This window comes from Chrysemys picta, chromosome 11 (genome assembly GCF_011386835.1).
Source record: "Chrysemys picta bellii isolate R12L10 chromosome 11, ASM1138683v2, whole genome shotgun sequence".
NCBI lineage: Eukaryota > Metazoa > Chordata > Testudines > Emydidae > Chrysemys > Chrysemys picta.
The window spans coordinates 74,517,778-74,661,956 of NC_088801.1; the positions used below are offsets into that span (position 1 = coordinate 74,517,778).

A 144,179-nucleotide genomic window follows, 5' to 3' on the forward strand; every position below is an offset into this window, starting at 1 on the left:
TCTCAAGTTGCAGTGGGGGAGGTTTAGGTTGGATATTAGGAAACACTATTTCACAAGAAACACTGGAATGGGTTACCTAGGGAGGTGGTGGAATCTCCTTCCTTAGAGGTTTTTAAGGCCTGGCTTGACAAAGCCCTGGCTGGGATGATTTAGTTGGGGATTGGTCCTGCTTTGAGTAGGGGGTTGGACTACATGCCCTCCTGAGGTCCCTTCCAACCCTGATATTCTATGATATAAGAATGATCCCTGAGAGATTTTCCCATTTGTGGTACAGAAAGGACAGACTAGTTAGACACAGAGAATTTTTCCATTGGGGAGAAGCTGTTGATTTTCCTTTGCTGTAGTCCAGTCTAGTCACAGCTGATCAGGGAGCTAGGAATCAGGGAAGACCAATATCTCTGCAGCGGTGTTTAGTTAAAAATGGATGGCTTCAATAAGCATTGTGAATCAGGCCCAGTAATAACGATCCAAGCTCTGAGCCCCGGTAAGAAGACTTTGCTTGAAACTGGACAGCTTCACTTGGAGACCGTGGAAGCACAAGGAGGAAAAATGTAATGGCTGGAGATAATTAATGTATCCACGAGTTCAGTTTGGCCCCCTGCACGTTGAAGCAAATGCTTGCTAGTTGACAGACAGGCCCGAGCTGCTTCTGCAAAGGCCTCTGAAGAGCTGCACCAAGTTATTTTTGGTCTGAGTCCCCGGCCACGTTGGCAGATGCTCTCCCAGCTGACCGACAATCGCTTCCATGTGTGCAAGCCGGAATGCAGCCGTTGAACAGATTCCAGTGACATGATGTGCTTCCTTAAAAGGCCTGAGAAAGCTGAGCTGGGATGCCTGATGTGCTGGGAGTGAAAAGAGAGGATAGGTGATCACTTCCCAGACAGGCCCTTTCCAGCCGGTGTGCATAACCCATCACAAATAACTAATCACATGAAACCAGCCTCCATGGAGTCCACCTCTACCCCAGGCAGATGCACTAGGAAATACAGTCCTATGTGAGAGAGAGATCACTGAGCAGTTCAACCTCTCTGCTTCCAATTAAAAACAGAGTCCTTTGATTAGATCATTCAGGCAGCATGCGATAGTCAGATCCTGATTTGCATTTACACTAACGCACTTTTAGAGCACTCCTGTGGGAGTACCAAGGAGGCAGGAAATACCTTTACAGGCCCTTTTACACTGGAAAGGAGCCTTTTTGTAAATGAGAATCAGGCCCTTATTTTTATCCAGCCACAATCAAATGGGGGCGTTACAAAAAAGAAAACCCCAACAACCTCAAAACAACCCCCCTCCCCCACCCCACCAGCCCCTTTTATAATTAAGTGCTTGAAACGTGCGGGGAGGCAAGTCCAAATAAATGTTTGACTAGCTTGGCTTCCAAGGCACACCAGGCTGAGCTTGGCACCTCCTGCCTACTGTGCAAGACCTCTGTCTCGTGCCAGTGCTTCCAAGCCTGAACCCCGGCCAGAACAGCTCTGCATCATCAGAGGAACACAGTAAAAGGGGGAGTGAAGAAAAGGAAAATCCACATTGAACATGCACCACGGAGAGCAAAAAAAAGCCTATTGTGGACTGGGTGATGATCCACTCTTTGGGTGGGGGAGCTGTCCGGGAAGAATTGGTGGGGATCTAGTGCTGAAAGTGACGCACCTGCAATATGGAGCATATCTGAGAGGAGAGGCAGGAATACATTGTGAATCACATGGAAAATGAGTATCATTTGGTATCCTGAAGCTAAGAAGCACTGTCAACTGGGTGATGCCCTTATCCACAAGCTTAGTAGAATTCAGTTAAAGGCTTAGTTATCTGGATAAGGACAATTTCCACTCTAGTTAGGATAAAAAAATGCATAAGAGATATAAAGCGTCATGCTTCAGGGCATAAACCACACACTCACTGACAGGGATAAAGAAGAAATTTCCCCTAAGGGGAATTCCTTGCACCTTCCTCTGAATCATCATCAAAAATCACGAGATTGGCATAAAAATCATGGCTTTTTAAAATAAAAAAAAAACAAAGAGAGATTTTATGTATTTATGTCTCGCCTTGTTTTTGAATCTTTAGAAAACACTCAAGTTAAGTTTTCAAGCTTTTCTCTGCATCCATGAGTGGTAGAATCTTACAATATTAATGAACACTGACATTTTCACGGGACTTTCACTTGTCTCCAGGAGCTGGGGCCTTAAGGAATCCATCAAAATATTTCAAGACTTATGAGCGTTGGCCACTGGAGTCTGTTTCTACTTTGTACAGGAGTCTCTGCACTTCCCATATTTTTTCAAATATTTTCTATTTTTATTAGGGCTCGTCACAACTTCTCAAATTCCAAACCGTTGACACCATTTTGAAATTCCAAATTATTTAATTTGAAAAAAATTTAGAAAAATGTTGAGTCATTTTTTGGTGAAATATCCCTCCTGTTTTTCAACCAGCCAGCCAGACTCGCTGATCAAAATAGTCCCTTCTAGCCTTTAACTCTATAGATCTATGAACGCAGAGAAAACACCTTATTTTAAGAGAGCTGGGCAGGAAATGGATTCCCCCTCCTAAGAATTTTTGAGATATTGAAAAATTTTCCCATCCCAAAGCAGGAGGAAAACTCAAAACCTTGACAGTTTTTGTGAACCAGAAATCTGAAGGCAAAAAGAAATTTTATGAGATCAATTGAAACATTTTGTTTTGATCATTTCAAAATGTTTCATTTCAAATTAGATCATGTTTTACATTTTTAACTAAAAATGTTAAACTAAACAAAAATTCATTTTGACCCAAAAAGTAAAATTTTCATTCCAAAGATGTCAAAAGGAGACGTTTGAACAATTACAAAAAAAAAAGTCAAACCCTATCCCGTGAAAATTTTTGGCTAGCTCTTCAGGGCAGGGACTATCTTCCGATGTGCTTCCTTAGTGTGTAGCACAATGGGAACACATTTTGCTACATAGACATTATATTGCCCTCCACTGAGATGAAACCGCTTTTAGGGTGATGGTGCTTTATCCTATAACATATGGATAATAAAACAGCATTTGTTGTACAGTAGATGAACACCTACAGCTTCACTTGCATGGCTTTTATTTTTATATAGTTCATTTTCTAAGGGCTTCTTCAGTTAGGTTTTTTCTTGTTATTGTACTTCTTCAAATATCAAACCATCCCAATACACACACTATTCAGCCAGGTGCTTATCTGTGCTTTCAGTCAAACTGGCAACATGGACTCTTGCTCTGTGTCGTCACAGTGAGATGTTTCATACTGCGCCAGAAACCATAAGAACATAAAATCGGCCCTACTGGGTCAGACCAAAGGTCCATCTAGCCCAGTATCCTGTCTTCTGACAGTGGCCAGTGCCAGGTGCCCCAGAGGGGATGACCAGAACAGGTAATCATTGAGTGATCCATCCCCTTTGTTCATTCCCAGCTTCTGGCAAACAGAGGCTAGGAACACCAGACACTGAACTACCCTAAAATCACTGACTTTGCTCTCAACCCACATTTTGGTTTTGTATTTTGTTGGAAGGATAATGAAAGCTGATACTGCATAAGTTAGGCTGTGCCCTCCGATGCCCATGTTTGATTTCAGGGCCAAAACCTAAATCTACTGAAAATTGATGAGACAAACATCTTGGTCCTCTGTGGACGACGTGGAGCATTTGAATGGAAAATAATGTAATTCCCCCAGTTTAATTAATCACTTTTGTATGGTGATTCAAAGAGTGATGATGCCACAGAGGGCAAATTTAAATGCTGGAAAAGTTGCATCAAAGGAATATAGGAATTGCCGGCTGGATCACTTGTGTGGTCCATCTAGTCCAGTATCCTGTCTCTGACAATGGTGCAAGAAACCCTGCAGTAGGCAGTTATTGGATAACCTGCCTCATGAAGCTATCATCCTAATTCCTAATAGTTAGTGGTTGGCTTAAGCGCTGAAATATAAAGTTTTATCTCCCAGGAAATTTTTTTTACAGTAAACTATTACAACTCTCTTCTTGCTATGCATATAAATGTCCAGTCCTCTCTCAAGCTTGCTAAGGTCTTGGCAATGATTTTTACGTGCTCAAGACAGCCTCAAGAAATATTTGGTGCCATATTCCAGGTCTCTCTCTTCGTGTGGACTTCTATGGCCCCTAACATCGGCCAAATTGGCAAAAAAAAAAAAAAGTTTCATGTTGATTAAAAAAATCCCTCAAAACTGCAACAAAAGGTTTTGTTTTGAAGTTTTATTTTTTTTTAATTCAAATAAAATTGAGGGGAAATCCAAAATGAAATGTTTTTCCAAAGCAAAAAGTCAAAATGTTTTGTTCTGGAAATGCCAGAACAAACGGTTTCACCATTCCTGAAAACACTTCTTCTTTTTTCCAAAACAATTTGCCTCAATCAAGTGGAATTTGTGAATTGTTTTGGTTGACCTCGATCTCCATTGTTTGGTGTGGAAAGGCTCTGTAAGAAAAATTTCACCCAGTTCTACTTCCGAGACTCAATCCCATGGCTGACACATCCCCTCCTAACTTTTCTTTCATCTCTTGTCATATCTACCACCTCTCTCTTCACTGTAGTGTCTGAGCATCTCACAATCACTAATGGATTATCCCCGCTACGTCCTGAAATGCTAGGGAAATGCCCCTGCTTGACAGATGGGGAATGGAGGCACAGAGTAGGTCACTCAGGATCCCAATCCAATGTTTTATCCAGTAGCACATCCTTCCTTCCTCCTCTTTCTTCCTTCCATGCACTGCACACATAAGATCAGCTTGTGATACCCTCACTGAGGTGGGCAGCAGGGCACTCCAGTGACATCATGGAGTAAGACACTTTTGGACATGAGGGTAGGGCTGACAGTCTGCCCCTTAAGAATCTCTCATGACCGGAGGATCTGGAAAGCTCTCCCAGGCCCCAAGTCACTTGCTTTAAGTCCCGGCTTAAAAACTTTTGTTTACGTTAGCTCCTCCTTACTGCGGTGAAGCATTTTTAACACACTTCAGAGCAGGTGGTTACTGGGCACCATTGCTGTTTATCATGCCATTCCTGGTAGCTGTTTTGCTCTGTTTTCCCATCTGTTGCAACTTTGAATTCTTTGTCGTAGGTTTTATATTTGGTGCATGCCCTTCCTCTCCCACCTTACGTCCTTTTCTCTTTGTAGACTGAGATTCCTTTTAAAACCAGAAGTGAATTGCACCATTTTATATTACATTATTCCCCCTATGGTGTTCCATCCCCACTACAATCTCTCTGTTGTGTCTGGAGAGCAGGAGCCAGTAAATGCAATGCACACTAGGGAACAGTAGGGGGAGCCAAGGGAGAGAAGAGTCAGGACTCAGGCGGGATGGAAAGAAAAGGCAGCGGGAGTGCTTGCTTTTCGTGCCTCTACATCAGTACAGAATACAGATTTAGCCCACTGCCTGCTTTGCTGATGCCACTCAAAAGGCAGGCAGCCTGGTGCCCTGCATCAGGCAATGGACCGGGAGATGGTACACATGGGCTCTGTTCCTTCTGCCAACTGACTTGCTGTGTGATCTTGAGCAAAACCCCCCCTAAACCTGTATCTGTCTTGTCTATTTACACTGTAAGTTCTCCAGGGCGGGGACTGTCTCTTGCTATGTTCATGTACAAGGCCTGGCAGAATGGGGCCGATTTCAGTTGGCTGTTCCAGGTGCTAACCTCACTTTAATAATGCTTTGGTAACACTGCTGCGTTAATTACAGACCATTCCCTTTCCTAAAGGCGATCTTTAAAAATCCCCCATAAAAGATGTTTACTGATTAATATACATGTTCCGTATTAGTCACACCAGTGACTCGAATCCAAGTTGGATCACACCAATGACTCGAATCCAAGCTCTATTGTTTCTTCCTATAAAGGCCCGACAAAGGGCCGAGTGCTTTTCTCTAACCCATCTGATCCAGGGATTTCACTTGACCATTCCAATGGTTAATCCTCCTCTGAAGTGACTTTTTTTTTGCTTGTATTTATGTGCCTGAGCCATTCCAACCTGGTTTTTCCAATATGTACAATATTTTGGATCAGATGGAAAATATAATCCAGCTGCTCTTCTCCAAGAGCTCTCACGAAAACCAGATACTGGATCCAAAGCAGATATTAAACCTTCCTGCAGCCCACAACTGAAAAGCTATTGGGAGACAACAGTCTTGGCCTTCTGCACATTCCAGGAAAATACACAACGTGACCAATATTAGCTCCCCATTTAGAGTGTGGGGCCAGATTCCACTTCCGGTCACTACGCAGGTTGGAGCAGGCATGCTCCTTGATGCTGGGCTCCTTGCAGAGGAAAGTTTGCTAAGGGATTGGAGACTGAAGTAGAACAGCTGAGCTGGGAGTGTGACTGCGGATGTGCTGATACTGCACACCTGAAGTGCATTTTCATTCTCTGGCAGAACTTAAAGCTGACCGCTCCTGGCAGAGCCCTAGAGATAGGGCCTGTAGCCAAAACCACACCTGGGTAGTCCTCATTGGCCCAGGGAGCTCAATCTGGTAATTCTTTGTGCTACTGGGGTGAATGTGGCTCTTTGACATCACAGATGTCGTGTTAATGGCACTTAGGGGGATCAGAAGAAGTTGTGTAGATCAAATGTAACCCAGTCATCACTGGAGCATCACTTTTTCACTCTGTTTAGCGCTATGAATATGCGCTGGCTTTTGTCCCCGTGGAAACAAATGCCAATTCTGATCCTAGCGAGATTTGTGGGATCCCTTTTCCTGGATTAACCTGCTAGGCTTTCGGGATCCTTTCAAAGGCAACGGATGCCCTTTGATTGGGTCTGACTCAATATGATGATATTAACTTGCCTAATATGAATTCCTGATGTGACCATCACTCATCTCAATCGGGATTCTCTGATCAAGCAAGTGAAGGTGACACAGTCCACTTTCGAAGCATTGCCTTGGCCATTAGCTTTCTAGGGTAGTCTGGACTAAATCTGGGAACACCCGGTGCTAAAATATTACAGTTGCCATGGGCAGCACTGGAAATATCCAAAACTCCAGCTCCAGATCCTTCCTTTTCTGCAGCCTTTTTCCAGACTGGGTAAGGAGGAAAACCCAAAGATATCAGCTGTTTCTTGATGACCCTTGTGACTGTGACCGAAGTTACCTACAAGATAGATTCAGAGATTCTTTTAAGGCCAGGTGGGACCATTCGGATCATCTAGTCTAACTTCCTGTAAAACAGAAGGATCCAGATCCGTCTTCTGGGGCTTGGATCCAAATGGGGCAGCTGCTGGATTGACAGGTCAGTGTGGAGGGGCAGTGTTATTCCCCACTGCCCTGTGTGTGTTGGCAGGACTGTTGTCACACCACTCCCCCAACGACGCTTGGTGCTGTAACCAGCACCAGCAGCCTGGCAGCCATGGGGGGAGTTGGCCAGCCCTCACTCCTGGAGAGCTTAACAAGGGCGTTGAAGGCATTTGAACCTGAGGACAGGAAGGGTAAGGGGGAGACCAAGGGAGTGCAGGGTTAGTGGTGCTGGGGGTAGGGAGCCAGACACAATGTGACTTCCACCAATTCGGTTCAGACGCTTGCTCCGGAATCAGATCTCGGCTGCTGTATGAGCTCGGATAAGAACCCAAATCCTGACACCCCACTTTGGCATCATCCGGCCTGGCAGGCAAATTTCTCTGGGTGACTCATCCCCACGCTGGAAGGTTTCCTCTCATTTAATAAAATGCCTCCTCGATTCTGGTTTGACTCTGTACATGGAGCGCAGTGCATGCTGGGCCTTGTGTGAGGGCAGCATTGGCTCACAGAGCCTTCTCCCGCCCCCGGCACCCTAGCATAACTGTCAGGTACACCAGCAGTCCCTGCCCTGGGAGGGGCACATTGGGGTGCTCCCTGATAGTAACCCAGACATGCAAATCACACCAAAGAAGGTGGGATGGCAGGCCCTGGCCCAGCGCACCAGCGCACACTGCCCCACGGAACTGGCCGATCTGGAGTGGTGAGCAGCCGACGGCTCCCAAAGGGATAGTGCAGGAGGCACACTCCCGTTACCCATTGGGAAGGGGGTGTTGCAACTCTGCACCAATCCTGGCATTGACAGGCGGGTGACAGTAAGGGCAGAGGTGTGTGCAAAGCTGCATTTACACACCCGGAGGCTGCTCGCTGAAATCAAGGTCACTGTTCCTAGCCTGCCTGCGATGGGTGTGATCCTTCACCCATTGAAGTCAATGAGAGTGTAGTCATTGGCTTTAGTGGGTGTCGCCTCAAACCTCAGGCCAGGGTCTTGGCTACTGAACCACACAATGAATCAGTATTTTATGGTCTTTTACAAGGCAGCATGGTCCAATAGTTATGCCATTGGAGAGCAGCTCAGCAGAGCCGGGTTCTATTCCCAGTGCTGTCACTGACCTACTAGGTGAGCTTGGGCAAGTCACTCGTCCCCTATGCCTCAGTTTCTCCATCTATAAAATGAGGATAATGATACCAACTTCCTTGGTCAAGTGCTTTGAGGTTTATGGGTGAGAATTGCTACAGAAGAGCTAAGTATTTTTATTGTTCAGTCTCTAAAATCCACGTTAAGTTCCTTGTTTCTTTATTTTGGTCAACGATTGAGGCTCTGATCCTGCAATGACCTGTGCTATACAGGAGGTCAGACTGGATAATCTGTTGGTCCCTCCTGGCCTCAAACTCTGACTCTGACTTTATGTGCTAACGTTGCTCACGGGAGTAGTTCCACTGAAGTTAAGAAACCATCCACGATTGTAAAAGATGGCACGAAACCACAAGAGTTTCAAAACCTCCAGTAGACTTTATTTAAAAGTTCTTTTGTATAGACTTCCTAAAAACAAAAACCACAATTTAAAAAAAAAAAATCCCCAGCCCTGCAAACAAACAAAAAAGATAAAACACACAACATTAGAGGAATGCCAAAAACATTCTACACCACGATTTAAAAATTCTTTAACTGAGGTGTTGGTCCCAGCAGTGCATCTGTATTCAGAAATCTTGCGTTTTTTCCCCCTTTTCTGGTTTGATTGATCACATATGTCACAAATGCGTAAAAAAGAATCCGTTTGAAGTCTAATCCAGCAAGAGTAAAACCAGAATGAAAAACTGAACTGCCTGTTTATCAGAATTAATGACTCCTTTACGCATAGGCTTTCCATCTAAAGTTATGCTCAGTTATGAAAATGATACAAGCAAGTACATAACAGTTGCAGTGAAATTATTTTGTCCCTTATTTTCTAGACTTTACATTGCCATAAACAGGCATAATGCCAGAATCTGAAGGAAATGGTAGTTTGTAGACATGTTCAAACAAAATAATCTGCAGTGGATAACTATTACATAATGTTGAAGGTATACACTATAACCCGGACACATGTAGTACTCAGTCCACAAACAGTTTAGCACCATATTGATAGGTCATGCAGCAAAACACTCTCTTCAAGGTTTGCTTGGAATTTAAAGCATGAAATAGTACAGTGCAAGGTAGTCTATACCCTTAGCTTCTAAAGGGGTAAGTTGGCATTGGCTGACTCCTGGTTCTCTGAGAGGTATGTGTTGATATTTTGCTGTCTTTAGGTTTCTATTGTCGTGACAACCCCAGGATTAATGTGAGCTGAAATTTGAATGGAGAGAGAAAAACAACATTATTGTGTGGCCAGGAGACCACGTACAGCCCCAAACAAGGCAACATTTAAGCACTGAAAATCCCTTTTTCACAGGCTATGCCGACGGCAGCTCAGGAGCAGGCAGGGACAGACGTTGCCCTCGGAGGCAGATGGATTGGGAGTGAGTAGGCATCCATGGAGCCCTGACCCTACCCTCAGTGCATTGGCTAGTGGAGCGGCCTGGTCATGCAGGGGGTGGTGCGCTGCACCTTGCAGAGTTATTTCCCAGCAGAGCAGAGGACAACACCCTGGGGGAAATTGTTCCTGAAGCACATTCAGATCCTGGATCAGCGCAGAGACTAGACGTGCTGGCCTTTACTAGGGGCATGTGCAAGGAGCACAACACAGCCCTAAATATGCTGTTCCTCAAGGTCATCACCCAAGTGGCCTCTCCTGAGGCCATTTATACAAGGGTTGACTGACTAATGTAACCGGGAGATGTCCTGATCATTCTGGCTACGCCCCAGAGATGTGCACGTGGCTGTGGAAGTGTGGGACACATCAAAGATGAGCTGTCATCCCAGGTCCTGGGTACAATTGACGCCTCTTCTGTGTACTCTCATGTCCTAAATTAAAGAGCTAAGCTAACCAGCACACAATATAGGGTGCTTTTTGTCCTGCCAGCTCTCTGCTGTCCTCCCATGACCACAGATCTCTTGTACACACAAGTTTAATCTATAGGAAGGCAGGTGATCACAGCAAGACCCCAACTGGGATGATTCCTAATGGGTTGGGGTCTAGTGTCTTCCCCATATGCAGCAAATCCTTCCACTAAGCTACACTCGAAATTTCGGCCCACAGCAATCAGTGGGCGGGAGCAAGACCCTTCTTGGAAGAGAGGCTTCAAGAAGGATAATTCAGTGCACCTGTGCCCTAATCCATAGCACACTGAAGTCAATGGTAAGACTTCCATTGACTTGAATGGGGTTTAGCTCAGGTCTGGGATGGAAAAAGGGATTGTAGTCACTGTCAGAATTGGTATCTGAGCTCCTTTACAATTTCTGGAATGTCCACGTGATACAGGTTTTGGCGCATTCTGTAATCAGAAGCCAGTGCTTTGGTATCCCATTGGAGGTGACAATTTCCTGACGGCGTAACTATTATGGACCAGACCCACAACTGGTGTCAATCAGAACAGCTCTATTGAGGTCAATGGAGTGACACCAATTTACACTAGTTGATGAGCTGGCTCCATGACCTTAAGTGATGATTAACTGCCAACACTTCCACTGCATCTCTCAGCTATTGCAGCCAAATGGAGATGTGCAATGGCAGAAGGGACTCCACTTACCAGGAATGCAAACTTTTTCACATTCTTTCTGTGTGTTAAATTTGTTTTCATTTCCTCCACAGCCACCATACCAGAATCTTGCACAGCTCTTGGTCTCTGAATCATAGTACCATTTGAGCACGAAATCCCTGCAGGTTCCTTCTTCTTTTTGCAACCTACAGATATCTGTGACTACAAATAGAGAAAGAAAAAGACTTAGCAACCAATAAATGCAAACACCTCCACCATGTTTCCAGACAGGCTCCTGCACTTCCATGGTTTTACAGATCCCATCTGACACAAAGTCAGACGTGTCCTCTCAAAAAGTGCATGCTTGGGAGACTGAGACAGATGGATCATTGGGTACATGTGGCATGCAGGATTAAAGAGACAATCTCCATATTACAACAAACAAATTACCAGTTCAGACTATTGGTCCATCATTCCAGAGTCCTGCCAGTAGCAGCTGCTGCTTCAGATAAAGGCAGAACTACTATCACCCACCCACAATTACCTAGCCAACTATGCAATGTTTTCCAGAAAGGACAAAATTCCTTCCTGGCCCCTGCAAGTGATCGCTTGAAGCTCTGAAGCACATGATATGGCCAGCCCCTGTGTGGGAGCACTTCCCCTTCCCTCATGTTGCACTATTCAGGGGCTGGCCAGAATCTTGATGGGAACATAGTCCCTGCTTCTTCCAAGTATCCTCAAGAATGCAGGGGGCCGGAAGAGGATGAGGAGAGGGCAGGGCTATGTCCGTTTTCCCTTCTGCGCCAGCCAGTGGAATGGGGAATAGGCTACACTAGCTTCAGAGTATGCAGCCCAGCGGTGCCAGAGGGGACTGGAAACTCCTGCAGCTATATGGCCTGTCTGCTCCCCACTCTCACATGCCTAACTATGCCTAGAGAAGAGGGAAGCCAGACATTGACTACAAACAATGCCGACCGAAAAACCCACTCCCAGTCCTTTTTAAAATCCAGGCCACGTCGAATTCAGTCCTGCACCAGCTAGTCTGGGTAGCGAGAGCTGCTCAGGTGCGGGAGTGAAAAACGTCTCATTCCTCAGTCCTACATGGGGAACAAACTCCCCTCTAGTGATGAGGGACAGAGCAACAGTGGAGTGGTGCTGGAGCCTCTCCAATGGCTGTAAGCAAAAAAGCTGCATTGCCTCTGCACACTGACCTCTCTAGTCTGTTCCCAAAGGACAGTGTTTTCTCTCCTACTGACAAGTTTACATTTACATTTTTCCCTTCCAGTTTTCCTGGCACCAAGCGGTTCTGGCTGCACAGAGTGGGCTCTCACCGAGAACGTCGCAAATGAGTCCACCAGCAGGGGACAGATGTGATTGTGGGGGGGAGGGGGCGGGGGGCAATTTAAAGGATTGTTCATTAGCATTAGCTATGTCTGGGTTTGGCAAGGGTGTGACATGACGGATAGCAAATTTCAAAATTAGGTGACTATATTTTTGGCGCTGATTTTATTACAGTATCTATATTATAGATGTATGTGTGATAGAGATACCGATCTGGAAACACTTACGTCACCTTAAATAGCTCCACATAGCTATGTCCCTTTCTCACAATAACAAGGGCGTATCTTGTAAACCATTGGAGATTGGCATCTAGCCCCCTGCCTCACTGATGTCCAGCATAGCCCCGCCAAAGGTCAGAACTCCACCATGCATTCACTACCCGGAAGCCTTCCCAATGTCAGGTGGCGCTGTGATTAAAGATGACACCTCCTGGTTACAGTCAGCCCCCATCATGTGCCGTATCACCTTGAATCATAGAATCTTAGGCTAGGTCTATACTACCCGCCTGAATCGGCGGGTAGAAATCGACCTCTCGGGGATCGATTTATCGCATCCCGTCGGGACGCGACAATCGATCCCCAAATCGGCGCTCTTACTCCACCAGCGGAGGTGGTAGTAAGCGCCACCGACAGAAAGCCGCAGAAGTCGATTTTGCCGCCGTCCTCACAACGGGGTAAGTCGGCTGCGATACGTCGAATTCAGCTACGCTATTCACGTAGCTGAATTTGCGTATCTTAAATCGACTCCCCCCTGTAGTGTAGATGTACCCCTAGAATATCAGGGTTTGGAAGGGACCTCAGGAGGTCATCTAGTCCAACCCCCTGCTCAAAGCAGGACCAATCCCCAGACAGATTTTTACCCCAGATTCCCTAAATGGCCCCCTCAAGGATTGAACTCTCAACCCTGGGTTTAGCAGGCCCATGCTCAAACCACTGAGCTATCCCTCCCTCCATATTTGCCCCTTAAGCCACAGTTGGGTCCTCTGATCTCCAGGTGGTGTTAATAGGTGCAGCCCATGTAAATCAGCCCCATCATTTACCCCAGCGCAGGGGGCTGCTCCATAGGACAATTGCAGGGCAAAATTTTTTGTGCAAATAATTTTTTTTTTTGCTGAAGGAAGCAGATTTGGGTTGACCACAATAATTTGCAGGCTCAGGTAGAGTGTAGCAAATTGTTTTGGTCAAGCAAAGAAAAAAATTGGAAATGTCAAAATGATTTGTTTGGGCATTTCCGAACCCAAAACATGTGGAGTTTTCATTTTGGAATTTCACACCATTTAAAAAAAAAGTTTAAAAACCCCCAAACCTTTGAAAACTAACAAAATAGTTCATTTGACCCAAAACACTTTTGCTTCAACTTTTTTTGTTTCACCCCATAAATCGAAAAAGGTTTATTCTGGGTTGCTCTCAGTTCTGCAACTGAACCAAAAAATCACTTATTCACACGGTTCTCCATGGGACCTGATGGGATGTTAGAAGCCTTTCCATTTACGTTCTGGTCACAGCACGATCCTTAATGACTCCGAGCCAGGTGTCAAAGAGTGTGGACTCGATACACTCTCCTGGTGCAGAGGATGTACAATAGGCAAAGGGACCCCAGGGGGGCTGGCGGGGGAAGCAGAAAGGGTCTGCAGCTTTAGCTCAGTGAGCTGCCCTGATGCCTTCACTGGGGTCCTCTACAAAATCTACTTAGGACCAGCATCCGAGTCATTGTTGGCTACAATGTGTGCTGCCCTACCTGGAGTATAAAAGTCCAGTTTTTGTTGGTATACAGATACAAGTCTCTTAGGCTGGGTCTACACTACCCGCCTGAATCGGCGGGTAGAAATCGACCTCCCGGGGATCGATCCCCGAATCGACGCTCTTACTCCACCAGCGGAGGTGGGAGTAAGCGCCGTCGACGGGAAGCCGCAGAGGTCGATTTTGCCGCCGTCCTCACAGCGGGGTAAGTCGGCTGCGATACGTCGAATTCAGCTACGCTATTCACGTAGCTGAATTTGCGTATCTTAAATCGACTCCCCCCTGTAGTGTAGATGTAGCCTGAGCTGAGGTTACAGCATAGAAGCACATACCAGACAGCGCTCCCTGCCCTCACAAGAAATGATATATTAGCCAGATAGATTCACCACCAAGACGGCCCATGCATGGAATCCGGGTTATAAAACCACAGCCTCTCATAGAAAGACAATGCATCTGTTTAGTATAACACTATTTCTTTTCAATAGCCTGCCATGTAAAAAACACTGCCTATTTCTGAGCAGTTCAGTATCCACCACAGGCAAGAAAAAATACATGCCTTAAATGGCAATGGTGAGGCAGGCAGAATCTAGTGAGAAGACTTGGCCCTGGAATTCCTGCTCTGATCCAAGTGCAAAACGAAGACTAATGCATCTAAATACACCCCTGGAGTAGTAAGTGCAATGGCTGATTGATTAGGTACAGATAAAAATAAGGTCCCATAGCAGCTACACTCTATCAATAGGGACAGAACTCTATGGGAACCTGAATTTTACAGTATCAGAGTCGATGGTCGTCATATAAGTGGATTTATATGACAACTCCCATTGAAATCACTCGGAGTTAGGCACCTAAATACTTTTAAAAATCTGGTCCTTGGTCATTTATTTTTCTATTTATTAAAGAATAGTTTCTCTTCTGGTTATTTGTCAGCAGTGGGGGAGATCCTGGTCCTCTGCTCAGGCTCTTTGTGTTGCACCAGTGCTACAAAGAAGGGGGACACAAAGCTGGCTTGAGGCACTCCCATTCTGCAGGCTCTGGTGCAAGGAGGTGAATTGGGGGCAGGAGTTGTGTGCTATGCCCTGGCAATCTCGGTCTGGCATAGCAGCCACTTGGAAACCATCAGCAAGGAACGCAAGTTAGAGCAGTCCTGAAACTGCCCTAAGCTGAGGGTCTAGTTGGCCTCTGGATTAAGGGGTGAAGTTTAAAATTGGCAAACAACCATCTTTGACACCCCTCTTTGGTGCTGTGCCAAGCACAGATCCGTGGGACCCAAGCATCTTCCTCAATATTTCCAGTTGCTTGTTCTCTTTTGTTTCAGGCTGACCTTTTCCAGCCTGCCACGGGATTAAAAATCACACGCAGCACACACAAAAACAAGAAAATAAAACCAATTAGTTGGGGCGGAGAGGAAGGTTGATGTTCTAATTGTTGCAATATTTCCCCGTCGCTTGGGAACATGGGTAACAAATTCATCATGTGTTTATGTAGTTCGTAAACAGCTGCAAGGGGGAAAAGCAGGCTAAAGCTAATAAATGCCTTTCAGGGCTGGCAATATTTGCATTCAGTTTTGCAAGATGTTCACAGGATGTGAAAGTGGAAATAACTACTTTTTACATGCTTAATTTTGCATCAGATCAAGAGTACTTTTTTTTTTTAATTTAAAAACCTTTGCCTTCCTTTCCAGAATGAAATTTAGCCTAGGCTTCTGTAAAGTACAGTTCAATATATAAACAGGATTTTCAAAAGTGACTAGGGATTTGAGGTAACTCAGCATTGGGGCTCCCAACTTGAGACCCCTTAAAATCAGGCCCTTTGGAAGGTGTGGCAAGTTGGACATCGAAAACTTAAGTTATTCAATTGACTAGTCACTTTCAGAAATCTCGGCCTACATGCATTACAGCTACAATGTTTTCAGCAGTCCTCACCCTGATTACAAATTTTAGTTAATGTTAACAAAGCACGGAAGGCCCGAAGAGTAATTCTCCTTCCCACAAAACATCCCACTGAACTTAACGGGCCTACCTGGCCAAGTAAGGACTAATCATGGGAATAAATGGTTGTGGGATCAGACCCCAGTTTCCTATAAAGCAATTTTACATCAACATTGAGGATAAAGGACTTTTTCTCATTAAAAACGAGAGAAATCTGTTAGGGGCTAAGTATAGTTTCCCTTCCAGTTATTTTTAAATAATGAGAGCGCCTCCCTGCCTATTTTGTTGTTGTTGTTTTGGGGGGGTCGGTTTGTTTGTTTGTTTCCAGGATTGGGGCCTTTGACAGCACCAGGGTCCCAACCTGGCAGACTGGAGGAATGAAAGTACATTTGCAAGCTAGTTTCTTAAACTCAGGCAGATCCTAAAGAACAAGACTTAATACTCCCTAAGCTCTATTTTGTGGCATGACCTTGAACTATGCTACTGAAACTCTGATTAGAAAACAGGTCTGGCTAAGAACTCCAGAGAAAAGATTCCAGTGGCAAGTTGATCAAAATAAATAATAATGGTAGGTCCTGGAAGCTACTCAGGTGTTTGGAATGTTAGAATAAATCCCAGGAGATCGATTAAGGGCCTGGAGATGCAGTCACAAGTGTGTGATACATGTAAGTATCTTTATCAGAAACCCATGCAATTTATCACATTGTCATCACACACGCACCCCCCTATGTATGCAGTTGTGTACTTCACACAATTATACTTCTGGCTCAGAATCTGGCATATATAACAGGGGTCGGCAACCTTTCAGAAGTGGTGTGCCGAGTCTTCATTTATTCACTCTAATTTAAGGTTTCGTGTGCCAGTAATATATTTGAACATTTTTAGAAGGTCTCTTTCTATAAGTCTATAATATATAACTAAACTATTGTAATATAATAAATAATTAAACTATATATATGTAAAGTAAATAAGGTTTTTTTAAATGTTTAAGAAGTTTCATTTAAAATTAAATTAAAATGCAGAGCCCCCCGGACCGGTGGCCAGGACCTGGGCAGTGTGAGTGCCACTGAAAATCAGCTCGCGTGCCGCCTTCGGCACGTGTGCCATAGGTTGCCTATCCCTGATATATAAAATCAAATCTGCTCTTCATTTGAACTGGGTGGGGGGTTCCCCACTATGATGCTTTAAGCTATATTAAGAGTCTCTCTGTTTTATGATCACATATATCTGAGTATATCTTTGCTAAAAGAAATTCCAATGTGTCAATCAGTTCAACCTCAAACTGTCCATCCTCCCTACTGGAATCACACTGGAAATTTGTTGGCTGCTCTGTTTAACAGTTCTCTATGACTAACAGTTTATTGTGATGTATAATCCATTGACACTAGGAACTGCAATTCTGAGATAGGAGAAAGTTTTAAAAGCACTTTTGTAGCCCTGGCCATTTCTATCCATTGTCCCCTACAAGTCTGCAATCAATAGAGATCTTTCAATTCAGCTTGGTTGATGGACTTCTGCAGCCAAAAGTTTTTCCAGGCCTTTGGGATAGGAGGGTGTTGTCTTAAAAAACAACACTCCAGCTCACTGCTTTTTACATTCCAATCAGCCATGGTCAAATATAAACGCCAGCACTTACACATCTAAAAATCAATCTACTCCAAGTTCTGGTGCTCCGTTATGGAATCCAGCTCGTAAGCAAAGCTGTCTGATCCTGGTATGTATAGGGAGTAGTAGTTAGTCCTCCGCAGTACAGAGTCTACATAGTTAGATTGCACCCTCTCCTCCTTTTTAACACTCACAAGGAGTTAGAGGATATTCTAGATCAGTTGATACCCAGTAAAAGTGAACTACTGTTTTACTTTGTACACATCAAATTTCAAATTCAACTTCAGGATTGTTTCTGCTGTACCGTAGCTGAAGATTTATGAAACTGTGTATGTTGATAATGTAGAATAACAACAGCTTGCGGTTATTACATGGACCAAAAAATACAGGAGAATCTTAAGAGTGTTGGAAAGAAGGAAGGGCCTGATTGAAACCAAAGTTCCTTTGACAATCAGATGCCATGTGGACACACATCACCCTGGAGGATCAGAGCCTTCATGGGTACAGGTGATAGAAATGAGTCCTTTTGTATATTGTTAATGGGGCCCACTTGTTCTTTTTGATGTTGCACTTTGTACACAGACACAACCTCAGTGTTCAGAGAAGAGGTTTCTTCTTCTACTCCCTTTCGTTAAAGCTCTCTGGAGCTACCTGCTCTTTGAAAGCATCATGTAGGTAATGTTTTCGTGCTCACCTTCTTACCTCTCCTTTATGTGCTACAGAGCCTTATTAGCAAGCCCAGATCCAAAGCAACCATCCCGTCTGCTTCTTTCATCTCTGCTTGTTAAATTAGTTCCTGACCAGTTTGACTCTCTTCTTTGTTTCTACCTTCCTAGTGAGGGAGTTTTCATTTCTGTGTCAGTTGGAGGGATATACTGTGTGTTAGTCTTCATGGTTAGCCTCTATCTTTGCATCTTGGGTAGTTGATGGTTGTTCATCAATTCCACGTTACTTTATGGCTCTCTCAGAAAGGCCATTTGGGGGCAATCATTACATTCAGTGCAACATGACTGCTTCAGCCCAGACTCAGATGCAAGCCTAGAAGTTGGAAGATGTAGCTCTCCTTGCATGTGCTTCATCATACATCTTTGCAGCCAGTGGGCCCTTAGTATTTATGGGAGTGTTTAATGTAGAGCCCTGCGCGGATACAACTTTATACCCACGGATAGAAATTGGTATCCACGGAACCGCAGGGCTCTCAAGGAACCGCAGCAGTGAAAGAAGCAGAACGTGGGGCTGCCGCTCCCAGGAGCCAGCACCCCGCACCAGCAGCTCTTCCGGCGTGGCTGTACCGGTACCGGCCACAGCACTGTGCTCCGGCAGGTCTGTACCACCCCCAGCCCTTCCATGCAGCTGTCTGCATCTCCTGTCTGGGGGGTGTGCGCTGCTTGAACACAAGAGCGCACCCAGGGACAGCTGCCGGTGGTCCTGATGCCCGCCTCACGTTCTGCTCCTTTCGCCACTGTGGTTCCCGGGATAGCCCTGCAGTTCTGCAGATACTGGTTTCTATCTGCGGATATCTGCATCCACAGGCATAAATTTGTATCTGCGCAGGGCTCTAGTGTAATGGATGTTTATAGCGCTGTCTCCTAATCCAGAGAATTCAGGGAGCCATTTAGGTGTTTGCTTATTTCAATGATTTACCATAATTAGGGCCCTACCAAATTCACGACCATGAAAAATGCATCATGGACCATGAAATCTGGTTTCCCCGTGAAATCTGGCTCTTGTGGGCAGGGGGTGGCATTGCCACCCTTCTTTCTGCACTGGCTTCACAGCTGGGTGGCTGGAGAGTGGTGGCTAGTGGGAACCATGTGACTTATCCAACCAATGAACTACCTGACATATCTTGGAGAGTGAATATTGAACATTTGCAGTGATCTGTTCATCAGCAAATACATGCAAGGAAATCCTGCTCATAGCTAGCCCAGAAGGATAAATTATTCACCATGAATGTTTTACGTTACTCTCAGCTTTAATTCTGACTCAGAATGAGCTGCCCGAAGATTTGGCTATAGCAGATAGCAAAACAGTGTCTTTCCAGTTTTCCTATTAGGCTAAATTGACTTTGACTGTTACACAATGGCACCTCTGCTCTAACGTGATACTTTCTTATCAGTCCAGTCCTTTTCATAGACCTCTAAGAGCGTTTTTAAACCTCCTTCTCTGATTAGCTTTCCACAATACACAGCATTTTTGTTGCTAATAAGTGATATTATCTGGTCACGTGTCAGGTTCTGGATTGTGCAGTAATTTGCAGAGGTGCTGACCCTGTCTTCCTTTTGCTCTTTTTTGAGTACTAGTTAAATCTTTTAATTTCTTTCAGGCATTTTCAAGGCTCCACCTTCAGCCAGTGGATTATAACCTGCAGTTCTTGAGAGACTCTAGGTCGAGCCAAACTCCCATTGACTTTTAGGGAACACTGAAGAATTAAGCTCAGAGTAAAAGCTGTGTTATCCGGCACTTTACCAACCGGAAAGATCTATAAACCAGCAATTCTGATCTTCATAGAATGTCCGGTTTATAGTCCGGTTGGTGTGGGGCCGGCAGGCTCCCTACCTGGCTCTGTGTGGCTCCCCAAAAGTGGTGACATGTCCCTGCTGCTTCTAAGCGGAGGAATGGCCATGAGGAGTTTGGAGTGTGGGAGGGGGTGCAGGACACGGGCCCTCGGAGTTTGGGTGCGGGGGGGGGTGGTGCAGGGTGCTGGATCTGGGCAGTGCTTACCTCAGGCAGTTCCCTGCAAGTGGCAACACATCCCAGCTGCTCCTAGATGGAGGTGCGGGTAGACAGCTCTGTGCGCTGCCCCCACCCCACCCCACGGCCAATGGGAGCTGCGGGAGGGCGCCTGGATCAGGCACCCCCTGCCGCGTCCCAACCTCCAGTCCTGAGCCCCCATCATACCCAAACTCCCTCCCTCTTAGTTAACCAGAATTTTTTACTCACCAGCACCCCCAACTCCCTCAACATGCCGGATAACAAAGCTTTTACTCTATTTGGGGCCTTGATTCAGCAAAGCTTCCCTGTTCAGAAAAGCACTAACGCACATGATTGACGTTAAGGCCTTGGTGCTTCAGCAGAGGATGTGGAGATCTTGTTTTTGTGCCATTATTTGGGCTTCATCTATGTTGCTTACGCAATTCATTTCCTTTCCTTCCCCCTGTTTCAGCTTTTGTCCTGTGCGTGATAGTTTTGCATTTTCCAGGTTATTTTTCCTTTGTTGTTTGCTACTTTCTGTGGCTAATTAGCTTCTTATTTACACAAGTCTCCATGTGCCTCCTATGATCTCGTTAGCCTTTCTTTCTTTTGTCTGTTTCATAGCAGTTCTTGCCATTCATTCTGCATTCTTTCTCCATTTTCCTAACCGTAGATAATTTCTTCGGTGGGTATTTTGAGACAGTTGTTTCACAGGGAGGCTGTGCCAACTGGCTGTTAGTCCAGGGGACTGAGACCCAGAGGACTTTAATTTAATCTGACTTGATGTAATCTTGGGCAAGTAATTTACCCTCTTGCTAAAATAAGGCTACCACTCGCCTTAGTAAAGTACATCGATATTTCTGGATAAAAGGTGTTATGTAAGTAACGTCAGCGCTATTTTGACCCCTTTTCAAACTCCATTCGCCAGCCTCACACACCACATTACCTTCAGGGTCTCCCTCTCTGGCTAAACTTCCAATTTTTCTTATGTCAGGGTGATTACGGCCTCAGTTGTGCAGCACACTAAGCACTCGTCTGTGACACTGAGCAATCTCAATTCCCACTGTGGTCAACGGGAGTTCTGCTTGAATAAGGAGTGCTTCTTTTGACTCACTATGATTTCTCGTGTGTCCACCGTGTGAACTTCAAGAGTGGGAAAACTGTGCTATTAATGAGCAAATCATTCAGCCAATTGACCGAATTCTTGTTATTTGTTTAGGCACCGGGACTCTAACAAGTTTCAGTGCATCTAACTGGTGTCTGGGGCGGGGCACAGATCAGCATTCATGTCGCACTCCGGGCCAGGCAAGCTAATGATCCAACCAGCTGACCAAATTCGGTGATGAATCCGTGCCAGCTGAGACATGTTGCGCATACGCTAAGAAGATTTGTGTCTAAAGCTTGCAGTAGACAAAACATTACCCAGGCAAGCTGGGTCTAATCACAGTATTGTGTTCTGAATTTTGTTCAGACCTCCTAATTAACTGAAATGGGCTTTAAGTTGTGGCCATATAGCACATAACTGAAAGAGAGGAGGTGGCCACTGTGAGTCATGGCTTTATTTGATCCTGTCTCACACAGATATGTATGACTGGAATGCTAGGCTTGGGCTGCTACTGTTTAGATTTGTTTATTCCATAGTAAACTTAAAGGTCATTTCGTACTTAAAACATACGGAGATGGTCCTGAAGCAGAGTTCTGCCGCCAAAGAATCCTAAAGTTTGGCTGGGTTTGGAATCTCATGTATATCCCAATTTTACAGCTGTTCTTCATCTCTTTGCTCCAAAATCCCTGATCTGCAGAATTGAAATTTTCCCCTACAAAATTCGTCCTGATTGGGGATGATTTTTTTTTCAAAAACTCAACATGAAAGAGGAGGTTACTTATCTGTAACTGGAGGTTCTTCGAGATGTGTGGTCCCTATGTATATTTCACACACAGGGACCATCACTTGAAGAAAAATCCCATTTCCCAGATGGCTCTATTGGCTACACTGCATGTCGCCTCTAGCAATTGGATTAGATAACCTCTCAAGGTCCCTTTGAGCCCTACTTTGTTGTGGTTCCCTGGCATTCGCTTCCTTCCTGGGTTTGTCTCCCCTCTCAGAGAGTGGGCTGGAGACAGGGCTCCATCAATGCTGGCAGGACTTCTATTCAGGTTTTTGTCCTGTGACCATCGCTATGGAGGAGGAAGTCGGTTGTGCATTGATCTTCAAGATCCCATGCAATTGTGGACTACACCCTCTGTCCAGTCTACAAAGCTGCAAACCCCCACATTAGAGCAGAGGAAATTCCTTAAGGAGAACATTGCAGTTTTCTAGTGTGGGTTCCCTCCCCCCCCATTTCTTGTGGGTTTTTCCACATAAGGGGAACATCTGGACTCAAGACCCAAGCAATGAGGAATGTTTTTCAAATAAGTATTTCAGTTAAAGAAAAGCGTACAGATCCGCACTACTTTACTCCTGGGAGAATTCTGCGCCCCTGGGGGGCACAGAATTCATACCTTCCGCAGATTTCTTGGCTCCCCCGCAGAAAAATGGCCCCCTCCCTGGCAGCCCGGGCAAGTCTGTTGGGAGGAGCCGACAGCAGAGAGAGCAGATCACCCTGAGGGGAGATGCTGTTGCTGCATCCCAGGCTTGGAGGCCTAGGGCTGTGTGAAGCAGGCTCTGTCCCTGAGGCAGAGCAGAAATGTAACAACTAAGCAGGCAGGCTGCTAATGTGCCCATTGTTAGTGAATTGTTCCCATTCTTAGTCAATTAAGGCTCCTTTACCTTGCCAGAGTGATGTAAAGGAAGCTTATTATAAATGACAGTAACGGACTCCTCAACTAGGAAGGTCTATGGGCTTTCTCCCTTTTTTTCCTCTGCCAGAGAGGCACAATGGGGTTAGATTACAGCTCCGGATCTATTTTACTTATCCATTTTTTAAAAAATACAGGCCAATGATTAGCAAAACTGTATAACTTTCATGTGTGAAAGTCTGGGCCATATAAAGTGACATTCTACTTTACAGAACACCAAACACCAGAATGCAAGTAACGTAATTTAAATAATAATAATAAATTTGTTAGTCTCTAAGGTGCCACAAGTACTCCTGTTCTTTTGGCGGATACAGACTCACACGGCTGCTACTCTGAAACCTGTAATTTAAATGAAAATCCAGGATTATAACGGGATGGCAGGGTGTTTGTAACTTAACTTTCATGTGTTTAGGAAATCCTGAACAGTTATCGTGATTTTTTTTCTGTATGGTAGTTTAAATAAATTACCAAAATAAGTGAAACTGGTGTGATTATATGCCATTCTTTTGACAAATAAAATATGCAGAATTTTGGATTTTTTGGCACAGAATTCCCCCAGGAGTAACTATTTGCATAAAAGCAAACACATACAACAGAGCGATGACATTAGTTAGGGACACAGTTACCAGGGGACAACACAACAGTGCTAACACGAGTTTCCTGGTGATTGCAATCCTCTCCAATTCGGTGACTATATACTTATCACGAAATAAACTACCCAGTTTTGCTGTAACTACAGTTTGTAATTAACTCGTGTCAACACTGCGTTTCTGGATGCAACATGAGGCATGCCGACAGCGTGTCCATGCAAAGCACGTGATGAGATCCTCTCAGTTGGTCAAGTGGACAAGTGGAAAAAAAACATACTTTCTGGTTACGTTTGCCCAAGTCCCACAGTGGCAAAGCTTGCAACAGAAGTGGCCAGAGCAGTGAGATTAAATGCAGGATCTGCTGCATTTGTGCTTTTACCTGGCAATAATCTTTTCTCAAGGGGCGGTTGCGGTTGCTGCATGACTTTCTCAGCCGCTGTAGGGGGAAAAAGTGCGTGGGGTTTTGTTTCTAAACCAAAATTTCTTCCCAGTCTAAAATTTTATTTGACAATATTATAAAAGTGCAAAAATGGTTAACCCCGTGTGGTACTTACATGGCTTCAAGCATCTGCTAATGCAATCAGCTTCTGTCTCAAATCTATTGGCATTACCGCCGCACCCACCATACCAAATCTGGGTGCAGATCTTGTTTTTGTAGTCAAAGAACCACATAACCTGATACTCCTTGCACTGTGTGCCCATGTCAAAATCCAGCAAGCAAGGATCTGTCAAATCTGAATTTCAAAATGTGCAAACGTTAAATGACTCTGAAAGGGTTAAAAGCTGAAAAGGCAAAGAAAGCACCAAAAAAAAAAGAAAATAAAGCATTTAAAAAAATCATTAGTAGAACTGGGCCTGGCCTGAACTCTGCTTGTGCCAGGTCATATCTGCACATCCTCTTGCACGAACCCCACCAGACCAAACATGCCAAGCAGCTGGTGCATGCGCCTCAGATTATTATTTTTTCTTTGCATAGGTTTGCAGGAAATGTGCTATGCTTGTACGTGCCTCTACCTAGCCCGGGACATAAGCGCCAAATCAATGCAATGTAGTAGCTTAGGGGCAGACCAGAGCATGGTGGAAGTGCCAGAACCGTGTAAAACATTTCACTGCCCAAGTGAAATCAGGGACATCACTGTTTGCCAGGGTTTCGTGATAAAACAAAACCATTTTTTGGCCTAATTTCAATATTTGTCAAAACCCGATTTCTCCGGGCCGGACTGTGAGCTCCATGCTCCAATGGTGAGCAGTTATTCACAGGTGTGGTTAATGGGAACTACCTGTGCAAATAACAGCTCATCAGGGGTTCACAGTCTGGCCCTCTCTAAGCAAAACCCCCAGAAACCAGGGATACGGCGGGGGGGGGGGGGGTCACGGGGATTGCGCAGAATTGAGCGAAACGTCAGACTGGGATGTCGTTTTGCAGTAGATGTAAGATTTCATGATCCTCTCCAGTTTGCTACCAAGCAGATCTCAGCAGAAAAACGCAGCACAGGGGTAGTCCATGTCAGCTCATCCGTTTCTGAGGGGCAAGTCTTGGGCCAGGCTGTGCCGCTTTATGTAGGCTGGGTAATTCTGTACTCCAGGAGCAGCCCTACTGTTTTTAATGGAATCCTTCACTGAGTAAGGTTGCTCCTCTGTGGGCAAGGGTGGCATGAGCTGGCTCAGAGATGCCCATGTCTGAGGGCACAAGGATTCCCTGTGTGCACCAATGCAGAAGAGAGCCACAATGCAGCTGTTAATGCTCTCTGGGGACAGTGTGTGGAGGAGGGGGACATTTCTAGCACTGATGGCAATGCTGGACAGCCCAAAGGGACCAGGATGGGAATGAAGGCTGATCACCACCACCTCCAGCCAGTGGCAGCAGGAAACACACCCTGCACCTTTTCAACAGGCCTAGCAAGTATCACTTTGGGAAGCCCCCAGTCCCTGTGGCATTATGCCATATGCAGTCACGGTGTTTCCCACCCATCTCTGCTTGGACAATACAGCCCCATTGCACGCACTCTGAGGAATAACTGGGCCGTTAGTCGGAGTTGGACATTTTTCTATGGCAGGAATCATGTGGTAGTGGTGTCAGTTTAGAGATTGCTGCGGTTTTCTATCTTGGCAGAAAGCATGAAATACAGTGGGGGCTCAAGTACTATAGCAAGAAATTCCTCAGTACTCCAGTGGCTAAAACCCTATGAAGCCACTGAGATACCAAGTCAGGGAGGCTAAAGAAGCCAGCTTCCCTGGAAGGTCAGTGAGACTAATTCCCTTAAGCTCCTCAGATAACCGTGTAGGCTGGAATTTCAAAGGGAAAATTAACTTAAAACCCTGTCTCCTTAAACGGAGAGTTCCGGGAGTAAGCTGTCATTTTCAAGTGTTCCGAATCGGTGGTGTTCCTGTGAGCGAATGGTGGTTGGATTTTCTTGGATTTTCTCTGAGATCTCTAGATAGGGATTGTTTGCTTGCTGTGGCCCAGTCCTGCTCCAGTTTACATCAGTGGGAAGTCTGCTGTGGTTTTTAATGGGAGCAGGCTTGGGCTTGAAGGGTACTGCGCTCTGAAGTGTGTATTCAAAAACCTATTTGCTTTGGCATGAGTTTTGGGTTTAAAGTACATTTTTTTAAAAACTCGTTGATTTCATAAGGTCTGACGTAAATAAGTGAAGATTCAAGTATTTTACTTAGAGTCTGCAGTTCTTGCTCAGGCAAAAATCCCATTCCCTTTAATAGGAGTTTGACTGCAGGGTTTGGCCCTTACTTTGAACACGTGCCTCTTTTCCATGCCAAATAACTGACACACAAGCTTGTATGCAGGTTAAGATTGCATAACCCATTATTTCCAGTATGCTATTCTGGTTAATGTCTTAAGTGCCTGGATGGAATCCAGATAAGCTTATGCCACTTTATGAACTACTGAACTCTTTATCAAACGGCATGTTTCCTCCAGATCACTAGCTACTGGAAACCTGGGCTCCCCTGGTACCACAACACTCTAAGCAACAAATTTCCTAGTCCTCTGAGAGCCTGTATCAATTCCATAGGCACACATGATTAGCTATTGTATTGTGTATAATTTATGTATTTTGATTCCGTTTTGTTCCGTATATCAACCCTTAAGCATTCCCGCGGTACATTGTACGTCCTATGAAGTCACACATGGACACATAGATGTATAGTGCACCAGAAATCTTGTGTTGCTGTTTCGGAAGGCGTGACAAACAAAGGGTTAAACGTCTAGACAAGGGCCGGTGCTCTCAGAGTAGCTGTGCAGACCAAGCCAGCTGTGTCGTTCCAGGTGAAGGACCATGGAGGGGGTGGGGAAAGAAAATGGAGATGGTTCACACACAGACAATGGACATGGTGGAAGACAGCAAATGAAGAGAGGAATGTACTTTGAAGGAATCATTCAGTGTATTACAGCCAATCTCAGCAATGGCAGGTCGTCCAAACAAAGAAATGAAATATTTCTATTCTGGAGCCAGCAAGTTCAAAGTGCTGCGGTTGAGCAGTGTTATTGAAATGCAACGGCAGTTATACATACTGCACCCATAATAAGATTGTCCCTCCCCCATGCCAGTGTTAACTGTAGGAAAGCTAGCAAAGATTTTTCAGATGTTCCGAGGAATCCTAGTCCTTCACAGCACCCGGGGAAGTGTGTGTAAAACAGTGTGTGTAAAAAAATCACTTGAATAAACTCAATCTGGTTTAAAGACCAGGAGCCATATTTCACCCTCATGTACATCCAGGCAAACCCCATTGACCTCAGTGGGGTTGTGTGGTTTGGCCCAAGAACTTCCTAATTCCCATTAGAAATTAATGAGAATCTGGCACCCAAACCCCCTAGCCAGCTCTGAAAATCTCACCCTCCGGGTCTGCATTTTTAACTCAAATTCACAGAACCTATTTTCAAAGAAAATGGTGTTAAGGTAGCAATAAGGTCTTAACAAGACAAAAGTTACAAACCTCAGGATTACAGTTCAGACTGGGAACCAGGTCCTCAGCCGATGGAAAACAGCGCCGCCCCAATGACTGCAATGAAATTATGCTGCTTTCCATGAGTTGAGGGTCCAGAGCTCCCTCATTTGTGAATCAGGTGTTGCAGCCAGGGGGCTGAGATCAGTGCTAGCTGAGGTGTAACTGATCACACTAGGTGCAATCAGGTGTTTAACGTTCTCTTTTTTTGGGTGGGGGGGGGCGGGTAGCCTTAATATAATATCTTTATGGTCATTTTAAACAAAGTGGAGGAGCCATTATAGGTATTAATTATTACAATGGTTACATGTTAATAACAAATGTTAATAATAAACACATTGTTAATCACTGAATAGGATCTGCTTACTTGCTCATTAATGGTTTAGTACAATAAACCACTGATGCCATGGTGGAAGAAATGAAGAGGAAGGTGGGCAGGTGGTAGGACTTACAATGTGAGGGAAGCTTACTAAACCAACTCAAAAGGTCACATGACCATTCTTCATAGGATTCCTGGGAAATCTTTCACTTTTGCTCCCCAGTAGGCCACAGAATCTTGGGTAGAGCTCTGTGTTACACCCAGGAGCCAAGTGAACCAAACGTCTAATGGTTCATTCCTTCTCCAGTCTGACCCTCCAGTACAATGGTGCAGTGTGTCATAGAGCATCCTGCACCAATTACACCTTCAGGTCAGAAAGGGAGGGTGTCAGGAGAACAGTACAGAACAGCTAATGGGGTTATGCCTGGGATCGGCCTAAGAGCCGGATTGTGCCAGGCTTACTTATATGGGGACTGATCCAAAGGCCCCTGAAACTGAAGGAAAAGAATCCTATTGACTTCAATGGGCTTTGGACCAGGACCAAGGTGTCGTACCTCACTCCCTGAGCAGTCATATTGAAATCAATGTGACTTTCTTCAGAGTAAGGTCCTGCTCTGGGTCAGGCAGGCCAGCAGAATCTGGCCCTGAATGAACAGAACTTTTCCAGCTCTTTGCACCTTACCTGTCTGAGGAAATAATATCATTCATAACAGAAATAAAGGGCCAGATCCTCTGCTGGTGGAAATCATCTTAGCTTCAGTGATTTCCATGCAGTTTACACTAGGACCTGATCAAGGCCCACTGAAGTCAATTGACTTCAATGGAGCTAAAGCAAACTCTAGCAGAGGACCTAGTACAGTCACAACACAGGTAATTATGGAACCTACGTCTCCCATACTGCTAAGTGCATTGCTACTCACCTATTTCTGGCCGTTCCAAGGGCTCGGTATTCACCATCAGATTAGCAGTCGCTACTGAATGTGCCTTGGACACTGGCATACTCTCTGTAAGAGCAAAACCAAATGGAATGATCAGCCAAAGGGGGGGAAAAAATCCTAGAGCAACACATGTAGCTAAAGGAAATCCAACACCACCTCCCCTAGCAACTTGTCCAGGCCAGCCACCTGTCTTCTATTTCTTTCCTACTAGAAATCTACTGTCTGGATCAGGAATTGTGCTTGTCAAGCCTTGATCATATTGATTATGTAAGGAATGGAATAAGAGTTGGCAAACAAAATGTGCTAGTGTGGGGAGGGAGAGCTGCTGCAATGTTCAGAGCTGGGGTTTTTTACATTAATACATAAACTCTAGAAATGTGTATTGGTTGCAGCTGAGACAATGAGTAACTCATGTCAGAGTAACTGTCTTTGGGATTAATTTTTCTCCCTCCAGCAACTATGCTAACAGGATGGGCTGCTTTATTCTGTATTATAACAAAGACGCTGTTTATGCATAAGTGATTACGTTGGGCCAGATCACACCATCCCGGGGAAAAAATCCCACTGTCGGGGATTCCTGGGGAGGAAGTCTCCATAAAAATCCTTTAATGACGATTCCCCCTGACTGTTCTATTGGGGAGTTTGGAAACCCCTAGAAAGGTCCATTGGGCCTGCTCTCAAACTTCAGGATCCCCCGGGATCTGCACGGAGACCCTGCTCTGGTCCCCAGTACCCCACTACACAGTTGCTGGTAGCACAGCCCCAATGTAAGTGCACTACCAAGAACTCTCTCCTGGATACAACTGCTCCCAGGACTTTTGGAGTGGAGGGGAGATCAATCTCCACAAGGCATGCTGCCTTATGCATCTATACTCCTTCTCTCCCGCCCCCCCATAGTACAGATTCCAAACCCTCCTTCCACAAGGTTGGGAGGAAGGAAGGGGATGGTGCCCAAAAGTAGCTATCACTGATAGGTTTCTTTCTGCATAGGACGGGGTGATTCACATGTGGATTTGGGTTGAGAGGGGAGATGATCCCACCCAGTGGGCCAAATACTCAGTTGGTGTAAATCAGTGCTGCCTCATCAGTTCCAATGGAGCTATGCCAATGTACAACAGCTGAGCATGCTGTCGGTCCCTCCCCCCAGTGCAATTTGCAGTTCCCAGATGCGGGAGCAGTTATACAGCTGCTTTGATGATAACATTTGTGGTGAATGTAATCAGGGATACATAGACCTTGTCAAGCCCAAACTCTCCTGGAAAAGGCCTTTCTTCACAATGGAAGTTTCCACCAAACTGGGTTTTGCCCAAAGTATAACAGCAGTCAAGAGGACTGGTTCAATAACGATCCTCAGCTAGAAGGACACAGCCCCTCTCCATAAATTCTGCAGCAGTGCTTCTGTGGGAAGGGTTGTTTTTCAAAGTATGGGCGTATGCAGGCAGCAGCGATAGGGGGAATCCTTTTACTAGGCATCCTAGCTTCTAATTCAGTTCATGCAAATGCCTCTTCTTCGGGTTGACGTCTTTTCTGAACATTTTGGTGGGTGAACTGATTGCTCGCAAAGGTAAGCAACTGCGACAAGCGTGATCCAAAAACCACTGAAATAAATGGGATGACTCCAATGGGCCTTGGGAGAGGCTCTACCAGCACTAGAGTGAGCCAGTCATGGAGCTGGCAGGCACAGGGCAATCTTCCCCACACTGCTCTGCCAATGCACCTCAGTACTGAGCGGCAAAAAGTTTGGGCTTATCCTGAATCGCCACCGCCGACTGCGCCAAAATGTTTGGTGGTTTTCATGAGTTACCTACATGTGGATTTGAGTTTGGGTCTCCAGAGGACTAACCTGTTGCTTAATCCCCTCTGAATGGACCCATATAATATGTTATACTAGGACAGTTGGGAAGCTGAGCTATTTTGATACTGAAGGCCTGAGTCAAAGATCAGGGCCCCATTGTGCTAGGGGCTGTACACACAATAAGAAACAAATACCTCTTTGGGGAATGGCCTAATTCCATTAAAATCTTCATCAATTTAACTGAGTTGAAATGACAACTTGTATTTGCTGTTGCAAACAATTTCTGTTTGCCACTGCACTACAGACCAGGCTGCTGCACTGAGAGGTGGAATGTAAGACATATGGTTACACACTGAGCGTTATCAAGGCATGAATCATCATAATCATCACCAAATAACTCTCCATTGTTTGTGATTTTTTCCATTTAATGTTTTCAACATCTTCCCTGGAAAAAATATTTATTCCATCCCACATGCCCAGAAAGACACTTACTTGTGCTGAATGTTCCCATATAGGTTACTTTGACTTGTGATTTGTGGTACCCGGTAATTGCTACCTGGTATTTCTGCCCGCTACTAAGGCCTCCAATCACCCGTTCAGTGCTGGTTAAGTTTAGCTTCAGGACTAGAGAGTGGTCCTGTGTGGAGGTGATGGAGATGTCAAAGAAGTCGACGGTCTGGGGTTCAGGGTTCACCCAGCGTAGCTTAGCGCTGTTCTCAGTGATGTCAGTGATCTGGATTTCACTCTCCACTTTAACTGCAGTGCAACACAAACTAAAGTCAGAGGCTTCGAAGAGAAAAGCTGCAGGGAGGGTTTGGTGCATAAGGAATTCTAGTCCAATTAGCTGTTCCTGAGGAGGAGGATGGGAAGGTTAACCAAGGCTTTAATTATCACCGTATGGAACAGATTATAGAATACTACAGCCAATATTTTCAAAAGTGAGTTTCAGAGGATGGATGTGCTGCCCTTCCTGAAACTCAGGACCCTTCAAGGGGTGCCAAGTTGGGCACTCAAAAATTGAGACACCCCAAATTCCTGGTCACTTGTGAAAATCTTGGTTGAAATGCCACATATGGTATCGTACCATGGTTCTGAACTGAATTTTTAAAGATGCTCTATAGACAATGAATCATGCTCTTTAATTCACACTTGGAAACTGCTTTAGTCAGTGTTTCTCAAGTATCTCATGTTTGTTCATTACGAAAGAACTCTTGATCCTTGCCCACCCCATTGTGGGACCAGAAAAGATCAATGGATAGTGCAACCATGATGGGTTGAGTGCTCAAAAAAGGGCATGGTTTGAGGAGCCCATGGAGACTGCAAGGGATGTGCAATGAGAGGGCTTAATCTGGACTGCTGCAGTAGGGTTTGAGAGGCCTGCGCAAATGAGGGAAGAGTCAGGGCTGGTAGATCTGTGATTATGTGGCCAAAATATCCCCACAGAAATGGGGCAGGAGGACAGTACCTGCAGATACCACTGCAGCTCTGTGAAGGCTGCTTCACGCCTTAGGGTCTGCTACTGAGCTACAGTCTTGGAGGAAGATTGCCCCATGACCGCAGCAGAACAGCCCCAGCCCTTCCCTAGGGCTAGTCTACACTTAAAATGCTACAGCAGCACTGAAACAGCAGTGTTTGAGTGTAAACTATACTTATGCCAATGGGAGGAGTTCTCCTGTTCGTGTAGGTGATCCACCTCCCGGAGAGGCGGTAGCTAGGTCAGCAGAAGAACTCTTCCATCAACCTAGCACTGTCTACAAGGTGATTTAGGTCAATTTAACTACACTGCTCAGGGGTGTGGATTTTTCACACCCTTGAGTGATGTAGCTATGCTGACCTAATTTTCTAGTATAGACCAGACCCTATTCTGCTCTCTCCAGCTTACTTATAGGTACCAGGGTTAGAGCTTAAAAAAAGAAAGCACGTAGTGCCATGTGTTACTTCAACTCCTCAAAATCAGCAATTCAGTTCTAAATGGTGCAATATTTCTTCAATACTTTTCATTCACATACACATAATTTTCTTTCTAGAGACAATACTAGAGCTGGGTGGAGCTGCAAAATCCTATTTCTGAATGTTTCGTTGACTAAAAGATGCCAATTGGCTTTTCCACACTCATTGGCACCAGCAACGTTTTTTGTTCATAAGAAAGTTCACGGAAAGCGGACTCTTGGGAAACCTTGAACACAAATATTATCATGTGAAGGTCGGTGGCAGAAATGTTCATGTGAGCACTGAAACATTTCTGCTTTCCCTCTTCCTCTTTATAAAAATTTCCATCACCCAGCTATCCGATGTGACACGTGACCAAATCACGGTCCATGTAGAAAAATAGTGACTAGTCAAAGACATCTTCAAAGCAAACAATCCTCCCACAAACTGAAATATGTTTGTATGAAGTTCCTAGCAATTACAAATGGCAAACAAATCTGCAAACACCAGCGGGCCACATTATAAAGCTGGCATGGCTCCATTGACTTCTGAGTTATACACCTCTACCCCGATATAACATGAATTTGGATCTAACGCAGTAAAGCAGCGCTACGGGGGGGGCGGGGCTGCGCACTCCGGCGGATCAAAGCAAGGTCGATATAACACAGTGTCACCTATAACGCGGTAAGATTTTTTGGCTCATGAGGACAGAGTTATATCGGGGTAGAGGTGTACCAGCTGAAGCCCTAGCCCAGTGTCCACCCAAGGGTAATTTATGAACAGAAAATAGGTCTAAATCTGTCAAATTATTTGCAATGAAGAGTTTGCCTAGCTCTGGATAAAACTACGATAGACTGTTGGATACAACCGTTAGAAAACTGGCTGAAAACTCCATGAGACTGTCTCCCCTCTGCAAGCTGATGAAAAAGTTGACCCCTAATGAAAGTGTAACCATATATTTACATGGAGATATGTGTTTTCTGCAAACATTTAGTGTACATCTGCCATATGTTCTTTGTTACTTGTGTCACTGAAAAGTAAAGACTTGTGCAATCCCTTGACAAAAGCATATGGTATAGCTCTTTTAAATGACCACTGCTCATGTAAGAGGCTTTATTTTCCCATATATGGTGCCAGCATTGCTTCTGTCTGCACAGACTGTGACATTTCCATGTAGTTGACTCAGAAGTCAAATGATCCTATACAGTGGCTATGTGCTTAACCACAATGGGCCAAATTCAGCCCTGCTGTAATGCTATTAAAGACCCTCAAGGTCAAGCCAATGGCATTACACCTATGATCCAGTAGTACTGGGTTGGACTGTATAGATCATTTACTATATTTATTCTATCTAAGCCACTGAGAATCAACAATGCATTTGAATGAAGAAATATCTTTTATTTAGTATAAATTCTCTCTAGTCTCTGATTCATTCATAGCCACGCAATCCCACCAAATCTTTGTGGGAGTTTCCAGGCACAGAAGTTAGGGCAGATCTCAAAAGCATTGACTTTTTATTTCCCAGCATTTTAAAAAGTGAGCACTGAATTTTATTGCTCACACCCTGGATCACAGCCCATCTTTTAAAAAAGGGAAGACTGGGGAATATAATACATACCTGCTGGTTTGTCTGTAGCAGCTGTACTTGCACTGGGAGTTGGAGTTGTACGTGCACTGGGAGTTTTGCTTCCAGTTGTCGTTGTAGCTTTATGAGCACTGGAAGTTGTGTTTGCAGTTGTCGTTGTCGCTTTACGAGCACTGGAAGTTGTGTTTGCAGTTGTCGTTGTAGCTTTACGAGCACTGGAAGTTGTGTTTGCAGTTGTCGTTGTAGCTTTACGAGCACTGGAAGTTGTGTTTGCAGTTGTCGTTGTAGCTTTACGAGCACTGGTAGCTGTGTTTGTAGTTGTAGCTGTACGAGCACTGGTAGCTGTGTTTGCAGTTGCAGCTTTACGAGCACTGGTAGTTGCGCTTGCAGTTGTAGTTGTAGGTGCACTTGTCGTCACATTGTTTGCAACATACCTGTTTAAACAAAAACAGTTGTTACAGCTCGGTATATTTTTCTATTTAACAAAAAATGTAGCTGTACCAGGCAATCACATCTTTATTCATGTTATACTAGAATTCTGGAGGTAGAAGAACTAAGAAAAGTCCACTAAGTCCAGGGGAATCTTTCCATGGACTTCCCTGTGCTGTAGACTGTGCCTATAGAGAAATGAAAAGCTGGTGGATTTCTGCCAAACAGCTGAACGCTACGCCTAAGTACTATCGTGGCCGGCACATTACAAGTTCTGTTGGTAAGTAGGCCATTAATTAGATAGCACCGTAAGTATCCTATAGTACAGGGGTGGGGAAACTATGGTCTGCGGGCCACATCTGGCCCTCAGCTCCTACCAGGGAGTGGGGTCGAGGGTTTGCCGGCATGACCCCCCCCCTCCGGCTCCTAGGTAGTACACAGAGGCATGGCCAGGCGGCTCTGTGTGCTGCCCTGTCTGCAGGCACCTCCCCCGCAGCTCCCATTGGTCATGGTTCCCAGCCAATGGGAGCTGCAGGGGTGGCGCCTGCAGACAGGGAAGCGTGCAGAGCCGCCTGGCCACGACTCGGAGCCAGAGTGGGAAGATGCTTCCGGGAGCTGCTTGCAGTAAGCACTGCTCAGAGCCTGCACCCCTGAGCCCCCCGCCACCCCGTGACCCAGTCCTCTGCTACAGCCCTGATCCCCTTCCCGCCCACCAAACCCCTCAGTCCCAGCCCAGAACCCCCTCTTGTACCCCAAGCCCCGCATCCCCAGCCCCACCCCAGAGCCTATACCCCCAGCCAGAACCCTCACCCCCCCTGTGCCCCAACAGCCTGCCCCATCCCTGATCCCCCTCCCGCCTTCCGAATCCCTCGGTCCCAACCTGGAGCCCCCTCCTGCACCCCAAACCCCTCATCCCCAGTGCCCCCCCATGCCCCAACCCGGAGCCCCCTCCCGCACCCTGAACTCCTCATTTCTGGCCCCACCCCAGAGCCCTCACCCCCTCTTGTGCCCCTACCCCCAATTTTGTGAGTATTCATGGCCTGCCATACAATTTCTATACCCCAATGTGGCCCTCAGGCCAAAAAGTTTGCCCACCCCTGCTATAATATAAGCTTTTTAAAATAAATTCATTTTTCTCATTTTCAAACATACCTGTTCTGGTTTTTATATCCTGTCTATCACCATACAAGCTGAATCATCTTGCCACACATAGATTCATAACAATGTAGGGCTGGAAGGGACCTCGAGCGATTATCTACTCCATCCCCACCCCTCATGGTGAGGCAGGACCAAGTATACCTAGACCATGCTTTATGGCATGACTGTGGTATGAGAGAGGGCAATCACCCTTACCATACACAACATCCCATGATAGCACAATCATTTTAGTGGTGATTTACAATGATGCCAGTGAAGTAAGAGAGAGAGGCACAATTAACCGATGAATAGTGAGGTATATTAGGCTCAATCTTGCTTGCTCTGTACCTGGAATTCTCATTGATGTTACTGGGATTTTGATGAAGAGAGAACATGGAGGATGAGTCCGTTGACATGACTTGTAAATTTAACACAAAATCTGCTTACGAAAATCCAGGACCAAGATTTTCCAAAGATGCTAATCATAGCGAGTGTCTTACTTTTGGGGTGTCCAACTTCAGTGAGACCCCCTAAAGCAGTGTTAACCAAAGTGTGTAGCATGCCCCTTAAGGGAGCGCAAAGCATTAGCTGGAGCAGGAGATGTATAAATTGAGAGGGGTCAGCTTTTAACAACACATGGCCAGGTCGAACGGGAGTGTGACTGCTTTCATTTCCCTGAAGCAGGGGATCAGCTTTCAGAAGTTTGGGAGACACTATCTAAGAAGGGCCTGATGTTTAGACATAGGGTGACCACACAGCAAGTGTGAAAATCGGGACCGGGGTGGAGGGTAATAGAAGCCTATATAAGAAAAAGACCCAAAAATCAGGACTGTCCCTATAAAATCAGGACATCTGGTCACCCTGTTTAGACAGTGCTGAGCAACTGGTCTCTGTAAAGGAGATTTCTTTGGGGTGGGTCAAGTTGAGCACCCAAAACCACCAATCACTTTTGGAAACCTTGGTCCAAATGAGGAATCAAAATTATCTAAAGACATAGATGTGCTACTCCTTTTGCTACAGCACTAAGGACAACAGACTGCCTGAACACTTAGATGCCCTGTGGGAAGATCCAGGGTTCAGTTTAATTCAGTATTACAAGGAATATGGAGACAGTGCTTGTCCCTCAGAGATTTGGCTTCCAAAGCCCATTCTGTTGCAGAAAAACTACTACTTACATTCGTTTTTGGCCCAATTTACCAGAGCTCTTTGCTAACTGATCATCTTGGAACCAATCACATTGTTTCCGTATGTCTGGAGACAAGTAATAAGAGTTTTCACCTAGAGAGAGAAACAGCTCAATGTGAAATGTTGTTTTTTAATAATGGTAATACTTAAAAAAAAAAGGATTCATCCACTCAGCATAACAATTATTTCATGTTAATTTACCCACATTGATCTCACTTTGGCCGCAAAAGACAGCGGCCCTGTTTTAGGTTGGAATGTTGTGTTAACAACTATATTATAATATCTCTGGCACCAGCTCCATTTGATCACTACAAAAAATTAAGCTGTTGCTTAAAATGGTATAGTTATTATTTCAAGACAGCAACATCTCCACAGTGATCGTAAGTTTTAGATTTATTTCAGGACAAATCACGAGAATACATTAGTTGAGCATATTTGTTAATGTCTAAACCCGGCTGCACTTAAACCAAACCCGTGTGTTGAACATGTAATATTTTTCTGACAATTTAAAGGATGTAGGCCTCCTAGATGGAGAAAGCAAGTTGCAGAGTTCTAAACATATATTTTATTCCCAGGTGCCAAAACCGTATGATGGTGGCGGTAGTTGTGGAGTCTGTAGGGGAAAATCCCAACACTGACGCTTTGTTAGCCCAATGGGTTGCTTTTGGTACTGCAGCAGGCGGATTGTGTATTGTAGGAGAGGCAGTGTTGTGCTGAACCCCGAGAGGGTTAACGTACACACACAAGAGCTAATGGCCTCAGCAAACCACCCAATTCTCTTCTCAGTGGCCAGATCCTCACCTTGCATAAGTTGAAGTCAATGGTGAGTTATGACCATTTGCACCAGCTGAGGATCTGGCCAGTAGCATTATACTTGCTGACAGGCATTTCTGGTGCAACAGAGATTTGGTTTTCAAGGCACCTCTAAAGGAGCCATACACAGTAAGCTACCTCTGAATGACAAAGGGCTGAGAAAACTATTGGGATCTGAATCTTTGGCTAGCATGGTTTACATCACTAAACTCCTGAGCATTAAGCTCAGAGAACGGTAATTCCTCGTTTGACCTGTTCAAATATCGCCAGGGTGGGGTGCTGGGGTAAAGAGGGAAGCATGCTTCATGAGTTTCCAGCATGCTACGGGACAGCAAGAAACAAAGCTGCAGAGATTCTCAAGGACAGGCCCAATGCAATCTCTGTGGGTCTTTGAGCCACCAAAGACTTAGTGTGACTAAAGGTTTTGCACTGCCGAAAGCAGCCAGCCCAGAACTCCCTTTTCGTGAGACCAATGTGCATCTACAAGATGAAAGGATAAAAAAAGGTTCTAATCCGGGCTGACTCTAAATGGCAAAATGCAGATTCAGAGCCAAAGGGCTGGGCTGCCTAGATCCAGAGTTTTAATGTATGGACCTAGGTACCAGGCATCCTGATTGGTTCCAGAAGCAAACTTGCCTAACATCCTCAGCTGTTCAGATCTGCAGTTCAGGCTTTCGGCCCATCTCTAGTTAAAACCAAATAAGACAAAACAGCCATGCCAACAACTGATAATTTTCCGTACTTTCATGCTGTCCCCATCTCCAGGCTGCACTATCATATTAACATTTGTATTCTTCCACTTTCCCCAGGCCTGTGCTATGTTCTACTTACTGCTGATAAACGACGGTAACAATTTCGCAAAGCGCAGTAAGGGTTCTTCATGCAGCTCAGACGGCTTCTCGACTAATTTGAAGAACACATCATTGGGCTCACTAGCCAAGCTGTAGATATCCTTGACGTTCACTTTCTTGCCGATGCCAAGTACCACGAAGAAGTACCCTTTGCATTTGGCACCCAGGATAACTCTTTCAAGGTGCTCAAGTTCTTGCTTTTTCACTTCTCCAGTCATCATCAAAACCAGGACTTTCAGGTCCCTGGGGTTTGGTGCACTTTCGAAAACATGTCCCATTGTGTATTTAATCGCACTTCCCAGAGCCCTGGTGCCATATAGCTGCACCATTTGGTTCTGAATGAAATCCATCATCTTGTCTTTGGACCCGTAATCTGTGAGGGACAGCTCTACTTTTACCGGCAATGAGTTTGAGTTGCTTTCGTATTCATAAGGAGCATGCTGGAGAACCGCCACTCTTGCGTGGTGCTGTGATGCCCTTGGATTAGAGCTGATCTCCAGTTGATTTACTATGTAGGAAATGTACTTCTTCATCTCATTGAACTGCAAAGGACTGGTGCTCTCAGAGCTATCCAGGAGGAATGCCATGTCAATGTCGACGTCTGTGGGGGCTGCCCTCCTGTCTCTGAAGAAAGGCCTTTGAGGACTAAAGCCACAGGTGGGATCAGGCTCACATACATCTAGAAAAGAAATACATCCCGTTTCATATGCAATCCTTAAGCTGATCATTCCTTGACATAGTTATTGTTTGATCTCATCAGAAAATCGGTTATAACACAGATGTGGTCTCCCATCAATACTTTGGTGTGTCATATGCCTGGTAAAATAGTTTTGCTATAAAAGCAAATCAAATAATAGTTTTGCTTGTTTCCACACTGTTGGCATAAATTAAGCATTCGTTCCAGTAGGTGCAACTGAATCCATTACAATTTTCCTTAATTATATCACATATCTATGTAGTAACCTGCTCAAATTCTATTTATTCATCTACTGAACATAGCTTTTATATAGCTCTTACAATCTAATTCCCTCATCATATGAAATACTACCAAGGCTTGAGCAGAAATCAGTAGGTTATATGATATATAGAGGATTTCGTCACAAGGCATCTTCAGTTACTTGAACACACGTCTACTAAATCAATGAATTTCACACTGTGCAGTCCATCAAGCCCTTTCTAGCCAACTGGAGAAGGCAGTATTTTGAGCACTAAGAAGCGGGGGATCGAGACATTGGGAGAGGAAATGGCCCATGAAAGGAATATAAACGTCTGATGTGATCTGCAGAATGCAATAGCTGGAGAACCACCGTGTTCAACCGCAGTGTGATCCAGGCCCTTTCTGCTGAATGTTCTCTCTCAAACATAACTCAGCAAAAAATAGAAACGTGAATGTATCCCACCTCATACTGTATAAAGGCTGACTCCTGATTGTGCCTCCATCACATGAGAACTTCCATTGGCTGTCATGGGGTTGCTCATGTAAGACAAGGTCCTAACTAAACAGAATTATAAAGAAGAGAAATCCAGTGCCTTACCCAAACAAATGTGACATCTCAGTAGTCTCCTAATGGTTTGATTAACTGCAGTGGTAGGAAGGACAATAGCTTGTCCCACTGCACTATTGTTCATCTGGTTTAGACAAAAGCAAAAAGCACAGGGTTCATAACACAGTATTTAAACATACAAACTTCTTAGGGTAAGGGTAGTCTTGAATTAAGGCACTGGCTTGGGGCTTAGAGAGCTGGATTCAGTTCCCTAATCTGCCATACATGCCCTGTGTGACCTTTGGACAAATTATTTAATCTCTCCAGACCTCAGTTCCCCATCAGTAAAATGGGGATGATAATAATGTGGTACTTCCATTCTATTGTCTGTTTAGATTGTAAGGTTTTTAACGCAGGGATGGTCTCTTGCTATGTTTGTACAGCACCTAACACAGAAGGTGATTGGGGCTTTTGGGTGCTGCTGGGATACTAATAAATAATAATACATTCTTTGGAGCTGATTTTAAGTTGTATTTCAACGTACAGTAAAGAGATTTCTTATTCTCTGTGTGTGAGAGACCTCTCCCCCAATTCATTCACAAAATGCCATTCATTCCCGTCAGTACCTTAAGAGTAAGCGTGTGGGTATTTTACTGAGATTGGAAGCTCTTTGGGGCAGGGACTGTTTTTGTTCTGGGTTTGTACAGTGCCTAGCACAATAGGGTCCTGGTCTATGACTAGAGCCTCTAAGAGCTACCAGAATACAAAGAATCAATATCCTCGTTCCCCGGCATGCATTGCATTGGGAAAGAATTTTGGAATATGCATGAAGCCTGTTGTTTGCCCTGACAATGTTGCTTGGAACTAGGCATTTGAAAGGCTTGAGCCGATGCCTATATAAGTCAATAGAAACCTGCCCACTGCCTTCCCTGGGAGCTGGATGGAGCCCATCAAGCAGAAAGGAAAGCGCAGGAATGAGTGATCCAAACCTGCAGTGCATTTACGAGCGCCCGATCCTCTCTGTTAGTCAGGAACACCGGCGTGACTCCAGCATCGTACAGCTTCAGCACAGCATCGTTCAGTTGCGATGAGGCTCTTGTTGGGCCGTTGCTGAAGAACACAGCCACCTTCCTCATCAGAAAGCCACTGCGGGCACGCTTGAAGGTGTTTCTGGCCACAAAGGACATGGCACTTTCCAGGCTGCGTTGCTTTGTTGTCAGGGTGATTTGGAGGTTCCGAAGCTGTTTCAGGAGATCGATTTTCTTCCTGGCATCAGCAAAACGGATCTCCGTGGTGACGTCACTGTTGTAGGTCACGACTGCCACCCGGGCACCCCGGGGGCAGTTGCTCTCGGCAATGGTTAGATCGTTAGCCACTCTCAGCACTGCCTGCTTCATTCGGTTGAAAATGTCGTTATTGACACCTGAGGAGGTATCTATAGCAAATACCAGTTCTGTTGGGTACACAGGGCATTCCTTGGGGCCTACCGGAAAGGTGGGTTTAAAATAGTTAATATTAGATATTATTATTAAATAGCAAGGACCAGGTCCTCAGCTGGCATAAATCAACGTACCTCCATTGAAGTCAATGGAGGGTGTTATATCGCCTGAGGCTTTGGCCCTGAATAAATACATATAGAAAAGTTTCTACCAGAAATTAAACAATTGAAAGTGACTTACCATAGCAGCAAGCTGTGAATAATTAAAAGAAAGTGATTTAGTTGGGTCCGTTTGTACAACATGATCAGCACACAAGGTGAGCTACAGAAACACGATAGCACAGAGCTACTTACGACATTTATCTTTGATGCTCCGGATAAGTTCACATTGCTTTAAAAAAGAGGAAAAGGAAAAGAGAGAGAGATCAACACGCCATCAAACAAAAGATATTTCAGAACAAGATGGAGGCAGAGAAGTAATATTCAACTTACATCTTTGGATTCTCCTCTTCCACCCTTAAGTCCCTGTTTAAAAAAAAGATTGCATTACAATACATATTGATGGGATGTTATTCCAAAGTCACTTAAAATGGTTATTCAGCCAGTGAGCATGCGGAAGTAAGAAGAAAAATCTGTATACTTTAATTTCCATCTCCAGGAGAAGATCGAAACTTTCTGTCCTTATCAATGTTATACAATAGAATCCTGATTTTACAAACTGCTTGGAGACGGAGGAGCTCCTAAAATCAAGGTTCTGTTGTATTACTGGCATGCACGGGTCCTATTGCTCATCTAAATCATTGCAGTCACTGTTAAGCACATGGTGAAATTCACCCCTGTGCAGAGGGTCACCGTCCCTTAGGAACTCCACATAGGGTGAGAATGAAGTGCTACACAGACCTTGGGCAGGCCCTGGGCACGGAGGGGAATTTCACCCATGTTAGGGCCACTTTGTGCCTTGCCCCGGAGGAGTGCGCACGCTGAGGCTAAGGCCGTCACAAACATTCCCCCGCACGCACACCCAGCTTGCCTCGTTGGGTGAGAATTATGTACCATCTTGGTGAGGAGCATGAACCGCCCCTGGCAGTCCTCCCCTGGGGCAATTGCCAGAAAACCGATTCAAGGCAATGCATTTCAATGACCGTAAAACAATGGCTAGCAGGCATGTATAAATGGCATGTAATTAATTAAACAGAACTGATTATCTCCCAACATATTATGTTCCTGGGTGTCTGAGACTCGGGATGTTTTCTTAGGGCCCAATCCTGTGCTGGGGTATGTCGGCCACTCCAAGTCCATACCCAGGAGTAAGCAACTTGCGTAACACTTTTGGTGAGCGTTACTGGGCTGTGCAATGGAACAGCTGCTATTCCACATGCTGCACTAGGTAGCACAGGACTCGCTCAGTCACAGATAGGCCGCGCAGAAGAAAAAATGGCATGCTGGGTAAGGAAAGGGGATCCAACGAAAAGCCCTGCAGATTTAGCAGATGGGTGTCCTCCTGCCGCTTTGAAAACAAGTAGCCACACAACCTCCACCTCCCACCCAGAGGTCCCTGCAGCCGCAGGCTTGGCACTCTGTCCCCAGGAACCCCCGCAGGAGAAGTTCCCAAGTACTTATGATATTGTTAAGGGGTGATGGATTTAGCTGGTGTATTTGGCTGGTTTCCATTTGACCAAATGCTGAGAAGGAAACTTCCCCGGTGGAACAACTAAAGGCAAAATGTCAAAGAAATGTCCATTGACAAACTTCTCAGCATGTGCCAGCCCTTTACTACTTGCCCCAGATCTGGAATGAGGGGGGACCCAGACCTAGGTCTCGTGACTGGAGCAAAATATTCCACATGCAGCGTAAGAAAGAATGGCACATCTCGCACTACCTCTCTAATCCCAGCCATGGCCACACGAAAAGTCCATTTAATTAGTGCCCTGACAAATGACACGCGTGTTTCATTGGGGAAGTTATCACCTTAGTTTCAGCACAGGTTTCACACATTTCAAGGCCAGAAGAGACCATTAGGATCATCTAGTCTCACCTTCTGCATAACACAAGCCAAAAGGACTTTAGCCAGTAATTCTTGCCTCAAGCCCACAGGATGGGCAAAGGGCCAGACTTCACCACTATGTATAACATGCTTCTTGTATGTGTTAGTAAGCACCAGAGAAAGTTCTTGATAAGGCCTTTAACTGGCACATTTCCATTGCGAGATTCTACCCTACTCAGAGTGCCTTGCGTCACTCACTGAACCTGGAGCATGTATGAATATTGTTCAGTGATAACAAGATAGGAATTTATAAAGCGAGCACAATGAAATCAGAATCCCATTATCCTCACTAGACTCAAAGGAAACATGCAACATGTCCAAGATAACGGAGGATGAATTTGTCATAGTGTAAGATGATAGGAGGCAAAATAGAGCTTATTTCAGTTGTTGGCAAACACTACATATTAATGGAAAGGGAAATTAGCAAGTTCTCTGGGGACAGTGAAGCCAGTTTACTAGACCAGCTGTAAATACAATGAACACTTACAGGTGGTCCTTGGTATCCAATCTCTCCTTTCTGACCTGATGTCCCAGGATTTCCAACAGGTCCCTAGGAAACAGTAGAGTAAAGATCACCAATCCACATTCGATATGTTTGAACACAAGACTAGGAAAATGTCCCGAATGCTCTTCAAGGCGAACAGAGTCCTATGTACACAGAGGCTAATGAGTTAAGAGCTTTGTAGCGTACAGTCCCACTAAGGAATGGGTGTCTGAAATACACCCAGGGTAACCTCCCATGGCGGACTATTTTCAGAATAAAGGTACTAATATAAAAAAGCGGCTTCCTGAGGAATAACTTTGTCCGGCTGACTACAAGTGCTACATACAGCACAGCAATGTGTGTCTGCTCTAATTGCAAATCCAGACATGAGTAGCCAGCCGGAAAGCTTGGTACATGCTCACGGTGAGAGGAACCCTCCTCCCTCACCCGTGAAGCCAGTGTGCAGCGATTTCTTCAGACCAGTGCCTGAATTAATCTACCTGTGGCAGGTAAGTCCCCTCCCCCCCCCCCCCAGGCAGAATGGGACTGTCTGAGCAGGGCTGCGTGCTCCAGTGTAACGAAGAGCAAAATCTGGCCCAACTGATCACTCTCCCAAATCTGCAGTCTAGCAATCCCAGTTGTTGGCAGCAGGAGAACCCCCAGAATAGCGCCAATGAGCAACGAACGTTGCGCAGAACTCACAAAGCCCTGGAGCTGAGCAGGCTTTCACTTTCTTCTCGCATAAAGGACTGCATGAGAAACTGTGTCGTGGTAAAACTTACCCTGCTGCCTTTGATTCCTTTAGGGCCAAGGTTTCCAGGTTCACCTTTAGTTCCAGCTTCGCCCTGTTTAGAAAACAGCACAAACAGGAGTTGTAGCAGCAGACAGCATAAAGCAGAGATTTGCTATGCTCGCAGAACATGAAGGGAAGTTACATAAGCTCAACGGTACCTTTTGCCCTGCGTATCCCAGGAATCCTGTTTCACCCTGTAATAACAGAAAAGTTTTAGGGTTTAAAAAAATTAATCTTGCTTCTGAAGACAGGTCCAAAGCAAATGTATGAAGGAAAAGAACCGGTGGAGGAAAAGCGAATGAAACTGCAGACTCGTAACGTTGGTATGATCAAGAGAGAATAAATGGGAGCTGGTTTAAAAATCTGATTGTTATTGGACGGTTCATATCAAACAAGACTGAAATGACAGCAGATGCTGCTATTTCTAAAGTGCCGTCAATAGGCGGGACAAGCTTCACTGAGGAGCTAACGAGCACAAAGACACCCAACACATATGAAGGCGGATCGGTTTGACCGCCATTTTGTTGTGATTCAATAATCAGACACACTAGAGCAGATCCTTGTTCCTATGCACAAACCCACTGACTTCAACTAGACACCCCAAGGCTCCATGCGTGTGGATCCAATTGGAGGATGGAGGTCCTTGTTACCTTCAGGGTTTGGGTTGTTTTTTAAGGTCCTTGAAGCGATACTGTTAGGCTAGGTCTATACTACCCGCCTGAATCGGCGGGTAGAAATCGACCTCTCGGGGATCGATTTATCGCGTCCCGTCGGGACGCGACAATCGATCCCCGAATCGGCGCTCTTACTCCACCAGCGGAGGTGGTAGTAAGCGCCGCCGACAGAAAGCCGCAGAAGTCGATTTTGCCGCCGTCCTCACAACGGGGTAAGTCGGCTGCGATACGTCGAATTCAGCTACGCTATTCACGTAGCTGAATTTGCGTATCTTAAATCGACTCCCCCCTGTAGTGTAGATGTACCCTTAGACACGTTGTGGTTGTGCTTACTTTATTGCCTTTAGGTCCTGGCCCGCCGACTCCATCTTGCCCATCTTCTCCCTAATATTGGCAAAGATGAAAGCATTAATATGTAACACATGTGCTAGGATTATTGGTGCCATGTAAGAGTCACAAAAATCCATTTAGTCCAGAACCAAAGTCCATAGGAGTCAATGGAAAGAGGATTTTGAATCAGGCCCTTTTAGAATTAGCTACTTAGAGAGAAGTAAAAACAAAGATATAAAACTAAAAACAGGCTTGGTGCATATGCACTCTGGGTGAAATCTGGCCCCGTTGAAGTGAATGGGAATTTAGCTATTGACTTCAGTGGCACCAGGATTTTACCCCGTTTGTATATTATGTTGCTCAGAAGAAACCAGAAGTCTCTCTGAACCAGTATATTGGATAGCTATTCTATTCCTAGAGGAACCAGGGAAACCAATCCAACACCCATAAAGTCAATGGAAATTTTGCCACTGCCTTCAATGGGAATAGGATTGAGACCCACTTCCCTGATCTCACCAATACTTAGGCATATGCTTAACTTTACATAAGTGCTGATCCTGCAAACACTCACCCACACGTGTTTGTTCCTCCTTATTTTAGACTATCAACCATTATCCTTCCTGTGGTCCAATCCTACATGGCGTAAGGAGGGTCAGGTCCTATGAGATGACTCTTACAGTTGACTTTTAGGACTGCAATATGTAATAAGTTGAGAATCGTGGGAACGATGGTGACTGCTAAGTAGGGTACCCATCTAGGCCCTGTGCAATGGGCCAGAAAGAGACCTAGCTACCACTTCAGGGCAACAGGGTGAATTTCACCCATAGCGCTGATAATATGTCTAGCACTGGTCTATATACCTGTTCTTGTTCATTGTGAAGAATTCTTAGGTATTAAGGAACAGATAGTAAGAGGCACACATGACAATGCTTACTGTCTCTCCTCGAGGCCCAGGATATCCAGGCTGTCCTTTTGGTCCAAGATCACCAGATTCACCCTGAAAAAGGGAGTATTCATTTAAGCCCGTATCTCTCCGCTTATGCATTGATTCTTTTCTACGAATGCATCTGTAACGGTCCCTGACCAGCAGAAATGCATGGCCATGTTGACACAACTGACAGTGTGCGGATAAACAATAGCCCTCTTTATCATTTTGCCCGATCCAGCGATTTCAGAAACTGTGTGATATACAGAAACTGCAGTAATAAGTGCCACCATTTGTCTTTTATGAGCATACCAACAATAAAGCCAAAATACAAAGGGCCAGACGTTTTGCTGATCAAACTCCACGCAAAGTTACAACAGTAGGTTTGGTGGCCCAATGGCTCTACATGAAGAGAGCATAACAGTGATAAAGTTCATGAAAAAAGGGATTGGGTCATTTTCTGGTGCAAATCAGCAAAGTCAATCAAGCTACACCAATTTACAGCAGCTGAGGATCTGGCCCAGAATATTATGAATCCCAAAGTTGTTTTTATTTTAATAAATGTGCCTTCTAGTTCAATGACCTGGGATTCCAGTCAAGCAGCCAGTGGCTTAGTCTTTACCCTGCTTTGGTCCACTCTATGCAAACTCTTGAAGATGATAAATCACAATTTTGCTTGAACATGTTGCTTGCCAGTATGTTTAAAAAAGAGATTAAACTCATAGTCCACAGCTTTTCATTATTATTTTGGGCATCGATGCTCAATATTGATGCTCAACGTACCTTTCGTCCCAAGGAACCAATCCTGCCCTTATCCCCGGGTGGTCCAGCAGCACCACTGCCCCCCTACAATAGAAAGAAAAGAGCTAAAATTTTGCAATGGGTCAATAAAGCTCAGTAAATTGAAATTAAATATTGGGGCCTAGCTCCATAGCTCATTTATTATTATTTATTAATAACGTGTGTGTGTGTGTGTATCAGCCACACCAAACAATGAAAAGGTTTTGTCCAACAGTGGAAATTACCTATTGGCTATTAAGACTGAGATCCATCAAAGCTGCTTAGGGGTTCAGATGCCCAGTTCCCATTGATTTTAATGGGAATTGAGTGGAAAGATTGAATTGGTGGCATTGTTAATATCAATCTACATTGTCTGTGGACTAAATGTGTTTTAATTCCTCAGTAACTCTTTCTTCCTTCCTCCTATCCCCTTGCCTTAAAGACTTAGGCACCTTGACCACAGAAGCAGGGGGCTGGAAGTCAAGCACTCCAACCACTAGGCCACCTAGCCCTCCAAGCCCCCTATTACAGAGACTTTGCCCGTAAAAAAATTGGAACTTGGTCAGGATTTGAGCCAATGAATTTCACATTCATGTTCATGTTTAAACCAGTAGCTTGGGGAACCTTACCATGAGCTTCAAATAGAATTATTTTTGCAAGGCCCGTGGTACTGGGGAGAAAGACAAATAATGGACTTCATCCAAAGTCCCACTGAAATCAATGGAAAGCTTCTCATTGACTTCATTTAAATCAGGCATAGTAAGCTTCTTCTGGTCCCCCAGAATGAGAAGAACAAGAAATATTTACCCTTGGGCCAGGAATGCCTTGTTCTCCTCTTAGACCTGGAGTTCCAATCTGACCGGGAGTACCCTGCACATGGAACAGATAAATACGATATAAGATATAAAAGTTTAAAGGACTGAGATGACATTGTTAAAATGAGACTGGGAGGGAGAACCAAAGCTATAAGACTAAAAGACATTTTTGAAAACCGTGGGACCAGTTCCAACGTTTCATGATGTGACCAACACACCATAAATATAATGAGTGACTCATGTCCCGGGGCCCCTGTCAGCCACAGTGCAATCCACAGATCCTAGTCACCTTGCTGTAATATTCAGAAGCAGTTATGGACAAGGTCTCAAAGATGTTTACACAGAACAAGCCTAAGCTGAAGCATATTGCAGTAGCAAGTTAAAGGAAGCAACATAGCAAAGGAAAACATATTTAGGCTGTCCAGGAACGGCCTGTGAAACTTACTAACCTGTGGCCCTCTTGTACCCTGTTCTCCCCTGGCTCCTTGTTGACCCGGCGCACCTTTGACACCCTTAAAATACAACACAATGCAGATTAGAACGGGCAGATCTGGGGGTCGCAAACAATTTTCAGTGAGTCCCAACGAGCCTCCCTTTCTTTACGGCTAGATGGGAGGGGAGTTATGATGTTTTTTCTGATGTAACCTGAGGTCACAGTACAGAAACGGTTGAGCATTGCTGATGTAGAGTCATTTCAGCTCCTGTTAGCTTGTCTTCTGCTTTAGCAAGAACAATGGCTCTGATGACTGTGTATTCTAAGGCCTCTTTACACTGCTCTGGTGATGTAAAGAGGCCTTAGTATAAAAGAGAATCCGGCACAATGAAAAGTAACCCTTTCAGGCCAGTAAATCATATGCATAAAGGGGTTCATTTCTCCTACTGATTCGTATGTGTTTAAGTCCCATTAGCATTAGTGCTCTGACTTACAAAAGCGAAGGCTGATCCTGCAGTCCTTACTCAGGTAAACCTTGCAATGAAAGTAAGATCTGCAGGGCTGGATTCCTGGGTTTACACAGCATAGTACAATAGGACAATTGATTCAGAGACCTAAGGCCAGAAGGGACCATTAGCTCATCCGGTCTGACCTCCTGTCTAACACAGGCCAGAGAATTTCACCCAGTTTACCCCAGTTATGATAAACCACTGTAGGGTTATCATTGAACGACCTGAGCATGCCAGGTGCTGAGCACTCTGAACTCCCATTGCTTCAATGGAAGTTGAGGGCGCTCGCTTTTCTTAGGAGGGACTCAGCATCTTGTAGGACAGAGGACACAACGCAGTGCAGTACAGACCCAGACAGTGCCGAAATTAATTTGTTATACACATGGTCATGTACTAAATAAATAGCTGCACGACATTCTTATTAAGCACAGGAGATCAGGAACCCAGGCCACTAGATTTTTGATTCCCAACACTTTATTTTTTCCTACGTTAAAAGTAGTCAACATGCTTTTGAACAAAGCAAGATGTACCGAAACACCCAAAAAAGGGCCAGCCTGGATTCAAAGAAGCAGGAAAATAGCACTTTCCAGGAAGAGAGTTGCAGAATCAAGACCACTGTGAGCGGTCAGTAGTCGATATTGAAAATCTGAGCTGTGTCACTTAACGATGATTGGACACACGTGTCACGTGGACTTGTTTCTGCTTTATAGTTCGTTGAGTGTAATTGTGAGGCTCGGGTTTCCAATATGAATACTCATGCTGAGAAATTCCACATTTGAATTGCACAAATAGTCACTTAAAATTTGCCCTTCCCATGAACGTTCGGCTAATACATGTGTTCACAATAGTAACAAATGCAGACAGGAGTGAGACCGTGGAGCTGAAATCAATTTCATTATTCTATTCAAGCAATGAATCCTGGGAAATTTTGTCAAGTATTCTCTCAGCTCGTTTCAGTCTCCTCCAATTGCTCACTGCCTCTTCTGCCAGTTTATGCGTCTCCTTTACTTTCAGAACACATGACCGGAGGCAGGGCTGGCTCCAGGGTTTTTGTGCCCCAAGCGGTGGGAAAAAAAAAAGAAAAAAAGCTGCGATCGCGATTGGCGGCACTTCGGCGGCTGCTCCACCGTGCCGCTTTCTTCTTCGCCGGCACTTCGGCGGCAGGTCTTTCCCTCCGAGAAGGACCAAAGGACCCGCCGTCGAATTGCCGCCGAAGAGCCTGACGTGCCGCCCCTTCCCCTTGCCCGCCCCAAGCACCTGCTTGCTGGGCTGGTGCCTGGAGCCGGCCCTGACCGGACGGTAAGTCAACACTGGGTTTGTTTCTTGCTCTATTTAATATGAGATTGCTCCTTGGCCTCCGACTTGTTTTGTCCGGTGATTGGACTGAAAGAGAGACTAGAGTGGGCCTGCACTTCACAGATGTGGAGTCTAATTTCACAACAGCCACAGGACGGGAAGGAGCTGAGAAATGTGAGGAAGGAGGTAAGTTTGGAGGCGATGTGGAAGAACAGAAGAGAAAAACAAAATCCAAATCTGCTTCCAGCACTACTGTGCAAGTCACTTTCAACTACTCTCTGTCTGAAACACATCAACTCTGTACCACTTACGCAGTCTGCAATGCAAACTGGCTGCCTGTGCAACATTGCCAGATTTTATAGTTACCACGCAACGCACTGGACACTTACTTTGGTTCCTGGGAGTCCTCGTCTTCCGAAACTCCCCTGTGAATCAATAAATTACAACAAAACGTGTTATGCAACTGAATCTAATACTCTCAGCTTGTGGTCTGTGCTGATTCCCTTAACCTTGTGCTTATGTACGCAGCATGGAAGCAACAGAGCAGAAGAGAAAGGTGTCTCCAAAGGGCTCTGGCTTGTCAGTTGAAATAGCAACGACTTCCTTTTTGCCCTTTAAAAATGATGGGCCTTATTCTGCTGTCTTTCACACCAATGTAAACGCCACAGACATCACCAGAGTTCCTCAGTGGCAAGGAGATCAGAGTCTGACCTTAAAACTCTAGGAAAAGGGTGGAAAAGCACAAGGCCTTTTCCTCTTGAGGTTTGCTTGGTATTTTTTAGTTCCCTTTTAGAGTTGTAAGGAAAATATGAAGTAAGGCACAGAACGAAGCAAGTTCTTTCTGTGAACAAGATTCCTCAGACATGAACTGGGTTTACCCCAGCTGAGGACCTAGCCCTTAATATTGCCAACTGTAATATCGGCAAAGAAAACATATGAAATACACACTTGTGAGTTGGAAGAGGCACATTCACTATGGCACGTGGCCTGAGGGCTATAGCAGACCCTATATCAATTCATAGAAGCTCAGGGTTGGAAGGGACCTCAGGAGGTCATCTAGTCCAACCCCCTGCTCAAAGCAGGACCAATCCCCAGACAGATTTTTGCCCCGGATCCCTAAATGGTTCCCAAAAGGATTGAATTCACAACCCTGGGTTTAGCAGGCTAACATGCAAACCACTGAGCTATCCTTGGGTGCATCTTAGTTATGCTTTCAGGGCTCAGTTTGGATCCCAAACATGCATCCCCATGCCTCTTGAAAGCTCCACTAAAGCATCTAACGGGAGGTTGCAATTTTCTGCCGAGATGCACAAATGCACATTGTGGTGTATGAGATTAGAATGGAGCCCAGAGGGTACAGAAAAGTGTGCTGGTTCCATGACTCAATGTAGCCATTTCAAAAAGGAATTCACTGCTATGAACCTGAGCCAAGTCAAATTTACCAGGTGCTCTGATGCAAACTACTAGCTAATAACACCATTCTGTCCCATGCAACAATATTCTTTCAGGTCTATCATGCCATTAGGGCATAGCCCTGAGCTGGGCGCAAGATGGAGCTGTGAATTTGGGGAGAGATTTAATTTAATCTGCTCTCACACTGGTTTTACCTCCCAGATCTTCTCTAGAGTGTAACTGAGAGCAGAAGCAGGCCTCTGTTTTGAGATCTGTATGGCACATTCTGCTCTCAATATCCACTCAGCAGTGCCATCAAGTTCTGACATACATGTTGTAGGTCCAAGACACACACACGACCCATGTTAAGTTGACTTTGTTTCACAATTAGGTAATGATTTTTTTGTTCTGATAGGTAAAAGTTTACTTCTTTTTGCATGTTGACAATCAAAAGCAGAGAGAGATCTAATCTGCAACATTATTGTCCAATTTACCCACAGTTTGGCATGTTCAGATTGGTGGATTTGAATTGGGCCCATGTCTAATAAAAATACAAGCCTAATTCGGTAAAATAACTGCACTCTTTAAATATTATGTCTAAGTTCCCTCTATACAAATGAAAAAAAAATGTATGTTTCAATCCTGAAATCTCTACTCAGTCCTTACTCAGGCAAAATTCCCACTGAGTTGGCAGTTTGGGAGTTTTGATTCATTAAGGACAGAAAAGACAGCAGAATATGGCCTGTCATGATTAAGAAGCACTGATTGAAGTGACAGACCATTGTCTTTTTCATTTAGGTTCCATTGGGTGTACTTTTACACCCTTTTGACACTTTTACTTTTTTAATTGATCCTTCAAGATCCTTTTCATAGCAGCAGATACTTCCTTGAGAGGGAGGGGGTGTCTACAATATCAGAATAACTAAGGATACTCACGTCATTTCCAACTCCACCAAGGGAACCCGGCACTCCATCTGGTCCAGGTTCTCCCTATGGTAAATGAAAGACTGAGCTGAGAGTCCTGAGAGTTACTAGCAAGCAGAACACAGTTTAGCTCTCCACAATGAAACATTCATGCCAGCTCTATTAGTGACTGATCCAATGTCCTTCGAAGTCGATGGAAAATCTTCCTATTGACTCCAATGCGCTTTGGATCAGGCCCTTGACATACACCTTAGAGTCAGTCGAAACTCAGAATTCCCATTCTATAGGAAATTCCAATATTTCAAAAAAGAATAATTCATTTCTTGCTCAACACAATTTTTGGAAAAAATTCATTTCAGGTTAATTGAAGCATTCCATTTGGATAAAATCAAAAGGTTTCATTCCAATCTAGGAGTTTAAAAAAATCTATATTAAAAATGATAATGTATATTATATTATCATTCATTTTTATTAAGGTATATTCCAGGGGTTCTCAGACTTTTGTACTGGTGACCCCTTTCACCTACTAAGCCTCTGAGTGCGACCCCCCCCTTATACATTAAAAACACTTTTTTATATATTTAACACCATTATAAATGCTGAAGACAAAGCAGGGTTTGGGGTGGAGGCTGACAACCCCCCCATGTAATAACCTTGCGACCCCCTGAGGGGTCCCGACCCCCAGTTTGAGAACCCCTGGTATATTCCAATCTATAATAATCTAAAAGAAATACATTTCTCAATGAAGAGTAGTGTCAAAATGAAATTGTAACCGTCTGCTCCGATAAGGCTTCATTTCAAATTGTTTTAAATCAAATTTTGCTAAAAGTGACATGGTCCCACAGAAAGTTTCAATTTCAACAAAATGCCATTTTTCAGGGGAAAAATACGCCCTCTGAAAAATGTTGACCAGCTCTCCTAAATCTAAACATTGTTTGCAATGGCCTATTTTCTTGCTTTATTTGTTCTATCATACTTTTAAAAAAAAATCTCAATACTTTACCATTGGTCCAATTTCACCCTTTGGGCCTCTGGATCCCCGTTGTGTGATATCGACTCCACGCTCACCCTGAAAGCAGCAGAAGCAAGGAAAAATACGGGTGTAAGGGGGCACTGAGGCAGACATCACACGCTGTAAAATAGTCCATCATATTTCAACATCCACATTTCATTTTTTAACATAAATTGTATGAAATAGATCACAATGGTTGCTCGGGACACGAGACATATTGCAAGAGTGGTATAAGAATGTGGAAAGGTTTTCATATAACGAAACCTTGTTTCCAATAACTAAATGAATGGCCAGTTTAACATTGGTAGGGTGACCAGATGTCCCGTTTTAAAGGGACAGTCCCGGTTTTGGGGACTTTTTCTTATATAGGCACCTATTAACCCCCACCCCCGTCCCGTTTTTTCACAGTTGCTATCTAGTAACCCTAAACATAAGTCAATATCAAGAGGCAAGTACTAGCCACGTGTTCTTTCTGCCCAGGCAGCAACTACATTGGGGCTTTCCTTTGCCCACACAGTAACTTAGATAACAGGTATGATGCAGTATCATCGTGCCTTCGTATGGCAACTACTTTACCGCCTTCACAGTGCGTCTAGATCCTGTGAACCTATGTCTGTCTGTTTAGAGAGCTCTTCTCTTCAGCCATGTAATACAGACTGGCTCATGTGTGCTTCTTATATTGTTCTGATTTGCTTCATCTCAGCCTCATATTGTTAGACTGCACCTTTGGGTTTCAAAACAGGAAGGTTTCTCATCTTTAATTACGAGGCAACCTGTAATGTTTACTTGCACATCTTATTGAGCAGCCGTCCTCGGTAGGTTCAATGGGTCACATGCTGGCAGGCATCTGGAAATAGGCATATTACTGACACGTATATGGCAATGTCAATTTAACATGTGCCTGTACTCTGGAAGTGGGGTAACAGCACAGACAGCTCTTGTCCAATCTGTCCCTTACTAAGGGCCTCTTTGTACATTCCTAACACAGCCATGGCCAGATCCTCAACTGGTGACTCTAGTGGAGCTACAAGGCACCAAGGATCTAGCCCCCAATCAGCTGGAGTTCGGGGTGCAGCAAAATGAAGAACCATCCTTGTAGGCTAATCCATGCCGAGGGCAGAGTGGGGAGGCCTAGCCGGTGTAAATCCTTAAAGATTAAAGTATAGTTACCGGATCACCTCGAGGCCCTTGGTCACCTCGTATTCCTCTGACTCCTTTAACGCCTTTATCGCCCTTTCAGGAGATATACAGAAAATTAGAAACACCACGGAACGGGTTCACACACCTGCCTATATGGGGTAGATTTACTCAGCACATCAACTGTGATCCTTCTCTGCTCTCTCTGTCGAAACGCCCATAAGGATGAAGTGAGGAATGCAGGATCAAGCGGAGCCGTGTGAATTTGTCTCATGGAATAAAACTGATCACTGCTGGTGAGAGTCCCTTTGGCTCTGGATTTGCCCACTGCTATTGGCTTTGGTACAAATCTTAATGAATAAAAAGTATTCAGCCACTCATAAGAAAGGGAGCATATTGGCTTTGATCCTTAGCTACACATGCAGCAGCCCTGCAGCTGGTATAGCTGGTCATGGGAGGATTTCCCCAGTGTAGGAGGTTCCCCTGCTGCTGTACAGGTGATATAGTGGCTCCTATGCTCTCCAACTCCCTGCTGAGATAAGAAATGTGGCAGGAGAAAGGGGGCATGCCCAGGGCTTCCCTCTGCCCCAGCAATCCCTAGCTGGTGTAACAATCCCTTGAGCATACAGGGAGCAGATATAATTTAGAGCAGCCTGAAGGCTGCTCTTATACCATGGGACCAGACTGTTGCATGTCCAGCCCAGGATGAGAAGAGCGGAAAAGTGGCTTAAACCCATCCCCTCCCAAGTTGTGTGGTGTGTCCCTCCACCCCAGCCAAGGACTGGAGTCACTGAGGGTAATCATTCCGGAACAGCGAATATAATAAAACATACCCTTCTGCCGGCATTGCCTCGCTCCCCAGAAGTGCCTGGTAGGCCTCTTTGCCCCTGCCAAAGACATACGCGTTAGAAGAATTTCTGCTGCTTTAGGGGGAATAGTACCAAGGCAGCTCATTAAGAGAGAGCTCACTAAAATGACTTACTTCTTCTCCATCTAGGCCGTCCAGGCCACTTTCTCCCACTTCACCCTACAGAATAAAAGAAGCATGGTACAAATGATTAAATGTACACATAGGTGAAGAGAGAAAATATTTCACACACGCGCGCACTGCCCGTCGTTGTTATGTTTGTAACGTGTTCACATACCTTGTCTCCTGTGCCTCCACGGACGCCCTGAAGATAACAGAAAATAGACAGTTACTCTCCCCTAGAGACTTCCCACAGAGATCTGCAGCTAGGGAGAGATAAACCTCCCCCAGTCAAAGTGAGAAGGGGAGGCAGCCAGGTTATCTGCATCCTTATAGCCTTTCAGCTGGCATCAGTGGGAGCTGGACAGTGCTTAATTTGTACCAGGGCTTGGCAGCTCAGAGCCCCGGCACCTCTGGGCTTGGCAGCTCAGAGCCCCGGCACCTCTGGGCTTGGCAGCTCAGAGCCCGGCACCTCTGGGCTTGGCAGCTCAGAGCCCGGCACCTCTGGGCTTGGCAGCTCAGAGCCCGGCACCTCTGGGCTTGGCAGCTCAGAGCCCCGGCACCTCTGGGCTTGGCAGCTCAGAGCCCGGCACCTCTGGGCCTGGCAGCTCAGAGCCCCGGCACCTCTGGGCCTGGCAGCTCAGAGCCCCGGCACCTCTGGGCCTGGCAGCTCAGAGCCCCGGCACCTCTGGGCCTGGCAGCTCAGAGCCCCGGCACCTCTGGGCTTGCTGTGTCAGTTATGAAAGTAAACAAATTTCTTGAGCCCTGGAACCTCATTACTTGAGCCCCGGCAGCTCTTTCATTACAAATTAAGCACCGGAGCTGGACTGTGCGCTAAGTCAGCAGATAAGCATGAAGAGTTTGGAAAAAATCTACTATGGGAGCCAGCAGCCCTATTTAGTCAAACAGCTGTTTTCTAAGGAACTTTTCCAAGTGTGAGGAGAGCGGAGGACAGACTGAGCCCAAAGTGAGGGGCAACATGTAGCTGAACCGCCCTGGGAAGGAATTTTACAACCCTCTCTCGCTGCAGCTTTTGACAGAGTGCTCCGTTCCATCCAGCAGCTCCCCTGACCAGCAAGTAGTGGTGGGGGGGAGGGGGGACCACTCCAACCCCTCCCCACCACACGCATTCACCACAGGGAGTATCTGGAGAACAGGGGTTGGAATCACCACCGGACCCAAGATCTTAGTCTGGCAGGGACTTTGGAGTGTGGCTTTTACTGCCCTTTACTCATCTTACTTTGCTGAGTAAGACAAGGGCACAATCTAGCCCATAAAGTGGCCTTCAGAAATTGGGCCCCCTCCCCCATTCTCATGCTGCATCACAAAGTAATGTCTATTTTAGCCAGTGGCCTCAATAAATAGTTTACTCCTTAAACAAATCCCCTTCTCCTCAACATAATGACCTCATGCCTGATCCCTTTTCTGAGCCATAATAAATCTATATCCAAGGGATGTTCCAGACTGGATATTTTTCTAAGAGAAACGTTCTAGCTCACCCACAAGGTATGGGTTTGATACAGGAATCCCTGGGAGAAATTCTCTGGCATGTGGCAGAATGGTCCTTTCTGGCCTCAGAATCTATGAATATTTATAATAAAAATTGCAAATCCCCCCAAGTTCTTGCTTTCCCTTGTCCCCTTTTCTGATCCATTATTTAATACATCCATTTAAAACGATAGTCATCTTCTCACTTTGCTCTCTGTCTCCCAATTGCAGTTTCCCTGCCACACACAATCCCAGCCCTGAGCCAACATTCACACATGGTGATAGTGTCAAGAAAATCAATCTCCTCTCTTCTTTCTCCTTTCCTAGTTTTGCATAAGATCCTCAGCTGGAGAAAAAAGCTGTAATGGAGCTACACTGATTGACACCCACTTAGGATCTGGCTGTATTCTCTAGAGAGTCATTAAAAACATACCTTAATTCCTCTCTGACCAGGACAACCTTGGAATCCTTGAGTTCCATTGACACCTGCCGCACCCCGTTCACCCTATTGTAGGAATGGAGCAATTAGTAATGGTCTACGATACACCCTACTCACCCTAACTTTGTGTATTTACACGCTTGGATTGTGGTTTTACTGTACCAGAAACTGAAAATGCATATAAGGGCTGGGCATGTGTACATGATAAAATCATGCAACTGACAGGGGCAGGCAGCTACAGTGTGAGTTTCCTCACAGCATCCTGCCAATGACCTTGGTCACGACATGTGGGGGCCAACCCTCGTCTTAGGAAGCAACTGAAAGATAATATCTTCTTGCTAAATCGTCTCTAGCCTCTCAAATACAGAACTGTGTTAGGAGGTTCTCCTAAAAGAAAATGCATTCTGGATGGGTTGGTAATGAGATCCTGCCCTTAACTATTCAGACACAACTCCCATGGCACAAAGTATCTGAGAGCAGAATTTGGCTTCTCTCTATTATGTTGCTGGACGGATGAGAAAAGCCCGTTGGCCTCCATCTCACCATCTGGTGCTGTGCATCACGGGGTGTATGTTTATTTCTTAGTTTATGTAGGACTTCATGGTGAAGTGACGGTTCAGAGGCGATGATGCTAATGAGAAATTGAAATCATGGGACTCATTGTCTTCACCATCACTGTTACTGTCTGATATCCCAAAGGTTGGACTGAAAAGCACAATCACACCACATTTCTTTTAGTCCGTATCCATTACTTTGGGGTACTCCACTATCTTCACACAGGCAGGGTGTTTGCTCTGTTTGTTTGGCTCTCTATGTAACTCAGGTGCGGCCAAAGCTTCTCTGCTCTGAGTAAGGGGTGGCGAAGAGGTGTGTACTCTGCCCTCGGAGTAGCCCAGAGACTAAAAGGCACCCCTTTCCCCAGCTCCCCCTTGCTTCTAACACCATTTCACGCCCCGTTGTGAGTCAGGCCAGTAACTAGTGGGGGCTGGAAGCAGGGCACCTCCCACTCCCTGCCCCACGTTCACAGGAGGGGATGTTGGGCACAAAGTCCCAGCTCCCCACCACCCACCGCAGCCAGAAACAATCTGAGCAAAGTCAAGCGACCCCTTCATTCCCCTCTGAGGCAATATAGGTCTAGGCAGTTACTTACGGGTCCACCTTCGTCGCCTGGATAGCCACTGTAGCCGTTCTCACCTGGAACGCCCTAAAAACCAAGGCATATCAATTGATTTTTTCAAACAATATCTGAGGTTTCCTTGCTACAATCCATGCTCCCCCTTTAAGCCCCTGTTCAAAATATCCCTGGATTTAATACAGAGCAGACGTTTGGGTGGTATAATCTATAAAGAAACTAGTTAAATTAAATGATCTGATTACGACTTCCACAGACCCTCAAGCTGTGCAGAAAACTAGTCTATGCAACTACATGTTTTCTATCACTAGGATTCTTCATTTTCCCCGACACCATCCCATCCGATTGCTACACCGACTGGTTGTGTCTTGTCTTAAATTAGATTGTAAACGCTCTGGGGCAGAGTCTGTCTCCTACTGTGTTTGTACAGCACCCGGCACAATGACGTTCTGACCCTGACTGGAGATACTAGTTGGGACTGTATTATGAAGAAATTCTGAATGAATACCATGTAACATGAAGCCCTACAATTTCATTAGTGTTGCTTTAGATGATTGTCTCTAAAACTCAACCCTCCTCCTGAATCGTAATTTTAAAACAAGCAAAACTAAAAAAGCGCCATTTTGCAGCTCAGAACTCTTTTTTTTTTTAAATAAAAAGCACTTTTAAAATAATAATGTGGGAACTTGTTCCTTATAATAATATATGGAGATATACCTATCTCACAGAACTGGAAGGGACCTTGAAAGGTCATTGAGTTCAGCCCCCTGCCTCCACTAGCCGGACCAAGTACTGATTTTGCCCCAGATCCCTCAGTGGCCCCCCCTCAAGGACTGAACTCACAACTCTGGATTTAGCAGGCCAATGCTCAAACCACTGAGCTATCCCTCCCCTCTTCTCAGCTAGGAATGCAGGATGCTGGAGTGAGTGAGTGCTACGTTTATATTTCTTTATTAGGGGAAAGGTCTGAAAGCTAGAGAGGATTTCTGTGAGATGTGAACCTAAGCTTGGCTATTATGAAACTAGATGCAGCAACGTACCTTTGGTCCAGCGGTACCTGGCGGTCCTCTATCTCCCCGCTGCCCAGAACACTTGCAGGGCACTCCGCAGCATGCTATTTCCGCGACGTTATCCTATAATGAAAGCAAGCTGTTAAAAACCCATGCAGGAGATGAACTCCCGAAGCAACATTCATCCTTGAGTGCTGTGTGATGGACAGATATGCAGGAAGAGTAATTTAGTAGATGAAGGACCTAAGGTTTATCCCCCAGTCCTGCAGTGAACGCTGCACAAGTTCAGGAGTCTATCCACATTGAGCAAGGTTTCATTGCAGGGTAAGAACCTGGATATTAGTGAATGTTAGCAAAATGTTTGATACGGCCTCAGAAACAGAGCCAGACAAGGATGGAGAAAAAATATTCACCAGGATTTTAGACACTTTTAAATGGAATTTTGCCTCCACTATATTTGCAACCATTTCTATTTGCTCTTCCCAAAGGTCCATGCAAGCAAAGATGTGTGTACACACACGTTCACGGAAAGTGAATGCCAGACTCCCAGCAAACTCCTTTTCAGGCAGAAGTGGAAGTAATTCATACAGGCTAGATCACATATCAGGGAAAAGAGGATCTAAATTCACCCCTGGGCAGAAGGCCAATGCAAGGACTTGAGTGAAAGTTGAGTGGTGCATTGGCCTTGGTATGCCCCAGTTTCACCCAGAAACAATGCCATATGCTTTAAGGTGACCAATCTCAATGTGGAAATGTCAAATCATGAACATGGAATGCTCCAACGAATCCTCACAGCGAGCAACCCACAGGCTGAAAGTCATTTGAACAAAACAATTTCAAAGAGCAGACAAGTTAATAAAAAGTAGTCTAGTTTTGGGTACCAGGTATTAGTGTTAGTCTGTATCCTAAAGGTGCCACCGGACTCCTCGTTAGTTTTGGGTAAAAAGAAGAACAGGAGGACTTGTGGCACCTTAGAGACTAACAAATTGTTAGTCTCTAAGGTGCCACAAGTCCTCCTGTTCTTCTTTTTGCGGATACAGACTAACACGGCTGCTACTCTGAAACCTAGTTTTGGGTAGTTCATTAGCAGGAAACCAGTAACGAAATTCAGCAAGTAAATTGTTTGTCACAGAGGTCTCGCCTACCTCTACTCAGCATTTACTAGGAAAATTCATTCAAATTGAATTGCATAGAGGTAGACTGAAAACTAGCTCGAATGGTAAGCCAAACGGTAATGTTAAACAGCTAGGTAGTGATTTGCGGGAGAAGTGTTCAGTGGAGGTAACACAAGGATCAGTGTGAAATCTGGTCTTATTTAATATTTTGATTAATGATCTGGACGAGGAAGGTTATAAAACTGGCAGCAGATACTAAGCTGGGAGCAACTGCAAATGCCAATGAAGATAGAAAATTATTGCAAAGAGCCCTAGAGAGACTACATCCATGGGTGTAAAATAATAAAAGTGCAAGCTAGTTCATTATCAGCAATATTAGTGAAAGACAGCTATCCACGCAGAAGAAGAAACCTAGAAAGCAGCACTGCTAAAGAGATTTCATGGTGACACAGAGGGAGAGCAAGGTAGCCACAAGTTTGTAGTGCGATAAAGCAGCAAGACTAATGCAAATGGTATATAGAGAGGCCTAACTTCTTGGAGCAGGGAAATAACAGTCCTGTTCTGTGGCATCGAATCTGGAGTACGGGGTTGAATCCTCAGGTGGTATAAACTGGCAGAGCTCCTCAATAGAGCAGCACCAGTTCACACAAGAAAGTCAGGATTTAATTTTATTCCCTGCAGCATGAGTTTATAGGGCTAGAGCCACCGGGCGTGTAAATCATCAGAGCTCCATGGATGGAGGATTTTCACCAGCCAAAGTGTTTGTAAAGTTTCTGCTCTATACAAGCTGTTAGCTCAAAGTTACTTACAAGTTGTTCTGCCAGCTCGAAATCTAAATCCAGCAGATTTATTCTGAGAGGCCTGGTATACGTGAACCCACGTCCAAACTCTAACTTCATCAAATCCTCAAAATTTTGAGTTCTCTCCAGCCCCACGAAGATGAGAGCCTTTACACCTAAGGAGTGGAACAGAATGCATTTCTATGAAAGCGCCAGCAACACTTGGAAGCATGCATATTGTAAAATCGAAGCATGGATTGTTCCTGTCTGCTTAACTGAAAATCTAAAGAAAATATTGGCACATGTTCATTAACTTGAATGATTTTAGGAGGTCTGGATAATGCAAGGGATTGATGATCCATCTGCCTCTCTCTGGGTTTGAAAGTCATCATGTTTAGGTGCCAGGAGGTAGTGGATGGGCTACACACACAGTGTTTCACCTCTAGGCCACCAGCTTGAATCCAATTTGCTTCATTTAATGGCTGAAACACCTGGTGGCTGGGCATTTGTCCTTATAAAGCTACTTAGTGGTCTCGGCCCGGTGGGGGCAGGTGGCCAGATGACCAAAATTGTCCTCATGGGGCCACCATACCTGGGTGGTGCAGTAGGGAGGGAGCGAGGAATTGCTCTGCTCTTGTGTGGGCTGCAGAAGATTGGGTCAGCTTTGCAGCTTCTGTGCTCCGGGCTGTCCCAAGATGCTCCCACTAGGAGCACTGTGCCCAGAAAGGGGCAGGAAGGAGAGAGCACCATGGTCAGTTGTGAGAGCGTGCAGGGCCTAGGCTGCACTCTCTAAAGCGGTGTAGCAGTTTGTACTGCCCACAGTGCAGTAGGAGGCAGAATGTCTCCAGTGGCAGTGCAGGGTTGCTGCTTAACAATACAATCTAGCTCGTGTATAATCCTAGGTGGCAAGAGCAAAGGCCGTGAATCCAGTCCTGCCAGCCCTTTGCCTCTGGAACTTGCCCTGCAGCCAATGGGAGTTCCGTGTATGGAGGGCTTGCAGAATCGGCCCGTGAATGAGCGTGGACGCTGAACTCCCATCTCATTCCTATAGCTGGTCCTTCAGACCCTATCAGCAGTGCAGGGCGGAGCTTTGCCAATGCTGGACCTGCTCTGTACCAGAAGGATTCCATTTCCCACCCTGTGCTGCCATCACTTTGGATGAAACAGATCAGCATCCCGGGAATCCTCTGCCGTCACAGGTCACAAGCTATCAGTTAATGTCAACTGAGTAAGAGCTGTGTGGATCCTGGATTGAACTCCACCCCTGTGCCCCAGACTCTGAGACGTTCAGATTTAGATCTGAGTCTGTCCGCATGGGCTTGCCTCCGCCCGCGATATACCACGCACAGAGTCTCCGTCAGAGTAACACCGCCATAGCATTATTCAAAGGGGAAGAGGGTTAAAAACAGCAAGCTTGTGCGAATTCAGCTTAATACTGACCTCGCCATTCATCAAAAAGCTGGGTGCACCTCTTTTATGAGAAGCCCGGGGCAAAATGAAGCAAAATGAAAAGTGATAGAATACCTTCTCTTCGCAGTGCGCCTGCCGCGGCCTCCAGCTGAGCCATTCCATCATCTACACCATCGGTTAGGTGAATTACCACCTGGGAAGGAAAAAATTCAAGTCAGGCCTCAATTGTGAAACACGGCCACATACCGTGAAATGTTTGGCCAGATTCTCAGCTAGTGTCACTTTTGCTTCGTTCCATTGCCTTCAATGGAATATACACCATAATGTTCAGAGCCGATCTTGCAATAACATACTTTCCTCAGGTGCACATTTCGTCTGAGGTCAGACTAGCTGATCCTACTGGTTCCTCCTGCCCTTCACATATGGATTTTTGGCTTGACGTGCCGGATCATGTTACTCAGATGTACATTTTCCAGTTAGTAATAGCTACAGCTCAGTAAATGGCCCAAATTGGTATTCACAAACATTAGCCGGAGTGACACTCCACAGTGTTGTGCCGTACAATATATTTTAAAATGCCACTTAAGTGCAGCAAGACAATACGGTTAAGATGCTCTAACAAGGATGCTTTGTTTCTTAATTTCCCTGCATCAATTAAACTAAAATATATACAGCAATATTCCAAGTAAAGAAATAATGGGGGAAAACCCAGACATCTAGGGATCTTTGCTTTTCAGTGTCAGGAAATCTTTCATGCTCTCAGCATTTCAGTGGGGCAATTTCCTACCTGGTGTAAACTGGCAGAGCTAAGTTCACTTCTCTGGAGCTGTGCTTGTTTAAACCAGTAGAGAATCTTGCCCAATGTGTTTCTGTTTCAAAGCACGTAGAAAAACCTCTAGAATGAGAGGGGAACCCAGACTTACTTTCACGTTGGCAGGAGATGTTCTAAATTTGCTCTGGTAAGAGCTCAGCGTCTGTGCTGTCAGAAAATATGGACCACGGTTGCCTATGTCTCGGAACTTCTCAAACAATTCCGGCTTGTACTCGGAAAAGTCAAAGGCTTCAACGGAGCCTCTGTTGCCTGTTTGTGCCATGATTGCCACTCGCACAGTTGGCTGCTGGTTGCCAGAACAGCTGATCCTCTGCATCTTGGTAATTCTGTTCAGAATGCTGTTTACCTTGGACTCCAATGCGTTCTGAGAATTAAATATATTTTGTCCAGCATCCGAGACATCAAACCCAAGTATCACATCCAGTTTGCATTCTGGGGAGGAAAAATGTGTAGACTCATTCAGACACAGAGTAAGTGGTGGGGGGAAGTTATTTCACTAGGAGGGTGGTGAAGCACTGGAATGGGTTATTTAGGGTGGTACTGGAATCTCCATCCTTAGAGATTTTTAAGGTCAGGCTTGACAAAGCTCTGGCTGGGATGATTTAGTTGGTGTTGGTGCTGCTTTGAGCAGGGGGTTGGACTAGATGACCTCCCAAGGTCTCTTCCAACCCTAATATTCTGTAATTCTATGATTCTTCTACGATTCTGCAATGACTGCTTCGGAACAGAGCAGCTACAGAACTCTGTTTATTTTTTTTTAAATTGAGTCACCGTTTATTCATCTGTTGAATATTATCTGAATCCTAGACTGTGAGCTCTTTGGGCAAGCGACAATCTTTGTGCTAGTTGTCCAAATGACAGTGACAAGTACAATGAGGCCCTGATCCTGATTTGGAGCCCTAGCTACTACTTATAATAATAACAATGAATAAAAAGTGGTTATATTGGGCAAAGGCCTATGTTTTTCTCAGTATAGCTATTGTTTAGAATTTGACTTCATCTATTCAAAAACAAATAGGAAATGAATCCGCTAAGAAACCTAAGAAATAAATGTGTCCTAGATTGCATGGAGAAATACCTTGTTTTGCCTCTGTGAAAGTTTGTCCATCCTTTAATAGTGGGCAAGTGTTTTCTCCTTTCGTTTGCTACAATTTGCGGCCAAAAACTGGCGTTTCATTTTATCTTTTTTGCACAGAATTACAAGTCTTGCATTATTTTAGGAGAGAATTAGTACAAAGATTTAATATGAGCTGCAAAAAGTTTAGTGGTTTAAGCAGGGCATTGGGAGCCAGGACTCCTGGGTTCTATTCACGGTTTAGTGGCCAAACACTTTTGTATCATTTGGCATGGCAGGCAGACTCTGTTAGCTCCATCTGTGCTTATCGACTTCACAGGAACGTTGTGAGCCGTAATCGATCTCTGTGAAGTGTTTTGCAATCCTTCGATGAAAGATGCAATGATAACAACATGTTGTTATCATCTGTATCATGGGCATGTCTAACTTTTCCCCAGCAGGGACCACATCTTAACAGAGAGATCATCACGCAGTCTCAGCTCCCTTCCCAGTCCATCCACTGGAGCCCTACCAGTCTGGATCCCCTTTCCATTCATGCAAGAACCCTGCAGAAACACCAGAATCACTCTCCTTATTGCCAGCTGCTGCTGTATGCATCTTGGCACATCTGCAGCCATGCAGTGAGCTGGAAATGAGGAGGAGCCAGCATCATGTTACGTGGGCTATCTACAGAATGACCCACTAGTTGGACAGTACTTCCTTTTGTGGCTGTCTAGAGCCAAACAAAGCCCATCACGCTCTGAGGATGGACCAATGAAATAGATCCTACAATATGACAATGTGCCCTGAAAGTTCAGGGCAGACCTTGATAAAAGGGGTAAATCTCACTACTCTTCTCCCCACAATCCTTAATCCTCCAATATATATATATAGTTATACCCAGTTCTGATCTAAAGGCAAAATCCATGGTGAGGTGAGGTCAAGCTGGAATTCACTGGTATAACATGCATACCAATCTTGGGCAGTCAGTTTTGAGTTTATCATTTAGTAAGCCTTAGGTCATGAAAACTAACTAAGTCAGTACAAAGGGGCCAGTCAGATCAGATAACACTTAATTCCACAGGGCAGCATTAGATCATTTAGTAACTATTTTGTTTGAGGTGGAGATACTATCATTGTCAACACATGATCAATCAACCCTGAGTGCAGGGGACTGGACTAGATGACCTCTCAAGGTCCCTTCTAGTCCTATGATTCTGGGGGGGGAGGGATAGCTCAGTGGTTTAAGCATTGGCCTGCTAAACCCAGGGTTGTAAGTTCAATCTTTGAGGGGGCCATTTAGGAATCTGGGGCAAAAATTTGTCTGGGGATTGGTCCTACTTTGAGCAGGGGGCTGGGCTAGATGACCTCCTGAGGTCCCTTCCAGCCCTCATATTCTATGATTCTATGCTAGTGTTTGTCATCTTAGAATGCCTGTTGGGATTGTTGTTTGACATATATTGCAGTACCACCACCACCCCGCCCCATGTTCTAGGTGCTCCACAGATGGATAGGATAGGAAGGTTTTTGTGCTGAAGAGCTTACCATCTAGGGAAGGGTTTATAGTCTAGGGCTGAGCCCAGTCACTAGAATTTGCAAGATCCAGGCTTAAGAAAGCATGGGAACAGGAATACAATGATGCTATTGGAGGAGTCTGTTTAAAGCAAACAAAGTGCTCCAAGAGGAGAACTATACATGGAAATAATATTTTTACAACAATGGCACTTACCTCTGGATTCACTCACTCCTGGACACAGTTGCTCTTCCATAACAGCATCAAAAGTAATCAACACTTGTTCATTCAGTTCTGACAGTTCCTGAGCCGTTGCCACTCTGAAAGCAGTGGCACTATCACTGGACAGCTTGCTCACTTCATCCAGGTCAATGTTTTTCACACCAACGGCAAACACCTTGACACCTGAGTTTGCCAGTGCTAATGCCGCTGTCTGTCCGTCATCCAAAGGTTTGCCTCCTGTCACAATAAAAGCAACTTGAGGGACCCTGTCCTCCCCCCTGCCACCAGCCTCTTTCACAAAGTGCTTTGCCTGGATGTGTCTGATGCCTTCTCCAGTATTAGCCACTCTGCCTCCTTTATAGGCTACTCTGTTGATAGCACGTAAGATCTGGTCTTTGGTGGTATAGTCCTTGAGAAAAAATTCATCAGTCACATCAGAGTTGTACTGGGCCAATCCCACTTTAATGGATTTATCATCTGAATAGAAAGCATCAATTATGGAATATACAAATTGGATAACCTGCTGGAAGTTCTCTCTCCCTAAATTGATGGAGCTGTCCAGCAAAAACACGATGTCGACTTCCTTTTTACCACCTGAAACAGTTAAAAAGAAGGTGGGTATTAAATGCTTTGTCGCACCCAGAATATTGTCTCAAACACTAGAGGAAAATAGACCATTCTTAAATTGTCGGCAAAGGCTGCGTGCTGCACATAGAAATAATTCTGCATTTCATTTAGAAACATGTCTTGCCTTGGAAAATAAGATGAGCAGTAAGACTATGGCTGATTCAGAATGAGTGATGAGTCAGTGAAGACCAAGCCATTCAAAAGTGAGTGGCTGCCTCCTTTTTTGGATGGCCAATCTTAAAGGAACCTGACGTTCAGTGAGCAGGTGGCCGCTGCATTTTCGGAAAATCGGGCCCCTTTAAGATGTCTCTTCTTTTGCTAGCACCCAAATTCACAAGTCACTTTTTAAAATCTTGGCCGGACTATACAAACTGGCACAAACCCCAGCTCACACCTCACCTTTTTGGGGATTCATATTAGCACCTGAGGTCCAAAATCTCTCTGCCCCTGCTCTGCACCTGTGCTGCTAGCCTGCTAAATCCATAGCAAAATCAGTCAGTCCGTGCTGGGGAAAATGTCCTAAAGCACCAATGAACTAGGAAAGCCCTCTGAAATGTGAGATTTGAAGAAACCAGCCAGCAAAGCAGGTTCTGCAGGATCTATTGAGACCACATTTTGGATGTGGCAAAATATCAACCAGAGATGACCTCTTGGGAGAAAAGAGACCATAGCGACAGGAAGGAGAAGAGAATCAATATGCTTAGGTTTGAGGCAACCATTTAGGGTGACAGATTATATGCCGAGAGTACAAAGGGCACAGTTAGGGTCATTGAAAGAGTCAACGATGGTTACATGGAGAAAAGGAGTGACTGTATTTCAAAAGCTTTGGAGGAGCACCCAAAGATGATGGGCTCATCAGAACCAAACATTAAGAGGTTTGTCCATCAAGATTCCAGATTAGGGTACCATTGGGTGTAATTCATTACTGGGTGCCAGTGAAAAATCAAACGAGGAAAATGCTGAGCAAGCAAATGATAAAAACAGTGATTCACACACAACATGCAAGCACCCCAGGGTGAAGCCAGTGCAGAGAACAGGATAGATTGGGGGTGGGGAAAGGCAGGGAACAGAATTCCAAATGCCAAATCTAAGTGCAAAACCTCGATTATTTTAGCAAAATGCCTGGTTCTATTTTAAGGCTAGGAGAACTCCTAAATATAGTCCTGATCTAAGGCTCTTGGAAGTCTATGGAAATCTTTACACTGACTTCAATGGACTTTGGAGCAGGTCCCATGTGAAGTAATGTCATGTTTCACTATCACTTCCATCTCATCTTTATGTTTCTTCAGCGACACGAGCAGTTTTGTGACCGCTCAGAAGAAAGGGTCCATAAAACATCATATTCATGATAGAGTCATGGAGTTTAAGGCCTGAGAGGACCCCCAGATCATCTAGTCTGACCTCCTGTGTATCATAGGCCAACACCACCACCCAGCACCCGCATACTAAACTCAATAACCGAAATGAGACCAAAGTACGACAGCCCACAGGAGGCTAGACGCTATGTGCCACAGGCAGGGAGCAAGAGGGACTGAGGGGCACCAGTGCCCGAGGCCCCCGCAATGTCAGGGAAATGATTAAGTGAGACATACCCAGATAATCCTGGCAAGTGACCTGCACCCCACAGGCTGTAGAGGAAGGCGGAAACCCCCCCAAAGTCACTGCCAATCTGACCTGAGGGAAAATTCCTTCCCAACCCCCTTACAGCGATCAGTTAGACCCTGAGCATGTGAGCAAGAGCCAGCCAGCCATGCCCCTAAGAGAAAGAATGCTCAGTGCCACCTCAGAGCATGGACCCACCCCACCCAAATGTTACGCTATATAATATGTTATTTATTTTTATGAGGGACATATTTCCGTCTTATTCACGTTCTAAATTCTACCATTTTCCAAGTTCTGCAAGGCCCTTTCGGCAAGTATTCTTTAGTGCAATGCAAGCAAAGGAATAAGGACTAAAATACATTAATTCTGAACGGCTTTACAAATTATGAGAATTTTATCCCATGCTGCATCCCGAAGGTTCCCCCCAGTGTATACCAACATGAATAAAAGACTGACCAGGAATTGGAATTGGAGGAGGTGGAAGCGTAGGCTCTTGAGGTTCTTCAAATGATTTGATGAATCTCTTTTCAATGTCTGGGAGTGCTCTAAAATCTTTGATTATGAATGCAAGTCGAGGATCATTGGTAATTCTCTGCAACTGAGTGCCGTCTACATTCCTTGCTCCTACACCCAGGATTTTAACCCCAGTAGATGCAATCAAAGCAGAAGGTCTAGTCACATCATCCTGGGACCTCCCTCCAAGGAGGAGGACTAAATGCTGGGGGACCCCGTCTTCTATTCTGCTCCCTGCAGACCTAATGAAGTAATTCTTCACAACATAGTCCAGCGCGTTGCCAACGTTCAGTGGGGACCCTCCTTTTAGCCTCAGGCGGCGTATGGCTTGCAGAACAGCCTCTTTGGTCTTGTGTTGTTTTAAAAGGAACTCCTCGAATACAGTATTGCTGAATTGGGCAACACCAATTCTCACTTTGTCTGGCCCAACATCCAGCTGCTGAACAATTCTGAAGATGAAATCCCGAATGTGTGCAAGACCGTCTGCCCTGACGCCGTCAGAGCTGTCGATGAGGAAGATGATGTCCTTCTTATCGCCGTCCAAATCTGCAGGAGAACAAAAACGTCAAGGAGAGAGGAAAATTGCTGACATGAAAAACCTCCTTTGCTTGATCTTTGCTGTAAGGTTTCTGAGCAAACTCTTCCCAAGGATGACCCAACTCATGAGATCTCTGATGAAGCTCCATTCACCTGATAAATATAGCACATATGCTTTGTTTTTAAGGGGGAATGCTAAAATGTGCTATCTATTAAAGTGAAAATCCACCCTTTAGGCATGGGAATTGGAGTTGGTTTCTTTTGGGGGGGCGGTGTTTTTTGTTTGCCTCTTTTTGGCTTTACCTGTCAGTTTAAATTTACATCCAAAATTATAAATATATATCACCCCAAATCCTACTCTCCTGCACTCTGACTTCTACTTTTTATGCAGTCGTTTCCTTAAATGTTCCTAACCTCATTTTGGCCCCAGATTTATGCTCATTTTAACTAGAAAACTCTTCAAAGGGCTGCAGACAAGGTAAGCAATGCAGCTTTTGCCCAGAAAACCTTAGCCTTTGATATCTCCATGAAATCACTAATGAATCTCCATTCTCCTGACAGTGCGAATGTGCTGTATTTGTTTTTCAGGGGGAAATCATTTGTTGGCAGGGAAAAAATGGAAAGTTATTTGCACTTTTAGCAATAGCTACATTAACAGCAACACAAAGGCACTGGGTGATCAGACAATCTTACCTGGAGGGATTATTATGTCTCCCAGGAGACTTTGTATCTGGTCTGAAGTCAGCGTTCTAATAGGGGTCAGCAGCTTCTGCTCTAGGCTGGGTAGTTCCCGGAAGTTTCTCACTGAGAATATATACTCAGGGCTGAGAGAAATCTTTATCAGTTCCTCAGGATCCACATCCTTTGCGATAGTCAAAGGTGCGACTCCAGCTAGTTTGATTTGGCGGGCAGGGTCCTCTATGTCATCAGCAGACTGGCCGGAATAGAGCAGTATTAAAAACTGAGGGACACCTTCCTCTATGCGACTTCCAGAAGTTCTTGTAAAGATATTTTTCGATACATACTCCAGAGCAGCTCCTAAGTTAACTTTTTTGCCAAATTTGGGCCTTAATTTTCTCACAACACTCAGCACTTCATCTTTGCTGGAGTGAGCATTGAGAAGAAAGTCGACCCTGGAGTCATCACTGAACTGGACCACAGCAACCCGGGTGGCATCGAAACCCACATCCAGGGAGTTCACCATCCGTTCGATCAGACCACGGATGAAATTGAACTCAGGGGTAACAGTCTGGGAGCCATCAATGAGAAACACAACATCCTTCTTGCTGCTCACTGTCAAAAGAGAAAGAGTTCAGATGATGCACGTATGCCCAAGAGTTGCATTGGTAAATGATCTAAAGGGCAAAAGTTTAAGGCACCTGCAGATGTGCAATTACACATCATCATTTTCGGGGTCATCAGCAAGCAGCACCGTGCTGAAATTAGTTGTCCAATGAAATTGACGTGTAAGATTAAATAGTGTGGAAATCTAGTCTGCAGTCCTCATACACAACTCTGATTTACAACATTCGGAATCCAAGTGAGGCTAGACCCTGCAAGCCACCTTCTATCCCGCACTCTCACAATCTCACTTCGATACAGCCACTAATTAAAAAAAATAGGGATCACGATTTGTCATTTAGTGCACAGAGGGGAGCCTGTCAGCCCTCTCTCTTGGCTGTGTCAGGGAACAGAAGCATTAAAGCCCCTTTGCTCCCCTGCTCAGATTGCGACTCTGGCCATGTGGGGTGGAGTAATGGTTGCTCTCCTGATCTGAGTCCTCTGAGTGAAGGCCAGGGAGGGGGCTGAGAAGGCAGGAAGTCAGAGGAGCCCTGGCTCCACACCTCCCCCCTATTCACTGGCCAGACTAGCTTGCCACACACATGAGGCAGTAAACATGAGAATTATCTCTGAGCACCAGGTTCTTCTCTGGTCTTTTCCCAGAGAGGCGCAGCCCCATGCTACCCCTTACACAGGGCAGACTGCAAGAAGACCATCTAGACATTGAGAAAGTGAGTTCAGTGACACCGCCCTCTCTTTTGCATCACTAGATTGCGCTACACTTGCCATCTGAGAGTTGTTTTCCCCATTGCTGTTATTCCCAAGAGGAAGGTTTGCTTCCTGATGATGAGCTTTTCCACCCGGTTTCAGGTCAGAGCAAAGTTCTGTGCCTGAATTATAAATGTCGGAAAAATCTACATGAATTTACATGAAAATGTCAGTTTCTTAACTAAATGATCTAGTTTTCTTTTGGGGAAGCGGGGGCAGAAATTGCCTGGTCACTAAGTTATTAATTAATATATCACCCCATTTATTTATTGTAGCACTATGGTCCAGAGCCTGCATTGACTTCAGTGGACTGTGTAGACATAGCAGTCTGCCTGCATGGACCACAGGGCCTATAGATGTATTTGAATGACTGGCAGGAATTACACAGATCCTTGCAAACCCGGGTACAAGCGAGCAAATAGAGGATAAATTCGCAGGGAGATGAGGTTGGTTTTGGAGCCTTCATTGTGAATGCCTTGCCTTTCCCTCTTTGCGTCACAACCATAATGTTATTTAAACATCAGTTTTTTGTCTCTGAATCTTACTCGTATGAGCATTGCTCTGCAGACACAACAGCCAAAAAACACCTTCTCACCTGGACTGGGTGATGTCAATTCAAAATCCGGGATTAGCCCTTCAATTTGTTCCCGGGTGAGCTGAGTGACTCTCTCTGAGATGACCTGCTGTACAGTATACAGTTGATTGAAGTCCGGGATTGCAACAGCAAAGTCTGGAACATACGAGATGGTCTGCAGCTCAGTGATATCGGCATTTCCAATTCCAATGCCTAATGGCACCATGCCACCAGTCTTCAGGGCCACCGAGGGCCTTCTCACATCATCTCTTGATTTACCAGATGTCAGGAGAATCAATAGCTGAGGGACACCTTCAGCTATCCTGCTGCCAGTTGAGCTGGTGAACACATTCTTTAGGACATAGTCCAGGGCTGTACCCGTATTAAGAGGAGCCCCTCCCATAATGGACAGGCCCCGGATGGCACTGATCACATCTGCTTTATCAGTGTAGGCATTCAGAAGGAACTCGGGTTGTATGGTGTTGCTGTATTGCACCACGGCAACACGGACCCTGTCAGGACTGACATCCAGGCTCTCGACCACTCTTTGCACAAAGGCCCTCAGTGCAGGGAAACCACTTCTGGCACCATCTGAGCCATCAATCACAAACACCACATCCTTCTTCTCACTTTCGTCAACTGTTCCTGGAGACAATGAGGGAAGGGGAAGATAAGTCAGATTCTCTGTGTAAAGTAGACATGCTCTGTATAAAATGATTTGCAGAGAGAGGAAACGCTTGGGATCTTAGGTCATGTATCACAGATACTGATCCTGTTTCTTTATAGTTTACCTTTACCCAGGCAGTCAAATGCTCTTGACTAATGGACAGATGGATGGAAATCCAATGAAAACCATGTGACATCATGTGCTGGGTGATACCTACTTAGTCTGGAGGGGGCTCTATACTCTTTAGTGGAGGCATCAGCCTTCAGCAAGGGAAGACAAATGGAGTATGTAATCAGGGGGCATTTTCTCCCAAAGCGATCAAGGGTCTCTAGGGAGTGGAACACATTAGCACCAGTTGACTACTCCACATAGAGTGCCCTAGAGAGGGGTGCAAGATGGAGGAGAGACATAGGAAAAAAAAACTTCCCCGGGGAGCATTCTAACCTAGAAATAAGTAATGCTGCGCGCACACACACACACACACACACAAATTCCACAGCTGATTGGACAATGGTGAAAATATTTTTGTGACATTATTTCAACTGGCTCAAGCCAGCAAAATAAAGAAGTGAACTGAAATAAAAATGAAAAATGTTCAATCATTTTTGTGACAAAAGTAGTTGAACATTTCTAAAAGCTAAAAAAAATTGATCAGTTCTACTACCGAACAAACTCACACCAAACTTCAACACCCTGGTTCAGGCCAACCAGTAAACAGTCACTGCCTGTCAAAGACCGGATAAGGTTCATTTGGCTAGAACCTTTATGGAGGCTTCATGTTAAGTATGTTGCATTTTCCCTGTCTCCATCTGCTGGTAGGAGGCCATAATACCCATCGTCTTTGCTGGCAAAGCAGGGATGTTTCACAAAAAAAGGCATATGTGTTCACAGATGATGTCTCTATGGTACCATGCTGTTTAGAAATTTGATAATTGAATTGTTCCCCTTTTGTTATCCTTCATTCTAGTTCTGCCATTTTAATTTCCGCCGGTTATAATTGCAACTGATTCAATAGCATTTAATTTACCGGTTGATACCTGGGTGCAAAATATAAAAGCTGTTCATGTTTCATTCAAGAAGAAATTTAGAGAAATGAATCTAGGATGGCAAGCAATAGATTTATGCACTGGATTGTCGATGATGCCATGTTCCTCTTTCCCCACACCACTTTCAAGAAGAACAAAATCAGTTTTGGAAGAGAAATAGAGACGACCTTGCCCTAATTTGCTCTTAATCCAGCCAAGCACTTAAAGCTTCTCCTACTGTAAGCTCTTCAGAGAAGAGACTGTCTATGACACCATCTTTGCACAGTGCTTAGCACAATGGGGCTGCAGTCTCTGTTGTGGCCTGCAGATTATACTGTATAATATAAATCATAAACTTCAATGAGACTGCTTGTCCTAAAGGAAAGCATGCACTGAAGTGCTTTACTGGATTAGAGCTTGAATGAAGGAAAACCAACGTAGACTACCACTTGCTACATCATTATTTTAAACCTCAACCATATTGGGCCTGAACCAAAATGTACTGAAATCAGTGGGAGACTTTCCACCAGTTTCAGTGAGCTTTGGATCAGGCCCAGAATCCATTGTTTCGTGTGTAGTTCTAATTTACAACGATCATTTTGCAACGTTTTTTTTAGTCCTTTGAAACAAATTTGATACATGTTTCAATGCTATAAAAACAAAAGAAATGGTGGCTTTCCATACCTGGTCGTTGAATTTGTATGGTTTGCAATAAGCTCACTATCTGTGATTGCATGTCTCCAATTTTAGGAAGGGAATCAACTTTTAGAATGAACTCTGGAGCATAAACTATCCTTTCTAGTTGTGTGATATCGGCATTCTTGGCTGCGATAATAAAAATGACAACACCAATTCCTCTCAGGGTCTCTGCTGGTTGTTCCACGTTATCACTAGATCTCCCAGCAGAAAGCAGAACCAAGAACTGAGGAACGCCTTCTTCAATCCTGCTTCCAGCTCTCTTCACAAACAGATTCTTCACTGCATAATCCAGTGCAGCCCCCACGTTCAGTTGTCTCCCCGTTTTTATCTTCATTCGTTTCACTTTCTGGAGTGTTTCCTGCTTAGATGGGATTTGGTCAAAGGTGAACTCCACCTGGACGTTGTCGCTGTACTGAGCCACAGAGACTCGGATGGCATTCGGCTTTACATTGAGCTGAGAAATAATTTTGTGCACAAAGTCCCGGACAAGAGGGAACTGCCCAACTAGGTTGGATGAGCCATCAATCATGAATAAAATGTCTTGCTTACCCACTAGAACAAATAGAAAGAAAAAGAAAACAAGATGTTAAAACCTTTTTATGGGTCATCATGGAAACTTTACTTTTAAGGAGCTGGATTTTGATATTTAAAACGATTGAGTGATTTTCATTAACTAGAGTATCTAAATGAAAGTATCTAACTAAATGAAAAGGGATACTTTACCTATCTCCCTTTGGTCACTTTTTAATTTCATTGACTTTCCAAAGCAAAGTGGAGCATCTGTTATCTATTTGTTAAATTCCTTTTAATTTTCGCATTTCCAAACTAAATAATCTTAATCTTTTTAATAGCCCCTTCTGAATGGAGCCACAATAAAAGAACTCTGGGGAAAATATTTATATATATCAGGTTAACGTTAAACCTGACACAAATATTTTTGGAGATAATATCAGAGACTTTCATTAACTTTTAACTCACTATCAGGAATAAATTCTGTCCTCCTCTACACCCGTACCAGCCCATTGATTTCAGTGGGGTTGCAACTGAGGGTCAACTCTAGCCTTTTATGTTGGGGATTTGCTTTTTCTTTGGTTGATCTATGCTGTTCTCCACTATATTAATCTCTCCTTTTCATTTTTTGTGGGGAGCAGTAACCACTCCCGGTACGTGCGAGTTGGTCCATACAAACACCTATCGTAGGCACTAATGCATCCCAAGTGCTCGGGATACAAAGGCTACAGGGACAATTGGGCAGGATATTTGGTATGGTGGTCATAGACCCATTCTGATCTCCATTTCAGTGCTGATTCAGCAAAGCACTTGAGTAGTTGCTGAACTTTAAGCATGTTAGTGGTGACTTCAGTGGGTCAATGGATCTACCCACATAAAATGAAACACAGGCTTAATGCTTTGCTGGATCAGGGCCTTGGACAAGTAAAAAGTTGTGCATCATTCAAAGTAAACAATCAAAAGAAACAAGACCAACTTAATACAGTCAACATGAAGAAAGGTAGATATTACCTGAAGGGGTAAGTGGAACTTCTTCCACACCTCCTCTAACATATGTTGTTAAAGGACTAATTAACTCCTGTGGTAAAGCTCCCAGAGAACTGAAATCATCCATAAAATACACCAGTCTTGGATTAAATGCCATCTGCTCAAGTTCTGCCTTATCGGCATCTCTAACTCCAACACAAAACGTCAGCACTCCAGCCCGAGCTAATGCATTGGACGCTTGTTTGAATGCATCAGCAGACTGCCCTGCTACAAGCAGGACCAGGACCTTTGAAACTTGATCATCTATTCTGCTCCCACCAGCTTCAGTGAAGTGATTCGTAAGGACAAAGTCTAGTGCCAAGCCAGTATTCAGCACTGATCCCCCTTTAGGGAACAACTGCCTCAGGCGAGTAATGATATCTGCCTTGTTTGGGAATGTGTTTAAAAAGAATTCAGTTGTAGGAGTATCACTAAACTGTACTAGGCCAACGCGTACATTGTCATTTCCAACATCAAGGCCGTTAACTAGGCTCAGAACAAAGTCGCGTACAAATGGGAAGTAGGCATTTCCAACGTTGAGTGATCCATCCAAAAGAAAGATGATATCCCTTTTGTTTTGAACTGCAGTGGAGCACAGAAAATAACGTGAGACATCATAGAAAACATACCAGTATTTGTCATGTGTGCATACAGTATGCACCGTACACACATGTATACCTTGTGGGAGAGAGAAAGTGAAGGGAAGAGAGAGTTTCCAAGAGAGTAACAGCAAGAACATTATGTGACGTTATTGGATGTTTTGGTTTTGGCTTGGGCTGCAAACAGTATTTGAATGGCTCGTATTTAGAAATGGAGCCTCGTCCTTGTCTGCTGTGTAGAAAATGTATATTATTACTAATGACAATCAGAATGGTTGCATACTCTGTAGCTACTCTGGGTCAGAACCTCAGCTGGTGTAAACTGGTTTCATTGACTTTAATAGAGAAACACTAATGTACATCAGAGAAGAATCTGACTCTCTGCAGTTAGTCTCCATTACACTGGTGTGAGTGAGATTATATTTCATGAAAACTTTGGGCCTCCTATTAACACCTTATAGAAAATATGAGTTTGGTAATATGTAAAATACACTGTGATCTGAATCATGGCCAAATATAGTGAAACCAGTACCAGAGACCATCCTTATGAGACAATCTCCCATTCCGAGCGACTGCCCCCAAAGCATAGTGAGCCAGATTCTGCTCTCAGTGTAAATCTCAGAGGTAACTCCGTGGGCTCTAGTAGAGTTACTCCAGATTTGCCCTGGCGTAGCAGAGAGCATAATATGGCCCCTGGAGTACAACTTTCAGTAGAAGAGCACCTGTCTTAAGTAACTGGTTTTGGATGGTATTTTGAGTGGCCACCTTAAATATCTTTCACTGTATGTTGTGTTTTTAAGTAGGTGTTTCTCCTGGCTATATTGGGGTGACTCTGTCAGGTGCCTGTGTATCTCCACCCTCCCTAGCTCCAGAATGGCAGATTTGCATTTTGCCAACAGTGACGGACAGGAACTTCCCTCTTTGGGGACGTACTGCTTGATCCTGCACTCCTTGCTTAGGTCCAGATTCTGGCCTCTCGTATTGACGTTGCATAGTACCTGGCCCAGCCATGGTCCCCTGCAACATAGAGGAAGGTGGCATCAAACCCACAACACCAGCTCAGTCCCACTAGAGGATTCTCCCTACATCAGCATTAGGGCCTTTTTGCTCTGGAGTTGTGCAGCAAACTGCTGGTTCTCAGCCAAAATGTCACAGCTTTAAAATAGTATCTCAGCCCTTTATAGGGTTAGGAGATAGTGCTAAATCCCACTGGGAAGCTTAGGGTAAAATACTGGCCCTATTGATGTTAATGGCAAAGCTCCCATTGATTTCCATAGGGTTGGGATTTTACCCTTGGAATCTCCCTTTTCCAGTTCCCGCTTCTAGTCCTTAAAGGTCCTGTGATATCAGACTTGAAATCATAACATCCCTACATTCTGAAAAGCTGCCATTGCTTCCAGAACAAATCTGGGCCTCTACCTGGGATCGATTTGGGGGGAAATTCCACTTTTAGGGGGATGCAGGAGTCAACTTTTCTCTTGTAGGTTGATTTAAAAAACTAAGTCTGGTGTTTGAAGCTGCTGAGGGGGTTGAAATGTTAGGGGAAGTTCCCGGGAGATAGACTAATGGGCTGGAAACATGGTCCTATGTCTGAGATGAAACTGCATAGGAATGCAACACATTTATCACTTGCCTATGCAATTTATAGCATGCCTCTCTAATTGATCACACGGATGCCAACTCCACATACATATATAGGCATGTATGTAGCTACGTTCCTCTATTCTGAAGGTTCTTTTGTCAAGGGTAATGTTTGATGTCTTTAAACTTGAACATTAGAGAGGTCTATCCATTTCTCTATCTCAGGTTCTTTCTATAGGGCCCTAGTTACAGGGCATTAAAAATCAAAAGGGCAAAATTGGAACCTTTGTAATGAAATTATTTCTGCCAAATCATATAGATTAAGTTGCTCTTCTCTGTTCTCATTTGTGGTCACCATTCAAAGCCTTGATGCGAACTAATATCCTCAGATAATCTATTGCAGTGTCATACTCAGTAGTAATATTTGTAATGGGCTGTTGCAAGGGAACATTTACTTCCATACAGTGTTTCTTTATGGCTATGTTTATGACAGAGACAGAGAGACAAAGAGGGAAGCTACATTTATAAGTTTTAAAGAACAAAAAGTCTACGGACATTTTTACTTGGCATTTTGAAATAAAAATGTCAGGGTTGACATGTAGCCATGCGAAACTGTATTAGCAGGAAACATATTTTGAAAAAGCTTGTTAAATGATAGATTCTTTTTCCATGATATTCATCTTAATTAAGGACCAGTGCAAGCAAACTGATTTGTAAAATGTCATCTCTGCATAGGGAGTAGTCATTGCATTTTGAAAGGATTCTTAAAACCATACAGTTTCTCTGCACCGTGGATTATCATTTTAGTAACCTGGAGAAACTAGAAAGTGATACAGTCCTGATCCAATTTCACTTAAGTCAATGGGAATCTCTCTAGTGACCTTAATGGGAACTGAAGGGGGGCCTTATTTGTCTAATGTTTTCATGACCGGGACTGAAATGAGAGTTTAGAACATGACCCTCTGTATCTTATTACAAGAATCCAGCCTCACACTTGTCTACTGGTGAAAAATCCTTAGGAGAACCTTAGTACAAAATCTTTAGGCACATAAGTCATCTATTGAAATACATGGGAAACTGGTTCAGATGCCATTACTTAGGTTACTGTGTAAGGGTCTAATCCAAAGCCCACAGAAGTCAATGGACAGAAACCATTGACTTCAGTGGGCTTTGGGTCACACTCTAAATGGACACAATCAATTCTAGACTAGTTTTATACTCAGTTAGTTTTATAGGTGGGTGGATAATGAGAAATTTTTCTGCAAATTTGAGTTTCAAATTTGAATTTGAAAGTGAATTAGAAGTCATCAATGTTCACAAACTTGTCTGGTTCACTTTCTCTGAACGTATGAATGGTCCAGCTTTATCGTCACATGTACAATACTTTCAAATAGAATTTTTAAGCTTGCACGATCGATTGAATATCCACTGAAAGCAAATTTCAAATTGTATATTTGATTGCAATATTCAAAATTTGCTCTGTGGTGGTTAGTAACACAAATCATCTCATCGGAGATCAGAAACAATACCCCATGACTTATGTAATTAACCAGAATAGCATGGGGGGGGCAAATTTACAAATACATTAATGAAAAACCTCAAGTAACAAATGCGTTAAAGAATTTAACAACCTGTTCATGAACATTTTGCAAATGGAAAAGAAATTTAACTGAACTAAATGTCCATTGTGGATGATTCATTCATCTCTACTAGGTATAAAATAAGAATTGAGAACTATGTCAGCTACATCTCCTTTGTTAAATGTGTATGGTTACCTTGTGTTATTTCTTGAATAACTACTTCTCCCGAGATTGTTTTTATAGGTGTCAGCACTTCAGAGAAAATGCCTTTCATAGCTACAGTACTGAAGGCAGCTGAAGTGAATGCCAAGTTTGCTTCCTGGGCAATTGCTTGAAGTTCCGACTGATCTGCATTTCTGGACCCGATGGTGAGAACCACAATTCCATTCCTTTTAATCTCTGCTGCTGGTTGGGCAACGTCATCTGTGGACTTACCACCAGTAATGAGCACCAGCATGGGCAGAACACCTTCATCACTCCTGTACCCTGCAGAACTGGTGAAGAAGTTTTGCCTAACAAAGTCCAATGCCGAACCTGTATTGAGTGTCGTACCACCCATTGACTTCAATCTCCTAACGGTACCGGTGACATCTTTTTTATTCTGACTGTCACTAAAATAGAACTCAGGTTTTACAGTATTTGCATATTGTGCCACAGCTACTTGGATAAGGTCTGGTCCAATTTCCAGCTTTTGGATGATTTTGACAATGAATTCACAGATTGCATCAAACTGGCTAGTTCCCAATGCAGTTGTGCCATCTATCAGGAAGACTATGTCCTTCTTGTTCACTGCAACAACTGCAATTAACAATATACAGATATATTGTCAGTGGAAGTGCTCAATCAACAATGCTTATTAATGCAACATCAACCATTGAACAGGCTATGTGACTTCTTGTTTGCTTGAAGTAAGTGTTACTGTAGTTTTACATGCCTCTTATGGATACTTTGGTTTAGTGTCATGAACTTCACTTCCTTCCCTTTTAAAGTGCTTCCTTTCAGAACATTTTCCCATTTTCTAATGTGGGATTGCATTAAATTCCACTATAATATGATTGATTATAACAATGTCTCTTTCTAAATCATGGGAAAAAGTTAGAGAATGTCAAAAGCTAATCATAATAAAATTGCAAAATGTATTCTAGCACAGAAAAAACACACACAAATGAAAAATCTTCATGGTCTTCAATGGGCTAGAACAGTGGTTCTCAAACTAGGGGCTGCAGGAAGGGCGGCCAGCACGTCCCTCGGCCCACACTGCTTCCCGCAGCCCCCATTGGCCTGAAGTGGCGAACCGCGGCCAGTGGGATCCGTGATCGGCCGAACCTGCGGACACGGCAGGTAAACAAACCAGCCCGGCCTGCCAGGGGCTTTCCCTGAACAAGCGGCGGCCCAAGTTTGAGAACCACTGGGCTAGAACATAAACTGGTGTATTCCTATTGGCTTCAGTGGAGGCATGCTAATTTACATCATCTCATCCCATGTGTCTCAAAATAGTTATGCTCACAAAAGCAATTAAGTAAAGAACAGTTCCCACTTATTCCACATACCTGTTCCCTGTGTGTCTTCATGTCCTGTCTGTTTCCTTAACTAATAAAACAAGTTATTACTGTTCTTCGCTCAGCACAGCCAGCACAGCTATGGAAAAGGGTGCTGGATTCTATTCTGGCTTGACTAAATTTTAACTGCCAAATCTTTTTAGGGATGTTGAGGTAAGAAGTAGAAAGAACACAACTGGATTTTCAAATCCCCAGTTGAGTCTGAAGGGCTGGTAATTAGAAAAAAAGTTGGTTGTGCCATACTGGAATCAAAACGCCATTATATTTAACACAGAAAATGTAGGCACTGGATAAATAAATATTAACATGGTTAATAGGCATTATGATAAAATATGATGATATGTAGACACTATCATAAATAAATATTAATTGCATCATTTGTGCATGTGAATATTGCACAATCTTCATTTAACTTTCAACAATATTACCCTAGAAGCCATAATAAGAAAATCAACAATTATAGGATGGGGCGAAGGTATTTTTCAATTTCCACATTCAGCCTTAACTGACACTTCTTTTTACAAATTCTTGGCTTCTCTGGGTGACAGTGAAAAGCAATTTATATAGGAGCACTGGAGGAATTTTTTCCATTTTTTTTTTTTAAATCACAGTGGCCACGATGTTCAAAAGTGACTAATGATTTTGAGGGCTTTAATTTCAGGTGCCCAACTTAAGATGCCTTATAATGGCTGGATTTTCCACAAAAGGCTGGAAGCCAGACTCCTCTACGGGGTCACGAGTCACTTTTGAAAACCTTGTCTAGCTTGTTTTGTATGTTTTAGGCTAACTAAGGCCTAGTCTTCACTTACCGGCTGGTCGGCGGCACGCCATCGATGTTCTGGGATCGATTTATCGCGTCTGGTTAAGACGCGATAAATCGATCCCGGATCGATCCCGGAAATGCTCACAGTCGGCGCCGGTACTCCAGCTCGCCGAGAGGAGTACGCGGTGTCCGACGGGGGGAGACTTCCGTCCGCGTCTGGACCGCGGTAAGTCCGGACTAAGGTACTTCGAATTCAGCTACGTTATTAACGTAGCTGAATTTGCGTACCTTAGTCCGAAGTCCGGACTAAGTGGGGACCAGGCCTTAGAAAGAAGGGTACAAGAAAAGTACATTTTACAATACTCTCTGTGATGTGGCTGGCTGGTGAAAAGCAATGTGCCACCTTAAAATACTCTTAGGAGTTTGATGCTCTTATGGGGCAAAATCAGTAATCAGGGCCATTGCGGTGATCAGACTCTGTGCCGGAGCAGAAGGCCTAAAAAGCAGTGGAGTTGATGCACTGGCAGGCAGGCTGTGGGAAGGCTGTTATAGGGATTCAATACAGTACTCCATGCGCACAATACAGGTTGCCGGGGTTCTGTCTGTGGCAGCATGCGCTGGAACTTTGGCCAATGGTTCCAGACTATGTTGTACTTGTAGTACAAGACAGCTGAGTAGTGGGAGTACAGAAGTAATAGCCTCTACTACAGCTAATGGGTGGTAGTAGTAACTCTTCTAGGCTATTAGTGTGGGGGGGAGGAAATGGCAGTCCTTGAGCCCATCAGCGAGCCCCTGCCCATTTATTCTGACTTTGAATAAGACTAGCATTTGGCCTTATATCCTTTCTCAAGCACAAGCCTGTGATTTCAAAGACTCCAGTGGGAGTTTTGCTTAACTAAGGACTGCATGATTTGAACTACATTAAAGGGTAAAGCCAAGGTTCTGCCCACAACCCTCCCACCTGCTCACAGATGGGAGCAAGCAGGCAAATAGCTTTATTCCTGTGCCCCTGGGCCCAAAGTTAGGGGGGGTGCAGGTAGGGTGACCAGATGTCCCAATTTTATAGGGACAGTCCCGATATGTGGGGCTTTTTCTTATATAGGCTCCTATTACCCCCCAACCCCTGTCCCAATTTTTCACACTTGGTATCTGTCAGCCTAGATGCAGGAGTTCTTACTCTATCTATGCCAGTGGATAATCCAAGTCACAATCTATTTCTAACTGCCTAGGCTTCCCCGTTTAAAAGGATGTTGCTAACATCAGCTGCCAAAGTTAAGCTATTCACATACCATTCATTAGTGGTTTAACCTCAGCCACTTTCCAGAACCTTGAATAGTTTCCAAACCCTTCCAATATTTGTTCCCCCAGCAGCCAGTTTTGTTTCCTCATCAGTTTCCCACTGGAGAGGGGTGCCAGGCACAAAGCCAGAGGTTTGGATGTGGGAAGGATGCCAGCTTAATAATAAGGCTTGTTAAAACACTGATTTGTGTCCTCCAGAAAGATGCCAAAAAGTACCTCTGGGCTTGTGAGCAGCTAGATATCCAAACATGGAGGCCCTGAGTCCTCTTTTAACTTTATATAGAAGTTAGTGTGAATCATCCAAAGAGTTTGGCAGGCACAAAAGTGACCAATAAGGCATAAGTCTTTGTTAATAAATTATTGCCATGGTCAAATAATACACTACATTTCCTCATAAAACAGGAATGCAGGAACTACAACCAACCCCTCCTCCCCCCGCCAAAAAAAACCTCCAACAACACTTCACCACAGTGCCACTTTCAATGGACAAGATTAAGACAAAACCATTTCTTCCAGATAACTTAGGGGAGGTTAGACTCTTAGGCCTGGTCTACACTTGCGGGTGGGGGGGTGCGATCTAAGTTATGCAATGGCAGCTACGTGAATAATGTAGCTGAAGTCAACGTACTTAGATCTACTTCACTTCACCGAACTGGAGTACAGGAGTCGATGGAAGAGCGCTCAGAGATCAATTTATCACGTCTAGACTAGACACAATAAATCGATCCCCGCTGGATCGATCGATGTCCGCTGATCCGGCCGGTAGTGAAGACATACCCTTAAAGTCTGATCCAGGGACCACTGAAGCCAATGGAAACACTCCCCCTGATTTCAATGGGCTTTGCATCAGGCCATTAGGACCTGACTCTGAAAAATGCTGAGCACTCCTCCAAAGGGCTCCCTCAACTGTGGGCGTTAGGGGCCTTGCTACCTATGAGATCTGGGCCTCAGTGCTTCACAGGGCTGTTTAGAATCTTGCAGGAATGATTCCTTATAGCTCAAGCTAATCTGTATGACATTCAATCTGTACATTGTGGGCAAAATTTCAAGGCACAAATGGGAATTAGGTGCCCAACTCCCATTGAATTTCAGGGCCTAACTCCCATAGGCACTTTTGAAAATTCCAGTCTCTCCTCTCTCTCCATATATTTAGACACACATATATTCTAGTTGTTGTATAATGTTTTAGGCTGATACTTCTTCTAATGAGCGATGCTGTAAATAGAAAATGTACAAGTGGAAACTGAATGAACTACAACCCGTGCGGTATTGCAAGGACTGAAATGTACACTCTTAGCAGTCTCTGAGTAGAATGTTTAAAAAAAACCTTTCCAATATAAATATCAAAGAACTGGAAAAAAGTTCTAAGCTCAGATCCCCCAGCTGCAAGCCCACCCCCATGCACAGATGAGCTATTAACTGGGTCCTTTGGTTTGATTTTAGTGGGTTTTGGAATGGATGCTTTTAGCTAAACAAGAACAAACTGCCCCAATTAAATTTTGAAATCAGGCCAGATGGTTAGATAAAACAACTACCATGAGTGAGAATTACAGGCATTTACCAACGGACGAATGGAGCCCATATAGTAAGATAAGGTATTAGGCCAAATTCTGCCCTTGGCTACACCCATACAACTCCAATGATATAATATAGTTCAGATGTAACTGAGTGAAACATTTTGGGATGAAGTTTTCAAATGCCTACGCAGTGGGTGAACCATACAAAATGTACCATAGTCCATACTGGCCTTTAGATCCAGAAAGGATTTCTTATGTCTATCACTTGGGTAATGGCGTGCACAAATGGGTATCTTCATGTACTCAGGGAGGAGTGGTGGCTGAATGGATGCGTTGAACATTTTGGAAGACTCACTCGTCACAGGGGCCTTTGAAAATATGACACTTCATGTCTATTATGGTAACCATATATTACTGAATTTAACTTAATTAAAGCAATTATAAATGACAGTACCATGGGATCCTAATTACCTGCATGTTCCATAAAATTCATGTGTTAAATATTAACTCCAGCACAGGTATGTTTCATTTCAGGGACATGTTACCGGATATATTCATGAATTATGTTTCAATAACCCCGTTCATGCTGCTGAGTAATACATAGACTGGTGTGTTACTTTAAATCTTCATTGCCATTAAACTGAGAAGTGACACTTCAGTGTTTTGTTTTCACTGCCTCCATGTAAAGTTGCAAACCAACTTAGCTACAGTATTTAAGGATAAATTATGTTAATAGGATAGGGATTGCCTCTAAAAATAATTGAGGGTTGCTTTTTTTAAAAAAAATAAGTTCAGTGTAATGGTACTCTAATGCAAACTTATTCTTCATCCCTGTACAGATGGTCTGTACAACATCTATGTGCCACTTAAGTTGTGCCACTTAAGTCCTCAAAATAAGGGACTTAAGTAGTGCGTAGGCCTTGAAATTGCCCTTTGCCCAGGGATGAATTTTGCCCTTAATGTAGAAATCTGACATAGTAGGGCTGGGCATGAGCTAGGGCTGGTTGACATTTTCCATCAAAACTTTTTTCAGTGGAAAACTGTTTTTGACTACATGAAAATGTTTGCTGAAAATTTCTGCTTTCCTCTGAAAATTTTCAATTTCTTGTCAGAAAACCAAAAAAAAAGAAAGAAAAGAAAAGAGAAGAATAGAAAAAATCAGGTCTATGCTGAAACATTTCAGTTTTCAATTACTGAAAAGGAAAAAAAAACATTTTTGGCTTTTTTGTTTGTTTTTGGTGAAAAAAATCAACATTTTCAGGGGGGAAAAACATACCCAACTAGCTCCCTCCTGAACCCAAATTGGCTCTGAGCATCCTCTCACCACAGTAGTTGTTCAAAATCTAGATCTGGATATGAAAGCTGCACGTTGGGCCATCCCTACTAGTTACTTCTTAGCTAATGACTAGAATAATTAACCCAATCTGCAGTCATATCATTGTCTATAGCACTGTATAGTCCTCATCTGAATTTTACATCTGTTAACTTCCCTGACCAAATGTCACACTGAAGCCTTCTATTTACAGCAACATATGTTGTAAGTTTTCATGACACAAGCGTTCTTCAGAGACTGACAAATCAGAGGAGTTCACATCTGGTTTTTTATACCCTGCTTATTTTGTTAAAACCTCCTGCTGTGATAGTATCAGGTCAACGTGTCGCCCACTGGGCTAATGCATTTCCTCAAAGTAGCCCAGTGTCTTCTCCTTTCTCTCTCAGAGAACATATCAGAGATGTGTTTTAAACATGCAAGAGGCCATTCATTCAATGAAATACAACATTCTATAAATGCATACATACCTTCTGTAACAAAGGTTGGGGCATTTAACAAAATGAGTCTTTGGGCCACTCCAATAATGTTTGGCAGTAAAGAGTTCCTGAAGATCAGCAAGGTTACGAATATCCAGGGCAGTAAATGCGAAGCTTCCATCAGTAGCAATCTGCTGAAGCTCCGCACTGTCAGCATTCAGGACCCCAATACTAAGTGAAAATATACTAGCTTGCTTCACCGCTAACACTGCCTCTCTGATATCATCACTAGACTCTCCACCACTTATCAGCACTAAAACCTGAGGCACGCCTTCCTCTATTCTGCTGCCTCCTGCCCGGGTGAAGTGGTTCTCCACCACAGATTCGAGTGCTGCACCAATGTTAGCTTCCTCACCACCAAGGAAACTAAGTGCCTTCACTGCATTCAGAACATCAGCTTTTGTGGAGTAGCGGTTCAAAGAGAACTCAGTTCTGGGTTGGTCACTATATTGCACCACCCCAATTTGTATCTCCTGAGTTCCAACTGAGAGTCTTTCAATGAAATTTACAAGGAAATCACGTATGGCTGGGAAATTGACACTTCCGATGTTGTTTGATCCGTCAATAAGGAAAATAAGGTCAGCAGATTCTTGTGCTTTAAAAAAAGAAATGCAAAAGATGAAAGCATTAAAACAAGTGATTACATGCAGTCGTACAGTGTTCTGACATGTTTCTTTGGAAAACAGTAAGAAACACGAAAATGGGAAAACAAAACACACATTTATTGAGGACAGTGAATTTTGCCTCTTCTGCATTCTGATTGAATATGAGTTAACAAACCAAATATCTTTTTCATGAGACAATATAATATTGTGAAAGAATCTAAATTCATTTTTATGGTTAAATGCCAGGACAATATTTTTACGGGGGGGAAAACTCTAGAGCATAGAATTTTGTGAAATCTAGATCATTTCTGTGGAAGCGACTTGTCTAAATATTTACAGAAGTTAGGAGACCCAAAAGAACTAAACAGATTTATACATAAACACACATTTGCACAGTCAGTGGAAATGTGAACATAATTTGTAATCACGGTTAAATTCAGGGGAAGTTATCTCATTGCACTTTTTTCAAGACAAAATGTAACTGTTATGCTGTAAGATTACATTCACAGCTGGTATGCCAGTAGTTCTTTTTATATGGAAAGTTTCAGCCTCTGTTTGGAAATCTGTTGTGTTGTATGTTTGAAATGTTGGCTGAATATATTGTTTTTTTCACACTGAGTGACCAGTATCTAAAATGTGTTTGTAGAACAACAATAAAAAAGGCTATACGATTGACTGTTTATTTTGATTTAGAACCTTATTCTCAGTTGTCCAATCCATGCACAATATTAGTGGGAAAAGTTTATCATTACAGGTACAATAACTATGCAGATGAAGATCACAAATAAATGTGCTTGTATTTGTGGTTTTGTGCAAACACAGAACCTTGCATTGGTTACAAATGTAGGTATCTGGTTTTGTATTTTTGCATGACCACTGGATATTCAATCAAATAATGCAGAATCATGTTAAAACAGGCTGATGAAACCAGTCATGACATAATTATCCAACCTTACTTATAACCTGGATGGTCACAAACACCTAATGTGAATATGGACATCAAATGAATTATGAATTAGAAAAGGAGGTAGGACCTCTTTTTGTGCAGAACTTACCAAAGCAGACTACGAATTTCCTAAACAGTCTCTTCTTCCCTCCATGTGCTCATTCTTGTCAATGGGAATTGTACAAATGAATCAAGGGCAGAATATACCCCAAAGCGGACTCAGATGTTTCCACGATACAACTAAGCAATCTTGAAGCCATTAATAAATAACTGACAGGTTGATTTTGGAAATCTTCTCGGACTCTGAGCTTTAAAGCACCTAAGGCGAAATCATGGCTCTACTGAAGTCAATGGCAAAACTCCCATTAACTTGGATGGGGTCAGCATTTCACTTCTGGTCTTTGCCAGGAGCCACTTTTGTGAAATACACATGATGCAAATATGTGATTCATAGGGTACAGAAAAAGGCTCTAGTCCTTTACCTATCTCATGAGCCATTTCAGTCCCCATAAACGATGCCAATTAAATAACTTAGCTATGGTTAAGAACTACTAAGGGCTCAGAGATTTAGTCAAAAGCTATGAAAGTCCTTAACTTTGAATTGAATTGATCATTTCAGACTGTGGCGTACTCAGCCCACATAACAATAAAAAAAGCAGAGGAAATATCTTGAACAATACATGGCTTTGTTCATATCTGTTTCATGTGTCCTGGCTCTCTTTTTAATAATGGTAATTAATTTATTGACCGTCATGTCGATTGGTCATCATAGTATGAGTAGCTCCTGTACAGGAGGAAACCAGAATACGATGTATGCAAATGTTGGATAATTTTTCATCACTGTAAAAACCTTGTACTTACGTACACACTGATGGAACAAGCCGGTGATGGAGGACAAATGTAAGCATGCTTGTTACACTATTAAGCAAAGAGTGTCAGATTAGACAGACAGCTAAGATTTAATGTAGGCATCAGGGCAAATTCAAGGCTGACTATCCTATTCACTCTAGTGAGCTCTGTGGCTGTCAAAGTTTGTGTTTTCTAGAGTGCAAATTCAAGGTCTGCTTTTCCTCTTACACTTAGTTTTCATGTACTAAAATGCCCCTGGCATTTTTAGGTGGAGAAGATTACAAAAAAGGGCTACATGGGATCACAAGATTAAAATGAATGAAAGTCAATTATCAGCTAAATGAATGGCACCATAAAGTCATGTTAGACAGATGATCAGCTTGGACTATGTTTAGGGGAGCTCACAATATCATCCAGCATTGATCATCAGCTGCACCATTATTTTTATTATCATTTATATATAGGTTTTGTAAATCACACAGTGACAAAATGCAGTTTATGTACCAATGTTACCTTTCATTTTCTTTGTAGATAAATAACACTCGCCCAAATTATTCTTGAATGGAGGTAACCTTAGAAATACTCCTTCACAGAAATAAACATGAATTTGGGGCTTAAAAATATTTTCTTCTATAAAAATGTCCATGAGCCAATAGGGAATTCAATACATTAGTCTGGTTACCTGTCAAAATGTTTCATATACGGGCCCAATCCTCCACACATTAAGGCAATGGTAAAATGCCAATTGTTTTCAATAGGAGTTGGATCAGGCCCTTAATGACAAAAATATTGAACTCTCTATAGAGTGCAATCAGAGCGTCAGGTATCACAGTTATTTCATATATTGAAAAAAATCCTTTGTTATAACTGAGAAATCTTAGGTCACTGGTGAAAAAAAGTTTAATTTCCCCATGGATTGCAAACGATCTGTCTATTTGCCCCGTCAAATACTTAGCAAAACAATAGGCTTGTGCTCACGCATTTCTGTGCAAAGTATCATGCAATGATGGATAGCAACTGGTGGGACTGAAATGAAAGGTTAATTAGACAAGACAAAATGAGTGGATTAATGTTATATCTTGTATATCGCTATTGTCTTACATTACCCAAATGCTATTGACGTTTAGATGGAGTCTCGGGAATAAAACCAAAGGTTTGAGCGTTCGGCCTTATTATGTGGAATATACAGTCATTTTCCAACTTCGTAATTGCATAAAGGGGCAAAATTGTCTCATTCATTGGGCCCAGTTCTGCCCTCTCTTGCATCCAGGGCAGCACCATGGAAGTCAGTGGGGTCCAAGGTGACATTCCCTTCTTTTACAAGATGGTCCTACTGCTCTAGCGCTCTACTGCAGCACTGCAAAGGGGATTACCAACTCGCCCGCCTTCTTTGATCAGACTGAGCAGAGGAGAAGAAAAGCTGCCGCTATCCTAGAGTGGGCATGGGATGTCAAAATATCTGGAGCCTGATCTCACCACAACTGGTACCAAGCGGGAGCCAACAGGAGGAAGGAGCCATTCTTGCCGCATCTGCTCCCAGTGAGGAGCAGGAAGAATAGTCAGAGTTTTTAAAGCTGTATCGCTCTGAGAGCGCAAACATGGCCTTCCTGAAGCTCCTTACAGTAATCAGTGCCTCCTGGAAGTGCAGGGGTTAATAGAACCCCACCGCGTCTTCCCTGCAGTGCAAGGAGAAGATCATCTGCCAAACTGGTCCTCACTTCCTATTGTGAGATTCTGCTTATAGCGAAGAAAATGATCCCCAAACAACTTCATTACAGGTCAGATCCCAACCCCCCCTGAAGTCTGTGGAGTGGCTCCCATTGGCTCCGATGGACTTTGAATCAAGTGTGATCCATTGTATTTCACAAACCGAATTATCTAGATATATTTTATGCACATAGGACTAGTTCACGGCCCCACCGAAGTCAGTGACAGTCTCCCCACTGACTTCCATGAGTTTTGGAGCAGGCTCTTATGGGGCAATATTTCTACGGCTGCCGTTATCCGCTCCCATCTTCCAACTGGGCAGCTGATAGGGTGTGCGCCTCCTTTAGCATTTAGATCAATAGATATCAAATGGTGGATATTATGGGCTAGACGTAAAGATCCTTAGTTGCTACTAAGTTGTCTCATAAGACTATTTCTTACAAAAATCTCTAAACCTGTGTTCTGTTAACGAATGCACAAAAATGACTCCCGGAGGGATTTCTGCAGTTGTTTGCATTATTAAGCCCATGCGTTTGGAATACAATGTTCCTACGGACGCGCCCTGCATTTTGTGATCAGGCAAGCGTTTGGCCTAAGCATTGACTGTAGGATGAGGCCGCCCGTGAGTCCTGCAATCAGCTCCATGCAAGCAGGCGGCCCTTTGTACCCATGGGGATTGGATCACAGGTTCAGGGCCTGCATTAGGAAGCATGATGCTTTTTTCATATAGCTGACTCACAGACCTAGACAATGCTTGATTTAATCATCTGGCAGGGAGGTCAGTGTATTTTGCAAACAGTGACAGGCTTTCACTGTACAATTGGCTTGGAAACCTTTGTTTTTAAACCTTTGAACGTCCATCTCCGTCCTCATCCTACAAAGGCTTTAAACAGTGCAATACCAGCAATTACCGTACTTATCTCAAGGATCAGTACGGCAATGTCTCAGCACAGCAGTTTGCCATTACCTGTGACGTCTTTAATCACTCCTTTGGCTCCAGCCATTTCTGGAGTCAGGGATGTACAAACACTTGCCACTAAGTCGCCTACTATGGCTTGGAGCGCAGTAATATTCTCTAGGTTGAAAAGGTGCGTATCTCGGGGTTCACTCACTACTTCCTTTAATTCCCCTTCCATTGCATCCTGCACTCCAACTGCAAACACGTTTACATCAGCAGACTTAAGGACAGATGATGGCAGAGCAACATCATCCGGGGATCGTCCGTCCGTTAACACTATAATAATCTGGGGGACGCCATCACTTTCTCTGCTTCCAGCAGCTTTAGTGAGATGGTTTTGGATTAGGTATTCTAATCCTTTTCCAGTCTTGTTGCCTCCCCCCAGATAAGGCATGTTCGAAATATGGGACAGGACATCTTGGGTAGAGTGATACGTATTTAACTGGAACTCTGTGTGTGGGTTTCCGCTGAACTGGACCAGGGCAAAACGAAAATCATTTCCTCCCACAGCTAAAGATTTTACAACATCATACAGAAACTCTCGAACAAGTTGGAAATGTTCCTTTCCAATGCTCCAAGAGGAATCCACTAGAAATATTATATCAGCAGCAGCAACGATTCTGACATCTTTAAAAAAACAGATTGGTTTAGGATTTTCTACAGGTCAGCTGAATAAGTCCATGATGCCCAAACCCTTCCTCAGACATGGCCTAGTTTGCATTATCAAATGAAGCCCCTTATTCCCCGTATAACCTGGTGCAAGACAAAAGGATCATTTGAAGCTAGACTGTGAATAGCCCTGCGCAGGGGCACCAGGAGGGGGAAAGATGCAAAAAGTCATCCTCCCTTCCACCTGCACAAGGACTAGTCCCAGACCTGGCACTCCCAGAGTACCAGGGTGAGAAATTATGACATGTAACATGGGAAGCAGCATGCATTGCACTCTTCCATAGGCGATGCCCCTTCTGCACTGCAGGAGCATTATACTTCTCTCTGGGACAATTCCCTTATGCACTCTCACTGGAGTGGCGTGACTCCTCCCCTCCCCTTACTGTGGGCTGTGGCGAAAGGTCCTGGTCCACTGATGCAAAAGCATGTGATTAGTTTCATTGGCCCAGATCCTCCAAGGTATTTAGGTGCCTAACTCACATAGGCACCTAACTACCTTTGATGATCTGGGCCATTGAGGTCTACGGGATTACGCATGAGCTTAAAGTCGCACACATGCGTCAGTGCTTTGAAGGATCCAGGCCTAAAGCCACCTTTTAGCCTTTAATGTTATTAAAGGGTCAAAGTTCCACTAAATAACTCCTGGAGCATGGATTGTTAGCACCAGGAAATCTTCTCCACTAGTCAAAACGCAGGTTTGGGTATTAAGTAATGTTAATATACATGAGTATTGTTTACAGGCAATTTATGCTCTATGACCCAAACCCTGTAACCTTTGCTTGGACAAGGAGTCCCCTGCTGGTGTCAATAAGGACTAAGGTGCAGAACTGGGCTCTGTATACTGAGTTCCCAGTGTTTTCTACTTCCCATGAACTCCTTATAAACTAGTTACAATCCAAAAGATGCTCTTAGATCCCTTCAGAAAACTAAAGAAGCTTTCTGCACACTCAGTGGCAACAGCTGGAAGTTGGTGTTCTTTTCATTGCAACGTTCAGTTTTTCTTCCCATGCTTTCGGTCATATAAGGGATGCAAAATACCTTTGCCAAGAAGCATAGACAATACATAGGGTGGCAACCCAGTAGATGCAAACACTCCACTCGCAACACAAAGCAACATCAGACTGATACCATTTGCTCTTCACATGCTTAGGATAACTTGAGAGTCCTCTCCGGCATGTCTATGAATTGGCATTCAGGCTGGCTGACTTGTGAGGAATCGATAAGCATCTGCTATGCTCGGACTAACTCTCAGTCAAAAACGTTGACCGGTCACAATATCTTGTCAACAGGCGCGTTTTAAAACGGTCCACAAACACAACAGGAAATATCATCAAACTTTTGAAAATAACAAATCCTCTAAGGATGTCCGAGCCTTACCTTCCAGTTGCTGAGCATCAACCATGCAACAGCCTGAGAGCATGAGGCAAAAGATTGCCGCTAGCGGCAAATGCCGATGTCTCCTCATTTTTTGTTTTGTTTTTCAAAGCACCAAATGTGTGACCTAAACAGGAAAAGAGAGATTATCAGTGTAAACTTCATTCTCACACCAGAGCTCACCAGAGCTTACGATACAGTGTTAGGGCCATATGTAAGGCCTCAGCCCCATGCTCTCCCCCCTGATGTCAGTGGATTAAGGATTTTATAGCCCTGTAGCGGGGTGGTCATCCCGCTCCTGCCTGAAGGGGATAAAGCAGCCCTGGAGAGGCCTGCAGTGGGAAAAGCCAGGCTGATTGGGGGAAGCAGCCACAGGTGGGGCCATGCCCCAATCAGGCCACAGCTAAAGAGGCTAAAGAGACACTCTCTCTAGCTTCAGAGAGAGACAGTCCTGGCTGCTTGGGAGCTCAGCAGGGTACCTAGAGTGGAGCAGGGCTGGGGAAAGGCCAGAGGAGACAGGGAGCTCAAGGCTGGAAAAACCCCAGGCTGCAGGCCTTGGTAAAGGCCGGGAAGGGTACAGGGGTTGCAGAAGGACAGCCAGGAATAGGCAGAGACAGCTGGTCCAACCCCCCTTGCCGATGATGAGTGGTTGATAGACTGCGTCTGCCCCAGGGAGCGGGGGCTAGATGATGACTGGCAGTAGCCACTGAGGCAAGGTGGGGATAGGGGATTGCAGTTTCCCCTGGGCGGGGAGACCCAGATTGTGGGTTACTGTGGGGGCAGAATCCTGACATAGGAGGGCACCGGGGTCCAGGAGGGGCATGGGGCCAGCGGCAGGCAAGACACCGGCCTGTAGAGGGCGCTCCAGGCTAAGGAAAGAGCTAATTCCCAATACGACCAGCAGGAGGTGCCATGCTAGGGGAATCATCGCCCACCACTAGCCCTCCCACCCCCGTTAGTAAATACCATAAATTCCTCTCCTGCTATTAATGTTTTACTTAGAACTCACGCTGACTTCTGCTAGAGATCTGTGAATGAAAAGATACCATAACCGGGACAAATTCTCTTCTCAGTTACAGTGAAATGTAGTTGGACCAAATTCAGCACTGGCATCAGAACACATAACACCCTCTGATTTCAATGGGAACTGTGCTGGTTATGCCAAGGCTGAATTTAGCCCACTGCCTTCAATAGGATTCCACGGGGGTAACTGGGAAGAAGATTTGTCCCGTAACGGGTTACGTTCTGCTCTCGATGACATTCGTTCTGTCCCATTTCCCAATCTTTTATACGACTTCTGGGGGTTTTGTAGCATCACTTAAGTAAAACAGTATTTGGATGTGTGCTGCCAGCATTGTTGATGCCCGAATTATGACGTGTTTTGGCATGATACGTCATTTAAAAGATGGAAGTGGGTATTGACAGGCAAAAACCAAGTGTGTGAATTTCAAAAGAGAAACAGTCAGCGTTCGCCAAATGGGAAATGGCAATCTGGTAAGGAAAACATTTTCATATGCGCAGAAAATACCACAAATAGTGGGGAAAAGACAATGCTGCATAGATGAAGTTTGGTGGAGCAATGATCAAAGCCCATTCCTACATAAGGGATAGATCATGCCACCAGGCCCCAGCCCATAGGAAGGGACAGTGAATTGCTGCTCTGTTCCAGGAAACACACAGTCCCCCACTTCTGTCCTCCAGGCTCCATGGAAGAGTAACTTACTCATGGCCTATACAGCAACAAATTCCTACTCTCCTTCCTCAGGCACTGGTTTAGCAATACAGGCCAGTGCACTGAGGAGATGGAGCCTGGCATGACTCCATCCATGCCCCCTCCCTCCCTTCCTGCTCACTTCGGTGCATCTGGACCCAAAGCCTGGGTAGCCAACATAGGGGCATAAAGGAATTTCTTATTCATCCTGGCAACCCTGCCAGATGTACCGCCTAACCCACGCAGAGAGACACAGGTACCCTACTGGCTCCAATAGAGGCATCTACTGTCATAGGAAACCAGCAGGAGCAGAAAACATTTACATAAAACCTGTCAGCAAGGGCCAGATTCTCAGCTCATGCAAAGCAACATTGCTCCACTGATGTCAACGGCGCTATGCCAATAAATGCCAGCTGGACATCTCGCTGTGGCGTCTCACTCTTTCTTTTCTAAAATGGGTGACATGTGACTGTCACCAATAGAAGACTGTGAGCTCGGTGGGGAAGGAGATGCCTTTTTGTTGGGTGGGTGTGTACAGTACCTCGCCACGATCAGGGCTTCTAAGTACTGCTGCAACGCAAATAAGAAATAATAATAATAATAATTAGGTCCAGGAGCATCCATTATAAAAGAGAGTTCAGCATAACTGAAGCATAAAGCAATTCAGAAAGGCTCAAAGCAAACTATATTATGTCCTGGCCATATCCAGGCCAAGATGCTTCCCAGGGCAAGAAGAAAATGGCTGTGCCTTTGTTGTTATTATGTATTACTTATTACAGTGACCAACCAAGCTGAGGGCCCGTTGCGCCAGGTACTGTACAAATATAGAGCAGGAAACAATCTCTGCCCCAAAGAGCCTGCAATCTAAATAGCCAAGGCAGGCGAAGGGCTAGAGCACCTAAGCAGAGTGATCAGAGTGATGATAGGCCAATAGTATGTTAGCACCAGCTTCTTCTAACATGTTTTGGGGTGGGTGTGATGGGGTGAACAAAGGGTTAGCAGGAAGGAGAGCTCAAGTTGGGGAGGTGCTGGGTCTTCCTCACAAAAGGAGGAAGTGAAAGCTACAGGGGTGGTCCAGGAGAGGGACCCAGGACAGAGAAACCCAGGAGAGAGCAGGTGCGCAGTTGCTGCTCTCTGGAAAGGGCTTGGGGAAGGCAGTCTGAAGAAGGCCACAGGGCTGGAATTATTCCCTGTGGTGGGCCCTGGAGAGGGGGCAAGTCATGGAGGCAGTCTTGAGAAGTCAGCGTTCCTGCAGAGGAAGACAGAGCTGGAGAACGCAGGGAGAAGCCAGAGGCCTGGGAACCAGAGGAGAGGCTGTGTTAAGCACAGGCTAGAGGGAAGCCGCACAAAGGGCTCTGACATAGGAAGTGGCCCAAATAAACAGCATGTCTGCAAGAGTCGCTTAATACAGGGTCCCTGGGCTGGAGCCCAAAGAGGGTGGGCCGGGGTTCCCCTACCAGCCCCAAGAACAGGGCGCACAGGCCTCAGATAAGAAGTACTGAGCCCAGAGTGGGGCTGAAGACTGAGCCTCAAGGGCAGGTGGAGGAATAGCCCCGAAGTAGGTAAATGGATCTTTTCTGTTGGGACTTTTAGTTGGACTTTTGTTACCCCGGAAGGGGTGTGTCTAAAATGTGACCTGGCTGGAGAGTGAATTGCGAGACAAGACGGACCCACCCTGGGACCGGCGCGACTGTCAGCAGGGGGGCCCAGAGGAGACAGCTGGTATAGCACACACCAGGGCTCACACCCGCAGAGTGCAGCCTTCCCCGGCGGAGCAGTGCTGGCAGCGGCTTAGCGGAGCCGAAGGGAAAAGGGAGGGCGAGGGAGAGGAGTGTGGCAGGCAGGTGGAATGAGGCTGAGGGGAAGAAACTGTGAGGGAAGAGGGCAGGATGGGCTGGAGCAAGCAGCCAATCAGCACAGGGAAGAGAATGTCCAGTCAAAACCATAGCAAACATTTTGATGATATCAAACCCAGCTGCCTACTCCCGATGGTTTCAGTGCCTATGGCCCCTGGGGCTGGCTCCTCCTGGCAATTTCTTTCTTCCCACAGCCCAGAGGTCCTAGTGCTTCTTTAACATGCACGGCTCTGGTCTGGCAGGCCCAAAGGGGGGAAGGTTTGGTTCCACCCGGGCCCCCTTTTTTTCTTTCCCGCTAGATGCAACGTGTGAGTGATGTGACATTAGACATTATGTGGCTGCCTGTTACTAAAACCTCCCCAGGGACAAAGTCTGTGATCACACCCAACCAGGTTATTTTACAGCACAAGGGGAAAAGATATTCAGGAATGACAAGCATTGGGGTTGGGGGGAATCCCAGATCCCCCAATAAGGAGGTTTTAAGGTCCTTTTGTGCCGCTCTGGCAATTCAGTGACCTTAGCATGGGCCAGGATTTAAGCCACAGTCTCTGTGGCTCAGGAGTTTGTATGGTTAGACCTCTGTCAAGGACTTGGATGATCCACTCTTTACCTGTGCTTCACTTAGTTAACTATAATTCCCCCATTTAAAAAAAGTTAGGATTACAACTGGCCATTGGAGGCCCCCCAGTCAAGAGCATCGTGCACGGATCAACATTTCTTTCTATTGCTAGTTCCTTTCTTATTTTTAGCCACTGCCAGACTGACAATCGACCTGGGATAGCAATTCTGCTCACTTCACCCTTTCAGGGACACCAAAGGCAGGCATGGAAACCTCATTCCAAGTTCAAGTCCATTAATTCTTCTGATCTGCAGGATAACTACAGGAATCCTGCAAGTTTCCAAGCCCCTCCGTGGTATCCCCTCCTGTGTGGGGATGATCCCATAGTACGAATATGGAAGTATCCCAAGAATAACTTTATATGTTGTAGCCAAAATAATACTTTATGTAAGCTTTTTATCTGACATCCACATGGCAAATCGGCTGAAAGAATATAGCCCTTAGAATGACAGCAGATATGCTACCATACTGGTGGTGAGTTTATGATTTAAGACTTGCTTCCAGTCTTAAATACCATCCCCCAGCAATACTTCTTAGCTGATAAATATCATCCACGTATAAAATGTAGTGATTTAATATTTCTCTTTCCCCTAAAGGACACGAGGCAATCAAATGAGCCAGAAGAGATTCAAATAAGTTAAATGATTAAACCAAGTCAGCTTTAAAAAATTACATTCCCTGTTTTCTGCTGTTCTTGCCAACTCAATTAACTCCGTGCTCCTAAGCGATACAAGGGAATCCAAGTCTATCAATGAAAAGAATAACAAGGTGTTGTAACAAAACAGCTGACCAAAAAACCAGCTGGAAATAAATCCAGGCATCCTCGATCATCTGAAATGCCCAAATAAAGCGGCACCTGAGAAGTTAATGGCCCGCAGTGGGACAATTTCACACATGCTCTTTTCATGATTGTCCCCCTGGGTTTCAACTGAAACTTGAGGCGGTATGCTAAGCCAGAACCTCAGTAAATCAGTGTCGCTCCATTGACTTCCAGGGAACACGGTTGATTTGCACCAGCTGAGAATCTGGCCCTACGTATTTCAAGGAAGTGCTAGAGATATAGGAAAGGTTCCCTTGCTTTGTGATGAATTACTGAAAGCCCACAAGACACACGTTTTTCTTCCTCTTCGGGTGAAAGAATTCACAGTGTTTACTCTCCCGGATTAGGGGAATGGCTGGGTTACCCTGCCACTTGTTCTAGCTACACTTCTTTGCTTCACAGCCACTGAATAAGAAAAATCAAAGGCAGCACCTTCTTTCCTTGTTAGTGAACAATCACTACCCCGAGTACTTGCTATTAAAAAGTCAACATATGCCAACAGCAATAGCCGAGACGTTGCAATTATTTCCCAACCCACGTGTAAGGCAGGTTGGCTTTTTAAAGGCAACCAGCGTAGCACAGGGCATTATTGCCATTTTTAATTGACAAGCCAAGGTTCCAGTCCAGTCAAAGGGAGAGCTCTCTCCAGGCAAAACTCTCCCAAGCTGGGAGGAAGGGAAGGAGGGATACCCACCAGGCCAGTACCACCTCACCACTCCCTAACAGCCTTGAGAAATCCCTTCCAGAGGTGTTTTGAGGGCTGTCTTCCCTCTGGAAAGTGGCGGGAAGGAGGCAGGAGGGGACGGAGCATGGCGGCAGCCGCTCTCTGCAGTAGCGTTTGCTGCTCTGCTGCCCAGAAATCCTGATGGAAGTTAGCGGCGGTGGCAGCTTTAACGCCTGAGGGCTCCTCTCTGTCACTGTTCCCCAACAGCCCCTGCAGGGTTATTTTCATAACGGATTCATCTGGGGACCTGATTCCCCAAGGAGTTCTGCCAGCCTTAGGCCTCGGTGATGCGATTCCAGTGGGGTTACACTGGCAGGAAGCTGGAGAAACCCAATGGCCAATCAAGCCCACTATTTCTAAGCACCAACAAAGGGTTGCTCAGGCGATGGAGCCCGGCTTTCAGAGGGAAGAATGGTCCGGCTCAGCCATGCAAAGGGGCTCCCATCCATGCTGCTGATCTCCTGCCTATGTGGGAAATGCCCTTCCCCATAGATCTATGGGGTTGGGGAGCCTTGTGCCCCGGCCACTCTGGGTCTACCCCCAAATTCCTCCCATTAGAGAGAAGGGAGTGCCTGAAAACTCCAGGGGATGCCCACCAACTCTGGCCCTCTCTGGCATGTTCCTCCATGGAAGGGGCAACCTGGATCTTTATTTCTAACCCTGGTGAACTATGACTACAAACAGGAAACAAGGAGAAATAACATTTAAAAAAGAAACATGTTGCCGGGGCCTCTGGGAGCAAGCCCAACACAAATAATAAATCATCATCCTTCTAGGACCTCAACAAAGTAATGGAATCCTTGGGAATTCCCATGGGAGTTAGGTGCCTAAATACCGTGCAGGATCTGGGCCCAGATCCTCAGCTGGTAGAAAATCAATATTGCACCACTAGCTTTACTGGAACTACACTGATTTACACCCGCTGAAGATCTGGCCCGATATATTTTACATTCAATTAGTCGGTCAACTGTAAGACAGCAGTTCATGCAGGAAGATCATGTGACAACTATATGCTAACCATTGGAGAACTCAATGCTGCTTCATACAAGCTGTTCTCTGTTTGAACATCTGGTCACTGAGCCAACTAGCTCCTCCTTTCTCTGTAGGACCTTGCCACAGATTGCTCTCTCGGAAGTCCTACTGTATAATCCTTTCTAAACTGCAAAAAGGGGTGATTTCCTGGCCCCACTGAAGTAACTGGCAAACTGACCTTGCAAACGCTTACACCTGTGAATCGTCCCAGCCATTGAATTCAATGGGTTTATTCACCTGTGTAAAGTGACTCACATACGTAAGTGTTTGTAGGACCTGGATTTGCAAAAAATAAATGAGAAGAACAGTTAACACTCATCTCCCATTAAATCATACTGGAAAAATTCCCTTGTGGGAAAATGGGATTCTAGAAATACTGGACAAGTGGATGGTTCATGCTATGATTGTTTATTAACATTAGTTTCATCAATTGGGATTAAAATGAAGCCTGTCATTAATCAAATATCTGAAATAAAATGCATAAGCCAAAAAGTGGCTTCAGCATGTTGCTGTCCTCATTCACCCAAATGTGAATAACATCTTTTATTTGATAAGAAGATTGATATATTTCTCAAAAAGAATAGGAGTACTTGTGGCACCTTACAGACTAACAAATGTATTTGAGCATAAGCTTTCGTGGGCTACAGCCCGCTTCATCAGATGCATAGAATGGAACATACAGTAAGAAGATATATATACATACAGAGAACATGAAAAGGTGGAAGTTGCCCAACCAACTCTAAGAGGCTAATTAATTAAGATGAGCTATTATCAGCAGGAGAAAAAAAACTTTTGTAGTGATAATCAAGATGGCCCATTTCAGACAGTTGACAAGAAGGTGTGAGAATACTTAACATGGGGAAATAGATTCAATGTGTGTAATGACCCAGCCACTCCCAGTCTCTATTCAAGCCCAAGTTAATGGTATCTAGTTTGCAAATTAATTCCAGTTCAGCAGTTTCTCGCTGGAGTCTGGTTTTGAAGCTTTTCTGTTGCAAAATTTTTCTGAAAGATATATTATATTAGACCGGTATTTCATCTTATCAAACATGCCACAGTCTATTACAGCTGGGCTGTAGGGAGATAGGAAAGAATATTCACAAACTGAGACAATCTTTTTCCAGCTAACATGAAAGGGCCCATCCAAACAATTTTGGTTTTCTGTTTTAATATTAAACAGCTGTAAGTCATTTTCCTGAATTGTTTACAGGCTCTGAAATACAGCACACCATAAAAAAATATTTGTAAGAGGTCCTTTGATATGAAGGAAACACTTTTTAGTATGTTTAGGTTGCGCATTCTAGTCCCAGGCTAGAAAGAAAAAAATCTTGTCGAGGGTTAAAAGATCTAAAAGACTCTCAAACACCTGTACACGCCATGGGCTGTTAATAAAGACCAAATAATTAAGTATCAATGATACTTTACTACAACGTGACTTTCTCCTCCCCATGCATTAGTGAAAATAACAAAGTAAAGGTGTCTGCAGTTTAGCAGCATTTATAAAGAGACTGGGAGTGGCTGGGACATGTTGCATTTATAAATCCCTCCTGTTATTATCCATAGAGACCCCAACCATCCATTATTCCAGGCACTGTTCATATACAAAGATCTGGTCCCTGTTCCAAAGTATTTACTGTCCAAATAGACAAGACAACGGATGGGAGAAAATACAGTGTCAGTCTGTCTATCTAATATATATACAGCCCTTATTTACCATAGTCTCTGAGTGCCTCGCTCTCTTTAATTTATTTATCCTCGTGATACCATTGGGACAGGTTGGGCCTGGCCAGGAGGCTCTGTGAGCTGCCCCATCTGCAGGCGCCACCCCCACAGCTCCCATTAGCCTCGGCTCCCAGGCAATGGGAGCTGCAGAGCTGGCGCGTGGGGCGGGGGCAGCATGCGGCGCCCCTGGCTGCCCCTACGTGTAGGACCCAGAGTGGGGACATGCTGGCTGCTTCCGGGAGCCGTGCGGAGCCATGGCAGGCAAGGAGCCTGCCTTAGCCCCACTGCGCCACTGACCAGACTTTTAACAGCTGACCAGTGCTGACCAGAGCCGCCAGGGTCCCCTTTTGACCAGGCATTCCTGTCGAAAACCAGACACCTGGCAACCCTGTTATGTCGCTATCCCGAGCACAAGAGAGAGTTACTGGCTTAGTAGTGGTGAAAGTTTAGCAGCTGCACAGAGTAGGCAGGAAGTAAGGGGGAGGTCTGAGAGAATGAAGCTTCCTGCCAGCTTGGAATCACTCCTGGGAGGGAAGCCTCTGTCTTGCTATGCCTTCTGCTGTGACTAGCCTGGGCCCAAGCCTGCTTCCACTGAAGTTAATAGCTGGTCATTCAGTTCGTCAGTGGGAGCAGGAGTGGGCTTAATTTTTAAAATGAAGTGCAGAGACTTTTCAAAGTTGGATGCCTGGAATTAGGTACCAAAGGCCCAGACCTCCAAAGGCATTTAGGTGCCTAACTCCCAATGGGAATTAGGCACTTAAATACCTTTGAGGATCTGGCTCCATATTTAGGGACCTAAATTAAAGTGGCTGATTTTCAATGGTGGTCACTGTTCGGTGGGATGTACAAGTAATAATAACATTTCAGACCTTGGTGCAATGTGTTATTCGGCTCAGTTACTGAAACTGCTGTGCTCCTTAGAGACACAGAAATACATTATGGCGTAGGCAGCATCTGCTAGCTTGGGGGGAAACCTAAGAAGCTAATTTAGGGTCCTCTGATTTAATTATTGATTTCTACAGCTGAGATTCCCCACTGGGTTACTCCAGGTTATTATTGGTCAGGGTACAGCCTGAAGGCCCCAATTAGGAATCAGGGTGCCCATTTGTGCTGGGCACTGTACAAACACTGATTGAATCGACAAAACCCGCCCCAAAGAGCTTCCCGTCTAAACCCCCGACCCTGTAGCTGCTTGCACAATGAGTAGATTGCTGCGCCCCCGCAGAGCCGTCCTGCTGTTAACAGGGCCCTGGCTCACAGGCTAGGGGGGGCCTAAGTTTAGACAAGCCATGCCAAGAAAAGGGATAAACACTACCTGAGGGGTAAGGAGGGATAGGTGGAGGAAGGCCACAGGAATCAGCAAATGACGTTGCCGAGGCTGTCGATGCCTGTGTCTTGCTACCATCAGCACACTCTAACAACCTCACCCTTTCCTTCACCTTCCTCATACGTCCCTCCCACGGGCATGCTCAGAACCGCTAGGGAAAGGCTTGCGGCAAGACTTGCAGGAGGAAAGGTGGGGGGCATGGCAGACAGGATCAGTCAGGGGGCACTGTGTGGCATAAGGCTTGGAGACAAGAATGGGAGGACCTGGATAGCCTGATGGTTTAGAAGATTCATGGGGCCACACAGACATCCAGGAAGCTATGCTCATGAGCACTGTATAAATCCCCAGCACAAGATGGGGAGTGAAATGAAACCGTTCTACCGGTAAGAGAAGGAGCAGAGTTAAGGGTATTGGAAACCTGCAGTCTGCCCTTAGAAAGGGCCCGCACTGCCTCAAGAGCAGGGTAGGAACCAAAGACCAACTGCTTCCCCCTTTCTGCCCGGGGGAAGTAAGCTGCACCAGCCTGGTCACTTCCCCTTGCACGTCAGTTCAGCTATGCAGGCCAATGTGTTCAAGGTGGGGAGGGGCGAACCAAAAATCCACCCATTCCCCACCCCTTCTCGCCCACTCCCAACCCAGCAGCACAGGAAGAGGAGGGGTAACAACTTCCTAGTGGCTATTCTGTGCTCTGTGTTGTAACCTGTGATGCACGTAGCCCGTGTAGGGAAATAAGGGATGCCATATGTCCCTTACTGCCCTGTGTAGTCATGTAGGCCCACTCATGATTAAGCCCTTCCAGATATTATGGCAAATGGGCTTCTTGCATTACAACCTTCTAAATTCCTGACTTTCAGGCCACCACACCTCTGAATGTCTTTCCTTTCAAAAGTTTTGTTATATTGTAACGACAGCATTTGAATAATATTGTTTGAAAGTGGTAGATATTTATTTACAGACTTAGTACCATCTTAACAAAGTTTTTTTTCTGGGAATTTCCTTAGATTTTCATGGAAAGTTTTTTTCTCAGTGTGTGGAAGCTTGATGTGGATTGAGCCACCAGTTTGCAAATGTGAGAGAGTTGGGAGTGAGATCCCTGTGGGGATGACAAGGTTTTAGTAAACTTGGAACTGCGGGACATTGGCTTGAGCTGATTAGAATTAATACAAAGATTGGAGAACAATTTCACTAATAGTTTATGTGTAGAAAGATTCAATCACATAAAACTGAAATTTCCAAATACCATGTCTGGCTACAGTGTATGTAAATAGTATGTACTGACCCCTTAATACAACATATGTACTCTATTGCGTCAAATAATATACATCTGTTAGTAATAACCCTTTCAAAAGGCAATCATTTTAACCACTAATGTAGTAAAGTGATTTCCTTAATTTTCCCAGCAGTTATTTTCTGCCTTGTGTGCGTAAAGTTTGACATGGTACATAATTTTGTATTTCTAGTGGATGTTTAAAGTTGACTTTCTAATATCATTCTTTATTTGTTTTTTCACGAGAGCGTAGTTTTAAAAATGAAGAAGTGCAAAGCGGATGACGAGATCTAAAAGATCTGCACATGAAAGGCAGGAAAAACTTACTCCAGCTGTTTCGTATCACTCTGATTCATTGCACATGTCTCATCTGGCCTGACTGGTTTTGAGGGGTAGGGTGTGTGTGGATATGACTCCAGTGTGTGTGTTTGTGTCCAAGGGGAATAATTATAATGTGGCGTCAATATTCCCATTAAATTCAAATATCCAGCTATACAGTGTTTTCGGAACGAGCGATAGAACATGCTAGCATGAAGGAACATCAGGCAACTCAAGATGAAAAAAGGACCTTAATATTCTATTTGCTCTTCTATGTTGTATTTAATTAATTATTTGTTAAGTGCTGGACACAATTAAACTGAGGGAAGAGTAGGTTTTAGAAGGGTAGAATTGAATTGGGGAACTGGCCAGCCAGAAAGATCCTGGCTAGTGATTTATGTGTGAAATCTGGACGCCAAGGAGACCCCAAAATGGCACTGAAGTTGCAGAGGGAGGGGAATAGAATCATAATGGCACCAACGTCAACGGTGGATGGGAGATGTAGCAATGGACTGTTCAGAGCCAGCAAACGGAGATCATAGAATCTGAGAATCATAGAATATCAGAGTTGGAAGGGACCTCAAGAGGTCATCTAGTCCAACCCCCTGCTCAAAGCAGGACCAATTCCCAGCTAAATCATCCCAGATATGACAGAGTGTTTCCAATCTGCTGCCCATGACCTAAAAGCCCCATGGGCTGAGATGACTGGAAACATCACAAGCTTTAACTCACGGAGGCAATGTATTGACCTGTGCTAGGGCCCCTTGGCATTGCTCCTGTAACGGGGCAGTTCACCGTTCCTCACCGCTCGGGAATTTTCAGCTGATGCAGAGCCTTTGCAGCCAGTTCTATGCTAGTTTCCCCCAGTGCAGGGGGCATGGTGGGGGCTGGAAGTGCCTGGGCAAAACCTATCTACTGAGCTATAATTATACAAATAAGGGGATGAAGTCTCTCCTCTCTCTTGCAGGGCATTTTTTGGTGCTCACTAGGTGTATGCAGTTGGCAATCCACGTAATGCATTGCCCCAAAAGAACACAGCTCAAGGGGTACAAATCTTCTGTTGAGATCCAGGACTGTATCTGAGTATTATATTAAACAAATGCACGCATTGCTCTTGTGCCAGTAATCTCTAATGTGCAAGCGAGGTCCGTTTCATTTCATGGACAGAAGGCAGGTTTAGGCCCACGTCCGTACGACGTTCTCCATAGGGCGAAGGAGCGGAGGACATTAGTGAGTGTGTGTTACAGGTCCCTTTCTGGGCCCGGTCCCAGAGGATATGAGCCGCAGTTGCAGTTTGAACACTTTAGCTCAAGTTTCAGAGGGGTAACCGTGTTAGTCTGGATCTGTAAAAAGCAACAAAGAGTCCTGTGGCACAGATGTATTGGAGCATAAGCTTTCATGGGTGAATACCCACTTCGTCAGATGCATCATGTATTCACCCACGAAAGCTCATGCTCCAATACATCTGTTAGTCTATAAGGTGCCACAGGACTCCTTGTTGCTTTTTAGCTCCATTTGTAGCTGCTCACGCTTTTAAGCTCTGGAGGGCCACAGTTCAATCCCTGGTGTGCCAGCCAAGATGGCAGCCAACCCAAAAGCATGGAGTCATGGTGGCTCATTAGATTCCCTCTCTCATTGTGCAGCCTTGGGAGGCCATGGGCACCTGCTGAGGGAGACAGGAAGCATGGATCTACATGCAGTGCTCCCAAAGCAAAGAGGGCTAAGTAATAGGGAATAGAGGTGATCTACTTAATGCAAGCGTGAAACACGCCCGCTGTGGGTTACGGAGCCCAGTAGAGGTGGCAGGCTGGGGTAGACAATGGCAGAGTGGCATGTCTGTCAGTTGTGATCCCAGTGTTAGCAGAAGCACCCGGCCTTGCCAAATCAGCCCTGAGTGGAGTGGGAGCACCCAGCACCTTCAGCCCTCCCAAAATGAGTTCGTGAGGCGAGGAAAAGTCCAACATAAGTTAATCCACCAGCATTAACTTGCTCTATGCAGACAGCCAATCCCATCGGGGTGAGGGATCAAATTCCTGCCCAGAGGCCTTTGGGAGGCATGCAGCTAGATGGGATGGCTAGTCTTTAGCCATAGATCCATGTGTCTTCAGCCTAAGCCAATGGGCCCTACTGGTCAGCAGCTCATCACACGATGGAATTCTTCAGTAGGGCTTGCAGCATTCAGAAACCACTGAACTATCCGAGTAGGTTTCCCCCTCCACCCCGCTGCACTTTTTCCAGGGGATGGAAGTACATGTGATGTTAGAGAGAGAGAGAGAGAAGCTGAGATTTTCAAAGTTGCCTGTGGGATTTAGGGGCTCATTTCCCATTCAGTTTAATGTGCGGTGGGTGTTCTAATCCTTCGGGTGACGCTGAAGATTTCAGCCGTAATATACTGTAGCAATGTTACTTTCTAAGTCATGCTTTGGTGACTTTAAAAACATTTCATTTGGTGTCAAAATGGCATTAGCCTGCCTGCAATTTGGCAATAGTCGTAGCACTGTGATACCAGAGGATCAGAACCTGAGCAGAACAGTGAGACATCTGTTTGCCAATACATTTTATACCTATATTTTATTCACACTTAACTAATATAAGAAAGTAAGAGCTACCATACTGGGTCAGACCAATGGTCCATCTAGCCCCATCTCCTGTCTCTGACAGTGGCTGGGACCAGAGTTTCAGGGGAGTGCACAGAACAAGAAATTTGGAGTGATCCCTTCCTGGTTTCTGGCAGTCAGAGATTTAGGGTTGCCCTGAGCATGGGGTTGCATGGCTGACCATGATGACTAATAGCCATTGATGGACCTATCCTTCATGAACTTATCTAGTTCTTTTTTTAACCCATTTATACTTTTGGCCATAACAACATCTCATGGCAATGAGTTCCACAGGTTAATTGTGCACTGGGTGCAAAAGTACTTCCACGTCTGCTGCGCATTAATTTCATTGGGTGACCCTTGTTTTTTGTATGGTGTGAAAGGGGTAAATAACGCTCCTCTATTCACTCTTTCCACTCGATTAATGATTTTACAGCCCTCTATCATATCCCTCCCTTAGTGGTCTCTTCCCTGAGCTAAACAGTCCTAGTGGCTCCTTGTCTGAAAGCCATTCCATACCCTGGATCATAATTGAGGCCTTGTCAGCGTATTTTCTGAGCTACACTCAGAGGCTGTTTCTCTTTCTGCAAATAAAACTCCAATCAGTGTGTGCAGAAATAACTTCAAGTGTTTGTATTTTTAAATGAATTAAGGGCCGGGGAGTCAGGGATGTAGGGCCTTACTCCTCTCTATTGGGCACCCACTTCAAGGGTAGCTGTGTGGAATAAGAGCAGCCTCCGTGGGGCTGCTACTCCACCTCCCATGCATCTGGAGGGGGAATGGGCCCTCTGGGCAGAGCAACTACACACTGCCCCCAGCTCAAGGCTTGCAGCAAAGCCATGACTGAAGCACAAGCAAAACAAAAATCCCCTTTCTAAACTTGCCAGATAGGAACGAAAAGGAGTAAATCAGCCCAACTGACTTAAGCGTCTTAGAAAAACAGGGCGATTCCACCTCTTCTTAGCTATTCTAACTTACTAACGGGAAAGTGCGAGTAAATCTGGCTGCTGCTGATCTACTTCCGAAGAAATATTTTTATGATACATGTAGTCGTCCCAGGGTACCAACTAAAAGAGGCTAATGTAGAGAAGACATCCACGCTTATCTCTTCAGCTCTCAGCTTTGGCTGAACTTCATACGATTCTTTCTGGTGTGAGTCACAACGGTCTCCCGGTTGCCAAGAGACGTGTTTCGTAATCTCCGTTTTGCTGCCATCTGCTGGAGTCCTTGATTTACATTTCTTCAGCGTATACAGCAGAATGTACAGTCTTCTTTCAAGTACTGGGGAAAGTCAATGTGAGTTTCATACTCACGATATTTATTGCTAGTATAGTAGTTGTCATATTCAAAGCAATTTACAAGTATTAGTGAATCCTCACAATTCCCTTGCATTAGGTAAACTCAATTAGCTCCAGACTGCAGATGGGTAAACTGGTCAGGGGAAACTGAGGCAGAGAATAATTAAATGCCCATGGTCAAAGAGCAAGTTGGCGGTTGAACTGGGATTAAAATTCAGTGTTAAAAAACCCAACTCTTCCAGTAAATGCAGTTGTTTTGAAAGGTAATGTTAAATGTCATGTATGTATTCTAGTTCTGTGTTAATGCCCCTCAGCCCTTCTGGCATCTGGCACTCCTACATCATCAGAGAAAAATGAAAAGTCACTGGCCCATAAAAAGCAGTTCTAACGTGGGTGGAATTTGACTTCACCTAAACATGACCAATTTTTTCTGCAGATGGTTTGCAGCAGCACCAAGGAATGCAATTACATTGCTGAGTCAGGATCTCACATTGGCAGCTCCTTTTACCCATCCAACCCCCACCAAAGAGAAATCCTGTTAAATCAATGGGACTACTTACTTGAGTACGGAGAACTGAATTTGGCCCATTCTTTCAAGAGGTTAAATTGGCTGCTAAGAAATTTGGGACTAAGGAATCTCAACTGTGACAGGGAGCAAAGAAACAAAACCCCTTTGGAGTCTCAAAATTGTTTCCTCTTTCTCTTAGCATGTCCAGAGAGAAAAGACTGACTGCAACATTAAAGAAGGGCTTTGCATTTTCAGACTGCTATGGAATCCCCAGACATTGGCCCTTTCTTTACGATTCAGAAATGTCTACTTGTCTTATGACAGAAAAGGGCTCAAATTAACCTTGACACAGTGGAAACAATGCTGTGAAATTCCCTAGAATGAAATACTTCAGTGTTATGCCTCTAAACCAAACGGAGGATTAACCTGTTGAAGGAGGCCAACAGAGAATTCGAAGCTCTTGCTCTCCAATTCACTGCTGATGGGGATGTAGCTACTTTATCTGAAAAAGCAATTAATGTACCATAACTTTGCTCATCCACTAGGATCCACCAAGGATGTATATGTTGTCAATCAGATCCTTACAAATCTAAGCTTGGGAATTTCATAGAGGTGTTTAATTCCCATTGATGTTTTAACCAAGAGGAAGGATGGCTCATTGGTTTGGCCACTAGCCAGGGACCTGGGTTTAAATTCCTGCTCCTCCACAGACTTCCTATATGAATTTGGGAAACTCACTTATTGCTGGTCTACACTGTGGGGTAATACTCACTATTGGAGTGTGATTTCTAAAGCGCACTAACGTGTCGGGCATTAATTGGTCCATGTAGACCCAGCTGGTACACCCCTAAAGTTTTCTAGTTCATTTTAACGTAATGCTATTTCAAACAGGACTCAATTAAAGCTCATTAGGGAACTTTTAGTTCCCACCAGCAGGGTCGTCAATGATCAATGAATGTGCAACACATTAGTGTGCTTTAGAAATCACACCCCCATCGGGCACACTGCTGCTCCATGTAGACAAGCCCTAAGTCTCTCCTTGCCTCAGCTCCCCACCTGTATAATGGGGACAATAGCACTGCCTGCCTCCCAGTGGCGTTATGAGGATCAATACCATAAATATTGTGAGGTGCTCAGATACTCTGGTAATGGGGGGAGGCCACAAAGACAGAACTTCCTTATGCCCCTTTAAAAATCTGATCCTAACGAACCGAAAAGAACAAATTTGCCCTCACTCAATTTCTGACCATTTCAAACCAGAGGGAGCGACTCTTGCATTTGCACTACCCACAACCGCTGCTCTCGGAATACTGGACACAGCCCAAAACAACTGATGATCCGTTACTGGTAGAGCTGACTACAATGCAGAACTAAGCCATGCCGAGTGGCTGTCACAAAGCCAGGGAACCACAGCCCCAGTGGCCATATTGTTTGTTTACTCTGTATTTTAAGTCAGATGAGTTTTAAGTGTTCGTTCCCACATTGGCCAGCTAAATACTTACCTCAGAAGTCTCCTAGTCAGTTACTGATTTCCTGGAACTTTGTCCTCTGAGACCTGACTCATCTACAGCTGCTGTTCAATAAATTCCAGTTCTGAAGTTATTTGGAAGACTGCAGAGGACCATACCCCAGAGTCAAAATCATGGCCCCCGACGTTAATCAATGTTAAATGTTTGACAGCTGGAGGTCTAAGCAATTTTGCAGAAAGCTGTTTGTTCTGAAAGTCTCCCTAACCGAACCTGTAGCCTGACATACCTGCGGGAGGCTCAGATGTTTCTCATTATATAGCATACTCCCTGAAATCAAGTGGTGAAGGCATTTGCTATACTGAATGCTGCCAGATGCCTGAAAACAGAAACAAATGATACAGAATAACCCTTTATTAATCAGAGATTCTTGTTGAAGGCTCTAAATTTGTGCCTTTCTCATCTGTTCTCTTCATATCATACAGGATAAAATTTTCAAAAATTCCTAAGAGACTTAGGAGACTAAATCTAATTTTCAAAAGTGACTTAGACACTTAGATGCCTAAGTCCCACTGATTTTCAGTGAGACATAGGCTTGTAAGGCCCAGGTCTTCAAAAGTATTCAGGTGCCTAACTTCTTGGGAGTTAGGAGCCTGAACCCCTTTGAAGATCTGGGACTCACGAGCTTAAGTCGCCTTTGAAAATGGCACTTAGATTCTTAAATCACTTAAGCACTTTTGAAAATCTTACCCATTGGTCATATTGTGGCAAGCAACACCGTCACCAAACAAGCCTCCAGGTCAGACTTCTTCTGTAGAGCACTGATAGTTTCTATGTATCCTCAGCTGACCTGGCACACCACTGAGTTCAGTGGCGCTGCACCGATTCACATCAGCTGAAGACCTGGCTCAAACAGCGTTTAATAGCGGAGCTGCTTACTGATATTGAAAACTGATGACACTTGAAATGTGAAGGTTTTATTAGGCTGATGTCCTCTCCCAAAGACTGCACGTTAGACTTGGACTAAGCAAAAAACAAAAGGTTTAGAACATCAGAAAACCTTTCCATTGCAACCCAATGTTTCTTAGCTCTCCTGTTTTGCTGAAGGCTGGGTTTCACATTTTGGGATATGTTCTTCTCACATTGTACCTGGGTTACTCCCACCTGTGCTAGCTCTGATGGTAGTTGCATATGTGCGTTTGAACGAAAAAAGAATGCCCTTTGCCTCCAAATCCACTTCAGATGTATGGAAATATGAAGGGGAGTGATTCATTGCTGATCTACCTAACCACTAACTAAAGTCAGTAGTGATCTCTGGTGAGAAATGTAGTAGCTGGATCTATGTGCTCTGTGAGCCCCACTTGGTAAACTTCCCCAGCCTCATTATGCAATCCATCAGCTGTTTCATGCATCCCTAGAGGAAGACGGAATGAGCACACAAGTTGAAACAGCCGCTCAAGCGGCTCATCTCAGTTATGTCACATTGTGTGTTAACTTGCTTATTTTATTCCTTAACTTTGCCTATTCTCCTTGTGCCTGATCTGCCCCCTGCTGGAGTTAATGGGAGTTTTTCTGCTGATTTCATTGACAGTTGGGTCAGGTCTCCGAGGCACAGGGTAAGGTTCCACAATAAAGTTTTTGGAGATTCTCCATTCAACAGAGCCGATACAATGCAAACATTTTAGTTCTACAGCGTCTCTTCGTACTCTCCTAACTGAAGACCGCATACCACACCCTTGTGTCTCAAAGGCGGTTCCTTTGGAGCAGATTTCCCAGCCCTCTTGTGCCGACATCAGGGAAAATGCAAGCAAATCAAAGCAGGGAGAGGAAGGAGAGACAAGGGTTGGTGGTTAATTCATACTGAGCTGCAAGGGATTTTTCTCTTTAAAATCCTCTTGATGGCTTAAAATCTGGTTATTTTCTACTTCTTACATCTGGGACTGAAACAGAGCAGTTAGTAAGAGGAAAGAGAGTATTTGCTGAAGAAACGAGGAAACTCCCTCAGGAATCAATGACTCTTTATATGTAGGAACCTACTCTACCAGGTCCCCTCCACCCATGCTGCTCAGCTTCTTAATATAGAACACGGATCATTAAAAAGTGGAAAAACTGATGGACGTGTGGGAGACCAGTGCTTGACATCTGATTCACAGGAGAAAACTGGCACAAAAGACCACCGAGAGGCAAACTACATTTAGCACACTTAACCGAGAGGCAGGGAGAAGAATTGTAAGCCAGGTTTACAGTTCATACTGAATGTCACCAGGATAAACTGGACAGAATGAAATCCCAGCCTGACAAACAAGAGGAAAATGGTAATCTCAGGCAAATATCTCCACCAAAGGTGCTGATGATACCTTTCGCCCTCCCCCCCCCCTTAGGTCTTTCACACACGTGTCAAGATCATAACCTGAATTATAGGAGCAAAATCATTAGAGCAAAGTAAGAAGTAAATTAAGGATGTTTTTAATCTGTCACGTGGGAATACATAGCCACGCCTAGGGACCAATTCTGATGATACTGAAATCCGTGAAAGAATCGTCTTTGAGATCAATGGTAGCAGGATCAGAGCCATAGTTTTCAGCCTGAAAATCTCATCCCACAAAAGCCATGGATCTACAGGGCTTAAGCAGCGGGAGAACATGATCTGATGGCAGTTCTGCTTCATGGATATAGGGAGTCATGTGCGTTGTCCATCACAGCACAATCCACTGTCAGTCACTCCTCATTTGTTCTCCTCAAGGGGCGCTTCATGAATATCTCCATTGTATTATGAAGAAATGGTGGGAAAGGGAGTGAAAAAGCCGTGTTCACCAAGCTATCTCAACCACGAGGACCGGTGGCAGTGCCATTCAGCCAGGAGGCTGGCTGAGGAGGGATGGTCCAAGTAATTAGTGGGCTTGCCTGGGACTCAGAAGACCCAGGTTCAATTCCCTGCTCTGCTACTGGGTGACCTTGAGCAAGTCACTTATCCGCTGTGTGCCTTGGTTCCCCACCTGTAAAGTGGGGACAACTGTATGGCCCTACATCATAAGCATGGTGTTGAGCTAAATGTGTTTAAAAACGTGAGCTGCTGTGATGACAGGCTCTAGCTGAAATGCCTGCCGCAATGCAGTAGCAAATAGTGGGATTAAACTAGCAGATGGGGGGTAAAGACAAGGGATTAAAACTGACAGTCCCCAGAGATCCTGCATGAACCACCACAGGGAAAGAGCCACAAATAAGCGGAGAGCTTCCCCTCTCAGCAGCGTCCCACTGGAATGAAGCTGACTTTAGCCAGCCGGAGTTGGGGCAGGAGCAGTCTTGGCCCAGATGTCTGGTCAGGAAGCAGCTGGGGCCAGGAACATTTTTCTCACCAAGGGCTCTGGTCAGGAGGGGCGTGTTGCTAGAGCAAATGTGCAGGAGCTGAGTCAGAGCAAAAATCCCCCAAGAGCAGACGCCCAGCTACATTTTCTGTGGCCCCAGCCGGTAATAAAAGTCTTGGGGTTTCCCTGTGAGGGAATCTCTGTCTCTGTCATTGGCAGTTGTATACACAAAGACCAAGCTGTTCCCTCTCCCCCCAGTACAGCCACAGTCTTCCAGGGCATTGCATATAAAGGACCAGATTCTGCCACCTCTCCTTTGTGTGTAGCCCCCCTGGGTTCCACAGGACTACTGGAACAAGGGGGAAGGTGCCACTCCCGCATGCATCAGTCCCCCCAGGGAAACAACTCTGTGTGGACAGAAGTGCCAGGGTGGGGACTCAGCCAGCAGGGCAATTAGATAGAGCGTCTCCATAACACACCTTGCCCCTGGGAAGCCTGGCTATTGCGCGCCATGGCGCCCACAGCCTGGGTCCAGCTCGCAGAGAGAATTGCCGGCTATGCACCGCACATGGGACAGATCACTCCAGACCACACTTCTCCGCTACCCCATAGGACAGGGAAGGAAACTGATCCTGGCCACCGCTTCCCATTGTCACCGCAACTCACTCCCACCCACCGCACCCGCACCAAATACACGGGCCAGGAAACTGACGGAGCTGCCGCTTTCCACCTGCTGGGAAATTACTAGGGACCCAGAGGCTCTTCCAAGAAGTCACCTAATGCAGTGAAATGCCCAGCAGCTGAGTGAAGGCTGTGGGCGGCAGGGGGCAGATCTGGGCGTGACAGTGGATGGGCGGTTGGGGGCAGGCCAGTGACCAGGCGTGGGGGATCTGGGAGAGACTGGGTGGGTTGGGGCAGGCCAGTGGCCGGGGGCAGGGGGTATCTGGGAGAGACTGGGTGGGTAGGTTCAGGCCAGTGGCCGGGGGGGGGCGGGATCTGGGAGAGACTGGGTGGGTTAGGGCAGGCCAAGTGGCCAGGCGGGGGGGATCTGGGAGAGACTGGGTGGGTAGGTTCAGGCCAGTGGCCGGGGGCGGGGGGATATGGGAGAGACTGGGTGGGTTGGGGCAGGCTAAGTGACCAGGCGGGGGGGGGATCTGGGAGAGACTGGGGGTAGGTTCAGGCCAGTGGCCGGGGGCGGGGGGATCTGGGAGAGACTGGGTGGGTTGGGGCAGGACAAGTGGCCAGGCGGGGGGGATCTGGGAGAGACTGGGTGGGTAGGTTCAGGCCAGTGGCCGGGGGCGGGGGGATATGGGAGAGACTGGGTGGGTTGGGGCAGGCTAAGTGACCAGGCGGGGGGGGGGGATCTGGGAGAGACTGGGTGGGTAGGTTCAGGCCAGTGGCCGGGGGCGGGGGGATCTGGGAGAGACTGGGTGGGTTGGGGCAGGCCAGTGGCCAGGCGGGGGGGGATCTGGGAGAGACTGGGTGGGTAGGTTCAGGCCAGTGGCCGGGGGCGGGGGGATATGGGAGAGACTGGGTGGGTTGGGGCAGGCTAAGTGACCAGGCGTGGGGGATCTGGGAGAGACTGGGTGGGTTGGGGCAGGCCAGTGGCCAGGCGGGGGGGATCTGGGAGAGACTTGGTGGGTAGGTTCAGGCCAGTGGCCGGGGGCGGGGGGATATGGGAGAGACTGGGTGGGTTGGGGCAGGCTAAGTGACCAGGCGTGGGGGATCTGGGAGAGACTGGGTGGGTTGGGGCAGGCCAGTGGCCAGGCGGGGGGGATCTGGGAGAGACTGGGTGGGTAGGTTCAGGCCAGTGGCCGGGGGCGGGGGGATATGGGAGAGACTGGGTGGGTTGGGGCAGGCTAAGTGACCAGGCGGGGGGGGATCTGGGAGAGACTGGGTGGGTAGGTTCAGGCCAGTGGCCGGGGGCGGGGGGATCTGGGAGAGACTGGGTGGGTTGGGGCAGGCCAGTGGCCAGGCGGGGGGGGATCTGGGAGAGACTGGGTGGGTAGGTTCAGGCCAGTGGCCGGGGGCGGGGGGATATGGGAGAGACTGGGTGGGTTGGGGCAGGCTAAGTGACCAGGCGTGGGGGATCTGGGAGAGACTGGGTGGGTTGGGGCAGGCCAGTGGCCAGGCGGGGGGGATCTGGGAGAGACTGGGTGGGTAGGTTCAGGCCAGTGGCCGGGGGCGGGGGGATATGGGAGAGACTGGGTGGGTTGGGGCAGGCTAAGTGACCAGGCGTGGGGGATCTGGGAGAGACTGGGTGGGTTGGGGCAGGCCAGTGGCCAGGCGGGGGGGATCTGGGAGAGACTGGGTGGGTAGGTTCAGGCCAGTGGCCGGGGGCGGGGGGATATGGGAGAGACTGGGTGGGTTGGGGCAGGCTAAGTGACCAGGCGGGGGGGGATCTGGGAGAGACTGGGTGGGTAGGTTCAGGCCAGTGGCCGGGGGCGGGGGGATCTGGGAGAGACTGGGTGGGTTGGGGCAGGCCAGTGGCCGGGGGCGGGGGGATCTGGGAGAGACTGGGTGGGTTGGGGCAGGCCAGTGGCCAGGCGGGGGGGATCTGGGAGAGACTGGGTGGGTAGGTTCAGGCCAGTGGCCAGGCGGGGCGGGATTTGGGAGAGACTGTGGCAGGGCAGGACCCGCAGAGCCCCTAGCACCCACTCTGCAGTGAGCAGAGCACAGAGTTGTTGGTTTCCTTTTCATTCTAGAGGGGGCCCAAAACGATGTGGCAGGAAAAGAGTAAAGGGCTATTCCCTATGCAGCCATAGGGTGTGTCCTGCCACTGGGGCAGCGTGCCCCACCGTGGGGCCTGGTTCCAAGGTACTGCAATAAAACACCCCAGGGAAAAGCACTCCAGCTGCAGCCATGCCCGACATGGGCTGGCCCGACGTGGGCTGGCCCACCTGATCTCCCCACTCCCTGCAGCCTCTCCGCACGGAGCTGAGCCAGCTCCACCGGGCACGCGGCATTGCACTGCCAGTGCCAGCCTGGCTCTCCCACCATCCCCTGTCATCCCCACAGCACCAGTCATTCCGAGCAGGACAAGCCAGGGCGTTTGCAGCCCGGGGAGGACGGCACAACCAACAGCCGCCCGCCCCCTCCACCCAGCGCTCGCTCAGCCAAAGGCGGTGGCACAGACCCTACTAGCATCCTGCCACTGCCCTTCCCGGGGCCCCACCCTCAGGCACGCTGTCCCTCCCCGGAGTCACCCCCTCGGGTGCCAACCCTGCACCACCCTTCCCGGGCCCCGCCCTCGGGCACGCTGTCCCTCCCCGGGTCCCCCCCTTGGGTGCCAGCCCCACCACCGCCCTTCCCCAGGGGCCCCCCTCAGGCACCCTGTCCCACCCTGGGACCTCCCCTCGGGCACAGGCCCTGTTACCACCCTTCCCTAGGGCCCCCCTGGAGTGCTGGCCCTGCCACTGTCCCTTTTTGAGGTTCCCCCTTGGGCACCGGCTCCACCACCCCTTTCCAGCCCCTCCTCCCTGCTGGGCACTAGCCCTGCCACTGCGCCGACCCCTCCCCGAGGCTCCCGCTCAAACGCTGGACCTGCCCTGGTCCCTCTTTGAGGCTCCTCCTTGGGTACCAGCCCTGCCACCGCCCCTTCCCAGCCCCCATCTGCCCCTCGGGCACGGCCCCTGCCACCGCCCTTCTCTTGCTGCTCCGTAGACAGGGCTGCAGCAACATTTACAACAGTAAGGACAGCACAGCCAGGACCTCAGTGGTCAGCAATGTCAATAAAATGCCATTAATTGCTTTGGACCATATTTAGTTCCCCTCTCCTTCCACAAAAGGCTTAAAATTGCCCCTGCTCTGCTCTCAGCTCTGTGCTGCTGGCTTCCAAGCTCAGGTAGCTGCATCTAGCTACGGGAACAGCCAGCAGTCCTAGGAAGAGTGTCCTGAGTGGTTCTGGCATGGGACCCAATTCAGCCTGGATGTTACCCTGCGGTAGGGTGACCAGACAGCAAGTGTGAAAAATCAGGACAGGGAGTGGGGGGTAATAGGCGCCTATATAAGACAAAGCCCCAAATATCGGGATTGTTCCTATAAATTTGGGACATCTGGTCACCTTATCCTGCAGGATTCAGGACCATTACACCCGGGGGTGAATCTAGTTCCTTGAGCTCATAACTAAGAGAGAACGCTCTGGCTAAAACCACCTGAAATTTGCAAAGTCAGCACATGCAAACTGAAAGCACAGGAGAGAATCTCTCAGTCCAGCTGTGATCTATAGAGCAATAATAAATCCTGGGCTATCAGAACTCCTGTAGAGAAAGAAACACTTACCCCAAATAAATGTGAAGAATTACTTATTCCCAGACCTTTTACACCAAATTATTTGCAGATTGGACTCATCTCTTCTCCCTGGCGTTCAATCTCCCCTTCCTGGAGTTTGTTTATTCTCCACAGTGAGCGCGGGGCTGTGAATGGTAAAAATCCTCTTGCAGTTTTTCCAGTGAGGCTGGAGCAGCAGAAAACGGAGCTGCCTTTGGTGGACGATGCAGCTCCAAACTGGATTGTCTCCAGTGTTACAGTCAAGGCCGCCTCACTGAGTGACCCAAACTGTAAATGAAAACCAGACTTGCATTACGTTGTTTCTTCTGGCCCTTCTGCAAGGGTGATGTCACAGAGCCAGCGTTGCCTCTGTCCCACAGCTCTTCAAAATAAAGTTTGCCTCCTCTCCGATCACCTTTCTGAGTCACCGTGCGTGGGGAGGCTCTTGAGACTGGGATCGCTGTTTCATGCTCTGCTACCCAGGGTTTGACTTGACCCCTTTTTTCACTGGTATCTGCAAGAAGAAAACAGGAAATGCAGTCTGGTTTTCCAACATTTAAAAATAAAAATCTGCTTGTTTGGATTACGGGGCTCACACAGTCTATTGTAATAATCCCTCCTTAACTGGGCAGGGGGGTTTCATTTTACCAGCAAGTAAAATCGTCCCTGGGTTTTAGACTGAGCAATAAATAGGGAGCAAACCCTGCGTTCCGTACTGAATCTCTTGTTATTAAAGAAACAGTAGCAAGAGGCAGAACTGAGGTTGTAAAAAGAACCCTCCGTGTGGCATGTTCCAATATGCTTCTACGTTGCAACAGGATGGCATTAGCGGGATTTTTCATACACTTTTCTGGGCTTTTCCTCTGCCTAATCTGTCGTCAAGCAATGTGGGAGTGTTGTCTGCTGTCCTCTTTGTGTGATATTGCAAATATCTGAAAAATAAGGTCAGTGTAAAAGATAAGGATTTTGATTAGAGAGACAAGGTGAGTGAGGTAATATCTTTTAGTGGACCAATTTCTGTTGGTGAAAAAGTCAAGTCCTGAAGAAGAGCTCTTGTAAGCTTGAAAGCTTGTCTCTTTCACTCACAGAAGTTGGTCCACTAAAAGATCTTACCCTCAACCCTTGTCTATCTCATATCCTGGGGCCAATATGGCTATGACAACACTGCAAACAAGATTTTTATTGACATTTAAGACAATGTTTCTGGGTAAAATTTTCAAATACTGACTTATGCTCTTAAGTCCCATTTTCAAAAATGACTTTGGGCCAGATTTTCACAGGCATTGAAGGCACCTAGTGGGATTTTCAAATGTGCCTAAGTTTTTGCCAGTAGAGATTTCAAGGTGAAAGTCCTCTTTAAAATCCCATTCGACACCTCACTGCATCATTAGGTTCCTAAATACCTTTAAAATCTCGCCCTAGGGGCCTAAGTCACTTTTGAAACTGGAACATAGGCTGCTACATTGATTAGCTAGTTTTGAAAATTTAACCTACTTCTTCCAACAGGCAAGAAATGTCAAACAGGTATTTAATGATCTATGTAACCTTCTACCTTCGGAATGATGGGAGTCATTGATTGAAATTAGAAGAGTTTGTTTTTGATTTTTTTATAAAAGAAATTAGGATAAGAAAACATCTTTATTCTTACCTCTATTTTCTTACTTCAACCCTATTCAGGCTGGAATCAAGCTAGTTTAGTAGTAAAATGTTTCTCAAAGTATTTTACGCATTTTTACAGGGGGATTTACTATGTTTGTTCTTGATTTTCTGGCATTTCAAGTATCAGCCACATAAAAAATTGCTGGAATGCTCTAATGAAGGAACCCCCTGGAGCATTCATACTGATGTAATAATCAGTTTTCAAAATAGCGCTTGGCACTCTTTGTTCACTAGCAAGTAGGCTACTGCCTTAAATTAGGGAACTTGAACCTTGAACTTATATAAAGATGTAGTACAAACATTCATACTATGTGTGTCATACTGAAAACAGACCCCAGCTCCAGAGAACCTGACCTCAGAGGAAACTAATTTCTTAGCAGGAATTTGATACATCTAGGAAAGTGTCCTGCAAAATAAGGGGCTGAGATCCTCAGCTAGTATATATCGGCGTAGCTCTGTTGAATCCCTGGAGCTGTGTTGATTGGCACCATCTGAGGCTGGGTTCTAAATTCTAAAGTGTATCATCTAAGAGGCAGGGAACAAGAATCTTCAAGCTTCTCCTACTGTGGTTCACATCTTGATATGTTGGCCCCTGCATCACTTCTCCTTCCTTTAGTGATCACTAGGGCCGCCTCCCATTGCTTTCATGATTGCTTGGACCACCTCTTCCCATACATGATCACATATAATTCCTGGGTTGACCACAGTAATTACTTCCATGGAAAAGTAATATTAGGAGTGGAGTGAATGTATTTTTAGCTGCATTTTTAAGACAATTTGGTAGCTGGAAATAAGGAGAGCCAGCCCCATGTGGCCAGCGAATACTCCACAGACCTCCAGTAGTCTGCAGCCCACACTTTGGGAACCTTGGATCTGGGAGTCTATTCCAAACCCTGCCACTGGCTTTGCTGTGTCACCTTGGGCAAGTCACTCAGGTCTTTTTTTTTTTTTAAATCTGCATTCAAATACACACTCAAACCAGTGCCTAATTTATGCATGTGTCTATCACTATTGTATTTATAAGGGCTGAAACTCACCTCCATGCAGATGGCAAGTCCTCTACGCGGGAGTGACTTACATCTAGCAATGGGGAACTGTATGTATAGGCGACCAGAACTGGCCATTTGCATACACAATAACTCTAATTTGCACACAAAGGCATGGCAGTTGCACACACAAATTAGGGGTGCAATGGCACATACATTTTGCACATGTATTGCATGCCCCAAAACAGGAATCACATTTCTCTGTGTCTTAGCATCCCCATTTATATAATGGTAATAGTAACACTTACCTTCAAGGGTGTCATGAGGCTTAATTTAAGCTTACCAAGCAGGCTGCTATAAAAGGACTACGGTAGTCAACGTTTCATTATCTTCTGTCTCTAAAGTGGAAGAAAAAATAACAGATCTGCATGGACGTTATAGATTATGTGGAAATTGTGCTGAAGTTTTTGTTGATCGGTTTTACTGGTGAGATGTTACAACATGGGTCAATAAAATTCTGTTTTGAGACAATTAATATAAAGCAGAACATACAAAGGTACCGTATGACTGAGCCTAATTGGAATGCTAATTAAAGAGACCAAAGAATCTCACAGGACAACTAACTGGAATAAGGTTCTTTGCAGAATATGGACAAATATGATCAGTTGCGATAAGGCAGCTGGAGTAATGACTCCTAGACAAGTAAATCTACACAACCAGTAGAGAGTTCAAGTAATTTACCAACAAAAATGTTCCGTCATTTATTCCAAACCACAGGATTTTCTTCTCCAGACTTGAGGACTTGAGGCCAGATCCTCATCTTGCATAAATCTGCCTAGCTCCATTGAAGTTAACACCCTGGGAGCTATAACACGCCTTCAAAAATAGTAAATAAGAGAAGTATTAATTAAAAATCTCAACAACCACTATAATTGCACATAAGCTTTCTGAAAGCCCTTATAGATAGCCCCAGAGCTATACAAGCATATCTCTAAAGAGCAGAATAATGTATAGTTTTCAATTGTTCAAGGCAGGCTCCACCCTGAATTGTTGCTCAGCTGGGATTCCGCATTTCTCCAAAGAGGCATGTTATGCTAGATACGCACCTGTCTGATGCTCAAGTCCCATTCAATGCAACTCCCATTGACTCTACATACCAAAGGGAGAATAGATCCTCTAGGCTTCTGCATTTGGGGTTGACCCTGCACCATTCAAGCCAATGGAAGTGTTTTCATTTACTTGAACTGGAGCAAAATCAAGTTCTTAAACTGCAGTCAATGGAGTTACTCCTGTTACTCCCCACTCTAAATGAGAGCAGAGTTCAGCCCCATTGTTGGAAAGCGAGATCCTGCAGTCAGACACACTGCAACTAGAAGGATCAGAATTTAGACCCTCACGCAAATTACCAACATTGAACTTGGCACCAGTTTCTGGAGAGTAATTCACTCCAAGCTCTTGCCAACTTGTTTAGTCCTGCTGAGTCTCCCCAGGTTCGTGGCTGACAGGAAGCTATCTGGTTACAGGTCACACCCCTCTGTTGTAGACACTTGATTGCTCTAGGACAGGGGTCGGCAACCTCTGGCACCCGGCTCGCCAGGGTAAGCACCATGGCGGGCCGGGCCAGTTTATTTACCTGCTGACGTGGCAGGTTTGGCCGATCGCAGCCCCCACTGGCCGTGGTTCACCGTCCCAGGCCAATAGGGGCGGCGGGAAGCCGCGGAATGCACATCCCTCACCCGCACCGCTTCCCGCCGCCCCTATTGGCCTGAGACGGCGAACCGCGGCCAGTGGGGGCCGCGATCGGCCAAACCTGCCGCGTCAGCAGGTAAATAAACTGGCCCGGCCCGCCAGGGTGCTTACCCTGCTGAGCTGCGTACCAGAGATTGCCGAACCCTGCTCTAGGATGTGGACTCTGTAGGACCTGGGCTCTGTACCCGACTGAATGGACTGTACTCGCCCACACCTGTCATCGTCTCATGTGGGACCCTGGCTAGAGTGGCAGGTGGGTGTTCCCACAGAAAGCCATCTGCTAGGGTGGCAGGAAGCTGAGGCCTGGCTCCTCGCAGCTCTCTCAGAGGCGGGCTGAGGAGCGAGGCCTTGCCATTCTGCGGAGAAGTGCCTGCCGGCACATCAGAGGACTCCTGTGGCTTGGAGGGGAAGACAGACACCCTAGCAGATGGCCCAGCTGCAGGGGCAGGCTGGGGGAGGCAGAGGCTCCCACACAGGACCCTTGGTTGGACTGGCAACGGTGTGACTGGAAGGCCTCCCATCACACTGTGTTCAGCTGGAGGAGCGCGGGGATATGGTGTCTCCTCTGGCCCAGGGCTCTGCACTGACAGACATTGGAAGCAGCACACTGAACAGGAGCCTGAGAGTAGAGGCAGCAGTCCCCCTGCATGCTGCCCCAGCAACGGGCAGTGCGTGGGCACACCTGTGTGTGCTGGGGAGGGGGGATGCTGAAGGCACTGCCAGCGATGGAGCCATCCCCTCCCCACAGAACCTCACCCCACCCAGGGCAGGGGCAGCCTTGACAATTTTAATAGGAAGTGCAAAAGCCAGACATGCTCGAAGGGGAACGGCTGCCCTTGCTAAAGGACAGAACCAGTCTGGGCCTTGCCCACTTCTACCATTGGCCACACTCACATCCCTCGCTACCAAGTTTTCTATAGTTCCCTTCGGGGTGGCGGGGGAAACTATTTAATGAGCTAACTGACACAGCTGTGAGTAATTTGCACACGCCCATAACTTCAGTTCATGGTCAACACACCCCAGATTGCCTTACCCCCATCCTGTGTCTGGTTTCTTACCAAAGAAGTGTGAAAGGAGGTTAGCCAAGTGGGCTCCCTGCACACTTTTCCTACCTTGATCACCCATGCCCAGGGCATATCAGAATCTGCCCTTTAGCACGCTGGCTTTTTTGACGGTCGAGAAATTACCAGGACGCCAGTTAGGGACCACACAGCCAAAATGAAGCCCATGGCAGATGCTCAAGAAGAAATATAGGTTAGAGTTGTGGGTGAACCACAGACCGTGATTGCCAACAACCCTTTGGAAATTAGGCCCACAATCAGCAGACACTGGGCCAAAATTCACCACTCGCTTACAGGCAAATCGTGGAATAATTTTTTGGTATCAAATTTTTGCCCCATCCAGTGGTGTTATGACTGCCTATTCAACACAGACCTTGCACTATTCAAATGGCCTCACATTTTGAAGTCCTTACTCAATTGTCACGAGAGAACTCCGACTGACTTCAAAGGGAGTTTTGCCTGAGTAAGAACTAAGGGCTTGTTTACACTTGAAACGCGAAAGGGGCACAACTAGAGCGCTTCAGTGTAAACGCTACCTATGCTGACGGGAGGGGTTCTCACATCGGCGTAGGTAATCTGTCTCCACAAGATCCGGTAGCCAGGTTGATGGAAGAATTCTTCTGTCAACGTAGCACTGTCTGCATTGAGGACTGAGGTGACTTCACTATATTGCTTGGGGGGTGGATTTTTCACACCACTGAGAGACACGGACGGGTCGATCTAACATTGTAGTATAGACCACACCTAAGAAAGGACTTCAGGATTTGTCCAGGCATAAGATATAATCAATGGCTAATTAGATACGGTCCATTGGACAGGGCACTATACTGGGAATCAAGAGCCTTGGAGTCTATTCCTGGCTCTGCCACCATCCTGCTGTGTGGCCTTAGGCAAGTTGCTTCACTCTGTTTTCTCTCCCACCCCTTGTCTATTTAGACTTTATAATCCTTAGGATAAGGGCTCTCTTCTTACCTGTTCCTATAACGGCCAGCAGAATGGGACCCTGCTCTCAGTTGGGGTTTTTTGGGTTTTTTTGGAGCTATTGTAATAAAAACAATAATTGATCATAAAAGTTAATCTAAATTAATAATGAAAAGTGATAATTGCATATATCTGAGCTCCGTCCTAGCCTCCTCTATGCATATAATTTGCAGTCATCAGTACAAATTATGCACTAATATCCAATTACACTGTAGGATTTATTGCACTCAAAATTATGCCTTGCTGATCTTTTGAGTTTTTCTGGACATACTGTCAGCAAATCAGAGGAGCTTTCTGTTAAAAAAACAGAATTCTAGTGAAAAAAAACCTAAGATACAGCCTCAGAGATAAATAATGACACTGGTGAAACTCATATGGTCTGCATTATATTTCTACAGCAGTTCTATTTAAAACATATTTGACTGGTAATTTAATATTTTGTATTTTTATGACACCCATTTTTTCTTAATATGGTTTTAATATTAAAGCTATCTAACCTACTGCTCTGATCGTTAAAGTAAAGTAATGAAGGTTGAAAAGCTTACATATGATTGGCTTTATTTATGCTAAAAATTTAGTTAAAGGTTTTTCTTTACAAAAAAGGGTTGAAAGCTTCATGGCAAGGGTGTCATAGCCAATCCAGCAATGTGCTTGGAGGGTTTTTTTGTAATTCATAATATTTTTCAGTTATTTCTGTTAGTGGTTTCATAACAGCTTCAATCACCAACTCCAGCAATTCCCTCTCCTTCTGCAGAGGCACTTTGAGCAGCATCAGGAAATATTCCATCTGCCAGCTGGAAAATATCAAAGAGAGACATTCCAGATAGAAACGGTCAATTCAAAGCAAAGACAAATCTTAGCCATATGTATAGTCCGTCATGGGAGTCTATCTAGAGATGATGGGGTATAAACATAGCGTAGGAAATGGCAAGGTACTTTTGAGACTCAGACTTGTTTCCATCTTCAACCTGAAGGGGGTGTGGGGACTTTGATCATTATTAAAACACACCATCTTGACATGCCATGAAGGTCTGCAGACAGTAGCCGAGCAGAATGGCTAACACTAGTAGAATTTCCTCTCTGTAGTATTACTAGCCAGACATGATTTAATGGCCGTGAGTCAGGTTTAGGTTTTTCAAAGATTCCTTTCCCATCTAGCTAGCACAGGGCAATAAAAAAACCCAATTAATTATTTTATGACCCCCTAATGCAAAGAGCTAGATTATGTTGGACTACATGCCTGCACAGGGGAGCAAGTTATGCAGAATCATAGAAATGTCGGGATGGAATGGATCTCAAGAGGTCATCTAGTCCAACCCCCAGGATTAAATATACCTAGCCCATGTATAGCCTTATGCAGGCTACCTGGGGTTCATGTGTCTAAGGTACTTCTATATCCCCTATTATAACAGTATCCAGGCAGCTCACTTCCTTAACATATTTATCCTCAACTCCCCCAGCAGATAGGAAAGTTCCAATTTTCCTGTCAGATAGGGTGGAACCAACTGGAGTGCTTCCTTGCAGCAACGCACAGCACAGCAGACATGCCTGCCTCGGTTTCCCTTCTTTAGACTCCCCAGAAGTATTCCAGAGCATCTTCCCATGTATAAATATAGCCCTTGTGGGGTTCGTTCATGACAAGAATTCCTTGCACATCGATCATAACAAAAGTCCCTCACTGAAAGTCCAGATTTCCCCAAGTATAATCCAAACAGTACATGCAACATAGAGCCCCGGCGTCCCTCACCAGGCTCCAGCTCGCCAGTGCCGCCCTGGCACCCCTCACCGGGCCCCGGCTCGCCAGCGCAGCCCCAGCGCCCCTCACCAGGCCCCGGCTCTCCTGTCCTTGTATCAGGACAGTCTTCAAACTGGAGGGCAACCCTGCTTTTCCCAGCAGTAACCCCCAAGCCTCTCTACTGGGAGCATCCTTTCCAGGTGAGCATCCCTCAGTCCCCTGGCCCTCTGATGGTTCCTTTGGGTGCAGCTGTCCAGCCCTGGAGATGTCAGCAGGTCAGTCCATCCAGTGCTCCCCTGCCTTCAGGCCACTCCAGCCCTGTGCTCTGGCTTAGAACCAGCAGACAGCTCCCTTTATTGCTGTTCCTCCTGCCTCCAGGCCTGGCTGTCCGATTGGGGAAGTCAGTCAGCAATCTGCTCTTGGCACTCTCCGCGTCTTCAGCCTTCCCCCAGGAAACACCTTCTGCTTCCTTCCAGAACCTTCCACAGCCCCCTGCTCTTCCCAACTAGACCAGTTTGCTCTGACTCACTGGCTTCCTGCGGGGACTTCCTCTTCTGGGGTCGCTCCCTGAGCCTTTATAGTCCCCAGGTGCTGCCCCGCCGTCTTAACTAGCCAAACTGGGAGCATCTGTCCTGGTGTGGGGCCTATTTCATTTACAGGGGCCAGCCACCCTGTGTTTTACGGGTGGGGAGCTGAGTCACAGATGGCAAACAGGCCCTAACTCTCCTTGAAAGTCATTGGGAGTTAGCCTCAGTGCCATTTGTGCCTTTAGAACATCCCCCTTAACTGACCGATCTACAGGAGCCGAGCCCTGGTTTTCTGTATCCCAAGTTAGTGTCCTGACCACTAGACTAACCTCCCCGTGTATTTATTCTTTCCTCAGAGCAGGTGGGTAGGGAAGGGTGGGGAACGGACAAGTGCCTTAGTTCCACCTGCCACTCACTAGCCAGCATGTGTGAGGCAGCAGTTACTGCAATTACAGCTGTAATTTGCTACTCCCACAAGGAGCAAGGCGGAAAGCGGGAGGGAACAGTGGTTTCCTGAGCCACAATTCCTTCCCAGGAATGTTCCTGGCACAACAAAGCTACATGCTGCCCCCTTATATGGGCTCAGGACACAGTCTAGCCCAAAGGATAGGAAGAAAAATCAATATTGAAATCAGCACCAAAACACCCGAAAAGCAGATCGGGTGCAGTCCTGGCTCTGCTAAAGTCCATGCCATCATCTTTAGCATGCAGCTAAACAAGAATACTGTGTAAACTGACCAATCAGACCCAGGATGTCCTGGGCTTGGGGCAAATACTGATTCTGCAGCCAGTCATTCTGAAAGCCATTGGGGAAAACATTGTTGCTGGAATTCATCTGGAGTCACCTACATTTTGCATCACTTTGTATTATACATCGCACAGCAGGACACAAGATTAGCACTTAATTTTACCAGGCTCCTTCCTAACTTTTACTTCCTGTGTCTCAGAAGATGTTCTCTTTTCTATAAAGTAGTAAATTCTCAAATTAGGAGGCAGGAGAAGCATAGCTTTGGTATTATCCTAAAGAAATGCATTTTTAATGCCAGAAGGAGCCCTATTTTCCACCACTTGTTGGGCCTGAGGGCTGGGACAACCTTTTTCTATTGACTTTGGGCCAGATTCTGATACCTTCACTCAACACCTTACTCCATAAGTAGTCTCACTGATTTCAGCAGTGGAGTAAAGGCTCTCGGTCAGGGTACCAGAATCTCAGACTTTGTATATATATATATTTTCTGCCTTCTATGGCAAACACATAAGCTATTTCTATGTCAGGAATCTCAAAAGAACTTTGTTGGTTGAACCCAATGACTTCTTTATGAACCATGTTTCGGGCAATCATCAGCAACTGTCCTTGCAGAAGAAAAATCACTTCTCAGAGAAGGGGATCAAGTCATCTCCTGCCTGGCCAAATAGAAGGTTAGGGAGCATTCCCCCTTTCAAGCCTCCAACCTGTACTCAAGGCTCCTGTTAGCATGAGGATACTTTCCCATCAATCTTGAACCTTAAATTTCCATAACATTTGAAAGACAGGATGGGTGAGGTAATATCTTTTACTGGACCAACTTATATTGGTGAGAGAGACAAGCTTTACCCACCTTGTTTCTCTAATATGCTGGTACCAACACAGCTACAACTACACTGCAGACAACAATGCAATTTGAAGGCACTGCGCACAGGGGACCTTTCTTTTCTCTGGAGTAAGGGCTCCAAGATTGGGCCCCTTAAAAAAAAACAGTCAGTGGGGCAGAGGTGGGCCAGTGCTGAGCCCTTTTGAAAATCCCAAGTATTTAGGATTTAGCAGTGACATTTGTATGTGGGATTAGAAAGAAAGGCTTTGTGGGTTTTTTCAGCTTACTTAAATGCAGCAGGCCTAGATTGTTCCCTCAGGTGTAGACACAGAAGCTTCTGGGACTTGTGCGTGTGTAGGGGAAGGCGGGATTCATCTGTGTGAGTGTAGCAGAGGTTCTGTACCAAAAGGAATGAATGTTACTTATTATTCCCTAATTACAATAAATTCAGTTTCCATCAAATAATGTTATTGGTTGTTAAGAGCAGACATTCGTTCTCTTTTCTATGAAAAGCTTCAATTTCATCTGTGGTGACCCACTCAAATGGATCTCTGCCGTGTAATGTAAGCCCTAAGACAGCCTCCCCATTGGGCACTATCACCAATGGAGAGAGTAGGATGCCTCCAGAGAGCCCCACCTTGGGATACCATCTCCTTGGGAAGGCCCACCAGTAAGGCTACCTTCACCGTGGGTGAGAGAGGCCCCTAAACTGTTCCCCTTGCAGGGGCACTGTTACAGGAGTGCGCTACGTCTGTAATTATGTAAATAGGTTGATTGTGAGGCCCCGAAGAAGCTCTGGTTTTCACAGTTATCCTCACTCATCGCTACAGAGACTGGAATGTTGTGCAAAGAGCTAAAGGAGTGAGAAGTCTTTGATTTCTGATACTACTTTAGGAGCTGATGTAAGGAGCTGCACACAGGAAGCTGTGTGAAGTGCCAATATCAAATTGTATTGGTCCTACAAAAGCCAGGATCTAAGCTACAGATTCTTGAGCACCATCTACTGACACCTTACCTAGGAACTAACTATTTCCACAGAGAAAGCACTTCCATAACTATCACCTGGACGGGGAGGGCTCCATTAACCACTCCTACAGCTTGGGTCACTCAGAGTACTTAGTCCACCACTGAGGACCTTGCTTAATAAGGCCTGGCTGCCTTCCACTCCATCACAACCCTAAGCAACTCACCCCTAGTATGTGGGGCTGAACATGCTCAGAACAGCATCTTGCTTCCTCCAGAAGGCATAGGTTGTGCGTCCTGCTGGATCTGCGTCTTTCCTCCCAAAGAAAGTGCTTGCAGTTCCTGGAAGACAAGATTGATGTTTGTAGTGAGGTTAGCTAGTGACAAATCACTGAAATTAGAGGCAGAAAAGACCTGTTCATCTTGTCCCTCTGTCTGTCAGCAATAGGACAACATCTAACCTGGATTATGCACGGTGAACTGAACTAGAAAAATCTGACTTTGTGTATGTTGTGCCCTGTCACCTTAAGAAATTTTTCTTCTGTTTTTATTATTTACTTCCAACAAAAAGGATTTACGTCCTAGACCAGGATTGCAGGCTGCATTATAATTTTGCTTGAAAGATATGTTTTTCATTAGTTCCAAAGGATTTTTCATAGCTTTCTTCTAAAGTATTTTCCCCCAGTTAGGAAATGATCTGGAACATATTTTCTAAAGCCTCTCTTGGTTCCATTTCTCTCCAAGTTTTGTGTTTTGTGTGTCGCACTGCATGCAAATACTTCACTGACATTTCCACCAACTATTTGGGACTGTACTTGGGCTTAAAACAATAGGCGGCAAAGTGCAGCGGAAATTCTGAGGTATGTGGCGGGGGCGGGAAATGCAGACAAGATAGAAAATAGCAAATGTTGCATGTGAATAAGTTAGGAGAATACATACCCTGTTCTGCCTTCCCATCACATGATGCAAAGAATACACCTGCAGCCAGCGGAGTGATACAAAATAATGTCTGCCTCCCAAATATGATTCCCCCCTTTGTCCTGAGCCTGTTCACATCCCCAATTAGCCTCAGTCTGTGATGTGATGTTAAGTGGAGGCAGCACTGGGGGATGGGTCCCACAAAGGAAGGAGGAATCTTGGTTGTGTCCTGATAAGTAAATCAGAAGATCCTGGGTGAAATCCAGGCTCCATTAAGTTAATGGCAAAACTCCCATTGACTTCAGTGGAGCAAGGATTTTACCCATAATGCACATTGGAGTAGTAGATTAGTGCTGATCCTATGTCCAGCTGAGTCATTATATGAGGAAGGACGGTCCAGGGGTTAGGGCACTAGCCTGGGAGATGGGTGTTCAATTCCTTGCTTTGCTATATGACCTCGCTGTTTTGCCTCAGTTCCCCATCTGTATAATGGGGATAAGAACACTGCCCTATCTCACAGGGGTGTAGTGAGGGTAAATGCATTAGAAGTTGTGATGAACTCAGATACCGTGTTAATAGGGGCCAGGTACCCAACAGAGCTGTGTAGGAACTAGATTTTCCATTTTGCGGGAAATTCCATGAATTTGAATTTTTGAGTTGATTTTTATATTTTTATTTCTTTATTTTAAATTATAAAAGACATTTCAAAAAAACTGTCATTTCAGAATGAAAAAAATCACAATGGTCCTTTCTGAAAATGCTGAATTCAGACATTATGGAAGCACGTTGTGTCACTTTTAAAAAATGAAAATCCATCTAAACCAACATGCTTCCACAAAATATTTCACTTCCAACAAATCGGCATTTTCTGATGGGAAAACATTCTGTCAGAAAATTCCCTACCAGCTTTAGTAGCTAGAGTGATGGGATAACCTCAGACGAGGAAGTAAAAGACAAGGCTGTCTGATACTATAAGTGATGCTAGGCATGCTGATGCTATACATAGCAAATCATGTGCTTAATCCAAACCTGTCCCTCATTTGGCTATCAGTCATAGGACATTGGAGTTTATGCAAATAAAAAAATCAAGTGAAAAGACTCCAGTTGTACCACTTTCTTTTCATGTCATCTCTAATCATAAGGAACAAACTACTCGCAAATATTTAAATAATTTTAATCCTGCTTCCCTGTAATGTGTGTACAGGACCATTGTTTAATTTGTAAGTAAATATGCTGTTTATAATATGAACCAGAACATTCAGCTGTTGGGAATCATAGAATATCAGAGCTGGAAGGGACCTCAAGACATCATCTAGTCCAAACCCCTGCTCAAAGCAGGACTAATCCCCAGACAGATTTTTACCCCAGGCCCCCTCAAGGATTGAACTCACAACCCTGGGTTTAGCAGGCCAATGCTCAAACCACTGAGATATCCCTCCCTACTTATGCAATGCTTTCTCCTACTGAAAGCCACAGCACAGGAGATACCTGTGAGAGATGACATACATGCCAAAGTATTCAAAAGTGGCCATTGACTTGGGGTGCCTCTGTTCTGTGGGGGGTCGAGGTAGTTCATGGTGGTGTCTGAAGTTGGGTAATCAAAAATCTCTGGCCACTTTTGTAAATTTTGGCCATAATCTTTAGTGACAAATTCAAAGACATGTGTTATTTTTGGAGGCAGCTGACAGTTTATGAATTTCAAAGTTTGAATGAAATGTCAGATCTGGGGAGGAAAATGGGGCCGATCAAGCCCAGCTCTCTAGGACTTGAGCTAAAGGAGAAGTTCTTTAGTGGCTGCAGATTGTTATAATCCTGGACCTGGCCACTAATGATCCTATACGTGCAGGCCCTAAATCAAAGCCATTAGAGTTAATGGACAGATTCCCTTTGACACCGGTGAACTCTGGATCAGGACCCAAGCCAGTGTATTGCTATATGGTCTAGCGCGAGCAATGTGTGATTAACAGAAAAAAACACCTAAACTCTACAATAATAATTTACGGTGCTGGTTAAGATCACAAACATGTACAACGTTTCTTGTAGGCGGATCTCTCTGCACTTCATGGCTATGCACCTTTTAATGTAGTATTTAATCCAGCTGAGGATAGGAATCACATTTGCCCACATTTTTTCTTGTTTATACCTCTGATGGGGTATACAAATCCCACACTGGGCAACAAGGGGTTAAGGCACTGCTCTGGGCTCAGCCAGCCCCGCCTCGCTGCCCCTGGAGGAGGAGTTAAAAGGCAGGGGAGCAGCACATGTGTGGGCAGCCCAGGGAAGAGAGCAGATCTGCGCCCTGCAGCTCTGGCAGAGAAGAGCTGAGGGAAAGGCAGAATCTCTCCCCATGACAACTGCCCAAAGGTCCCTCCCTGAGGGATGGGAGGGCCTGCTACAGAGACAGCAAGAGAGGGCAGCCCTCCCCTTTCCCTCTCATACAAACTCTGGGTTTTGGTAATTCCCTTGGTTTGGGTTGGACTACCCCCACAAGGAAAAACCCTAGGACTGAGCTGACCCAGGAGGATGGGCCACACCATGGAAGGAGGCAGATGCCACCCGAAGAAGGAAGCTACCGTGTTACACGCAGCCATCAGAAGGTGCCTTGTGATGAGCAAACACCCTTCACACCACCTTAATCCAGATGGCAACCTTGGGATAATCGTGGTGTGGGGAGGGGTGATAGGAAGTGGCCCTATGAATCACTCAGTACTGCTCATTGAAAACATCTGCTTATTGTGTGGTAGTAAATAAACAATGTGAGGGCATATTACAAAAGAGAACAATGCTGAGACAATTATAAAGCCATTATATAAACGTATAATACATCCTGACTTCAAAGACTTCCAAATAAGGGCGAATAGAATGGGTCCTTTCCTCTTCAAGGCAATTTTGGGGATGTATGCCTTGCCATTTTCTGGATTTCTTTAAACTAAATGATTTTGGGTAATTATTTTACTTACTGTGTTGTTCTTTTTTAAATCAAATGGCACAGAGCAATCAGGGGGCGGGACACGTTGGAGTGGATTTTAACTTTTGTACTGTCTGCATATATGCTTTAAGTATGGGGGTTCCAATAGTAGCTAAGGATGGACAGTAGAAGTCTTTTAATATGGACAGTCTGGTGGCAAAAACTGTGAGCAGATTCTCGCCAGCCCTTCAGTCCCTTTGCATTGCTCACTTGCTGGGGAGTCCCCTAGCACGGGGGGGTCCCTGCCTAGCATAGCTGGCTCTTACACCACTTCTCTGCAGTCTTCTGTGCAAGGGGGTGTATTGGGGGAATCAGAGTGGGAGGGATAGCTAGACCACAATGTACTTTGACAATCGCCACCTAGCAAATGCTCCCTTAGGGATGACTGTCAGTTGGTGTAGGTTAGAGCAGCCCCCAGGTTGCTCCTCTCTGTGATTATTTGGGGCTGGGCTGAGTGCCATAACTATTGATAGCCCCTGCTGCTTCACCAGTGTAATACGGATGAAAAGAGGATGTGCCCCCAACAGATGTAGAAGAAATTAACCTGATCCAAAGCCCATTGAAGTAAATGAATCATAGAATATCAGGGTTGGAAGGGACCTCAGGAGGTCATCTAGTCCAACCCCCTGCTCAAAGCAGGACCAATTCCCAACTAAATCATCCCAGCCAGGGCTTTGTCAAGCTGGGCCTTAAAAACCTCCAAAGAAGGAGACTCCACCACCTCCCTAGGTAACGCATTCCAGTGCTTCACCACCCTCCTAGTGAAAAAAGTTTTTCCTAATATGCAACCTAGACCTCCCCCACTGCAACTTGAGACCATTGCTCCTTGTTCTATCATCTGCCACCACTGACAACAGCCGAGCTCCATCCTCTTTGGAACCCCCCCCCCTCGGGTAGTTGAAAGCAGCTATCAAATCCCCCCTCATTCTTCTCTTCTGGAGACTAAACAATCCCAGTTCCCTCAGCCTCTCCTCATAAGTCATGTGCTCCAGACCCCTAATCATTTTTGTTGCCCTCCGCTGGACTCTTTCCAATTTTTCCATATCCTTCTTGTAGTGTGGGGCCCAAAACTGGACACAGTATTCCAGATGAGGCCTCACCAGTGTCGAATAAAGGGGAACGATCACGTTCCTCGATCTGCTGGCAATGCCCCTACTTATACAGCCCAAAATGCCGTTAGCCTTCTTGGCAACAAGAGCACACTGTTGACTCATATCCAGCTTCTCGTCCACTGTGACCCCTAGGTCCTTTTCTGCAGAACTGCTATCCAGCCATTCATTCCCTAGTCTGTAGCAGTGCATGGGATTCTTCCGTCCTAAGTGCATTTGTCCTTGTTGAATCTCATCAGGTTTTTTTTGGCCCAATCCTCTCATTTGTCTAGGTCCCTCTGTATCTGATCCCTACCCTCTAGTGTATCTACCATGCCTCCCAGTTTAGTGTCATCTGCAAACTTGCTAAGAGTGCAGTCCACACCATCCTCCAGATCATTAATAAAGATATTAAACAAAACCGGCCCCAGGACTGACCCTTGGGGTACTCTGCTTGAAACCGGCTGCCAACTAGACATGGAGCCATTGATGACTACCTGTTGAGCCCGACGATCTAGCCAGCTTTCTATCCACCTTACAGTCCATTCATCCAGCCCATACTTCTTTAACTTGGCGGCAAGAATACTGTGTGAGACCGTATCAAAAGCTTTGCTAAAGTCAAGGAATAACAGATCCACTGCTTTCCCCTCATCCACAGAGCCAGTTATCTCATCATAGAAGGCAATTAGGTTAGTCAGGCATGACTTGCCCTTGGTGAATCCATGCTGACTGTTCCTGATCACTTTCCTCTCCTCTAAGTGTTTCATAATTGATTCCTTGAGGACCTGCTCCATGATTTTTCCAGGGACTGAGGTGAGGCTGACTGGCCTGTAGTTCCCCGGATCCTCCTTCTTCCCTTTTTTAAAGATGGGCACTACATTAGCCTTTTTCCAGTCATCCGGGACCTCCCCTGATCGCCATGAGTTTTCAAAAATAATGGCTCTGCAATCTCATCCGCCAACTCCTTTAGCACCCTCGGATGCAGCGCATCCGGCCCCATGGACTTGTGCACGTCCAGTTTTTCTAAATAGTGCCGTTCTGTTGGGTGCCATTCTGTTGACTTTAATGGACTTTGGATTAGGCCCTAAATCTGTATTTTCGTAATGTCCCCACTCATCAAAATTTCATTACTTTGAATCCGACTGAGAAAATAAGAATGGCCCTGGGAGAATTCGCCATTCCCAGAGATCCTACCTATAAATCTATTCTTCTTCATCGGCTATCTTTGACTGTGTGTGGCTTTATTATAACAGCTGTTGCGAATAGCTGTGAGGTGATCTTTGCACCACTGGCGTCTGTATGCAAAAATAGGTAAGATGGAGCTGGGGTTTGAGTGTGGGAGGAATATCTTGTCCATGGGTAACCTCAAGTTTGCTTATTTCAAGAAAAACAAATGTGATCGTTCCAAACATCTGTAATAGTTTCACTTGGAAACTCTGATTGCCATACAAGAGTCTGAAACGCTCCCTGAAGCTCTCTGCATACCAATACTGTGGTCTAGGGACCTAATTTTGGCCCCAAGACCAAGGATCATCAATTAGGCTCTTTCTCAGCTGCCTGTCACATTCAAATCAGAGATACTTTAGCGATTTTTTGGTAACTCTTTGGTGCAAATAGAAAGACTGATTGCTAAGAGGACTGGTGTGAACTGGCAGAGTTCCATTGAATGTAAGAGAGCTATGTCAGAATCTGGCCTAATAATTTGTCCATGATGAGTACGTTGCCACAGTTAGTAATGAACTTTTCCTCTCCTCTAAATCACACACACAACGCAGTGCTCCCCATTGGTTTCGTTTTCTGTTTAATTCCTTCTCATGTCCAGTCATGCACCTGATGGTCCCTGTACATACTCTGAGCCCTGTAATGTGTTTTGTTTATTTCCTTCTACAAGGCTCAGATTTGCTGCAGAAGGTTAAATGGCTGCACTCCAGGAAGCTGGAGGACATCCTACAGAAAAGTCTTGTATCTCAATCCAGAACAAACAACATTCTTAGCGCAGACTTCAGAACTCCCGGCACATATGCCCACAACACACATGCCCACCTCGTCTTCTGCCTGACCCCTAACCTATCACCCCAGCTAACCCCAGATATGAATTACAAGTTAATTATCAAAGAAGCTATTCTTCATGGAGAGAGGGGGAATTAAGCCTTTCCTCAAGGGGTGGGACGAGAGCTTGAGAACCGTGGGGTGAATTGAAGTGGCAATGTGGAGAAAAGTGTGAGGAGGTCTGAGGGGCCGCATTGGTTTCCATTGAGATGAATTCTGAGGACAAACGTCAGTAAGAACTCATTGATGAAAAGATGGAAAGCACATTTCAGTGTATTCAAAACTTAAGGTTAAATCAATGATAACTGAACACTGGGATAATAAACTCTGAAGCCTAAGATCCTACCTCAGAGGCCTATTCTATACAGGTTCTTATACTGCCCTCATCCCAGTAGTAGCTGTGACCCAAATCTTCAAAGGCATATAGGTGCCTAAATACCCACAGGGATCTGGACCTGACCACCTTCCATTTGTGCACTAAGGACATGACTAACATCTGTCACGTGAAGCTCTTTCTTTCTCTTCTCTCTCCCCCAGGGGAGAATTGTGTGCGCAGTGAATAGGGCTGTTTGAAAATTTTCCATGAAAACCTTCTGCGGAAAGTCAAAAAGCTGCAGTGGCATGAGATCCACCCCCTTAGCTTTCCCTCTTCCGCTCCTCCTCCTTTGGAGAGTCGGGGTGGGGGGCAGAGACAAATACAGAAGCTTTTGTAAAAAGAGCTGTAGAACTTTCCTGCTGTCCCCTTTGTCTCCGGCTGCAGCTCAGCTCTTCCTGTCTTGATACATGTCATCAGGCTGACAACATCTCTGCTTCCTGCTTCATTACTTCCTATTCCACTTTGTCACATGGTCAGCATTTAAACTTAAGTACGTTTAGTAGAAATGTTTTCCGTGGGAGCCAGTGACTGGAAAATCTATTGCTGTTTGCCTTTGAAGGGCTTTTTTCTCTCCATATTCATGTGCAAATGTAAACAAGGTCAACTGCAGTTACGCATACATAGGGAAAAAATAAGAGAGCTTGAAATCTACCATCCAAAATTAATTGTTTTCATGCATTCATTAGCACTTCTGCTGAAAATGTTAACCGAGGGGTGACAGACACCCCTGGGCAAAACTCCCCCAGTGCAAGTGATCTTATGGGAGCATATTATCATGGCTGTGTTTTGCACTGGTTTCCCAATTGTTTCTGGATGCAATCCGAAAAGTGTTAGTTCTTGGGGTAACATTTTCAGAAGTGACATAAGCACTTAAATCCCAGATTTGTAAAGATATTTAAGCATTGCTGTGCTCAGCGTTACAATGACTAATGATTGACAACCCTAAGCCTCATTTTCAAAAGAGTTTTAGGCACCTAGGAGCCAAAATCCCATTGACAGCTGATGGTTAAACCCCTGGTTAAAATTTGCAGCGGAAGTGCCAGGAATTCATGACCAGCATAGATGGTAAAATGCTTGTTGCTATGTGTGCAATGAAAGTCAAATTATTAAAGTGAAACCAGAGATTGTTTGCTGTGATTATATCACTGACGTGCTTGATAACGTGTTAGGACCAGGCTGCTCTGCGATGATAAAGGAACGTTCAAAGGAAGAGATAATAAAGAGAGCAATCCTGTTTCTAAAAATACTGACAACAATGAATTTTGCATGGTAGATTTCAAGCTCTCTTATTTTCTCCAGATGCATGCTTAACTCCAGTTGAGATTGGCTACAGCTGCACATGACTATAGAGAGAAAAGAGCCCTTACAAGGCAAACCGTGATGGACTTTCCAATCACTGGATCCAATGCAAAACATTTTTATTATCCCCCCAGAGATGTCAATGGGAATTAGCTGCTTAAATACCTTTACAAATCTGACCCGTAACAGCTTAGGTTTTATTGTAAACCAGTAGGACTTAGGTTCCTACGTTAATTTTTAAAAATGGGGCTTTGGCTCCTAGAGTTATGCCTACACTACAGATCCTATGCCAACATAGCTGTGCCAGCATGGCCTCTAATGCAGAGGCGATGTAAACCCACAAAAGGAGTTTTTCTGCCAGTTTAGGAACACCATCTCCCTGAATGACATTAACTGAGCCAACAGAAGCACCCTTCTGTCCCCAAAGTGAGGTCTATGCTGGGGGTGCAGCCAGCACATCCATGTCACATCGCTGTGTGGTTTTTTTCACACCCCTGACTGACATAGCTATGCCGGTATAAGTTTTAAGTGTAGACCAAGCCTAAGTTACTTAGGCCCAGATCCACAAAGGTATTTAGGCACCTAACTCCCATTGAAATCAATGGGAATTAGATGCCTAAATGCCTTTGACGGTCTGGACTTTAGGCACGGTTTAAAACTTTACTCCTATTCTATAAAGCTCTATATGGTTTGGGCCCTGGGACCTCTCTAGCAATGCATCACTGTGATGAATGAGATCAGCTGAATCGGTTTTCAGGCAGCCTCTAGCAGGATCAGATTCTAACAACCACATTTAATGGCAGTGGGCCTACTCACGGTATAAGGTACTCCGTGGGAGTAAGGGTGCCAGATTCTTCCTTTCGGAGATGAGGAGTGAGGCATTTTAAGTGGGAAGGAGAGGCATTTTAAATACGGACCTCACTCCATCTGTCACTGCTTCATTTAAAGAAGTTTATTGGCCCCCAGAGCACAGTACGAGGCAGATCTCTTTAACTAATTACTTGCGGGACTGGGAACCGTTGCTGGATTTTTCTGTTCAGATGGCATGGCACAAAGAGGGGAGAGGGCTGTTGTGCCTCCAGTGGGCTATTTGATGGGCTGTGTGGCTGAAATTGGAACCTTGAATGGGTGAATATCCTCCCTGGTGAGCACCTAGGGTATCCTGAACCACGCGGTATATGTGGAGTTGACTGAGCTTGTTAACTATTTTATATGAAGGGAGTCGGTTTTTTGAGGTGTTCTTTATACATGCAAGATTGACATGTTCTCCGAGAGGAAGAGGTGGGGAAGGATTACATAGTTACAGTTACTGTTTACCAGCCTTTCCAACAGCTCATGGCAGAAGCCAGTGGAAAAAAGGCTTCAAAGTTCCCTGTAAAACATGGCTCACATGAAGTTGCCAGCCTTACTAACGCAGACTCAGTCAGACCTTTCATTCATTCTGCGTGCGAAAGCCCTGTCACCCGCCCGTGGTATCAGACTGGACATTTGTCCCTTTCTGGGGTAAAAAAAAGGCTGCCTTGTATCTTAAGAGACGTCATCAAAACTTGCTCCTTACATGAGCACCGATAACAGCTAAAACTAGAGCAAACAAACCTGAACGGCAACAGCAAAGCTCTGAGGAATTGAACTGTGGCTCCCCATAAAGCACAAATAATTGGGCTGTGCCCTTTTTTGGTGATTTTTCTCTCCCAGTGGAATAGGGTCTCGCTGGTGCACAGTATAGGTAACCACTCCTAAGGCAGAACATGGAGAGGATGAATTTTGAGTAAAAGCCATTTGTGCTTGGATACAAATTGCAGAACAGTATTCTGCACTCTTTTCCCCATATGGAAATAAAGCCACAGTAAAGACAAAGGAAGTGTCTTGGATACTTTAGCAGTGGAAGAGTTTATCCTAGAAGCTTAAACAGTAAGCTCACGTGGTCCGCGGAATGGCATAGCAGATGACTTATGAAAGATAACAGCATCTCTCTAATTGAGAGAAATGAATAAACATCTGGAGGAAAGAACTGCTATTGCGCAAAAAACCAAGTGTGTGATTTTAATTTGGGTCATGAAAAGCACTTCATTGCTGTCACAATTTGTAGAGATTAATATTCGTAGCATTGCCTGCGTCTAAACAGTAACCAAGGATGTAGAAATCCACATAGTGGTGAATTCTGCAAATCGTATGGCTTCACTCTTCATGATAAACTTACTCATCTGAAAACTTGCACTGACAAGTGAGTTAACTAATTGCTGGTTATTCGTTCTCCTCTTTAAAATGTTTTTAGTCTTCCAACCAAGAAGCAGAAACGATACCATGTGACTCAAATGACCAACTAAGCAACATATATGTAGAATAAAGTGAACAGTTCAGAGACACCTTCTAGTCTGAACTCGAGCTGGGCAGGAAATGGCTTTCCCATCCCATGAAAATTGGAGATTTCAAAAAATTGCTGTTCCACACTGGGATGAAACCAAAACCTTTGGAAGTTGTGGTTTTTTTGCGAGGGGGGGTAGGGTTACAGTTGCCCCAAAATAGTCTGGTGGGGAGGACACTCTCCTGGGCTGTGGGAAACCCAGGCTCACATACCTGCCCCAAATCTGGCAGAGCAGGGACTCGGATGTTCCCCGTCACAGCTGGATCTCTTTACATGTATTTAGTTACACGGGATTCAGTCTCTGGAAGAAGCATGCTTTCTGGCTGTTCAAATGTTGCAAAGTGACTTAGGAGCCTAAGTCCTATTTTCAAAAGTAACTTAGGTTCCTACATCCCGTAGGTGTTTTTGAAAACGTCAGTGCAATGATAAGACTAGAGGGTAACATAGTTATTTCAGGCTATATTGTGTATGGCTCTGTAGCGGGGTGATCACCTGCTCCTGCCCGGGAGGGGTTAAAAGTAGCCCCGGGGAGGGGAGAAAGCAGCTACTAGACTGATTGGGGAAGCAGCCGCAGCTGGACCACGCCCCAATCAGGCCACAGCTGACCCTATAAAAGGCCAGTGAGCCAGGCGCTCACAGAGTCTCTCCTGTAGCTGTGGCGGGAGACCGGCCTGGCTGCAGGGGAATAAGAGGGTACCTGGGAGCAAGGCAGGGCTGGGGAAGAACCAGAGGAGCAGGGGAGCTCCAGCCTGGCGACTGCCCAGGCTGCAGGGCCTGGTCCTAGGCCCATAGAGGTACTGGGTGGTAGAAGAAGGCAGCAGGTCAAACCCCCTTGCCTGTGATGAGTGGCTTTTATACTACAGTCCCCCCCAGTGAGTGGGCTAGATGAGGACTGTCAGTAGCCCAGACTGAGGCGAGGTGGGGGTAGTGGGTGGGGGTTCCCTGGGGAGGGGAGACCCACAGAGATTGTTGAGGTATTGCCAGGCGGCAGCACCTCAGAGAGAACAGGCACTGGGGTCTGGGAGGGACACAGGGGCCAGCTGTGGCGGATGACCGGCCTGCAGAGAGCGCTTCGGGCTGGAAATTGAGCGAATTCCCTGAGAGACCAGCAGGTGGTGCCGCAGGGGTGAGTCCCGTATGCTTACAGGCTCTAATGCAGCAAAGAAAACCTCCTACCATCCGGATGGCCATATTAGGAGTCCCTGGACCTTGGGTCCAGAGGGGAAAGCAAGGGTTGAGTGGCTGGTACTCCACCCTGGGCCAGGAGGGGATGGAGAGGGACCAGGCCAGGACAAAGCTTGGCTGTGCTCCCTCAGCTCACAGCTGGGAGGGAAGTAAGCTACACCCTGTAAAAGGGAGCCACAAATTACACCCCCCATCCCCAGAAGGAGGCAATTCTGAGTCAGTTCCTCCCTGGAACAGCATGACTATGTGCCATGCCATATTCAGAGCCCTGAACAAGGGCTCATTCTAACCCTTAACTAAGTGGTGTACTAAACACTAAGTGGTGTTTAGCTCCGCTGTGAATCATGCCAAGTTTGGGTCTATTGAACTCAACAGGAATCTTTGCGCTGGTTTCAAATGAGTGTTGCGTGACTTCATGGTCACCATATTGGTGGACTAGCACAAATAGGCAGAGCCCCAGGAATGATGACATGTGTTTATTACTGGGCTACATACAGATCACAGAGGCACCTCCTCATGCTGCTGGTGCTACTGATGGAAAAAACATTTTCTTCTCCTTCCAAGCAGGAAGCACAACCCCACCCTGAACGTGCTCAGAGTTACTTCCTGAGTTAGGCGTCTTTCCCATCAAGGAGGAGCTGCACCAGCCGGAGCTTTCTGTAGAAGTGCAATACACAGACCATGCCAACGTGGTAACTGTCTCATGGACTTTGGATCAGTGTTGGAGCTGGTCGGATTATTGATTATGAATAACATACACAGTGAATTTAACCTTTTCTCTCTTTCTAGTCCTGGAATCATTTGCAGATCCAGATTGCTACTGACATATTCTTTCAGCATAATCCCCCAATAGATTTTAAATGCAAATCAAATAAATGCCTGTCTAACATCTGTATGAATAATTTACATGATCAAATTACAGCCTACAGCATATCGGTGAACTGCTCACCTTGATTTTCCACTGGTTATAGTATGCAACCAGTAATTCCTGCTCCATGTTGGGATGACTGAAAGGTCTTAAAGCAAAATCTAACACCCTTCTGGCCTAAATTTTTCAAATGATAGTAACTTGGAACTGATTAGGAAATTCTTTCAACAAAATTTCAACTGAAACACCTTCCTTTTTTGTCCCTTTTTCATCAAACCTCTTTCCGTTTCAGTCAAAACTGAAAACCCCCAATTTTTTGGCGGGGGGGCAAAAAACAAATCTTGGTTTTCAGGTTTGATTAAAATCTAGAATTCTGGTTTTTAAAGAGAGGCATTTTCCATCGACGAAAAACCAA

At 45.3% G+C, this 144,179-nt stretch overlaps 1 protein-coding gene across 1 annotated transcript; it reads right to left on the bottom strand.

Annotated features, from left to right (window-relative positions):
* Positions 1 to 8,737: 8,737 nt before the first annotated feature.
* Positions 8,738 to 119,566, bottom strand: COL6A3 (collagen type VI alpha 3 chain). Its single transcript, XM_008175628.4, is given in 47 exon segments — positions 8,738 to 9,570; positions 10,914 to 11,084; positions 23,941 to 23,997; positions 24,116 to 24,295; positions 28,761 to 28,844; positions 31,066 to 31,329; positions 34,121 to 34,521; positions 36,829 to 36,931; positions 38,483 to 39,181; positions 40,038 to 40,131; positions 40,976 to 41,469; positions 41,666 to 41,677; positions 41,779 to 41,815; positions 41,917 to 41,949; positions 43,956 to 44,018; positions 44,735 to 44,797; positions 44,904 to 44,939; positions 45,753 to 45,803; positions 46,684 to 46,746; positions 47,458 to 47,520; positions 48,262 to 48,324; positions 48,719 to 48,781; positions 50,897 to 50,932; positions 52,836 to 52,889; positions 53,827 to 53,892; positions 55,006 to 55,068; positions 55,806 to 55,859; positions 55,955 to 55,999; positions 56,118 to 56,144; positions 57,861 to 57,932; positions 59,017 to 59,070; positions 60,039 to 60,131; positions 61,933 to 62,078; positions 63,427 to 63,505; positions 64,236 to 64,576; positions 66,928 to 67,527; positions 69,619 to 70,221; positions 70,906 to 71,505; positions 72,857 to 73,480; positions 75,212 to 75,778; positions 76,748 to 77,344; positions 80,718 to 81,320; positions 87,461 to 87,530; positions 87,532 to 88,064; positions 92,544 to 93,161; positions 94,581 to 94,704; positions 119,429 to 119,566. Coding segments are annotated over 46 exon segments (9,768 nt in total). The 5' UTR covers positions 94,669 to 94,704; positions 119,429 to 119,566; the 3' UTR covers positions 8,738 to 9,529.
* Positions 119,567 to 144,179: the final 24,613 nt, after the last annotated feature.